The 118,000-nt window shown below is 38.0% G+C and overlaps 5 protein-coding genes across 11 annotated transcripts; 2 read left to right on the top strand and 3 right to left on the bottom strand.

The window, feature by feature from the left end:
- Nucleotides 1–4,728: 4,728 nt before the first annotated feature.
- On the bottom strand, nt 4,729–15,015 carry cyp4b1.L (cytochrome P450, family 4, subfamily B, polypeptide 1 L homeolog). The gene is given in 12 exon segments (NM_001097070.1): nt 4,729–5,068; nt 5,423–5,505; nt 6,444–6,508; nt 7,409–7,542; nt 8,730–8,920; nt 9,477–9,583; nt 9,963–10,114; nt 10,515–10,639; nt 11,038–11,165; nt 11,933–11,977; nt 12,765–12,909; nt 14,817–15,015. Coding segments are annotated over 12 exon segments (1,533 nt in total). The 5' UTR covers nt 15,006–15,015; the 3' UTR covers nt 4,729–4,899.
- Nucleotides 15,016–15,162: 147 nt separating this feature from the next.
- LOC121403053 (cytochrome P450 4B1-like) lies at nt 15,163–36,168 on the bottom strand. 4 transcript variants are annotated; one of them, XM_041590453.1, is made up of 12 exons: nt 35,682–36,153; nt 33,574–33,718; nt 30,091–30,135; nt 29,087–29,214; nt 27,597–27,721; nt 26,885–26,937; nt 23,754–23,860; nt 22,509–22,699; nt 21,902–22,035; nt 20,777–20,841; nt 18,482–18,564; nt 17,393–18,276 (listed from the first exon to the last, which is right to left on the bottom strand). In XM_041590453.1, exons 1-12 carry the CDS (start codon nt 35,865–35,867, stop codon nt 18,099–18,101), a joined length of 1,440 nt encoding a protein of 479 aa, XP_041446387.1. In that variant the 5' UTR covers nt 35,868–36,153; the 3' UTR covers nt 17,393–18,098. The 4 variants fall into 4 exon arrangements, with proteins under 4 accessions (XP_041446389.1, XP_041446387.1, XP_041446386.1 ...); XM_041590452.1 differs by having other exon boundaries at nt 26,885–27,036; nt 35,682–36,151; XM_041590455.1 differs by lacking the exons at nt 17,393–18,276; nt 18,482–18,564 and adding an exon at nt 15,163–15,310 and having other exon boundaries at nt 26,885–27,036; nt 35,682–36,167.
- An 853-nt stretch (nt 36,169–37,021) lies between these two features.
- On the top strand, nt 37,022–52,841 carry efcab14.L (EF-hand calcium binding domain 14 L homeolog). Of its 2 annotated transcripts, none has more exons than XM_018258387.2 (10): nt 37,022–37,468; nt 41,230–41,378; nt 42,614–42,759; nt 44,970–45,068; nt 46,791–46,901; nt 48,150–48,332; nt 48,923–48,994; nt 49,629–49,734; nt 51,309–51,407; nt 51,652–52,841. In XM_018258387.2, the coding sequence occupies exons 1-10, from the start codon at nt 37,227–37,229 to the stop codon at nt 51,831–51,833; spliced, it is 1,389 nt and encodes a 462-aa protein (XP_018113876.1). In that variant the 5' UTR covers nt 37,022–37,226; the 3' UTR covers nt 51,834–52,841. The 2 variants fall into 2 exon arrangements, with proteins under 2 accessions (XP_018113876.1, XP_018113875.1); XM_018258386.2 differs by having other exon boundaries at nt 37,023–37,468; nt 48,147–48,332.
- A 4,467-nt stretch (nt 52,842–57,308) lies between these two features.
- ccnb1.2.L (cyclin B1 L homeolog) lies at nt 57,309–64,568 on the bottom strand. Of its 2 annotated transcripts, NM_001086727.1 has the most exon segments (9): nt 57,309–57,511; nt 57,649–57,759; nt 57,843–57,983; nt 58,682–58,918; nt 59,928–60,086; nt 60,561–60,737; nt 61,285–61,389; nt 61,564–61,704; nt 64,410–64,476. In NM_001086727.1, coding segments are annotated over 9 exon segments (1,194 nt in total). In that variant the 5' UTR covers nt 64,431–64,476; the 3' UTR covers nt 57,309–57,409.
- Nucleotides 64,569–78,118: 13,550 nt separating this feature from the next.
- mob3c.L (MOB kinase activator 3C L homeolog) lies at nt 78,119–117,471 on the top strand. 2 transcript variants are annotated; one of them, XM_018258385.2, is made up of 4 exons: nt 78,119–78,370; nt 92,854–93,344; nt 114,321–114,523; nt 117,378–117,471. In XM_018258385.2, exons 2-4 carry the CDS (start codon nt 92,927–92,929, stop codon nt 117,405–117,407), a joined length of 651 nt encoding a protein of 216 aa, XP_018113874.1. In that variant the 5' UTR covers nt 78,119–78,370; nt 92,854–92,926; the 3' UTR covers nt 117,408–117,471. The 2 variants fall into 2 exon arrangements, with proteins under 2 accessions (XP_018113874.1, XP_041446384.1); XM_041590450.1 differs by having other exon boundaries at nt 78,119–78,412.
- Nucleotides 117,472–118,000: the final 529 nt, after the last annotated feature.

Here is a 118,000-nt window from a genome sequence, read left to right as displayed (position 1 = left end):
CTCAGGCCCAAATCTGATTGGCTGTTGTTGCCCCGCCCCTTTTTTTCCTAATTGTGAACCACAGTCACTCAGTGACTAACATACCAAAGTTTGGGAATGCTGTCATTTAATGTGTAAAAATGGCAGCATTTCTATTTTTTTCTATTGAAAATCAATGAATGAAATTTGATTGGTTGTTGGTGGCTCCGCCCACTTTTTCTAAACTTGAAGTGGAAACCCCCAGCGACCACATTTGTGATATTCAAGGTCCCTGACATCAATACTGAGAGAATGGCAGCCTTCTTAATTTTTCCCATTAAAACCAATCAAAGAAATCTGATTGGTTGGTTTTGGCTCCACCCACTTTTCTTAATTTTAATCCCAGTCCCCCAGTGACCAACTGTGCCAAGTTTGAGGACCCTGCCATTAACCGTCTAAGAGCGGCAGCAGTTTAAAATTTTCCTATTTAATTGAATGGCTGAAATTTGATTGGCTGTTGTAGACTCCGCCCACTTTTTGTAAATTTTGGCTGCAGTCACCCAGTGACCCACGGTGCAAAGTTTGGGAGCTCTGGCTTTATTACTGTGAGAATTACAGCTGTTTACATTTTCTCATTGAAGTCAATAGGGAAAATCTGATTGGTTGTTTGCGGCTCCGCTCACTTTTTTGGGTCCCCAAAATAGGACAGAAAAGTCACAACACCCCATTCCCGAATAAGATGAACGGTTTGACACCTCATTCATGGGTCTGCGACAAACTAATTATTCGATAAATTCCCCATTATAAGTCAATGGGGCAAATTTGGGGACCTCTCCTGCCCCGGGGGTAAAACTTATACCCTCGTGTGGGGTATCATCTGACACAGGTCGCAAACCTCTTCAAATGTGGTAAATTTAACGTTTCTACAAGATTCCCTCTCTGCGCTAGAATCCGTCAAAAGTTGGCCTCAATGTTAATCTATGGGACTTTTCGGGGTGGTTAATTGCCCCCGCAAGGGGCAATTAACCACCCACCCCTTAGAAAAGTCATACCACCCCATTCCCGATTAAGCCGCACGATTTGACACCTCATTCATGGGTCTAGGACAAACGGTGCGGGACTAGTTACGCGCCAAACTTTCATACGGAAGAAGAATAAAAATAAGTTTGCAAGATAACAGTAGTGATGCTTTGCTTCGCAAGCACCACTAAAAAAATAAGTTTGCAAGATAACAGTAGTGATGCTTTGCTTCGCAAGCACCACTAAATAACAGTAGTGATGCTTTGCTTCGCAAGCACCACTAATGAAGACAATTTGAAAAATTGATTCGAATTGGCGTGAAACTGCAACTGTTAACAACATCATACATTAAATCCTTTGTCCTTTGTCTATGTTTTAAATTGTATATGTTTTGAATGTTGTCTTTGAAAAAGGCCACCATACACATATATGTCATAAGCAAAATCTTAAAAGGAACTAGTAAGGAAGGGGCAAAATAAGTTTAGCCCTTGAGGGGCAGCTGGTCTATAATGGGACATCCCAAAAAACTTACTACTCAACTGCTGCAGTCTATACAGGCCTGTCAAAAAGGGCCAAAAATGCTGGAATATAGCCCCCAACTCCAAAGGGCACTCAAATCAAAAAATTCAAAAATATATTCCCAGTCAATTCTCAAAGTTAAAAAATCACTTTTTATTTATCATAATTATTAAAAAGTAGGCATACAGACCAATTTATGCTCCACCTTACGCGTTTCGCACCCACAGGCACTTATTCATAGGCATATGGCATATAGTAGATATGTTTTAAATTCTATTTGTTTTGAAAGTTGTCTTTGAAAAAGGCCACCATACACATACATGTCATAAGCAAAATCTTAAAAGGAACTAGTAAGGAAGGGGCAATATAAGTTTAGCCCTTGAGGGGCAGCTGGTCTATAATGGGACATCCACTAGCCCTATGGACCAGGAGGATAAAAGTTATCAAAGATGAGGGTCTATCTACTGTGACCATACATTATTTGAGAGCTAACAAGGGGTAAATCTGTCTGTGAGCAAGGGGATGTCCTGTAATGGGTTTAGATGCTATAAATGGGTGGCTCAATGAGGTGCTCGGGTCTTGTTTGATCCTGGCCAGAGCACATTACGTTTATTTGTTTTAATCTCCTCTGAAACAGGGATTAAAATGACTCTGAGTAAAAAAAATCACTTAATGTGTTGGTGTAACTTAACTTAACCTATTATTTATTCCTATTATTTACTATCTACGCAAAGCAAATAGGACCTCAACATCAAGATTAAATAACAATAAGCAGTTCACGCCAACTCTATTGTATCCTATGCTATACAAAATTATGGAAAAATACTTGCATTTCCTGAGGCATAAAGCCATTGGCATCTAGTCTGAGCAGCATTTAATAAATACTTTAATGCTCCAAATTGCCTTCTTTCAGAGGGTTTCACTGAGATTAACAGGCTGATTTAGTAAAACTCGAATTAATCTTGTTTTTTTTATGAAAACAAATCGGACCAAACTCCATTCCACAAATTGAACTCATTTATCAGTCATTTTTTGAGCGTACAATTGCCGTTCTGAAAACTAAAATTTATTGAAATTGACGCTGCGAAAAAACGTAACTTTTTCGGATTATCGGATGAAAACCCCGACCTTTTCGGATTATCCAGTGAAGATCATGATGTCAGGGACATCTGCCATTAACTTCTACATGACCTTGAAAGGTTTGAGATGGCTTATTTTTGGATTTTTAGCAGCTGTGGGGTATGTTTTTACCATGAAAAATTCAAGTTTTCCCCCTAAAAACTTTGACCAGAAAAAAATCGAGGTTTAATAAATGGGCCCCTAAATATAGCATTGTCCCACACTCAATAGAATTGTTTGAAGGAAAATATCTATCAAAACCCACTTGCTCATCAATAAAGAAGCAGCTGAGTCAGATTTGTAGATTGTTTTATATTGTATATTAACATAAGTTTTTATGTTATGGAGAATTTCAAATGACATTCAGTCAAGTCACTGTAATGTTTATATCTTTGCACTTTGCAAACAAATCTCTGGGCTACCCATGAGAAAACTGGTTAGAAATTGTACAATTAGCTATATATATATATATATATATATATATATATATATATATATATATATATATATATATATATATATATATATATATATATATATATATATATATATATATATATATATATATATATATATATATATATATATATATATATATATAGTCAAATACAAGAGTCCTCTGCACTCAACCCATTATCAATATATTTAAGACAGCGACATTTTGTGCATACTGCTACTAAAAAATGCCTTACCCTTTAAACAAAACAGGGATTGTTTGTCCATATATTGCAATATATTTAAGCTGGCCAACTACGTCAAAGTCATCCCATATCTGGCCAGTCCTATGCTCAATTTTATCTGATTCATATATTGCAATATATAAACAAACAATCCCTGTTTTGTTTAAAGGGTAAGGCATTTTTTAGTAGCAGTATGCACAAAATGTCGCTGTCTTAAATATATTGATAATGGGTTGAGTGCAGAGGACTCTTGTATTTGACTATATGTATTTTGTGGTCACAGCCTCATTGCACCCCCGCCTAATGGTTTTAATAAATAGTGGTGAGCACAACTTTCCCTTGTTTGTTATAGTTTATACAGGAGCAGTGACCAGCTCCATGTTGTAGCTCCCACCCTTCCCAGCTATAGTCAGGTGATCCCACTGGTGTCTAATAAAAGGGCAGCCAAGTATGGAGGTTTACTTTGAAAGCAGCAAGTTAAGTTGCAGGTAAAACCAAGTCCCTTTGTAAAATGTATAATGAAGCAATAGAATTCTTAATGAATCAGATAAAATTGAGCATAGGACTGGCCAGATATGGGATGACTTTGACGTAGTTGGCCAGCTTAAATATATTGCAATATATGGACAAACAATCCCTGTTTTGTTTAAAGGGTACGGCATTTTTTAGTAGCAGTATGCACAAAATGTCGCTGTCTTAAATATATTGATAATGGGTTGAGTGCAGAGGACTCTTGTATTTGACTATATGTATTTTGTGGTCACAGCCTCATTGCACCCCCGCCTAATGGTTTTAATAAATAGTGGTGAGCACAACTTTCCCTTGTTTATATATATATATATATATATATAATACACAAAAGCCATGAATATCCTGTAAATTATATCCTTATAAACGGTGAGTTCTGATGTCATCAGTTATAAACGGTGAGTTCTGATGTCATTTCTGTCACATGACTCACTGAAATTTGTGTATTATAATAAATAAAGTACCCCCAGTTGCAAAATATGAGGATATTAGAAGTTACCTCGGAGTTCCATGACCTGTATAAAAACACTCGGCCTTCAGCCTCGTGTTTTTATATGGTCATGAAACTCCTCGGTAACTTATAATATCCATATATTTTACAAGAGGGGGTACTTTATTCACTATATATATATATATATATAAATATATATATATATATGGATTGCAAATTGCAGTTACACCATGGCTTGACCTGATTTCAGATTTACTGCACCAAATTGTCCATAATGCTTATTATGAGGCTTCACAGACCGGCAAATATGGAGCTGTTGGAAACCCAGAGATTATATGAAAAGATAGGTTTGTATTTTAGCAGATTTGCAGCAAAGATAAAAGGCATTTCAAAACATTTAAAATAATGACTTGCACAATATTATCTTTGTATATGAGTTTCATGACCTCGGACTTTGTTTAATATACGAGTTTAATGACCTTGGACTTAGTTTATAGTCACAGCAGAAGTTCCATTTCATTCTAAATCCTCCTCAGTAAAAGAGCAGCTGGAAACTGAACCCACCAAGTAGCATATTGATGATTCAAGCAGATATAGAGGGAAGGAGAGAATGTAAATTCTTGTTTATTGGACTTTATTAAGGTGCACATGGATTCCATTTTTTGACTTAAGGACCAACTGTGGTATTAGGATGGGGGGATTCTCTAGGTCAGCTGCAAGGTGGAATCTGTTCAGTGTAAGTGCCACAGCTATTTTCATTTCATTCATGGCAAAATTCTGCCCAATGCAGTTCCTGAAATAGAAAAGCAATACTGTAAATAAGAAATAGCAAGAGTACGGTTAATTTGTCAATATAAAGCTTCAACTCTTAGAAAAGAAAATAAGAATTTGCCGTTTTAACTGCTCTGCATGGAGTCTGATAATCAATACAGTGTATGGCAAGTCATACTGAACTTAATAATCAGCCCACTGTGGTGGAGGTAAGTGCAATATAATTCACCAAGGAGGATGGTTCTCCAAAGTTCATTCTGCAGTCTGAGATCTTATCGCATTGCATAAGCCATAAGACAATAACAAACTATAAATACATGACCACAAAGCATTAACCTACCAGACAGGAACAACTGAAGCTACACAAAGGTCATACCTTGGTCCTGCAGCAAAGGGCACGAAAGCATGAGAGTGTCTGTTGGCAGAATTTTCTGGAGTAAACCTCAGGGGATTAAATACCTGAGAAAAGAGAAAATGAAATGATTGGGCGTGATAATACAAAACCTTACTGATTTTGAGACAAAGTTAAAACCTTAATTCAATATGCAGTCCTTGGAATTTAAAAGCTGTAGCTCCGTTAAAATGTCTCTGTGTGTCTAACTTTCCAACAAATAAATACTAAGTCTGTAGTAGAATTTAATGATCTGCTGAATACACACACATTATTCATGAGTCTTATATAAAAAATATATCGGCATTGACAGGAACACTATGGGGCAGATTTACATATGGTCGAATATCGAGGGTTAATTAACCCTTGATATTCGACTGCCGAATGTAAATCCTTCAACTTCGAATATCGAAGTCGAAGGATTTACCACAAATAGTTTGATCGAACGAAAAATCGATTTGAAGGATTTTAATCAATCGATCAAACGATTTTCTACGACCAAAAAAAACTTAGAAAGCCTATGGGGACCTTCCCTATAGGCTAACATTGAGCTTCGGTAGGTTTTAGGTGGCAAAGTAGGGGGTCAAATTTTTTTTTAAAGAGACAGTACTTCGACTATGGAATGGTCGAATATTTGATTTTTAGGTCGAATCGTTCGATTCTAAGTCGAAGTCATAGTCGAAGTAGCCAATTCGATGGTCGAAGTAGCCAAAAAAACATTCGAAATTCGAAGTTAGCAAAGTAAATGGGCCCCTATCTGTTAAGCTTGACTTTTATAGTTTCATGCATTAAATAACTAGGATCTTTGTTTTTACAAGACATACTACCATTGGCTACTGTTGACTGCAGTCACCAGTTTATTTCGTATAATAAAAACGACAATTATGTATCAAAGAAAAAAAAATAACTTTGGTATTGGTATTTCATCACAAGAGCTTATTTCAGAGAGCGGTTGTTTGTGCTGTGTTAGAAATTTAAATTCTATCACAGAACAAATGCTCCTTACCTCTGGATCTTCCCAAACAGCTGGGTTTTTGTGGATGGCATAAATACTCAACCCAACCAGTGTTCCTTAAAAAAAATAAAAAAAAAATATTATATCACTTATTTTCTCAAGCAAAAGCAAAAGACCAAACTGACATTTCTTTTTTTTTTCTTTTTAAATGGTCTTTACATCAATTACCTTAAAGCATTATTCACATTTGGTGAGTAATAGCCTAATAATTCCCTGCTCACACTCAAAAAAAACATATGTACTCTCCATCAGGCCTATGGCACCCAGGGTATTTTGACTGCCACTGTGATCAGGCAAAATGCTCCTATAGAATAATTTCCATAATGCAGGATACATGGCAGTGACAGATGAATCCTCTGCTCAGGAACATGAAAGAGAGTTTTACCTTTCACCATCTTTTTCTTTCTGAGCACAGCTTCATGTGAAAAGTTTTTTTACCTTTTTTGCTGGGGTCACTTCAAAAACAGGCACTTTCATGTGTTATGTGACAACCGACTAAGGGCTATTTGCAGCACTTAATTTTCTGCTCAAAGTAAACTGTTGAAAATCTTTTTTACTGACAAGTGTAGAATCTTGATACACTGCAACAAGCACAAAAGTGTTTTTAACTGGTTTAATGTCCCATGGCCCACCAAAGCTGAACATTTGGCAGAACTGACATGAGTATAACCAGCTTAAATGTTCTTCCATGCTAGATATGTTTTACTGGGGCAACTTCTTGTAACTGAAAATTTAAATTTGAGCCTGCTTTGAATTGTAAACCAATGGGCCACACAACTTGTGTACAGTGTTATGTCTGGCTCTGACTCAAAAGTTTAAAAATTATTTTTAGTTTAAAAAAACATTTTGTAGATTACTTTTTCTCTTGATAACATTAAGAAAATGAAAATGTCCAAATTAAAAAAAAATCTAACTTGACACTGGTCTGGCAATAAGCAGCAAAAATTAGACAATACCTGCAGGAATTGAGCGACCATCAAAAAATGTAACAGGATTTCGGAGCATTCGAGCTACTCCCGGTACAGGGGGATATATACGAAGACTCTCTTTAATGCACATGTTGGTGTAGGGAATTTTACCCAAATCCTCCCTACGAAAAAATAACAAAGATGCACTGACTAAGAAAATGACTTGTCAGCATATTTACACACTCAAATTACATTTTTAAAAATATATTTTTGAACAAGAGCAGGTTCAAAACAGGTACTTTAACTCATATCATATCACTATCTGATGCATTCAAGCTCAGCAAAGTAGTTAGGAAGATCAGCAGAAGAGCAGGGGGCTAGGCTTAGGGAACTGTCAGAAACCATTAAAAATCATGAAAAGTCTGCATATTTTTCATTGATGCATATTGCAAAGTTGCTTGAAATTATGTTTACTTTTCAAAAAGCTAAAGTTATGTTTTGGTGGAGTTCCCCTTTAAATGTTGAATGTTCCTGTCTCTGGTGTTTCAGTCTGCCAGCTCAGTAATTCAGGTGCAGATTCTAAACTGTTACAATTTTCAACATTTAGTTGATACATTTCTCAGTAGCATCTCTGGCATATTAGCAACTATTGTATCAATATATACAGGGCCTTTAATGAAACTCAGTGATTCTGCTCAGCAGGGCCAAAGGTAAGAAGTGTATCAACTAGTGTATCAATTTAGAACAGTTTACAGAGTCATAAGAAGATGAAAAATGTACATTTTAAACTTCAATATTAGAAAAACGGTCACAAATAGAAAATAGACAGTAGTCGAAAAAAGTCTTTATTTCTGATGAACTATCTGAAAACAACTGAACAAAGTGTTGGAAGGTGAACGACCCATTTAATCTAAGGGTTGTGTCATATTACTAATCATATTAACATATTTATATGTTTACAACTCGTACTTCCCTTACATGAGACCTTTTTGGGTTTACCACTGTAAGTACAGTATATAACCTCTCCTTCCCCATCGTTTTTCCTTGCTGTAATCTGTCTTCCCTGTTTGTATGCCATACCCCACCTCTCATTCGGTTCTTTTTACTGCCCTTTTAATCTTCAATGGATCTATTAACATCTAACAAGACTCCTTATCCTATCACTTTCTTGACTAACTCTAACCCTCATCAAATAATTGTATACGTCAATTTGGAGAACCGGACATTTTGACCTCTTGTTAAGTGGACATAAATGTTACAGTTAAACAAAGGACTGGAGTAAACTGTGAATTTCCTACTGTTAATATGATATATAATACTGTACATGTAGGGTTATGCTATCTAATTACCCCAGAAATAAAAGGCTCACCATTCCATTGTCTGTCTGTCTCCCAGGACTTCCTTAATTTCCTCCCGGCATTTCTGCTGGTGCTCCGGGTATTTGGCCATGCAGTATAAAATCCAGGAGATGCCACTGGCTGTTGTGTCATGGCCTTCAAACATAAATGTGTCCACCTCTGCACGGAGGTCCTCATCAGATAAACCATGGCCTTTTTCATCCTAGTATAAAAAAAACACACTTACTATATGGCCACTGTAAAGATGATCCCAGAAATATGTTTTTCTAATACATGTTTTTATAAACTATCATGAATTATAGAATGCTTAGCATTACCTTACTCTTTTATAATAGAGCTACAGATTCAGAGTCAAGAATGTTGAAACCTCTATCAGAAATTGCCATAAAATATATGTCTTAATTTGTCTTGGCAGATGCATTTCAAACATTTATGATAAAAAGACTACACAAAATATTCAGGACTGCCTCTTCAAGACAAAGAACACAACAGCACCCCTTCATATGTATAATTGTGAATAGAGGGGAGATGTGCCAACTAGGGAATCCCTCTGGATTCCTTGCTTAGCATAAAAAAAGTCTTGTAAAAGTTAACTTTGTTTTTTCAACTTGGTTATTGACATAGTAACATAGTAAATTAGGTTAAAGAATACATTACTGCTTAGAAAAATACCAAAGGCTAGTAAATCTGCTAATGCTGCCTGTTGTGCTAGATACAAATGATATAAAACAAATGTAATAATAAATGAAGTCACAGACCCTGGCAAAAAGAAGAATATCCAAAAAATCCAAATGTCTCTTCTGCTGGATCTTCTCCAGTTCCTTTTCATGCTTCATGGATTCTTTTCTCTGTTGTATCACTTTATCTGGGTTAAAAGATGAAAGGTTATAGAAATGTTTTGTTTGAAGTACAACTGAAAAACTCAAATTTATTAACCTGGATTCTTGTCTGTCTCTGGTAATGTTGTGCAATGTCTAAAGTTCATTTGTTTAATATTGTAGCATTGCTGGTTACTGATTGAGTGTTATTGAGACTAATTTAGTTATGAAGAGCACATGGGTTATCTCTTTTAACAAAATAAACTAAGTATCTATCCAGGTAAAGACAAAGTGAAGCAGAGCAGATTAATGGGAAGCACACTTTCAGCATGCAACCCTTCAAAGCCAACTTGCCAAAGAGGTTATAGGGCTCTACGTAAGATACTTTACTATAAGGTCTATTCCTGGTTTGACCCATCACAATACCTGTGTGTTCATGAGTTATTTTGCAGGCTTGGCGAAATCGATACCCATGAGGACTGAGATAGAATATGGTATCATTATGATAGGGAAAGCAACGAAGCCTGAGATTTGCCAGGTAGGAGAGATCAAACACTGCTTTAATGTAGGCATTATCACTGTTAGACAAAAGAAAAGAGTATATAGTTAGGATACCGTGAGGAGAAAAAGTAGCAGCAAACTGCTTTAAGCTTAAACTCATGTTAAAACAAAAAAAATGCAGAGCTTTTTTAAATTTCTTTTTCAAAATAGTTTTGGTCAAAATTACACCTGCTGGCTTTCTTTGCTACTATGTAAAACGTGATTTGTTGTATACCTTAATAGACAGGTATGAATAAGCTCAGCATGATGCAGAAATATCATACTGAAGAACCTATTCTGTTACAAAGGATTACAAAGTTGAGAAGTATTTCTGTATGTGGTTGCACAGAGCTTTGTTAGTGTTCTGTATTATGATTACTACAATACTAAACCTTCAGTATTAACAATCTCTCAGATGTTGCCTGTTCTGAGACTTACCTGTCCTTCTGGCAGTTGCTCTCATAGCTGAAGGCACATTTCATGATGCTATCTAAAGTCATGAGACTGACATGCTGAAAAAGCTCCACTGTTTTTTGTTTGGTAATAAGTTTCTCCCAGTTATCCTATAAAACAAGCAAAACCAAAAACATATTAACAGAGTTGTGACAATAGATGTGTTTAGTAACCTATTATACCTACAATGAGATCAGAGCAGTAGTGCTGGGAATCAGATGCTCCGGGAGCCCACCAGGTACGACGGTGAGAGTAATAATTATGCTTTCTATGCATTAAAGTTGGGCAAAATTGCATTAGTTTGGAAGCCATTGGACCCCCAATCATATTTTTTGCAGCTTGTTTAACAAAGTGAATTACTCATTGTTTGCTATCAGCTAATGGGTACTTGTTCATTTCCCCAGTGTTTCTAAATGAGATGAAACTGGCAATACATAGAAAATACCAGTGCACAAAATCATAAAATAGGTGCCAGTTTGGCATATGAAATCAAAATAAAATTGCTTACCAACATGTCTGTTGTGCATTTGGATATTAGCTTCACATATGGCTTCAGTACATCATAGTGAAACCCTGGAGTGAGCAGTCTACGGTGCTGAAACCACTTTGGTCCTGTTAAGACCAATAATCCGTTTCCTAAATAAAAATGTGTGAAATAATATATTATATCATTAGCAACAGCAAGTTTGCTGCATATACTGCTATATAGAGGGGAGAGTGAATTTCATATTTCCCCGGATCCATGTTAAACTGCAGACTGGGCCTGTAGAAATAATGGTTGCTGGTGGGTTCCCCATTCAGGTTATACAGATGTGTTGAAGTTGGAAATTCCCTATCGGCCCAGGGGGTGTCTGGTGGTAACCCCTAGTCTTTATAAGTAAAGAAATACATGTTTAAAATCTCTATGACAGATGGTACCAGAAGCCAGAGGCCTCAGCAAAAAAAAAAAGAGAGGCACAAGGTAAAAACTAAAAAGTAAACTCAGAGAGGAGGGTGCCTGTGAATGAGTATAATACACAAGATCCATTAATATCCAGCAAATGATATCCTTATAAACAGTGCTAATCCATGGCAATAGTTATAATCGGTTCTCAGTGATGTAATTTCTGTCCTGTGTTTCATTGCAACTTGTGTATTATAATACATAATGAACCCCCTCTATGTCAGAATGCTCTAGACTGATCATATAGGTTTGACAATACCCGAACCAGCAAGAGGGCCAGTTCTTTATATTCACACATGCAACACTGCTCCACTGAATTACAGCATAAATATTCTGCAAAACCTGAATCCGACGACAAAAGATTTAATATTCCCTCTGACTTGTTCTAATTTTTAAAAAATAACTTCTGTTTATAAATGTAATCTGGTCTAAATCAAGAAAGAAAGAAGATCTTACATACCAATCCATGGCACAAGGAAATTATATGACAAGCTGCTCTTTGGTTCTGTAGAAAGAAAGGAAATGCTCAACTTTCAATTAACTTTTACAATAATGTAGACAGTGACATTCTGAGACAGCTTTTTAAGCAGCAGCTCTGCAGTTTGAGAGGAAAAGGACTGAATAGATAGATAACTAATAAAAAATGACAATGCCAATACATTTATTTGTACCAGAACAACAGTGTTGTGGTTGCAAAAGACAGAAGTAGCTAAATACTGTAATTTAAAAGCTGTAAAAATTACCAACTGAAAAGTTACATTGTATAAAATACTCTGGTGTGTTTCACATGTTTAGTGTCCCCCCAGAGTATGTTATGTATGGGGATGTACACTTTGCATGAGTTATTCCTGAACTAGGCATGCACCGAATCTACTATTTTAGGATTCGGAAAAATCTCGAATCCTTTGTGAAAAATGTGTCCGAATACCAAACCGAACCCTAATTTTCATATGTAAATTAGAGAAACGAGTGGGAAAGAGAGTAAAAAAAAGTTTTTGACTTCCGTGTTTGTGTAATGAAAAGTCACGATTATTTGGATTCGGATTTGGTTCGGCCAGGCACTTGGATTTGGGCTGAATCCAAACCTTCTGAAAAAAGACAACTCTTGGCCGAATCCTGAACCAAATCCTGGATTCCCTAGCCTAAACCATGAAAAAGTAAGGCAGAGCCCGAGGAACCCAAAAGACAAGTACATCACTGGCATAAGGGGTTACAACTGAACAGACAGAATGGCACAGGAACTATAAGGCAAATTACAATTTGGGTTTCCCTTTAGATTATAGAAATCTCACCTTCTCTACCAAATATAACTTTGGCATAATCAGGATGCGTAAGGAAGAGGAATGAAGAAAAATTTCCAAACCATACAGGATAAGCACCACCATGGCTTTGTGTCCAGTTCACCAGCAAATCCAAATCCTTTCCATCTCGGCGTATCTACCGGGAAATAGAGTGACATTACTACGGTATTTAATCTGATACATATCACACATCTGAAAAAGAACATCATACTAAATACTTTTGTATATACAAACAGGCACAAATGTACATCTTTCCCAGGATGTATGAGCCTAACCTAGGTACTATATTGCACCAGTGCAGATATCCATTGCAACCAATCAGACTTTTGATTGCATTTTTAACTTGTTACAGCATGGCTACCTATGGAAACCCTTGCTTTGTCTTGTCTAGTACAAGTAGCAATTCAGTAAGTGCAATGTAAAACTGCATATCTACTGGGCACTAGGTCTGCCTGCACTGAGAGCACCATGTTGTACATATAATGAACAATACACTTGTACGTGTAAATTATTAGAGAAGAGGTCTTTCCCTAATATATTCCTTTAGTTCACCATACTTCATGTCTACTAAAAATTGTTTTGTATTGTTTTGACTCCAATAAGGATTCATTATATCTTAGTTTGGATTAAGTACAAGGTACTGTTTTATTATTACAGAGAAAAATGAAATCAATTGAAAAATTAAAATGTCAAATGGAGGCCTTCCTGTAATTCAGAGCTTTCTGGATAAAGTGATTCTGAATCTTGGTTCTCATACAATAAAAAAAACAATATATTTAGTTGCTATCATATCATGCATAGAAATAAGTGGCTTTCTATCAAAATAAGTCATGCATGTGTAGTTCTGTAGGAATCACTGTGCATATTAGCTATTTAAAAATATAATGTTTATTTGTACTTAGGTGCTACCTTTTAAAACAAAACTGCTGCTGCTGCAAAGAAAATGACATTGGCCCTTGCAACCACAATAAATATGGTCCAAAAGTCCAGATACACTGTGTGTTTATTTAATTGTTTATACTAAATGAATGGAAGTTTTTACTCGCATTATACTGTATGTTTCAGAAGACATATTTTTCACAAATATAGGGCAGCAAAATTGTATTCACTGGTATGCCCGCCAATTGCCCTCACCGTTTAAGACTCTTTCTGGAATAATATGCATTTGAGAATGCTGCACGTTATTCCAGTGCTCTTATAAATCTTGTTATGTTCTGACTTTTCCCTTTATAAATGATTCCATATATAGGTTTTGGTCTTCTGAACCTGGAGGGAATGCCATGAAAGTCAGTACAACATCTTGCACTTCATATAGGTGAAGTTTTGCTTTGTGTTTTATAATCATTGTCTGGCTGGAAAATAAATCTGATCCCATACAGGCCGAGCCAAGTCAGGGGGAACAGCTTGTCACTACAGAACAGAGTACCCTGGATGGTGTGTACTGACAGCAAGACACAAGCATCAACTGAGTAGAAATACTCTAAATACTTACAGTATTTAAACAAATAAAACAATCTTGCTGGCTGCATCCTACTATAAAATGACAGTTGTGTTTTGTTTCTTAGCAGTTTCTATCACTTTACCAAGTTACCATTCAGGAGGTGCAAATAAGTGTATATATGGCTGCACTGGAATATATACAGAAGGGGGAATATAAACAGAAGGGGGGATATATACAGAAAGGGAAATATATACAGAAGGGGGAATATATACAAAAGGGGGGATATGTACAGAAGGGGGAATATATACAGAAGGGGGGATATGTACAGAAGGGGGAATATATACAGAAAGGGGAATATATACAGAAGGGGGGATATGTACAGAAGGGGGAATATATACAGAAGGGGGATATATACAGAAAGGGGAATATATACAGAAGGGGGATATATACAGAAGGGGGATATATACAGAAGGGGGGATATATACAGAAAGGGGGATATATACAGAAGGGGGAATATATACAGAAGGGGGAATTTATACAGAAGGGGGAATATATACAGAAAGTGATTGTTACTGTAAGAAGAACTCGCCGTGTGTTCTCACCTGATCAACATTGCCGAGTAGCCAGTGGCGAGGAGGGCCCGGAAACTGCTCTAATATTCTCTCTTGCCTCTTTTTGCTCAGGTATATCTGTGTGGCTTTCAGCAGGACCGCGAGCAGACACAGTAGCGCCGCCACTTGCTGCCAAACCAGAGCGTTCCACATGCTGCCCAGCACTGCTTCATTGGCCATTGCTCTGCTGCAACTCTCTCAGGCTGAAATTCAGAGTCGCTAGCTCTCTGCCCTTTTATCCTTGGCAGGGGCGGGGGAGGCACCAACTATATCGGCCTCTGTCACACCCCCTCAATGTAGGAGCTAAATGGTACGTCCTTCTTTTAATTTTAGGCCGGTTTCCAAAAAGTAAATCATAACTTCTTTCAGGAATTTTTCTGAAGAAAACTGTTGTTTTGTAGTATTTTCAAAACATATGCACAGACACCGGCCTTCTGACTGATTGGCCCAGCTCACCTAATCCATTGGTTTCTGGACTACAATCTCTGCAGAAATAGAAATTATAATTTTGTGAAATACAGGAGCTGTGGAATAAATTATTTTTATGTCTTTTCTGTTGGGTTATGTTCAGGGGTGTAACTACAGAAGAAGCAGAGGGGCAGGAGTGTAGGGGGCCCAGTAGAACCAATTTCAAAAGAACTTTACCAATGCTTTGGGACCCTAAATTGAATTGGCTGTGGGGCCCAGTATTATCTAGTTACGTCACTGGTTATATTCCTTATAGAAGCTGCCATATTCCTCATGGTGCCATGATAAAAATGATATATTATCCATGGACAGCAATGAAACAGTGCCTTCAGTGGCAGCTCAGCAAGAAAGTAATAGTAACTATTATCATACTCAATTAAACACAAACTGGAGCAGTTTCAAGGAAAATGATATCTCTTTTTATCAGCAGAAAACATTCCATGGGAGTCAAGAGGCTTTATCTTCATATCAGACGTAAATAGGGTTGCCACCTTTTCTGGAAGAAAATACCGACCTTCCTATATTCTTGACGTTTTTTTTCCTATTAATAACATTGACATCAAGGATCAGTTTTACCGGCCAGGTGGCAACCCTAGGCATAAACAGATTATGAACACTATTGTAATTTTGACTCAGTCCTGCCTCAAAAGAGACATTTTATGTAAAAAAATAAGAATGTACCAGTGCATTATACTCTTTTAGATATAGAAGAATTGTGCTTTAAAAAGTAGTGTTTCAGGCTGATTTATTGAATATTTCTGCAAAAACCTTACTAGTCCCTCCCTTCCACTTCCTGCTCCCAGGCTGTGCAGGGGAGTCTGCGGCTCTCAGCTCACTGCACTGTAGGACAGGAACCAATCAGAAGCTAGCATGACCTGATAGGGAACTGAAGCCGGTCTGTGCTTGTGTGACTGCAGGGCTGTGATTGGCTGTCCCCCTCCTACTGTGTTTCTGGCAGGGACTGTTAGGACACACCCACTCCTCAACACAGACAGGGACCACAGAACATCTATTGGGAGCTCCAATAAAGGGGCTATTTTTATAGATAATATTAATTTTTAGCACCATGAAAAAGCAACACCATATATTACTTATAATTGCCTACAAAATTAGGGTTTTTCATTTATCCTATATGTCTCCTTTAAAGGGGTTGTTCACCTCTGATTTAACTTTTAGTATGATGTAGATATTCTAAAACAATATGTAATTGGTTTTTATTTTTTTTATTATTTGTGGCTTTTCGGATATTTAACTTTTTATTCAGCAGCTCTACAGTTTGCAATTTCACCAGTCTGGTTGCTAGGGTCCAAATTACCTTAGCAACCATGCATTGATTTGAAAAACAGACTGGAATATGAATAGGAGATGGGCTGAATATAATGATAAATACTAAAAGTAGCAATACAAATACATTTGTAGCTTTGCAGAGCATTTGTTTTTAGATGGGATCACTGACCCCCATTTGAAAGCTGGAAAGAGGCAAATAATTAAAAAACTACAAAAAACAACCACCCCAATTATAGTGATATCACATAACCATCGTTGATTTAAAAAAATGATACAAAATAATACATTGTGTGCTCAACAACTAATGCCATATCTGAAAATAAGATGTGCTTGTAACAGCAATAGGGGGGAAAACAAATGCAATGTAACATAAAATACCTTCAATAAAAAATATTGAAACAAAAAAAGAACTACAAAAAATAAATAATAACGAAGACCAATGTAAAAGTTGATTAGAATTTGCCATTCTATAACATAGTAAAAGTTAACTTAAAGACAAAATACTCCTTTAAAGGGGAACAAAATATAAAGCCACAGTCACAGAGTACATTATTGCAGAAGGCTGCCATGTATTTTCTTCTTCCCAGGTATAATTTTCTCAAATGCATGTGCAGTACACTCTCCATGTACTCTCCATGTACTATGTAAAGGCTACCTTTGTAGAAAAAAAAATTTGGTGTGGGAATTTTACCCTGGGCTGTTTTTTTTATGACAGAGACACAGACCTACTGCAACTTCTGAGAGGAAAATAGCACCACTAAATACATTTGCAAGAAGAATAACACACAGAAACACACACAACATATTTATTCTTTGATATAATTTATTTCCAGGCTTTAAACAGGTGTTTTTGTTTAATAATTCTACCCAACTTTCCAATATACGTTAGATTAACATTTTCAATGGCTTTAAAGTTATTTGTAAATGTAAATGCTAATGGAAGTTGTCTGCCACTTTCTGTTCTTTGCACTACTAGTTCTGACCCCCAAGTGATTGTATTTACTTACTTGATTGTGCTCCTATAGGGCTGGGGGTTATTCTAGCAAGCACCACAGAGCGTTTCTCTTCCAGCTTCTTCTTTTTTGAAATATCCTGGGCCAAACACATGCGCTTTTGAACAAAATAGCCGACTTTTTCGTTAAAATTCAGCTTTTCGTTCTACTGCGCATGCGCAGTCGCGCGAAGAAAGTGGAAGATGTAAGAGGACATGGGCAGGTGCAGTTTTCTGCTGGTAAGTAAGTACAATCACTTGGGGTGCCTAACATTCTGAACCCCCAAGTGCACGAAGACTTTCCTTCTCCATTAATGCAGTGAACAGAAACAGTGAACAGAAATAACTGCAAAAACATTTACAATTACAATTAAATGTATAATGGAAAGTTGCTTACAATAAAATTGTATTTGACAGCAATGCCAAAGCTAGTCTCAGCTGGCATTTCTAGAAACAGAACCCTGAATTCCATTACTATAGACTCGTCATTAGTAGAACTATAGAAGTGTGGTTTGATTTGCCTCCATTCATTTGTTTTGTGTTTGTTTTTGGATCCTCAAGTGAATGCCATTTTTAGATTTAAGGACAAGCAGTGCTTCTTTGATGGGTAGTTGTGATGGATCCAGTGACAACTCAAAGGCATTTAAGGTCAAAGCAATTGCGACTGTCATCTCATTCATTGCAAATTTCTGACCAATGCAATTCCTGGTTAAACCAAAAACAAAACAAAAATGGTACAATAAATAATTAAGACTGTTTGTCCCAATGCATATATGGGCCTGTACTGTAGTGTTAGCATGAAAGATATACGTACTGTATATATACACATATAGTTGCATATATATTCTAATGCAATTATTACTGTTAGATACTGTTAGTTATCACATAAAACTTTATGGAAAGAGCTCACCTTGGTCCTGCTGCAAATGGAAGATATGCATGAGAATGCAAGAGCACAGAATTTTCATGGGAGAACCTCAATGGATCAAACACCTGACAATAAGGAAAGCTGTTTTTAAAGGGGTGATTCACCTTTAATTAATACTTTTAGTATGTTTTAGAATTGCCAATTCTAACCAACTTTTCAATTGGTCTCCATTGATTTTTTTCTAGTTTTCTAGTTATTTGCCTTTTCTTGTCTTTCCAGCTTTCAAATGGGGGTCCTTAACCCCATCTAAAACAAATGCTCTGTAAAACTACAAATCTATTGTTATTGCTACTTATTTACTCATCTTTCTAGTCAGGCCCTCTCCTATTCATATTTCAGTCTCTTATTCCAATCAATGCATGATTGTTAGGGTAATGTGGATCCTAGCAACCAGATCTCTTAAAATGCAACCTGCAGAGCTTCTGAATGAAAAGCTAAATAACTCAAAAAACACAAATAATAAAAAATGAAAACCAATTGCAAATTGTCTCAGAATATCACTCACATCCATCATAATAAAAGTTAACTCAAAGATGAACAACCCCTTTAACTTTAAGGTTAAAATCCACGTGTACATGAAGTAAATGGCATACGACAGGCATTATCTGCTGGCAGAAATACATAGGAAGAAGAAATGCTCGGTGTGCCATTGTCCTGAATTCAGATATACATGCCCAGATTTCAACTTTAGTGCCTGACCATCTGTGCAAGTGTGGCAGGTCAGGTAGCTCTTTCATCCAATGGAATAATTTGGCATTTTAGAAGGGGTAAGGATGGGCAATATCAGATGAAAGATGTGGAACTGAGCATTGCATTTAGTAGCATATAGTGCACTCTGAAACTATGCTAAGATATATAAGGATAAGCGTCTCTAAGAGAGGGATTAAGTCATACAAAATATGGGATCAAATTGCAGAGAATGGGTGCAGCTCTTGCAAAGCCTTGAATGATAGTGTGAAAGAAAGGTAGTTATGAAAGAGAAGTTGAAGATCAGGTCAGCAGAGACACAGAGGGGGCAGAGTTATGAACTGCTTTGAATGTGAAGGATATCAGGTTGAATTTTATTCTGAGAGGTAGTAGAAGCCAGTGCAGAGAATGGCACACGAGGACCTGTTGAGGTTTAGGAGCAGCATTCATTATGTAGAGGTGATAGTCTGTGGTGGAGGGGAAGGCCAATTAACAGTGAGTTAAAGTGATCAATGCTTGATATTAGAGGACTGTGAATCAGGATTTTAGTGGCATCTGGGGTAAAACGATGAGTGTGCACCGATTAAGCGAACCAGAAGGCCTTTTGGAGTTAATGTTTTTCTGGACCACTGAACCTGCAAAGCGGAGAAATCCAAGAACGGCACGAACGCCAACATACGTGGAGAGACGCCGCAAATATCCGGTCTAGCAGTCGCTCTGAATAGGCGATAATACTTTCTGTTCGCCAACAAGGAAGCGCAACCCTGGACGACAGGGCACCTTGAGGAACACACGCTACACTCTAAGTCCCCTTCTCACCACGATCCGGTAAGTGGAAAACATCTCGCAGGGTGATACCGGCAGCCCTTACGATATAACACCATTTGAAGCCTCTGTATTGCAGGAACACATCGGAGACGATATACGTTCATTCAAAACACCAAATCTGTGAGTAGTTCCATAGAAAATCTGTAAAGGTTCTTTTCTGGACATACTACTCTATATATTGTCTCCCTATACAGGTCCCTGGGAATTAATCTATCAGTAATCGATAGCGCACTCTACCTTTTAAAAAACTTATTTTTATCCTTATGCTCCCTCTAGTGGCAAAGTGACTATTATAAAGATGGGATCCACTTAAAGGGATACTGTCATAGGAAAAAAAATTTTTTTCAAAATGAATCAGTTAATAGTGCTGCTCCAGCAGAATTCTGCACTGTCCCATGACAGTATCCCTTTAATAAAGAGCAGACTATTTTCAATAAAGCCTGAAGCTAAATCATCTTTACCCAGATTGTCAGACCCTATATAGTCTATAGCTTAAAATCAATGGTGAGAAGGATATGCAAGCTTATAGATATATTAGGTATAAACGTAGATTTTTACTCTTGCTTCTTTGCCTTTCTTAATCAATGCCTGCCAATTAATTATTTTCAATTTATCACTACTATACTAACAAAATCAAAGTTTATTGGGCTGGCTTATTAGACATAGAGGAAAAGGTGCATTTCTAGTGAACATTCTCTTTATTCTGGTTCAGTTTACATGGATTCTTTCCAAGTACAGAAACCACCGAACAAAATTCATTACCTCTGGATCTTCCCAGACCTCAGGGTTTCTATGGATGCTATCAATGCACATGGAGACCAGGCAACCTGTAAGTAAGAAAAGTGGTACAATGGCATGTGAAATAGAAAACATGGCATTTGTAAATTGATGGATTTCAGTGAACAAGTTTAAAGACCAACAGGAAAGTGATGTACAGAAAAGAAGATGTAAAGAAAGTAAACCATCATGATCTCTCTGGGATTACATGTACAGTTTAATATAAATTCTAAGTCCACAGTATTACAGAGCACTTCTCCTTACCTACTGTCATTTATCCTTCCTTTCATTTCATCTCCTATTTGTTCTCTTATAAAAATGCTATAGGCACATAAAGTAAATGATTGGGTGAGCAGGAGGGCCCACAGACCCCTGGGCTGATTGGTTTTCCCCACCAAACGCAGGAAGTGCTATTTGCATTGGGAGAACATACAGGTCCCTGTCCTCCAACATATTAAGTTTTATTGCATTGATAGCCATGCATTTCTTTATTTTATGATTAAAATTAAAATATAAGGCCACCCCCTTCTAATTAATGAAACTGTCTCTTTAAGCCATATGCATCATTGTTGACACAGGTGCAATAACATTTATGACTGTGTTTTCACTTAAAGTTTGGGAAGGTCCTTTCCTTTTACTTTGTGCACAAGCAAGCTCTATACAGAATTGGTTTGCAGAAAAGAGAAGAACCTGATTGGCTTGAGTAAAGCTTTGACCTCAACCCTAATGAACACTTGTGGGAGGAAATACAAAGCCAGGCATAATTGCCCAACATCAATGCCCAAACTTTTACGTATGAATGTAAGTAAATGCTACCAACAATGTTCCAACATCTAGTGAAAAGACTTTTCAGAAGAGAAGAGGATAAAGGCTGTTTTTCCAACAGAAAGTACCAAATTAATACCCTTTGTTTTGGAATGAGATCATCAACAGGCAGGTGACCACATATCTTTTTGCCATGCTGTGTATCAGATAATTAATCATTCATATTGTGATATGTATATAGTAATGTGATGGTTTTGCTATACATTATTCATGCAAATAATAGTACAGTGGGTCTACCTTAAACTACAGTATACATTAAGATTACTGTTTTTAGCCACCACCAACCTTCAGGTAAGGACCGACCATCAGAAAATGAAATTGGTTTGCTGAGTCTTCTAGTAAGGATTGGCATTGGAGAATACAGTCGCAGACTTTCTTTAACACACATTGTGGTGTAGGGAAACAGAGTCAGGTCATTCCTAAAGAAGCAGAAAAGATCTACTAGCCAAATATATATAGATTCATAATAAATACTGCTTATTAGGCAACAGGAACTAATAAAGACATTTACATAAACTTGTATTGCAAAGGTCTTAGAGGCATATTTGATAACTAGCAAATTGCTGCTGCAAATTCATTTCTGAACATGTCCAAACAGTCCAAATTACTGTGGCCAAATTGCTATGCATACTTTTTGATGCCATCACAAAGGTATACTGCGTTTTCATATTTATGATGTTGCTTTAATTCATCTAGGACAGTAAAAAATACAAAAGCCCATCAGTTATCAATGTTATTATGTTTGATCCAGATATACAGGTAATATAGTTCTATTTGGTCAATGTAAGCAGAACTAAGTAACACTGGAAGCCATAGAGTTCCTGCGCATTTTTCATCTCTTTTGCAGAAGACTATAAATTTGTATTTAATACAAAGTATAATAATCCCTCACCATTGCAAAGTATCTCTCTCCCTAAGCACCTCCCTGATCTCCTTCCGGCATTTATGCTGGTGCTCTGGGTATTTGGCCATGCAATATAAGATCCAGGAGATCCCACTGGCAGTTGTGTTATGTCCTTCAAATATAATTGTATCCAGCTCTGCACGGATGTCCTCATCAGAGAGACCCTGACCATTTTCATCCTTAGAAATAACAAAGCACCTGAATATTTGATAAAGATATAGTTTCTACTCTGCATGAATACTGGTCATCTGCTTTCTTTGAAGAAATTATTTCTATCTATACATTGTCCCAGTCATTCTTTGTGAGACCAGTGTGCAAAGCCATGATGTATTGCATAAAAATACTTATACTTGTTCATAAACAGGCACATTTGCATATGTTTTGTTGTTCCTACTGAAGTAAGTGAAGGAGTAAGTTATATTTCGTTATCTTCTAATGGCTCTAGTATGAAGGATTTTTCTATCCAGATACACAAGGTAAAGAAATTTCATCTGAAAGCATGGGGCTATGAAAACCTGAAAATGGAGTTCACCAGAATCTGGGGGGCCATTTTTCTTTTACAAAATTTTCTATATTTATTAAGTATAAAAACCATGAAAAACTGTAAAACAACGCCATCTAAAAGATGGCGAGATTATGTAGAAGTCAAAGAGAGCTGTCCTTAGCAAATCTTAAGATTTAAGAGTCTTTCGAAGTTTTTTGGCTTGTAAATGCACAAAAAAAATCAGATTAATCAAGGATGTTGATGTTTTTATATACTTATTTGGATTTTTTGCTCATTTTTATATGTTCCTGCTTTTTATATTCAGATCTTTTAATGATTATGTAGACATTTATGGTTTTTTAAAATATGAGTATAGTCAAGGTTTAAAATACATCTAAAACTACACAGATTCAAATTTTGATAAATAGGCTTCCCATTGTTTAAAAGGCACTAATTTGTTGATGTGTAATTACAACCCCAAATTACATTACAGATAAGGAATCTAAAAAAAAACAGTCAAATTACTTATAGGGTTATGAGGTTTACAATAGCAATGACATTTATATGATTTTTGATCTAAAACCTTGCTGTGTAGCTGGCACAGCATAGAACTACAGCACGGTCAATCCCTGAAATGGTAAACCTGGAAAAGGAAAGCCTTCTTCAGCACAATTTGCCCTAAAAATAAAGATTTAGTTACAAAAGAACCACAAGCATCATCATTAAAAGCACAACAATAAAGTACTTACTTGAGAAGCAAGAAGCATTTCCAAAAAATCCAGATGCCTACTTTGCTGGTCTTTATCCAGTTTATCCTCGCGTAGAAGGGTCTCTCTTCTTTGTTTTATTATATTGGCTTGGTTACAAAATTGGCTTGTTAATATTTTTTATTTTTTTTTAACCTGAATTTCAAAAAAAGGCAACAGTTATAGTTTCATTTACATAGCCTACTTTTGTTCTCTGCAGCCTTCTGCTAAATGAAACTGTGCTTGCTAGAAAAGAAAAGCTCATTGTTTAGTTGGTACATTTTTAATACTGTTCCCACAGTTTTTTTTTAGAAGCCTAGAATGAGAGAGAGACAGCATGAATGCTGATGGGCTGAATGTCCTACTTTTGTGTGGGGTTAGCACTTCCATGTTTTCTGAATTTAGATTGATGACGGGCTGATTTTGTGATAAATTGGCTCTACTGCAGATGAGAAATCCTCCAAAAATGCTTCTCCACCGGCTATAATTGAAATCACCAGTGGCAAAACCTACACATACCTTAGTTTTTGCCTCGTGAGGATACTTCAGGCCACTTCACAATGCTTAGGTTTTACCACCAGCAATTTAAATTATTGGTGGAGAAGCATTTTCTGGAGATTTGTTGCCCACAGTAGCACCAATTTATTGCAGGCAACAAAATCTCCCCATCAACTATTACCCTAAGGCGGCTATATACCTTACTAGGTTGAGATCTAACCTACCCAATCAAACATCTCAAGAAAGAGCTGAGTTCCATTTTGCAAAGTAGTATTTGCTCATTGCAGATGTCAATTTCTGTTGTTGAAACAACATCAGTTCAATGGCATACACAGATGTATCTAGTATGCATTTGCCATTCAGCCTTTATCTTACCAAGAAATAACAGCCTCCAGTGTGTTTAGAAAACACATCTGTCTTGTCTAGAAATATACAGTGAAGTGTGCATTTAAGCTTTATGATATGGGATGCAGGGGGATGCCTAGTGGAGATGGGGTTGTTTTTTTCCTCCCTGGTCAGGTAATTAGGTGGCAACTGAGATTGGAGCTGCATGTAGTTAAAAGGGGTGTGCTTAAATACATATGGTCTCTTCCTTGGATGTCTTGAGGAGACAGATCTCTCCTTTGTGTTTGGAGAGACACAGTTCTGGTTGTTCCTAGTGTGTCAGTGAAAGACTGAGAGAGGAACAAGGGGCCCATGGAGCCTGAGACACAGAAAGTGTGTGACAAAGAGAGACAGAGTGCCTAAGTCTGAGCTTGAGAGAGAAAGTGAGTGCTAAGGGGCCCATGAGTGTGCCTGGAGAAAGAATGTATGTTCGGGAAAGTGCATCAGTGCATCTGACTTGGAAGTAGGTTGTGTGACCTGGCTGATAGAGAAGTGATCTCTGAACCGTGAGTAACAGAGTGATAACCTTCTGGAGTCCCACTCTTCCCAGAGTCTGGGAGAGGTCCTGGGGTAGCTAAGAAGACTACAATCCCATCTGTGAGATTGTGAGATTGAATGAATAATTAAAGGCTAATTCTTTTTTTCTGCATTTTTTGTGTCCCTGTCTCTTCTGTGCATAAGATACCTGTTTTCCATTTTAAAAGCTAAAACTATACAATACCCAAACAGGCATACACAGGGCCATACTTATCAGTAGTTAATTTACAATTTTACATCACTAATTGAAGATAAAGGAGAAGGAAAGGCATTTTTACTTGGGGGTGAAAACAGTTAGGCACCCCCAAGTGATTGTAACTACTTACCTGACACCACAGGTAGGTCCACCTATCAGGAGAAAACTGCACTGGCCTGGGGTTATTCCAGTGAGCACCATGGAGCGACCGTCTTCCTGCTTCATCTTTCTTCAAATTTCCCAAGGCAGATGCATGCACAGTAGAATGAAATAGATGGCTTTTTAGTTAAAGTGTGTCTTTTCACTCTACTTTGCATGTGCAGCCGCAAGAAGAAGAAGCAGGTAGATGATCACTTTGTGGTGCTCGCTGGAATAACCATCGGGCCCGTACAGTTTTCTGCCAATAGGAGGACCGGCCCGGGGGTTTCAGGTAAGCAAATACAATCACTTGGGGGTGCCTAACTTTTGGCACCCCCAAGTATAACATGCCTTTCCTTCTCCTTTAATGCTGCTCAAGGGTTTTTCAGATATATTTCTCCCAGCCAAAGTGATAGACTTCACCTTGCATGTGTTTCCTCCCCATTCTGGTGTGCCACAACCCTTTCACCCCTGGAGAAATTCATACATGTGCCTAATTCAGCTCTATTGCAAATCCAGATGGGGATCGATCATTGTGCTGCTGTGAATTTATATTTTGTTTTACAGATGACCTGTGACCTGTGTGTAGAAAAGGGGTCATTTTCATTAAAGAGATACTGACACCAGAAAGTGAACCTTTTTTTTTACAACTACCATAAAATTGACTTTGCATGCTTCATATAATTTTTCCATAAAGAATTTGCCCAATAATTTTACATTACCTATCTGACTCCCTGTGATTCCCTATGAGGGGGCTGCCATATTTGTGCAGCAGGAGTCCGTTAGCATTAGAAACTGACGAGCTGAGATGGGAAAGTTGGCAAAACAGTCAGGTTTAGAAACTTCAACTAACAATTACTTTTAGGAGGTTATTTATTTATTTAAGTCCGAATTTATCTTAATAATTTCTGCTACAAACTCCAATCAAATCTGCTCGGGTTTTTTACGCTAATTTATTATTACATTTTCCCAAAAATTTTATTTGCAGGAAAAAATCAGATTTTCACTAATTTTTCTGACTTTTTCATACGATTTTTCGTTATTTTCACCCGCAAACTCTGAAAATTCAGGGTATTGTCTGAAACCAAGCGCACATCAAAAAATCATTGGCACTTCTCCCATTGACTTATATGCAACCTCGACAGGTCTGAGATGCCGGATTTTCAGACTTTACTATCCTCGGGGTTTAATAAATTCCAAAAAATTTGTGATTTTTTTAAAAGTCTGTTTTTACATTAAAAAATCGTGATTTTTGCATTCAGAGTTTAGTAAATAAGCCCCTTAATGTACATTCATATTTTAAAAATAGTGTCAGTATCACTTTAAGTGGAATTATGACAACACACAGTAATGTAGCTATATACATAAATGCTTTTGTTACCTGTGTGCTGTTGTGAGGTTTTATAAACCTTCCTAAACAGAAATCCCGAAGGACTGAAAGAAAAGACAAAGTCACTGTAATAAGGAAAGAAGCAGAGTCTTTCATTCAGCAGTCTTGTGAGCTCTAGCAGATCATTAGTGTATGTGTTCTCCCTGCAAACACACAAAGGTCCACATTTACTTGAAAAAAACAAATACAATATGTTACAATTTGTACTCTCTTTTGGCTAGTATAACAAAGCTATAATTTGCAGACAACATAACTGGGTTTAGTTTGCCAGTTAGGCCCATGAGACAAAGGATATAACCTTGTATGGGTCTGGGACCCATTGACCAACTTAACTATAAACCAAATATGTGGTGACACTACAGAAATTATATCATATAACCTGCATGGCTGGGAAGTATTTTTTGCAAGAAACCCAAGCATTTTGTAAGTATTACATGGGTACCCAACACAGGGTATTATTTTGATGTGCTACTCATAGGAAGAACACAGCAGGACAATGAGAAAAATCCAATATGTGTGTTTGGAAATTATAAAAAAGTGTATGTAAACTATCACAGCTTTTCCTTTACCCTGGGTGCATCTAGATAGCAAACTTGCCAGATGACCCAAATGTGAAAGGAAAAAACAGACAAAAAGTCCCTAAAATAGTATAGGTATATCTTAATTTTTTGCGGTACAAGAGCCAGAGTCAGTATAACATCACCTGTCTATCTGGCAGTTGCTGTTCCAACCAAGTGTACACTTTATTATGGTATCCAGCGTCATCAAGGTGACATATGGGTAGATATCAATGGTGTCCGAACTTGTTATTTGTTCTTCAAGTTTGCCCTAGAGAATAATAATCACACTATAATAATAATCACAATAAAATTTATATTCTGTCTGAACTGGCCAAAATTAAACATTTCGTTTTTTCATAGTAACATAGTAAGTTAGGTTGAAAAAACAAATGCCCATCAAATTAAACCTTTTAAAATAGCTATAAAAAATGCTTAACTGCTAGTTAATCAAGTGGAAAGCAAAAAATGTCCTTCCTGACTCCAGGGACTGGCAATTGGGCCAGTCCATTGATCAACTTTATACAAAGAGTTATTTTCAATAATAAAACTTAAAAATGAGTAAAAATCATAAAAATAATATGTACAGGTATGGGACCTTTTATCCAGAATACACAGGATTTGGATAATGTCAAACCTGAAGTCTACTAGAAAATTAAGTAAACATTAAATAAACCCAATGTGTTGTTTTTGCTTCCAATAAGGAAAGCATTAATTATATTTTAGTCTGGATCAAGTAAAAATGTGGATTATTTGGATAAAATTGAGTCTATGGGAGATGCTTTTTCCGTAATTTAGAGCTTTTTGGATAACAGGTTTCAGGGTAATGGATCCCATACCTTGGATCTAATAGATATGTTAGTACAACTGATTCAGCAAGAGAATTCCACAACTTTATAGCTCTCAGTGTAAAAAAACCCTTTAAAAACCCTCCAAATATTTAGATGGAATCTCCTTTTTATTATAAGAATTACATCAACTTTCCTCCAATCCATGGGTACTATACCAGATAGTGAGTCTGATAAAATCAGAAATAAAAGCCTAGCTAAAACTGAACTAAGCATTTTTAGTACCAAAGGGGTTATTCCTTCTGGCCCTGGTGCCTTGTTCACGTTAAAGGAACAGTAACACTAAAAAATGAAAGGGTTTTTAAGTAATTAAAATATGATGTACTGTTGCCCTTCACTGGTAAATCTGGTGTATTTGCTTTAGAAACACCATATAGTTTATATAAATAAACTATATTGCCATGAAAGCAATTCAAAGAAGAAAAGTCTCAGGTTACAGCATATAAACTCTGTAAAATAAAATGTTCTGGGAATTTCCCTTACTTGTAGATTATATAGTGAATAAAGTACCCCCTCTTTTAAAATAATATAATAAGAATATTATAAGTTACTGAGGAGTTCCATGACCTTCGTGTTTTTATACAGGAATTCTGTGGTGACATCTACTATCTTAATATTTTGCAACTGGAGGTACTTTTTTTTATTATAATATCTACATTTTGGTAAATTATGTGACAGAAATGACATCACTAAACTCTAAATATAACCGGTGACATCACTAAGAACTGTTTATAAGGATATCATTTACAGGATATTCATGGCTCTTGTGATTATAAAAGTATTCTTACCAACATGATCTTTGTAGACTCTGCCATCTGATTTACATACAGGTTCAGTACATCAAAATGAAACGATGAAGTTAGCAGCTTTCTGTGTTTGTCCCATATCTGTCCAGATAAAACCGATAATCCTTTACCTGCATGACATAAATGAAATTATGTCTCATAGATATTTCTTAATAAATACTTGTCTTGTTACATTTTCTTGAAAGGTAAACGAATACAGTGTACATGATAATGAGTAATACAGTGTCAATGATCAAGAGAAATGAGAGCATTATGAAAGAGGAATAGTAGAGTACAGTGGTCTAGTGTTACACATACATAATTCAGGGAACACTGGCATTGCTAATATCAGCATTATTATAGGATACCTGGTCCAGATTACCACCAGGGACTACATATTTTGATAAGGGGAATAGTGGTATTGACCAGGTGGATCCAGGAGTCTCTGGAAGGTGGGGCTTTGCATCCAATGTTGGACTGGCCCACCGGGATACCAGGAAAACTCCCGGTGGCCCAGGTGTCAGTGGGCCCTCATGCTGCTAAACTTTTGGCCTATTTTATGACCATTCCTTTTTTCTATGAGAACAAAGTGGCTAAATAGGTGGAATAATAGATTATAGTATTTATTTATTATGTAAAGAAAAGATACTAGAAGAATAGAGGTTGAGTGAGGAGAGGAAGAAAATAGTACTGAGGGTGGGCCTCTGGTCTAAAAACTTTTGGTGGGCCCCTGGTCTAAGGTTTTTTGGTGGACCCCTGGTGTCCCAGTCCGACACTGTTTGCATCTTGGACAGCAATCATGATCCATGAATGACAAACATGTTTATAATATTCTAGCCCTGCATTATTTATTGAAATGCTTGTCTTCTTCTGTGAAACAGAACTGGTAATTTCTATTCATCAGGGAAAGTGAACCAAAGTGCAACTAATACGCCTCTATGAAAGCAATCACAGGTGTGCCATTAGCTTTGATTGTACCTGCTAATAAAAAATGAGATTGCCCTTACCAATCCAGGAAATTAAATGATGATAAGTGATAGTATCCTTGGGATCTGCAAATGCCAGGACACAAGAAAAGTATTAATGAAATAAAGAAAAAGATTAAAAAATCAAAGTAATAAACAGTAGCATTGGGCTGATTAGGAATATTTAGACATCACCTTGCTTGTAACAAACAATAGGGGTTATTTACAGAGCAGAATGCAGTGTGTAATGTGCAGAAAAAAGGCATAAATCAGACATTTATCTGCAATTTGCAGTCTGCTTTCTGCCTCTCCTTTATTGTCATAGGTCTCTGCACTCTGTTTCAGAACACTAAAGGGACACACTCTTATCATGGCCCCAAGATTGAGTAAATTACCCTTTATTTATGTATTGTACATATATTTTTTTTGAACATTCAACAACAGAGTCAGACTGGGGGAGTCCGGGTCCACAGGGGCCGACGCATCAGGGGCACACACACATTACCCCGCCTGCCCTCCCACTGCCATCTCCACGGCCCCATGCAACAGCCACAATTCCCCCTGCTAGCACATTCCATGGAGCACAAAGGTTCAGGAGGCTGCAGGGAGCAGGTCTGGGCCGACAGGAGCTATGAGGGCTGGGACAACAACAGGTTTTTTTCCAGTGTGTCTCAAGCCCAGTTAAGAGAGACAAGAGAAATAATGTCTCTGCCCTTTGCAGATTTCAAGCAAAGTTGGTGGGTGTAAGGGCTGCATTGAATTTAAACATATTAGGGAATCAAGATATTTCTATCCTGACTATAAAAAACATGTATTATGCAAAACAAAAGCCTTGATTATAATGTATTTGCTGTTCGCTCTGCTGTGTATTTTTATCTTTATTGCACATGTTATGCAAGGAATTGTATTCTGAAGGACTGAGGTAAAACTAGAATTCCTTTCCAATTTCTGGCTGAGTGAAAATAAACAAAGGCAACAGAATACAAACCTAGCCCATGTTATGCTGTATTACATGGCTAGTAAACAATGAGAACCTGATCTGCTTCTCAAGGTTACAGCATTTAATAGTCCTGCAACCAGCCTCCACCCACCCATTTTATTTTAGCTACAAGTTTATTATTATCTCAGCTATTCAGCTGATCATTTCATCTATGCTAGTATAAAAAGTGATATGATAGAAATCAACTGACGTAGTGATCAATAGAAGCAGCGTATTAGCATAAAGTATACTGTAAGATATTCATTTTCTTTAGTTCATTTATTCCTGAAAAATAAAGAATAAGCACCTATTGTTGGATAATTTACCCATACAACCCATACTGAAGAAAGAAGAAATTGATAGCTCAAATGTTCCAAATATTAAAGTTAATGCAGCTGTAGTAGTTCCAGGAGTCTGTGTAACCCCAAACAAATGAAAAATAATAAAACTTGGAATAAACAGAACCCTTTTTCAAGTGTATATCGATATACACTTGAAAAAGGGTTCTACCCAAAACATGTAGTGTTTTACACTGCTAAAATAAATGGAAATTTGCAGTTTGAAAATCACTGCCTGAAAGCTGTTTATTCTAAGTTTTATTATTTTTCATACAACCCATACAACAATTGTGCCCAATGATTCGATCCTCTTTAGGACCTTTATCAAGTATACCAAACAGTAATATATGTGTGACTTATTACACTTAAGTTAAAAAATGGTGCCAAATATGTGCCAATTGCATGCTACTTATGCCAATAAAATGTATTTGCAATCCCTTTAGACAATATTTTGTGCCTTCTGCCAATGCAATGGAATTATATTACTATGGGGCAGATTTATCAAAGGTCGAAGTGAATTTTCGAATTCAAAAACTTCGAATTTCGAAGTAGTTTTTGGGTACTTCGACCATCGAATAGGCCAAATTCGACTTCGATTCAAATTGAAAATACTTTGAATATTCGACCATTCGAAAATCGAAGTACTGTCTCTTTAAAAAACTTCGTCTTTGACACTTCGCCACTTTAAACCTGCCGAATTGCTATGTTAGCCTATGGGGACCTCCTAAAAACTAGAGCCAAAATTTGGCTAAGTTTTAAAAAGTCCAAGTTTTTTTTTTTGAAAATCGGTCGATCATTCGATTAAATCGTTCGATTCGAACGATTGCTACGATCGATCGAACGATTTTACTCAGACCGAAAACGGCCAAAAAATTCAAGAAGAAAAGTTCGACTATCGAAGTTGGCCAATTCGATGGTCGAATTTCGAAGTTTTTTAAATCTGCCCCTATGTGTCAATATATATATTCTGTCCTGGAAGCAGCACACACCACTAAATATCAAGTGCCCGTGTACTGGTGAATAATTAGTGTAGAAGGCAACATAGCATAGCACCCATCAGCTATTTAAAGGAGTGGCTCACCTTTAAGTTAACTTTTAGTATTTTATAGAATGGCCAATACTAAGCAACTTTTCAACTAATCTTCATTTTTTTTTTTTTTTTTATAGTTTTTGAATTGCCTTCTTCTTCTGACTTTTTCCAGCTTTCAAATGGGGGTCACTGACCTCATCTGAAAAACACATGCTCTCTTAGACTACACATTTATTGTTTTTATTACTCATCTTTCTACTTAGGCTGTCTCCTATTAATATTCCAGTCTCTTATTCATATCAGTGCATGGTTGCTAGGGTAATTTGAACCTTAGCAAGCAGATTGCTGAAATTGCCAACTGAAGAGCTGCTGAATAAAAATGTAAATAACGTAAAAATCAGACTTCATACTAGAAGTTCATTTAAAGGTGAACATCCCTTTAACAAGTGAAAAACATTTTATATTTTAAGCCTAATGTGTTGGTCACTACCTGGGGCACACAATGTGTTGGTCACTACCTGGGGCACACAACACATGTTGTCAGACCAGCACATCCTATGTCAAAATCTGACATTTTGTTCCTTTTGGGACCTTTCTCAAGGATAAATTGTATTTATTATGGCTATATTTATGTATATAGGATTTTTAACTGAATTATTTTTTAAAGGACACTGTATTATGAGCCTTTAAGGTATATTGTCTGTTGAAACTGAATTATTGCATGGTTTATATGTTTTTTTCATATGTTATTTATTGTGCCACTATTTAATTGATTATCACAAGTATGCTTATTAAGTGACACATGTGGTATTATGTAAATTCACAGAATTAAACTGGCTTTCATTGTTGATATTATACATTTGATTGGGTATCAAGCACTAAATTATTGAACTTTAAGCAATATGAATGGTTTAGCACATTTAAATTTACCTAGGTGGTATTTTATTGGATAATCACATAATTGTGGAGTGGACACTTATCAGTTTTGTTTGTATTGCTGGGAGTATTCAATAAACCTTGATAAAGGTAAAATATTTTTTTGGCATGTGAGTGCGGACCCTCTAAAGGTGTGTGTGTGTGTGTGTGTGTATATATATATATATATATATAATTACTGTTTGTTACATATTCTTTAATGTTCTTAAAAGGAATAGAAGGTTCAGAATGTTTGGCGATACCTGTTCTGGATAGTAAAGCCTTGGCATATTCTGGGTGAGTGATGTTCATATACACAACGAATTTCCCAAACCAAACAGGGTTTGCATATGGATACTGTAATCCCCAGTTCAACAGTCTGTCAAGGTCTTGCCCATCCTGGTGAAACTAGAGAAGAAAATAATACTAACACATTCTTCCCAATGAAATGCCTAACAGTGCCAACAAACAGCATACAGTCTCCACAAGGTTAAAGTTTTTCACCCCTGAGTCTTGCCACCCTTTTCTGCTGCAATCCTGCTTTGAGCCGTTACCAATAATAGGGAACAAAAAACTCAGCTACCCCCTGCAGCTCTGCCCAGTTGAAGCTGCTGCCCTAGTAGAGTTGTCAATTTTGGCAATTTTGGCCCTGAGGGCAGGCTGATGACATTTGAAGCAGAGAAGTGCCTTTGGGGTTTGGAGACTTATGTGGGCAGGGTCATAGCATGTGTGTGGGGGGGCAGGTGACATATGTGGTAAGGGCTGTAATGGGGTATGGTATTGGACAGATTTTTGTTTTGGTCTCACAATGCTGCAAACCAAACAAATGTTATGGAACTGAACAGTTTCAATGAAAAAATGACTGTTCATTTCAAAATCTTACACCCTAGTCACTGGCCCACTGATCCCCTTACAGAAATTGCATCCCGTATTTAATTCCATTACATACACTATTACATCACATTGTTTGCCTGCCCATTCCCCTAAACCAGTGATCACCAACAAATGGCTCGTGAGCAACATGTTGCTCTGCAACCCCTTGGATGTTGCTCCCAGTGGCCTCAAATCAGGTGCATGTTTTCCAATTCCTGGTTTGAAGGAAAGCTTTAGTTGCATAAAAACCATGTGTACTGCACAGCAGAGCCTCTTGTAGGCTGTCAGTCCACATAGGGTCTACCAATAGCCAATCACAGCCCTTATTTGCCACCCCCAGGAACTTTTTGCATGCTTCTGTTGCTCTCCTAAACCCTTGCATGAGCTGTTTAGACCAATATCCTATTTGTGTTGCAAAGCCAATCACACAAAAGTCATGCATCATATCGGAAGAAGATATAAATCTTTTAGCCAGTCCGATCGACTGAAAAACCGATTGCCATGGTAAGATGTAGGGACACTCCACACACAGTCCGAAAATAGTATGAACCTTCATTTCATACGATGGTATCTTTGCATCTATGGCCAGCTTAAACCACACATGGACATTATGAGATTATGGATGCCTTTTCTGTGTAGTGTTACAGGAGATAGTTGCAGACATGAGATACTGGGAAACTGAAGTTTATCAAACTTTAATAAAACATGCCTGTTTTAACGTGTATTATAGGGCTGCTCTATATGACCATAGGTACAGCAGTACAATAAAATCGAGGAAATGCTGCCTCCCACCAATCTTATTTCTCAGGCAGGTGTCTTATTAGACACACTTGCCTGTCTAGTTACATTTTAGCTGCAGACAAATCAGGACACTACATGGCACAAGTAAAGGATGCTGTCTGGCCATGGAATATTGTACATGTTTTCATGTTGCTTAAAAAAAGCATATAGCATAATTAAAAAACCCTCAGATCTTGTACACAATAATGAATATTATATGATGCTGGTTTTACTTTGGACTAAAAATTAATAATATTGCCCCTTTATTATAGATCCCACTAGATCTTTATAGGTTCCTGTCTGTGTATCAAATGAGGAGTGGCTGTGTCCTAGCATTCCCTGCCAGAAGCACAGTAGGAGGGGGATAGCCAACCACAGCCCTGCAGTCACACAAACAAAAACAGGCTTCCGTTCCCTATCAGGTAAGCCTTGATGCTGATTGGTTCTATCCTACAGAGCAGCATTCCTCCCAACATTTTGGAGATAGAAAAAGGGACAAATAAATTTGCCGCGCTACAAATTTTGTACTTTTATATCTGCTCACTGTCATGCCGATAAAGAAATAAAGTTAGGAAATAAGTGTTGTCCTATTTTCATGGATTACTTACATGCTGGCAATAACAGGTTACTCATATTCTTATATTTATTCATTATATTACTACAAACAAGACATAAGGAATTATACTTGTCTATTCTTTGACATTTCTATTCCTCTTACCTCATTAGCTTGTCCATACAGCCAGTGGCTAGGAGGTCCTGGAAAAGCTTTCAATGCTTTAGAGATTTCTGTACATCTTTGGTACAACAGAATTGCCTTTGCCAACACCACGGATAGACAAAATACAGCAGCGAGGTGCACAACCCTGTATATATCCACAGAGTAGATAGACTCCAACAAACCCATTGTTTGCTGACCACGTATCGATTAGTCCTGTGATTCTTTCTATCTGCATTCCTGATTCATGCTGTCAAATCATGGCATGGCATAAACGTCATTGGTGTGTGTGTGAACACTGCCAGCTCTTTGCTCCCACAGTAACTGTCAATTACACTGCCCTCTAGTGGTGCTAGTTGGCAGTACAGGTGCATCATTTCTTGCATACTCCCAGCAAGTAAAAGGACATAAATCCAACACTAAATTAGATCATTGTAAAGTGATATTATGAAAGGTCTTTGTAAATGTAACTGCAACTGAAATCAGTATTTTCCCCTCCTTTATGCCCTTTCAAGACTCTCTTGAAATAATTTTATTCAGCTCGCCTCCAGCTAAATCTCCAATTTTCACAATGTCTTGGAGACTTCTGTTATTATCAGCTGGTCTTTACTCACAAATAGTGATGGGCGAATTTGCGCCGTTTCGCTTCAGGTTAAATAGTGGATAACAGATAACACCATTATGTTCTACAGAGCTTATCTGCTATCTGCTGTGTAACCTGAGCCTTTTCTCCTTTGAATGGCTGTCCCCATTGCTACACAGCAGCTTATTTATATAACAATAGTAGTGTTTCTTAAGCAAACACAGCAGTTTTACCCAGTGTCGGACTGGGATGCCAGGGGCCCACCAGAAAACCTTAGGCTGAGGGCCCACTTTGCAAACTATTATACCTCCTCTCCTCACTCAACCTCTTTATTCTTCTAGTTTCTTTTCTCTACATACTATACTCTATTCTTCCTTTATTAAATTCTCATAAAAAATAGGGAATGACCATGAAATAGGCCAAATGGTCAAAAACAAGAGGCCCACTGACACCTTGGGTTGCCACCTTTACATGCCAAGGGCTTTTTTTAAAGGGTATTACAAATTACCAGCAACTGCATTGCCGGTAAATTTGTAATACTGGCCCCGGCCTTGGCAGGTGTTTTACCAGCCGAGTGGCAACCCTACTGACACCTGGGCCCACTTGGAGTTTTCCTGTTATCCTTGTGGGCCAGTCCGACACTGGTTTTAGCAGTGCAGGGCAACACTGCATTATATTTTCATTACTTTAAAACACTTTTTTTGACGTTACTGTTCCTTTAAAAGTATCTTGAAAACTACAGAGGGGAGTGAAGAAGAGAGCTGGTGGGAGGAGAGAGAAGGCTGCTTCCGGTATGACGCGCATCCAGTCTTTGGGTCATACAGGAACAGTGTCCGTGGAGCTGACAGGCAGGCAAAGTCCCAGACACAAGCTGCTGGATACGCTTTAATAACATCTCTAGGGAGTCTTTCAGGTCTCGATGTGAGAGCCCATCCCCTACCAGCACGGGCAGCGGCCTGGCTTCAATGGGCTCTGGAGCTCTGTCTGCTGGGCCCCCGGCCCCCCCTACGCCGCACAAGAAAATGAAAAAGCGAAAGGAACTGAACGCGCTTATTGGTCTGGCTGGTGACGGAGCGAGGAAGAAGGCAAAGAAGGGCAGCGGACATAGACTCCTCCGGACTGAGCCGCCGGCCTCGGACTCGGAAACAGACACAGAGGAAGAAGACGAATTCGGCTCGTTGGGAGATAGACATGGGCGCTTCGGAAGGTCAGTGACCATTAGTATAGGACTTCCAGCCATCACCCCATAGGCAGCGCTACAACTGCTGCTTTTCTTGCTTCCCACCGGTGCAGGGAGCTGTAGTCAAGCAGCAGCAGCTGACAGTCAGACCGGATGCTTGGTTACAGCAGTCCCACTGTGCTACTCTACAAGGGATAAAAGCAAAACAACTGTTAGCAGAAACAATCGTGTAGTTGAGGAATGTATACTATAACATGCTATGGAAACTGGCACTTTAAGGGCAAATGAGATTTTTTACAAATCTTTTACAGATTTTTTTGCATAATAACAGACAATGAAGTTCGAGGCAACTTTGCAATAGAACCTAATGAAAACCTGTCAGTGGTGGTGTATATGCGTCTGCCTTTTTGTTCTTTTTTCTTGTCTGATTGTTGAGACGGTGTAGCAGTTCTGCCCCAGATGTGATCAGCTACTTACTGATACATAGTTTCAGAAGTCAGAAGCGGGTGTGTGCATCAGAGAATATCTATTTACATTTTTATTTTCTTTATTATGCAAAAAAATTCATCTTGGGGTGGTGGTATCCTTTTAAGGAGACATTTTCTGTAAAGAATAAGAATTTGCCAGTGCGTTATACTCATTTAGATATAGCTTAAAAATGTAGAGTTTCAGGTTTATTGAATATTTCTGCAAAAACCCTAATAGTCCCAACCACACTTCTGTTTATTTACTTAGTATCGCCATTGTTCCTTGGATTATTGGCTTGGCATCGCCACAGACAGCAATGCAAATTAGGAACTGTAAACACGCTGTTTATAATGTGAACAGAGTTTGCCCCCCCCCACACCAAAACCACACAATCTGCTATTGCTGACTACTTGCTTCTGCGGAAATAAATCATAGTGTGTATAGGTGTTCTCCACTCTTCTGTCATGCAATAGAATGGTTTGTTCAGTTCTTTTGGAAACTATCAGGGATGGAAGTTGAAGGCAAGGAAACCAGATGTGTTTATTTCAATTTATCTAATTTTGTTTCCATTTAGGGATGTGCCACATTATAGGTCCTAAAACCTGGCAAGTAATTCCATTATGTGGGCAAAGCATTGTTCAAGGAGGCCAACACTAAAATCACTGGGTGATGCCAAAATGTTAGTTATCCCTCCCCACTGTCATTATATTTTCTTAACTGATACCCTGGGCTTTATGCTTCTGTTAGCAAAAAACTGCACTGGCCTGGAGTATTTGTGTAGAAGCTCATTTCTCTGGGCCTGAGCAGGTGCATACACAGTAGAGTGAAGAATCTGGCTTTTTGCAATTTCAGCTTTCAATTTACTTCATATGTGTGTATTTCTGCTAATAGGGACACTGGAAGGGGTGTCAGGTAAGTGAATATAATCACTGGGGGAAGCTGGACATTTTAGTCTGGTCCAGTGATCATTTGGGGAGTAGCCCGATGACCGTTCCAAGCCAAATTACCAAACACCATGTCCACATTGATTTTCTATCGTAAAAAACACGTCTAGAATAAAATGTATCTTTTGTGGGCTGACAACTTTGAAATGTTTATAGAGACTGACCAATTTACAAAAGAAGTTGTTACTGCGTGTGCAGTATAATCTCATTTCATTCTTAAAATTGCAGACTCAGCAACTTATTAACCTATATACAGGACCCTTGGGAGGTCCTTCCCAATTGATATCTGTCTTAAAATCTGCCACATATTGTTCAGGCAGATTAAAAAATCACATTGGGGAAAACCACATTGGTCCTCTCCCAATGGGTCTGTTGGCCCCATTACGAGCTGAATAGCCACCCACCACTATGAATTCACCCAGTGTGATTCATGAACAGGGTTGAACAGTTCTAAAACGCATTTCTTTGTGAATAATTTTGTGATATCCCCATATCACCCTAAATGAGACATTTAAACGTGAATATAAGATTACGGAAATATTTAGGTTAAATTGTAGCTGTTTTTTTTTAGCCCAGGTTTAAATATGTCAATTCTGCCTTCCAGTCAAACTTAAAGCATAATTGTGTCAACGCAACTGCTGCTAATGTAGGATACAAATAATAATAATAATTTAGCCCATTATTCCTCATATTTAAATGTAGTAGTTCACAAAATGCGTACAATATCACAAGCCGGATCCAGGATTCTCCTCAGCTAATTTATGGCAGTTCAAACTTCAACAACCAGTGCTCAGTGCAACATGGAGGGTGGGAACAAAGGCAACAATGTAATGTAGTAATATTATCTAAATAGATAACCATTTGTAGTACTCTCAAGCATGAAAACTCCTTGTAATCTGTGAATAAGACATTTTCTTACATTTATATAATTCGGGTATAGGTATTGGTGTTTCCGTTTCTTTTTGACATCAAGATGCTTTAGTGCATTTCATCATTCACAGCTTTATCATCATCATAACCCCTTCACTAAATCCCCTCACTCTTATTCTGCATTCTTTCTGAATTTAAATGAAAAATTCTGGCTTTACCTTTTATTGGCCTGTGGCACCCTACTTTTGCTTTAAAGGGGTAGTTTACCTTTAAGTTAACTTTTAGCATGTTATAGAATGGTCAATTCTAAGCAATTCTTTTCAATTGGTCTTCATGATTTATTTTTCATAGTTTTTGAATTTTTCCTTTTTTCTTCTGACTCTTCCCAGCTTTCAAATGGGGGTCACTGACCCCATCTAAAAAAAAAAACCAAATGCTCTGTAAAGCTACAAGCATATTGCTACTTTCAGTTCTCATCTTTGTATTCTAGTCCTCTCCTATTTGTATTTAATCAGTGCATGGCTACTAAGGAAATTTGGACCCTAGCAACCAGATTGCTGAAATGGCAAACTGGTGAGCTGCTGAATAAAAAGCTAAATAGCTAAAACACCACAAATGATAAATAAAAACCAATTGCAAATGATCTCAGAAATCACTCTCTACATCATACTAAAAGTTAAATCAAAGGGAAACAAGCCCTTTAATATCAAATACAGTGTTTGTATGTCAAGCGAAAGAAAAGCATGCTACTAAGGCTTATTAGTTTCCTAGTAAAAAGAAAGGTGCCAATAGTGTGTTAACCCCTTAATTAAATAGCCATGATTTGAGGTAAGCCTACTCACATTTGGTAGGAACAATCGGACCGCATTTAAGATTGTTTATTTCTTCGGTTCCGGATCGTTAGATTGACCTCTCGGCAGAGAGCTGCATTTGTGATGGACCAGTTACAAGCTATACTTACAGAAAGAAAATGTCAAGACGCATATCTTGAAGGTGGTGGGTTGTTCTCTCCTGCCGTTCTTTCCGAAGCAGTATTTTGAGGGTTGGTTTGATCGCAGGAAGGGATGGATGCCGGTTTGGTCTCCCTTTGAGTGTAGGTAATAGCCTCGTGGTATATCCGGTTTCGTCTGCGATCAGTCTCTTGCGTTTCTCCAAACTTTGCAAAACTTTTATTTATTAGTTTCGTATGAGTAGGTTAACAGATTGTCAGTCGATATTTATACAAGGGGGACTCCTTCTTGTTTCAATAAATAATAGATTTTTATTAGTTATGGCACCTTTCTTTTTTCTATGAAAGGAATAAGTCTTAGTAGCTTGACATTTTTTCACACAGACTAGTGGGTCCGGGAGTCACTATAATCGCTGCCACTAAGCAACCAGCGGTACCAAGCACAGAGTCCACTACTTTTGTATTGACAGTATTTGCATGCCTCAGCACTATCTAGTACACCTAAACGTGTAAAATAATGTGCAAAGTAACATTTTTTTTACATTTCTGTTTTTCAGAGGAAGTCTTCTACAGTGTTGTAAGATATGCTACCCTCTCTGTGGCTTTGTTGTGTTGGCTGCATGCGTTGTGACTTGTATTGGCTTGGTCTGGATGCAGGTTGTCCTTAAGGAAAACATGGATTCTCTTAAGGAAAAGTTCAGAGCAAGTAAGTTTCCTTTTTACAATACATGTTTGGGTTCAGTTGTCTGAAATGCTTTGGACATAATGTTTTCTACAATGTGCCTTTTTAAAGATATTATTCTAGAATGTTAAAGCCAGGAAATATCTGAATAAATTGATACCACATATTCATAGTGTAGAGCCACCTCTCTTCTCAATGCCTGCTCTCCCAACCCCCTGCTTAATGGTGTCTTTGGAAGAGATCATGCTAAATAAAAAGAAAAGCAGGTATGGTCTTTCTCCCCCAAAAGATAATATTCTTTTTTCACTTAGTTAGGACTGACGTATGGACACTGCCTTGACAGGGCGCATCAGCTTATGCATACTTTGTACAAACCATGTAACTAAAACTGTCTCTTTTTTTACTAGAGTTACAGTCCAGTTGTGCAAAAATAGGTTTTTGCATGGGGGCTATATGTTGGAGTGCTGGGGTTAAATTTTGTAATTTGTATATCAAGCCTGACCCATGTGCACTCAATAAAAAGGGATGAGCTGCATTTCTTGAGATATATACATATACACACACACACACACACGCATACACATATACCAATTCCAAAGAATTCAACATGGGTAAATATCTTTGTACACAAAATAATTGTACAGCAAATGTTTGCAGAAATTAGTATGGAAAATCAGTTGGCAATTTGAAGAATATTATCTACCACATGCTCCAGGATAGACAAACACTTAAATATGGATATCCTGGTCCTCTGAATACTTTTATACTACGTGCGCATATGATTATTTAAATTATATGGCATGGAGACACACCAGAGTATAGTTGGTGCTTGGGCTTATAGAAAACATACTTTGTGCATTTACCTTGTGAGCAGCTCTAAAAGTATAGTAACTCAGATACTTTACATAATAGGGAAACAGACATGACAAAACATTCAATGATATTCTACTACATAAACCCTTTGCTAAACATTGTGGAGTACTCGTTATCTTATGTGCCTGTACAGTGCAAATATACTAAATGGTTAACAAATATATGGCAGTTTTTTTTTCTCATGTTATAAAATTCCAAAAATGTGTGGAGTTTTGCCGCTGAAATGGTTTAGCCCTGTATCACTATAAAATGCCATGGCTTTGGCTATTTACATACTTGTAGCAGGTTATATAATTCATAATATATATTTTTCTTCTTGGTGTCTTTAAGCAATGACAATAGAGAACTCGCACTGATGTTTTTGTTTTTTTCACCTCGTTGTACAGTGGAATCCAATCAGAAGAGCTCTCTGGAAGAGCTTCCAAAGATAAATGAAGATTTGATTTCAAAGCAAAAATATCTGGATGATATCATGACTGGGGAGAAGGGGCTAAATAAGCTGTGGTCTAATATTACGGAGACGAATAAGCAGGTAAGTTATCATATTTTCTGGTTTTCTTTTGATTTGTTTTACATCACATGTTTACTGGCAAGGTCAAAAGAGCCAGTCACAGAAAGCCTTAAAGAAAGACACCTTTAGATAACAGTTGCCAAGTATCATTTTACTGGTACAGAAAATACTGGCCAGATGATAACTCTACCCAAGTAGAAGCATGGTCTTAGAGCTTTTTTTTTTTTTTTTTAAAGAGGAATTAATTTTCAGGAAAAAAATAGTAATAGATGTTGGAGCAATGCTCCACCATCTAACAGGCAGTCTTCCCAGAACAGTGGAGGCTGTTATAGCAGCAAAAATGGGATCGGCTTTACATTAACACTGGTAATGGGATGAAATGTTGTTTAGACAACAAACGAACACAAATTCTTTCGTTAATATAATCTATTATTCGATTTTGGCACACGTAGGTGGTCAAATACCTTGGATCTCAAAGTTTGGGCTGTGTGGTTCATCAATAGGATCTTTGTAGAAGTGTGGGGTTTTATATTACTCAAGGTTAGCCAGTGACACCATACATGTGCCATTGTCAGTCTTCCGAAAACCTGGCTCTGTTTTGGGCAGTCAGATTAGATATGTCCACTCTATTTTGCTACTGTTTAAACTTGTTAGATTTACATTGTCTAAAGTCTTGTTTTAAAATGACTTAATCTTTTAATGAAAAGAATAAAGGATCCTGGCAGGAAACCCCACAGAATGTCTGTGTTTTGACTCTCACAAAAGCAATTGCTGTATCTTATTGGGTATGAGGAATTATAATTATATTCAAGATTACAAACTGCACCTGGGACTATTGTTTTGGCATCTGGAAAATACAGGAAACTAGTGGCCTAGACACAATTGAAAGTATTATAAATATGATATTGTTTCAAGGTACAAAACCACTTGCCCAATTTAACAATAGTGTGTGAGGGAAATAATATATATACGTATACACACTATCTATAAATACATCTATATAGGAAGATATATTTCCTTATATAAAGATTATATGGGCAATTTCTCAGATCAAGAAAGCAATCACATGCTATTCATACATAAATAACCTTTTTGTCTCCTACTCGGTATTACATCACTTTCCTTCCTTTACCATTCATTCTCCTGTTCTATTGTAGTGGAATGAATGCAGTATATTAGCCTTCTCATTTCCTAGTTAGCTCCTAAATGCAGTTTAAAATGTATTGATAGTCAGGAGTATTTTTTGAGGAAACGTTACAAAGGGCTCTTGCACTTGTATATATTTCTATTAAAACATCAGCACAACATTTGAGTAATGGTGTAATGCAAATATCAAATACATGAACAGAAGACCAGCACATGCTTGTAATGAGTAACTGGTGCTTTTCGTTTCAGGAAACTGAAATGTTACTTGCAGCTCAAATACTTGTATGTGTATTATTATTCCTCTCTCCTTGCATTTGATTATTAGTGTTGATATTCTGGTGGTGTTCATGCATAATATATATATATATATATATATATATATATATATATATATATATATATATATATATATATATATATATATATATATATATATATATATAAATCATGTATATAGTACACATAAAGTGGCAGCTTTATCAAGGGTCAAATTAAAAATTAAAAATTAAAATTTTTATGGTCAAAACTGACATTTGACTAGTGAGTTATTCAAATTTGATTTGAGTTTTAAAAAAAAAATTGAACTTGATTTTCGAGATTTATAATACTCTGACCCTTTAAGAACTTGAATTCGAATTCAATACTTTTAGCACCAGATCCACTGTGTGGATCAAAACCCAACTCTACAGTTTACTCATAGTTTACTTGTAACTGTGGTGTGACTATCACTTGCTGCACCCTGTGTAGCACCCACCCACCCCAATTAATAATATATGGTAAAATAGTCATGTTTGAGTTGCACTTTCTGTACAATATGATGTTATTGGTATTGCTAAAACATGGCTGAATAAACACTGAAAAATCTTTTTAAAATAAAAATAAAAGATCTGATAAACTAGGTTTCATAGTTTTCATAGTCCTTTCATAAACTCCTGAATAGCTGTAGCATATCCTTGGCACTGCTATACAAATTTGGCTTTATCATGATATGAAGTGTAGCTTTTTGAAGCCTTTGCAGTAACTAAGTAACATCTTGATCACTGTTTTGGGCTTTTTTGTTAAAACTTGTATTTTTTTATTGTTAGATTGCACTGCTGACCTCTGCTGTAAACCATCTGAAAGCAACTATAAAATCAGCTTCTGAGCTTATTAATCTTCCTAACACAATGGCAGAACTGCAGAAGGTAAGCATTCATTGTCCTGCATCACATTCCTTTTGAAAGAGAGTCACAAAAACAGGAAGTGTTTCCAAAATGTTTGGAAGGGTGTATTGTAACCCTGCATAGAAGGATTGTTGAAGTTGCTTAAAATGAAGTTGAAGTTGCTTAAAAACCTGACACTTTTGCCAACCTGACTGTGCTTCCTTAACCTGTCAAGTTAGAGTTTCTAATGCTTAAAAGACTACCAAAGCCCCCTCCTAGATCGACATGGGGGTTCAGATAGGTAATGTAAAAGCATTGGATACATACATTTCTGGTGGCTGTATTTCTTTGACTATAGGGTAAGGGCATTTGCCTCTGAATTACAAATATTATAATTTCCCCAAACAGACTGCAGTCACAGAAATGTTAAATAACATAACAAAGTTTGTTCTATCTAGTAACTAATAATGTCCTTCATTTAGTATTTAATGCATTTTTCAAATGAAAGGAAACTTCCCATAATTACTATGTATTGCCAGACCTGTGCAATCTTTGCATTTTGCTATGAAACTCATTGACATGCTAGGCTGGTTCAGCCTGTAAGGCAGGTAGCTACCTAGGTCACATTCTGGAATGCCCTCCTCAAATATTTTTGGATCTGCTGGAATAAAGAAACCCTTAAACATTGGCTAACAGGAATGTGAGGAGCTTGATGTGGCTTGTGAATGGGTGATCTGACTACTAATAACCTGTACTGTATATGCGGTACAGCAGAAAAACTTTTAGGGTACCACACAAATAGATTCACTATGACTGACTTCAGTTGTTCCAGGCTTGTTCATATACATTGCTCATGGTGCAGCCAATTATTTTGTTTGTAGTATTATTATTATTACAAGCATCCCTATTATTATTGACCTAAAGTGAGGTTACTATGTTGCACAGTGGTAACATTTTCGAATATATATTTAAGTGATATAGTAAATGTTTGAGTTGCAAGTGCCTTATTGCTAATATTTGGCTTAGACTTCTCACTGGACATATTAAGGAGTGTTGCAGTTAGATTGCAACTCTTTCTAGAGGGTGAATTATGAATCAAAAATCTACTCTATTATTTGCAGTCTTGTTGAGGTCTTCCAGCACACCAGGGCCCTTCTAGGAAATTGATGTGGTGCAGAATATTTGGTTCATAATTGCTACGAGTGTGGTTAGTAACAGTTAAAGGAAAACTTCCCCCCCCCAATACTTGAGCAACAGTTTATATCAAATAAAGTGGCATATTAAGGAATCTTATCAAACTGGTATATTTAAGTAAATATTGCTCTTTAACATCTCTTGTTTTGAACCACCATTTTGTGATGGTCTGTGTGCTGCCTCAGAGATCACCTGACCAGAAATACTGCAGCTCTGGCTGTAACAGGAAGAAGTGTGGAAGCAAAAGCCAAAACTCTGTCTGTTAATTGGCTCATGTGACACATGTATTGTTTGTGTGCACTGTGAATCATATGTTCCCAGGGGGCAGCCCTTACTTTTTAAAATGGCAATTTTCTATTTATGATTACCCAATGGCACATACTACTAAAAAAGTATATTATTGTGAAAATGGTTTATTTACATGAAGCAGTGTTCTATATATGAGCTGTTAAATGCAATATATCTTTATAGAGACCTACGTTGTTTGAGGGGTATAGTTTTCCTTTAAGGCATATGTTCTCCCTATGGTATGGTTTAATGAACCCTAAATTTTTCCTTGTTGTTTTTCAGAGTGTTGCCACCTTGGGTAGCACATTAACCAGTGTTCACAATGATGTAGAAACCATGCAGACAGCCACTGAAGAGCAAAAGAAGAAAGTGGAAATATTACAAAAAGATGTGGTAAGTTCAGGGTTTTTAGAAACTATTTCAGTTTTTTACATTTTATTTATTTTTTTTTAAATTTTGTTTTTATTTAAATTTGCATGTATTCATTTCAAGTCAAGTTAACAATAAAGTCAACATGTTAAATAACATAAATACTACTAAATCAAATAGTGACCATGAAAGCTTTGCATATACCTCTATTTTTGTAAGATGTGATCATCTTTACCAGTTTGTCTAATATAGGTGGTATTCAGGGACTGCTGATATCATTATTATTATTGTATTGGATAGTTCGTTAACAATCTGTTGTGATAATGACTCCTGGGGGGGTTCAGCTGTAGTTGATTGTCTTAGATTTTCAGCATTCATAAGTAATCGTTCCACCTCCTGGACACGTTCGGTACCTCTTGGTAGTTTTGTTTTGTACCATGTAGTGTGTATGTTGGAAAGTTTGTATGGCTAAATGTTGATTGTTGGTGGTAGACTGTTTGTGTAATAAACCAGGTATCGAAGAACCTTTTTGTGTTTTTTTTCTTTGTTTGTCAGAGTTGCTATCCAATCTAAGTCAAAAATGTAGTGAAGTTTTTTAAAAAAAAATTTTTTTACATCCTCAGAATATATTTAAGAGTTGGCTTACCTTGTTTTAAATTTTTTCCTTTGTATTTGTGTAATAAAAACATTAATTTATCAAAGGTCAAATTTATGTGATTTTATTTTTTTTGAATGAACTCACAACTTGAATGGGAGGTTATTTATGAGAAAAACAAACATCTAATATTCGATCAAATAGTCACGACCCAAAATTTCAAATCGAATTCGAATCAAGTTTTCCTCCAAAAAACCTTGAATTTCAGGAAGGCAATAACTTATTCAAACAGACCTCTGCCATTGACCTGTAAATGAACACAGCAGGTTTTAGGTGGCGAAAATTCGAATTAGAACTGTTTCCATGGTCGATGTGTGATAAATCTCACATTCATATAATAAATCCACCCCTTAGAATAAACATAAATAAACTGCTTGCTGTTTTAGTCTTTCCTAGCTTTTATTGCTTAGCTACAACTTTCCTTATCCCCCCCCCATAGCCCTCCTACTGTTTTGTAATACCTTTCCGAGTTATAACCTGTACAAAGTGATGCTATACTACAGCTTTGTCTTATTTATCTGTTTGTTACACATTATTGCTCCTTTATACTCAGTTGGGCAAATATTTTTTTTATTAATTTTCTTTTTACAAATGTTTGTGTTTACTTGAACCAGCAGGATGTCCTGTTCCTCCAGAACACTGTTGATGACATGAATACCACTTTGCAACAGTATCAAAGACAGAATGACTATAAATTGTACAGTGTGGACACCATAATCTCTAATTTAACCCAAAGAATTGCTCTCTTTGAACATGAACTGCATCTTGCAAGCAAGAGAGAGAACATGTCTCAGAGTTCAGTAAGTATTATCAATTCAAGTTTGGTTACTTTAATTCATAATAAAGCAATCCATTCATATGGGCTATCCTAAGAAAAGGGTTATGGCACACTGGTGGACTCTGAATTTCCATAGCATTAGCCATTGTTTTCAAGTGATAGTTGTGTCATAATGGGTGCAGGCTATTCTCATAAGAATGAATGGGGTCAATTCAAGTGTTTTGTCTCCCATCCAATAAGCTGGAAAACACCTCTGGTAATAAAACAGAATCACCCTGTGTGTCATTACCCTAAAAGCTTGATTGTTAGAATATTGTGAAATTTGACTGTAGACAGTTGACATTTTAGTTCTTATTGATTGAATCGCCATTTGGGGCGATAAACTCTGTTGTGATAGTCATAAACCCTTCTCATAGATCCCACTATTGCATCGAAACCGATGTGTTTCCTTTATCACGTGCAACAGAGGGTAATACTTTTGCGGACGATCAGTAATTTTTTACTTTCACTTCATTATAATTTATCCTAAAGCCATATTCCCTGTCCACAATTATGTTGTTGTATAGGAGAAAACCGGAAATACAAGCAAAACTGTATTTTTTTTTACTCTAGGTAAACAGTACAGCATCCCCATCAACTATTGCAGATCCTGCAAACAAAACAACTCAGGCAGAATCCTCCCAGGTGAAGAAAACTAAAAGATTTAAATTGTTTATATAGTGTTTCATATGAAAGCATGTGTAATATTAATGTGTAGCAGCAGCACCATATACTAACTACAGGGCATTGCAAATAACTGTTTATGTATCTGAGGCAAGAAGTGTCTTGTGTGTACATAAATTGTGGGGCTACTTCCCTGGGGGTGGGGGACACAGCCTGAAGGGTGTGAATGATGAGTGAATACTCATTTACTTTTGTAAGTGTTCCTGGAATCCCAGGGACCGGAGCATGTGCATTATCCGCAGAGCACCAGGCATATTTTTTCCAGGCTTGGAGAGTCTCTGATTTACACTTTTTTTGTAGAAAGTGGGCATCATACCTTTGTCAGCCCTTGCACAGTGTTTGTACAGTACACAGTATAGGTCTTTGCAGTACACAGTATAGGTCTTTGCTTTCTCTGAGAGCATAATATAAAGTAACCCTGCAGCTATGTAGTGTGGTAGCGAAGAAAATCAGGGCTCTCATGATATAAATGTGTTTGTGTAAGCAAAGCAGGGCAGCTCTGTATATTGTAGAGACACATTATCAGGGGGAGGGTTGTAGTTCTTGAAATAAAAATTGATGACCTATCTAAAGATATTTATTTTGTTTTGAGAAGGGCCCTGGCAGTGGTCATCCATCTATACTTCAGCAGAAGCTCCAGTTTATTCATGCGCTGACTAACCAGCCAGAAAGTGACAAGCAAACTTTGAAAGACCTGTCAGGTGAGACATTATCATTTCTGACACATTTGCTTACAGTTCTAATATACCAGTCCTGTGCAAAAGATCACAGAAATATACAAGTTGTGCAATGGAAAGTGACTTTTATAGCTTCTTCTTCATTCTTCTTGTTTGACATGGACCTCTTTCAGTATCTGACCAAATAGGGAAATTTGGTCAAAAAAATTTAACTTTTTAGTAACTGCAGTTGGTGTGAGGGGAAAGTGGACTACCGGTTCTAGCAGTGTTTTTGTGTACATGATGCTCAGCAGAGGTTGGGAAAACTTTTTTTTCTAGGCTTATCTAATGTTGGTATAGTAAAAAGATGCCCAATCTACATTCTTCATTGAACTGATAACAGGCATTAATGGTATTGGCATTGCTGAGGCAGAAAACACTATTTATTATGCCGTGTAAAAGAATCCGGCAAGTTTATCAAGGTTTTTACACCGTCCGCCGTTATCCTACACTACTTCAGACTTCTCGTAATCCATTAAAGTCAATGTGGAAGATTCAAGAGGCAAGTACAGTAAGTTCCAGTGAAAGTTGCTCTTGGAGAAACTGCGTAAAAAGTATTGTATTTACCATAGCATTTTCAAGCAGCTGCATATATCTAGTATAGGTAAATCTGAGTAATCAATGAAATTTATATGCCGAGAACTTCCCACACCAGTCCGTTATACTGAAGAAGCTGCTCGGATGAGTAGTGAAACGTCTTCATTAATTACTCAGCAAGTCCAGTTGTTTTTAGAAGTCCAGTTGTTTTTAGATTTACCTATACTAGATATACCATGACCTGGATGAATGAAAATCTTCATAGTCAGCTGCTTATAGTTAGGCCAGAATTGTTTGCAGACGTACGTCATTGATGAAAGTAGAAAGCTTGATAAGTACAATTTTTCTGCGACGATGTCTTATGATGCGCGGCAAATTATGTTGCCGTCTTTTTACACAGCAAAATAAATAGGCCCCAAAGTGTGATGTTGGAGTAAATAGATGGATGACGAGAAGCATGGAATCTAATAAGGTCTTAACTGGCATGTCAATATATAAATTACATAGCCCATACTCTAATTTGCAGGACAACAGTGCCATGTCTCATATACAGTCTTTCCGCCATTAAAGCAATTCTGACCCGTTCCTATGAAAATTCTTAGAAAGGTGGGCTGGGGCAGAGTAATCCTTCTATAGCCTATGAATGAAAACATGACTGTATTTTCTTAGGAACATGTCCATATTGTTTTAATTAACTACAAATCATGACCTCTAGAGACTTTGACTAATCCAGAACTTTCTGGCTAGCAGGTTTCCGGATCCCATACCTGTACTTCAAAAAGGGTTAAGTAAATAGTTGAGTGAAGGTAATGTTGGTAAAAGCACCTGAAAGAGTTTGCGGTGTAACTAGTTAAGGCAGTAAATATTGTAGCATAAGGTGTATGTGCTGCAAATGTACATTGTAGAGCAAAGTTGTGTCCGTGTAGAGACTATAATACCCAGGGCAAAGTACACTGAGTACTCCAACAGAAATTAAATGCCCAGTTCTAAATCTAGATATGTTTAATGCTGTTTAAATTTAGGTGGTGAGGCTGTACCATCACAAACAACCCTAACAAAAATGGCACCAAGATCTGTCCATAGGTCCGGGCAAACATTACCAGGAATTTCCACGGACAAAGGTAAGACTGTGTAGCTGATGCATTCTGGGAGTGCAGAATAGTTTGTCTGTACAATTGTTTTCATACTTCCATCCCACACATTGGAGTGTTGATAAACATGCAAACGTATTTAGATATTTTAGTGTATTACCCCAGTACTTATTAATACTGTTGTTTTAATAAAAGTCCATAGCGCTTCACCTTTCCTTTTCTTTATGTACTCTATAATGTAATATCTGTATTTACTTTTTCTTTACACATGTAGAGCTTGAAGATCTCTTCAGCAGGTCAGTGAAGGATGCCAAAGGAAAGCTGTCTTACCAAGAATTACAAAACCTGCTTGGCCCTGCTTTGCCAGCTCCTGGGTATCTCAAGCAGTTTGATACAGATGGGGATGATCAATATTCCATAGCAGAACTGAAAGCACTTTTGAGTGCGCATCAGTGACAGCTCAACAGCAAAGAATACACAGGCAGCACACATGGCATTTCTTTCCATATTCTTCCAAGTTGTCTCTTATAAAGACTGCAGGATTTCCAGCGTGAAGTGATATTGCTTGTTTCATGTTGATTTTAAGACAATTTTATAACCAGTTGTAATGGATGCAAAGACTTCTTGTGCTTTTAGAATATACATACACAGTTGCAATGCCCTTCCCATTTTAAATTTAGATTCCTTATTTTATAGTTCCAAAATCTTGCCTTAAATTAGGAAACTGCACTTTACAGAGCATAGAAGTATTCCTTGATGGGAGGACCTAATTCATAAAGAATTCTATGCACACAGAGCTGCCAAGAGCAAAAGCTGCATTTGTAGGTTCAAGTATGTGTGCCTTGGAAAACAACGATGTGTGAATGTGCATACAGCTTAACTATACGCTTCTGTTCTTTCCTAGGCATAAGCTTTTAGGTCTTCAAGCATGCTTTCTTATTGGCAATCACATGGGCGTACCCACTGAAGTATGAATGTACAGCACTGAAGACAATTACTCCATAATCTGTACAATTTGCTCAGGATACAGGGAGTCTGAACACAATTTCACCCTCAAGCCTGACAAATAACTGCAATGAATAATGCAATATTTAATATTCCTTGTGAATAAAAAGGCTTGTTTTTCATACAGAATAACAGTATCAAGCCCACTGTCAGAAGGCAGCTATAATGAGCAGTGTGGCTAATCTCACATTTCCAGTCATATATCAAGATATGGCTTACCAGCTGTAACTGTGTAGCAGATGTAGCTCAGTAACTAAGCTATATCCAATGTGATCACAGTTGGTTATGTTATTTCATTATCTTCTGAGTTGAAAGGAATACCTATTCTGCAATACAGGTAATGCTCACAGAAAAAGACTGTCATCAGATTTTTCGTTCATTTTTAAATGCGATGTAAAATATGAAATTCTACCAGTCAGAACTGTAAATGTCTTTAATAAATTATTTGTATAGTTGGAATTATTTCTCCACTTTCTGTACTTCTAGTACATCGTTATGACACAAGAGCATTGAATAACCTGTGAAATATATCCTTATAAATGGTGATGACAGAAGTTTTAGTTATCGCTAAGCTGAAATGTTTATTATATAAAATATGCCCCCGATGAAGTCTTCTTAGAGTTTTAAGACACAAAGAAAGGCTTGATATGGGGGCCTTTATATGGTCATGGAACTACTCACTGACTTATGACATCCTTGCATTTTCCTATAGTAGATGCATTTTTACCTTGTATTTTGAAGCACTGCCATATTCAACAGTCATGTAAATAATAGAGTGCGTATAGAATATATACAGATACTGAGCACAGCAGAGGTAAAGTGGGGCCTGCTCATTACATTTTACAATTTAAAGGAACAGTAACGTCAAAAAATAAGTGTTTTAAAGTAATGAAAATATAATGAAGTGTTGTCCTGCACTGGTAAAACTGGTGTGTTTGCTTCAGAAACACTACTATTGTTTATATAAATAAGCTGCTGTGTAGCAATGGAGGCAGCCATTCAAAGGAGAAAAAGCTCAAGTTACACAGCAGATAGCAGATAAGCTCTGTCTGTCTAATGGTGTTATCTATTATCCATTAGTTAACCTGTGCCATATAGCCGTTTTTCAATTTCCACCATTGCTACACAGCAGCTTGTTTATATGAACTATAGTAGTTTCTGAAGCAAACACACCAGTTTTACCAGCACAGGGCAACACTACATGATATTTTCATTACTTTAAAACACTTACATTTTTTGGTGTTACTGTTCCTTTAAAAGGAGGTGATTACGAGACACTGTGTGTATCCATACATTCTGGGGGTTATTTATTAAGGTTCATGTTGAGTTTTCGAGGTGATTTTTTTTTTTTTGGGTCATAACTTGATCAATTCGAGCGATACAAGTTTTTATTTTCCTTATACTTGCTGAATAGAGTTTTTTCCATTTGAGTTTTTTATTAAAGTGGAACTGACTCTAAGAAACTACTTTTTAAAATATGAATGTACATTAAAAGTTACCTATAGGTCATGCTGATTGTGTTTTTGCTGAGGGGTTTGTTTTTGTAAGCAATTGTTAGATGAAGTTCCTAAACCCGACTGTTTCTAATACTAACGGACTCCTGCTGCACAAATATGGCAGCCCCATCACAGGCGATCACAGATAGTTAGATGGGTAATGTAAAAGCATTGGGCAAATACTTTATGGCAAAATTATATTAAGTATACAAAGTCAATTTTATGGTAGTTGTAAAAAAAAAAAGGTATAATTTTTGGTTTCAGAAACCATTCGAGTTGTGAGTTCATTCAAGGTATAAAAGACTGACATTCGACCTTCGATAAATAACCCCCCTCTATATTGAGACTGGTATCTTGCCAGTGTATAGAGTGCATTTGTGTTTTGACTTTTCAAATAGCCTATTCCGGCATGAAGATTTTAAAGTTCATCTTTAAGTTAAATTGCAGTATGTTCTAGTGTCATGTTTAGTCAATTTTAATTGGCCTTTTATAGTTTTGAATTACTTGCCTCTTCTCAGCTTTATAAATAGGTCACTTATTCAAGCAGCCAAAAACTATTGCCCTGTAATGCTACTGTTTTATTGTCACTTCATTAACATCACTCCAGAGATCATCCTCTACTGTTTATATTCCAGTGTCAGTCAAACCACTGCCTGATTGCTATGGACTCCAGCTGCTAGACAGTTGCTGTAATTTCAAACTGGAGAGCAGCTTAACAAAATCACAAACACTCTCTCTACATCATACTAAAAGTTAACTTTTGCTTAACTTAATAAATGCAAATGTGTCAATTCAAAATATAATAGGGTTCATCTTCAAATAACAAATCCTTTGTGGAGGAGGGTAAATGTGTATTTGTGCAGAGTGAAAGGATCACATTTTTTGTAGAGCTAAATGTACCACTTTACTTCTCCTAGCTGAGTAGGGTTGCCACCCTCTGCTGGTAAAACACCTGCCAAGGCCGGTATTACAAATGCACTGGCACTGTAATCTGCGATACTCCAAGTAATAGCGATTTTGTTTGAACAAGTTGTGAGAATTATATTTAGCCTAATTAAAGGGGACCCGTCACCCAAAAAATTTATTCATAATCCTATTACATCAGTCAAGCAAAATTAACTTTATTTACAATGTATAAATTATTTGAATCTTGTTTCCTCCAGTCTGGGAATTCATAATTATAACAAGCAGGCAGGAGCCATTTTGTGGACACTGTTATTAAGTCTTGTAACATCTCAGAATCTTGTTTATGCACCAGAATGGGGGACCTGATATCCAGCCCCATGCCCTAGCTACACAATTAAATGGTTGGGGGAATGTGGGGAGAGCAGCGATTGCTATAAAGCGCTGAATGGAAAGTGAAAGTAATTGTCTGCCCCGGCTAAGACAATATTTCATTGACAGCTGAGATGTTTAAATGAGCTTACAACAGCTATGAATGCTTTAATGTCTGGGTGACAGGTCCACTTTAAAGAAAATGTAATTTGTGGCAACTTGCCATTATACATACAAAGGAATTCTAAATGATTAAGGGGATGCAGCAGCCTTACTGTTAACAACCAGAGTGGCAGGTATCAAAAGATTTCAAAGAGGCTGTTCATGGATTACATGTGTGGGGTTTACATGTCCTTTAAAGGGATAGTTCACCTTTAAATTAAATTTTAGTATCAGGGTCATTGATATTCTGAAACAATTTGGTTCATTTTTTCCCCCTTAGTTTCTTGTTTAGCAGCTCTCTGGTTTGGAATGTCAGCAGCTGTCTGGTTGCTAGGGTCTTGTTTACCTTAGTAACCAGGCAGAGATTTGAATGGGAGACTGGAATCTGAATAGGAGAGGGCCTGGATAGAAATAGAATAAAATTTCAAAGTTCATTGGTTGCCATGGCCATCTGAACACCAAGTAAGATGAGATTGTGATAATAGCTGTCCCTTGCCTAGATACAAGAAAGCAGCAATAGCAACATATGCAAGTTTGTACACCCCAATTACCATTTCTTCAATAATTATCTAATCTTTCCTACAGATCACTTCTAATCATCTTGGGCTGTTTAAAGGAACAGTAACAAATAAAGTTGCTCTGCATTGATACTAGTGTTTGCTTCAGAAACTACTATAGATTATATAAGCAAGTTGCTGTGTAGCTATGGGGGCAGCCATTCAATGCTGAAAAAGCACAGGTTACCTCTGCAGACTGTCATTGTATACATATAACAGCTTATCTGATATCGGTGTATCCTGTGCTCGAGTAGCTGCCACCATGGCTACACAGCCAGTTTGTTTATAAAACTATAGTAGTGTTTCTGAAGTAGACATTCTAGTTTTCTCTCTGCATGGACACAGTACATTTATATTGTCATTCATTTAAAACTAATTTTTAGAGGTTCTAACATTAAGTCAGGGGACTGAGGGCCATTCAAAGACTTTCAACTTGTTCAAATAGCTTGTGGTGGTTTTGAAAGTATTTTTGTCTTTTGTATGCATGGGGCATTCATTTTTCAACTAGCAGACTCTCTGAGATAGCTCCGATTACCTGCCCCCCTATTGCATGGTCAGGCTAGGTTTGCCACCATACACAGGCCTGTTAAGTGCCTTCAATATCAGCAGCTTTATGCTAGGGCCAGACTATTGCAGGCAGAGAAATCAGCTTCCCCTGCTCTAGCTGAACCTGGAAGCATGGTCTCTACTCGGGTGCAGGCAGAAAAGATTTCAGCACCAAAATGCGACTTTTGAACCAAGATATGCCCATTCTGTAATATTGGAGGTGGAAGCAGTGGTTTATCCACCTGTAGAAAATAGTCTGGCCCCTAACCTCTCTCCATACCAGTAGTCAAAGTTGTCATGTCAAGGTGGATGCAATTTTTTTTCTTCTACAGAAAAAAGTGACAGACTGTAGAAAGGAGACAAATTAGTTTTAGAAGGCGCACACCCAATTTCAATTTAATAGTGAGGTGCTTGTCCCATGAAGACAGCCCATAGAGTCTCCAAAAACAAAAAAGATAAATATAGGGACTACACACTCAGAATTTAAGGCAAAAGTCTATTACATTTACAAAAATTACACTCACATATTCAGCTATGGCCCAATACTGGGCCATGCGTGTAATTTTTTTAAATTAATAAACTTTTGCCTTTTTAAATTCCGAGTGTGCAGTCCCTATATTTAGCTTTTTTTTACTGTAGAAAGGAGAGGCTATAGTAATGTGCAGTAAAGCCACTAATGCACGGCTTCTATTTATGCTATACGCCAAATTGTATGGCCATAGCCCCACTTCAGGAAACCCATTGGGGCAGCCCATGAAATAATTCATTTTGTTCAGCTAATTAGAGTAAAGCCTATTAAAACTTAGTGTGATGGGAGTCAATCCAAAGGGAAGGAGGCTTCTGCTTTCAACTGGTTACAAGTTGCAACATTTTTTGTAAGTGGATTCAGGAAATGTTAAAATGAGCTTTATTAAAAACAGTAAAACAAAATACACTATTTACAGAAGCACATGGTGCCAACAATACTCAATTAGAATTCAATGTCAGTCCTTCATACAAGTGGGCGGGCCATTGCCACAACAACATCCGATTTCAATTGTGGAATCATGCTGATCTTCATTTGTTTGCTGCTGGCATATTTGTTCTTAACAGTCTGGAAAGAGAAGTTTAGGTCACAAAAGGACATGGGTTAGATTTACCCACCCAGACTAGCATTAACATGGAATCTATGTAAAGAAAGCTTCACTTCACACAAGTGCCCATGGTCTAGGGAAGAAAATAAAAGCTTACCAGGTGCTTAGTCAGTCCTTTGTTCACCTTGATTATGTTCTTGGCCATATGCTGCATAACAGGGACCAGATCTTCTTCAGAGTAAGCCATATAGTGATGCAGTGTTGGGGTCTGAAAGAATTACATTCAATCATGTGGACATTTGTTTACTTCAAGTAAGTGAGAATAGGTATGGCAAGAGTCTTAAAACTTACCCAGTCACCTGCATTTAAGATTTTAAGAGACAAGCAGGAGGCAGAAGCTGCTATTTGGGAAGGAGCATAATGCACCATGTCATAATCCACCATCACAAGTTCCATCAAATATTTGGCCAAACTATGCTGCTCAGCAGTCACCTACAAACACAATTGTGTGTTATTGAGAAGTCTTGTAAAGGGCATCCAAAGCATGCACCAAGAATATGGCTCTGCTACCCAAAAAATTGCACACAAAATCATATTTCTGGCCTAATTGCCAAGTGGCACAGTTTAACATTTTAAGTTTATACCAAGTTGTGTTGAGTTCTGAAGGTAAACCACTGTTCTGGCACACAACCATGTGCAATTCACCTACATTTCCAGACATGCAAGATTTACTAGCATTCACCACCAGCCAAAGCCATTGAGTTGAGAAACAATGGACATGTTGCCAGTAAGATAAGACTATTTGAACAGCTCTACAGAGTCCCAACAATGCCAAGCAGTAGTTGATTTTCAGTCATGCTGAAATAATGTATCAGATCACTTGAAATTAGTGACATCAATTAAGCATTGCAGAGTTGCATTTACATTAAAATGCAGTCAGTGCAGCTTTTCTACACATGCCCCTGTATTTAAGGGAGAATGAAAGTCATTTGATGGGGTACCAAGGTTTGCTTGTGCCCCCAGGCTGGTGCAGTTTTCTGCCAACAGAAACACTGGCCAGGGGCATCAGGTAAGTTATTAAAATCTTTGGGGGTTAGTCCAATAGGGTAGACTATTGAGTGACAAGTGATCTTGTGGATAGGTGAGGAGATGGAGAAAAAAAAAAAAAATTTAAACTAGGAATAGTTTACCTCTCCAATCTTAGATGCTCTCCGAAGGAAGTGCAGGGGTAGAGGTCGGCCAATTGCAAACTTTAGCACACGAAGTATCTTCATTTCCATGTCTCTAATTTGAGCCTTTGTGTATGTGTGATCAGTTACAAAAGTAAAGTCCCCAATTTCTGGTGGGTACATCTCTTCGTATTTAGCAGCAAGGAACATTGCGGTGACCCCCACAAGCTGCAGCTGGTTTTTGGGAACTGGGTGTTCCTGTAGAGTAAGGAGAAAGCAGTTTAATGGACAAAGATACACAATTTCTGCTATGGAAGAGACACTACATATATTTGAAGCATTTCTAGTTTATTTCCATGACCTTACTTGTACAGCTAGTCTTTCAACTACTCATTGACAGACTTCAAAAGGGTGTTATACCCCTTTTAAGCCTATGGCACATTGTTTTGATCACTGAAGATCAGCAAGTTACAGCAGTGGAAACTTACAAAATGTTAGCTGCCCATTTGGGAAATGCCAATATATGCCATAGACTGGATCAGCCTCTCAGAAATGCTTGTTTCATCATTTAAAAGTTTTGCTTAAATATTGCCAGCACAACACCTCACAGAAGTGTTCAGACTTACCTACAATTTATGCCAGCTTATGAACACTGGCGTTAAATAGTTGTGTGAAAATAAAAACTGTAAATAGGCTGTGCAAAATAAAAAAATGTTTCTAATATAGTTAGTTAGCCAAAAATGTAATATATAAAGGCTGGAGTGAACAGATGTCTAATAAAACAGCCAGAATCCAACTTCCTGCTTTTCAGCTCTATAACTCTGAGTTAGTCAGGGACTTGAAGGGGGGCCACATGGTACATTTCTGTTCAGTGAGTTTACAATTGATCCTCTACATTCAGCTCAGATTCAAAAGCAACAGATATGACCCATGTGGCCCCCCCCTCAAGTCTGATTGGTCACTGCCTGGTAACCAGTCAGTGTAAACCAAGAGAGCTGAAAAGCAGGAAGTAGTGTTCAGACTGACATGTTATACATCACTCCAGCCTTTATTCATTACATTTTTGGTTTACCGACTATTAGAAACATTTTTTATTTTGCACAGCCTATCTATTTACCCAGTTTTTATTTTTACACTGAACAATTCCTTTAACTACAATTTATGCCAGTTTATGTACTAAGCATGATTTGTACTAGTTACTGGCGGCTTTTATAGGGGTAGCATGTTTGCCTTCTTCTGTAGCTTGATCAGGCATAACTTCACATACCTGCAGAAAACGGTCAATAATGCCAACAGTCATAAACATGGTCTCCTGCAGCAGACGGAACTTCATTTGCACCTGGACCAGCCAGTCGATCAAAATAGCACGCATGTTGCCTGTAACTTCCCGTCCATGTAGGTAATTTGGTCTGACTGCTTGTGCATCCTAGAATATGCAAAAATCCATTAGCCTGTGTAAGAATGTTGGGCAGACAATTCTGCTCTACAAAAACAGCAGAACCCCTAAGCCATGTTTCTTGTGGGGGGGAAGGGGACAAGGAAAAAAAAAAAAGTCATGTAATGTCTGGGAAAGCATTGTGATATATAGGCTGGCACAGAAAAGTGTGGAAAACTTACAGGGGGTGTAAATCTGATGTTTACTGTGCAGTATTAGGCCAGCTACCATATAGGGCATCCAGGCATGTAGGGTGAAGCAGAGGTCCATGATCATAAAGTCATTGCTGAAGTCTGGCATGTGGCTGCACAGCTCATTTTAGAACAATTGCAAAAGAGTCATGCTCCTGTAGAGAGCTTTCATGGCATATTTGGACAAGTTTACAACAATCTAGCTATGATCCATTGAAGCCAAAACCTTTCAAAACAGTCAACACTACGCAGTTAAAAAAATAAAACCACCAACCTCAAGACTTCTCAGGTAGCCATAAATGTCTTTGACATATTCACTGCACAGCATTGGGTTGCCATCATCATCAGCATCAACATCTTTAACTTGAATCAGGACATCAGAGAAGGCCTGGCAAAGCTCATCAGGGAGGCAACCAGATGTTTCCATTGGGCTTGGTGAGCTGGGTTCAACCTGTAAAAGTTGAAGCTGCATTATGTACCAGGGTTTAATATAAATCATGTGCTAAGTAATGCACCTGCACCAATTCTAAAACCCAGAACAGAAAGTCATGCGTTGATAAGGCATGGCAGAGAAGTGGCTACTTATCAGTGCTTGAAGGTTGAACATTTGTGATGTGTGAGGCTATGCTAAAGATCCTTGCTTTTTTAAACCACCAGGCATTCCCATAACCAAGGCTAGTGGATTAGACAAAGGAAAACTTGAACCCCCAAACTATTTAAAAACCTGCTCAGTCTAAAGCAATTCATAAAATGTTTTTAGCAGCATGTGCCATTGGGTAATACCAAATAGACTGCCATTAACTATGGGCTGCCTCCTGGGAACACACAATTGACAAACCCCAAGAACACACACACACACACGAGAGGAGCAATGTCATTCTTATAGATAATCCAAACCCATAAATCTTAATATCTTTAGGGAGTTTTGCCCTACAAATGTATCAGATTCAATAGCAGAATGAGAGGAAGCCAACTACTGAATTTGAAGCAATCCATACCGGAGTAGGTTTAGGGCAAACATTCTCTTCACTGACTTTCAGAGGCTCCAAAACTTTGTCAATGGGTTTTGTCTTCTTGACAGCCTTTACTGCTGGCTTTAATTCCTAAAATGCACAGAAAGTAGTTAAAGCACACTTGAAGCTGGCCATCACTACACTAAAACATTTGATTGCATAAGTAGCAATTAACTAAAAAGGCAAGAAAAGCCACAAAGTGCAAGCCAAAACAGACCCTCCTTAACTCCATCCTGTTCAGTACTTTACATGTTAGGCCCCTACCTTTTTTGCTGGCACTTTCAGCTCTGCCTTGTTTCCAATGTCTCCCAATGCTGTACGAGGTCTCAAGCCTGGTTTGGTGGCAACAACCCTCTTTCCAGCCAAAGTGGTTTTCACATTGTTTTCTGTATTTGCCATCATGTTCTGCAAGATAAAAAAAAATAAGACTTAACACTTCCAGTTACAAGAGTTCAGCACAAGCAATACTCCTTGAACTAATGTTTGAGAATAGCACATTATCCCTTTAAGCCATATTTAGTACTATCCCATAAAGAAAGGACTTGAAAATAAGCTAACTGAAGCAGAGCATCAGCATAGCAGCAAAGGATCTAATGATGTAACCTGACCAAGGCTTCTCTCAAATGTTCCATGATGTAGATATCCTGGAGAAAAAAAAAATGGCCCTACTTAACAGCAGTTGTCTTGGACTACTGCTAGTGCAAATTTTCCCAATTACATTAGAGTGAATTCATACTACAGCTGGCTGAACATCAATCAATCCGTTATGGCTCATTGCCCAGGAGCAAGTCTGACCATTAGGAGTTGGGCTGGTCTTAAGTGAAGCCTGGTGCAACAAAATAAATTAATACTCCACATTTTAACAAACTGCTGCTAGACTAGACAAGAAGTACATTGTAAGTTTAATCACAAGGCTCCTCCAAAGATTTCAGTCCCAAATGTTCTTTTAACCCATTTTAGTTAACAGATTAAGTCTAGAAGCATTGGACACCATAGACCACATTAAGTCCTGCTGACCCCCATTCAAGTGCCTGGCATACCCACATACTATAGGGTTACTTCAAAGCGATACACATTCCTGAATGTGTCAGTATCAAGTAAATGCTGCACCCGGAATAGTTCACCTCAAAGGCACCCCAAGCCTGTGTTAATCCGACCCTCTGGTACTGCTAAAATATCTTCTGTACCGTTTCAGTGACACTGGGGGCAGCACGATGCTTACAAATGAAAACAGGAATTCAGCCTATGGAATGATCGTCCAGCATCACAGAAGATCCATTTCATAGTGTATGGGTAGGCTGCAGCATTTACTAGATATTGTCACGTTACAATGATTTTTATAGGAATGCTTTAAGCCACTTATTCTTTTAGGCGATTTGATAAGAAAATAAATTAGATAATTTCTGTGACAGTTGCTTGAACTTAAGCCTAACTAAGCTGTGTAAATGCATACTGGTAAAACCCTATTTTATTAGGAGACAACGTTTGGTCTTCCAAGTTACAGAAAATTCCTTTATCCAGAAAAGCCCTCAGGTCTCAAGCATTACCCTAAACATGTACAACAAACTCCCTTATTAACAGATAACCAGGAACCAACCCATTTGAAAGAAATTTACACCTTATGTGCATCTAAGCACTATCCCATTCTAAACAACAAGTTTACCAACAGCTACTGCAGAAGTTTTAATGCTATATTTTTTAATTATACTAGGAGTGCATTTTAATTTTTTACAACCTTTTCCCTTTGTGGTTACAGACCTTTAATATTACACTTTGTGGAATGTTCCAGAGGATGTCCTGCCTGGCTTGATTAGGTTCATGGAATTTAGCCAGTCTTGAGGCAACAAGCTTAGGTAGCCATACAAGGGCAGATAAAAGTTGGAGGTTGTGTCCAACAGTTTACTGGCCCATGTACAGGGCCCTCTGAGGAGCCTCCCAGTAGATATAGGGCTAAAAACCACTCAGATGTTAATCAGGCAGGCTACAAAACCTTGCATCTATTGGTTTGGCAGCGCACGACAGAACCCTCTCGAAACAGAATCACTTGATCTCAGTTCAACTGTAAAACAAAAATGTTTTACCGTTTGACAGTGAGCGATTCTGTTTCAAGAGGGCTCTGGAGTGCACCGCCTAACCAATAGATGGATGCCGTGAATAAGTTTTCCTTGGTGACTGAATCAAGGCAGCAGCACCTGGGTCAGAGCACAACCCGGGTAATATAGCGTGGGGTCTGGGGCAGAGGGCCATAAAGTTTAAAACAGTGAGCAAGTGTTAATTGAAACAAATAACCAGGAATTGTGGCTATAAATTATAATTGGAGAAACTCCTAATATAGCGCTAGATATTTATTTAAATTTGACCAGTAGGCTACAAAACCTTGTTGGGACAAGAAATGCATTGGCTTGTTTAATTACTTACCCAATAGCTTACTGCATGGCTGGCATTAGTAAAATATTTTTTTGTGACTGTGTATGGCCAGATTAAAACATTCCAGATAAATAACCTAAAGCTTTTCGCTTTAGTTTAGAGCCACTGTGAAACTACTAGATTGCATCCATGCAGTTATTTTGGGAAATGTTACATTTGAGTGGGCTCCACGGGTAAAATCAGATTGGGGCCACTGCTGAAGAGCATGGGAATCAGTAAGGGAGCCAAGAGCCCATCAAACCTTGCCTTCATCCAATAGAGCTTGAAAGTCGGGGGGGGGGGGGTTGCATGGGCCCAAACGTCTTTACTCGAGCGTAGATGCCCCTATCGTTCTACCGATAACCACAGTTAGTCGGTTTTAACCAGAAGCGGACAGAGCGGTTTCCGTAGCCCTGCACAGACCTACCATGATAGCGTAACGCGCATAAATCCGAAGCGACCACGGCACGCAGGGATATATAAATAAACAGCAGTTTTTTTTACTTTTGATGTTTGGGAAGTTATCCTCACAAATTACTCACATTTATACGGTGCAGACTTTAACACCTCCTATATCGTTTGATCGTGCAGTGAAATCTACCCGTTTAGTAAACACTCTCCATTTACACCGCAGTCACAAACACTCGAGTATCAGCCTAAACATCAAATTGCAGCAGACGACAGGCAAAAGTTGCTTTACTTACTCTGGTGATACGCAGCGACATTTTCCCAAAACCGACAACTGCAACCGCTTCACTACAAACCGCTGTTCCACACGCAACTAACCAAGCACTTCCGCACAACTCAGTTTAAATCTCCCGCAGCTCGCTTCTCATTGGTTCATTCAGAACACATCGTTTCTTCTTATTGGCTGGTGCGAATTCATTTCGAATGCGTTCCCATGGAAATTAGAGGACGTGTTTTTTTTTTCTCTGGGAGGCGGGGCGAATGCGTCGTGTGGCAACAAAGCGTCCAAAGCTGAAAAGGCTGAATTGTGATTATAAAATGAGTCTGTGCCGGTTGTCAGGAGGCGGTCGTTTGTTTATCTTTTGTAATTTGTATGTGTGTTTATTATTAGTCGGATGAATGGAAGTTGCTACATCCTGGTCTCTATAGGTCAATATAGTGATGCTCGAAGTAGTGATGCTGTTCCATATGTGTCCTTTAAGCAAATGCAAATCTGACTGCTGAACTATAAATTTGTTTTCCATTTATTAGTGCAATGTCTCTCGCAACAAATGGGTAATGGAAAGAGAAATTGATCTTGTCTGAGGGCAACATTAATCAGTTTTCCTCTGTGCAGTCTAGCAGCCATTTATAATGAAATGCAGATGTATCATCCACAGCTGAACCTGCTTAGTTTACACTAAAGTGTAATGGTGGCCATACACAGGCACATTTAAGAGCCAACCATTCAAATAACACCCTCCTCAAGGTGAGCACATCAGGGAAAGATCTGATTGTTTGCAGGGTTGAACTGGGTGCAAAACAGCTGGAAAAAACCCGGTGGGCCCCTGACCTCATAGACAACCCAATCATGCTCTCCCTGCCTCTGCTTTGATCATCACAGTGACAGAGGGAGAACACCTGGAGATTCGGGGAGACTAATCGCCTCTTCTTTGGGGTGACTAATCTCCCAAACTGCTTCCCCGTGGCTTCCGTCTGCTTCAATGAAAAAATGCCTGCTCCAATGCACTTGCGTTGCTTCGATCTCCGAAGTCGCTCGAAGTTTCCTCACGAGTGCATTGGCGCAGACGTTTTTTCATTGAAGCAGACGGAAGCCACGGGAAGCAGTTTGGGGAGATTAGTTGCCCTAAAGAAGAGGCGATGGTTTACCCAGCGCCGATCCTTGCCTTTATGCCGCCTGAGGCGGCCTTCCATTGCCCCCCCCACCCCTCCTCACGGCGCTCACCTTTTCAGCGTTGGTGGGGGTTGGGGGCACTGCACATTGCTAGTGCAGAGAGCGCTCTCTGCACTAGAAGAGCTGAATTTCCGGGTTGAAAACCAGAAATTTGGCTCTTAGTTACCAGGAGCTGCATTTTTGCTGCCCCTGGCAACCAGGGGGGCGCTGCTGTCTGAGGCGAGTGGCTCAACTTGCCTCATTGGTGGAGCGCCCCTGGGTGTACCCTTACCCTAATGAGGCGCATCACTGAGGGGTAGACAGGGGACACATTGCACGAGTGGGGACTCATAAGGTTGACAAGCAGATCTTTCAGTGTATGGCCACCTTATGGTATAAAACATGTTAGGGCAATGGCTAGGGTTGCCACCTTTTATTTTAAAATTATCCACCTTTCTATATGCTGCTATCAGGGTTGTCACCTGGCCGGTATTTTACCAGCCTGGCCGGTAAAAATGATGGTTGATCCCAATGTTATTAATATGGAAAATGATAAATATATAGGAAGGCTGTCTTTTTTTCTGGTAAAGGTGGCAACCCTAGCTGCTATGTGTGTTGCTTGGCATCAAGTATAATTTCTACCAGCGAGGCTATTATCTTTTATCTAAATTTTATATTGTGTGTTCGAGTATGTTATAAAAATTGGTGAGCAAAATGCCTACCAATGCCCAGGGGTCATTGCTCTTGCAGAAAAAAACATCAATATTTTGTGATGAAAACACTCTCTTCAAATAGGAACTGTGGAATATGCTATGCACAATTAAAATGCTACGCAACTGTCTAGGGAACTAGGGAATTCATTCTTAATTAAATGAATTTTTATTCCACATGTAAATGTTGTTACATTTTCCCATCTGTTTAAACTTGTTTGAACTGGTTCATATATGGCTAGATATAATACATACAAAGTAGTTGACACTGACCCAGCACAGTTTAATTGAACCTGTTCCATTCACACTGGTCTAGGGATGATATGAAGATCTCACAGGCTCAAAGTACAGATGGAAACATTCTAACTAACTTATCAGTTGGCACAGCTTTCCAGCCTACTGTTAAGAACTGAGGACACAGCAATAATCTTAGAAGTTAAAGCCAAAGGCATTGTCATTTGAAAAAAAGACTTGTGAGAACATTGCACTTATAATGCATTTTAGGAGAATAGCAATGTCTACATACAGTGAAACCTCAATTTTACATCCCCTTATTTTAAGTTTCCCCTCATTTTACATTGTTGTTTTTTTTGGTCCCACCTACAAATTATGCATAATACATTTCCCTGGTTTTAAATTTTCCTGGATTTTACACCATTTTTTTCTGGTCCACTGAAAAACGTAAAATGGGGGTTCTGCTGTGTCTACATATATACAGACATTGCTGAGTGCAATAAAAAAAATTACTGCATTCAAGGGGGCTTAAGAGCCATACAATTGCTGAAGGTGTGCACAAACTATATATTTCTTGAAAGTGCACACCTTCAGCAAACTAGGTGCGCCATCCTTGCCTTCCTACATTCAAAATTCAGGCCGTATATTTACATAGAAGAATGCGATTTTACCTAAAATAAAGGAAAAAACAGATACTCAAAAAAATGCTAAATATCAATCTGCATGTTCTCCCAAATAAAAGGATTCCACATGTATTAGTGAACAGAAAGGTATGGGCAACAAATGCCCATTTTGTCGTCTGACACTCCTTTTGCGGCACACCTTACAGGCTTTCTGGGGTAATCTTTTACAAGGTGTGGGTGGAAGTGCTTTCCCATCAATCTGGCAACATTATCACTAGCAGGCACCTCAGGAATCTCAGCACCACCAAACAACAGTGCAGGAGTATTTGCATCTGGAATTTGTAATAAGATAATTTTGGGCCTGGTGCTGCGGTCTTAAACACCACATAGGAATTTCTAAGGGCTATCTGAATCATGTTTACTGCTGTTTTTATACCAGTCCTTTGTATTGGAGTGATGAGCTTCCATACTATTTTGCCACTGACAGTCAAGTCAAGGGGACACTGACTGAGAGTCTTTTCCTTCATAAATCATAAATTGACCCTAAACTGCTTTCGCAGAGTTTATAAAATTTGATCTCATTGCTTGGGATGCACTGGCGGAATTGTATGCGCCATTTGAAGCAGGCCCGGACTGGCAATCTGTGGGTTCTGGCAAATGCCAGAGGGGCTGCTACAAGGTGCCATAGAAAGTCACTATTTAGTGAGCTGATGAGGGCTGAATGGGCCTCTGTGTGCATGAAATGCCAGGGCCTATTTTCATTCTCAGTCCGGACCTGATTTGAAGAGTAAAAGGGACTCATCTATACTAATGTTTTGTGATGGGCCATAAACTTCTGCAAAGTGCTTTGACAGGCTGTCTATAAGGGGCCTCAATTTATGCAGCCTGTCATGACCGGGCTCATTAGGGGGTACAGCTGTAGCATTGTTGTTAAAATGGAGAAACTGAAGCAGTAGCTGATACCAGTTTCTAGACATTGTGGCAGAAAAAAACTGGGATGGACAACACTGTAGTGGTATCCCAGTAGGACTCCAGAGAATTTGCTTTTATGAGGCCCATAGCTAAAGTGAGTCCCAAGAACCTCTTCATTTCATTTGCATCAGTGGGATGCCATACCTGAGCTTCAGCAAATCTTGGTAGGGGATTTTGGGCTGTAAGATAGCCTCAGTAACAAACAAGTGAAAAAAGCAATACACTCAGAATTCCTGTTGTCCATCTTAACACCTGGGACTGCAGTAAATATGGGAATTTCAAGGGGGAAATTATCAGGAGCGCCCCCCCCCACACCCCACACGCTCTCCTCCAGCTGCAGCATCAGCCCTATAGCCCTCTTCCACATTTTGCACATCTTCCTCTACCTCCATAGGCTCCTCTAGAGCAGTGACAGTGCTACTACTACCACCTGGTGACTCATCAGTAGATAAGTCACTATCTGATGCAGACGGCACATACTCAGAATCGGAGTCACTAAACTCTTCTGAGCGCCCAAAACAGCCATAGCAGAAGGTAAGATACTTTTGTAACAGTTTCTAGAAAAACAAATAAGTTGTAATAATTGTAACAATATGATTACAGGTCCTTTGGGAAAAGTTAGACTCACAGCTTAAAGGGCAATTCACCTTCATTAGCAAAACTGTAATAACTGAAAAAAAAACACAGAAATATGTTCAAACTTTCATAACCTGTCAAATTTTGTAAAATGAACATGGTAATTAGGGGGTGTGGCCACAAAAATGGGCATGGTCAAAAGAATTCACCAACTTTGGCCAAATTTTTTGTCCCTCTTTCTATTTCTTAAATGTTGTAAGGTATGGTAAAATGATTAGTGGTCAGAATACTGTATCACCAAATACCAAAAAACTAGCAAGCAAAAACAAGTACCCAACAGCAACTTATCAGTGAAAATGCAAAAATATGGTTATGCTGTGAGATTTGTGTTCAGAATATCTAACCACAAGTCCCACAGTGATATCACAGCTATACACAGTTATAGGGATACTGTCATGGGAAAACATGTTTTTTTTCAAAACGCATCAGTTAATAGTGCTGCTCCAGCAGAATTCTACACTGAAATCCATTTCTCAAAAGAGCAAACAGATTTTTTTATATTCAATTTTGAAATCTGACATGGGGCTAGACATATTGTCAGTTTCCCAGCTGCCCCCAGTCATGTGGCTTGTGCTCTGATAAATTTCATTCACTCTTTACTGCTGTACTGCAAGTTGGAGTGATATCACCCCCTCCCTTCCCCCCAGCAGCCTAACAACACAACAATGGGAAGGTAACCAGATAGCAGCTCCCTGGTAGATCTGGTAGATTAAGTAGGAGAGATAACAGCCTGCCAGAAGGTAGTTCCATCCTAAAGTGCAGGCACAAGTCACATGACTGGGGCAGCTGGGAAACTTACACTCGGGGTCATTTATCAACACTGGGCAAATTTGCCCATGGGCAGTAACCCATGGCAACCAATCAAATTGCTGCATTCATTGTTCTACTTGCAGCTGGCTTCAAAAAGCTAATCACTGATTGGTTGCTATAGGTAACTGCCCATGGGCAAATTTGCCCAATGTTAATAAATGAGCCCCAATATGTCTAGCCCCATGTCAGATTTCAAAATTGAATATAAAAAAAAAACCTGTTTGCTCTTTTGAGAAATGGATTTCAGTGCAGAAGTCTGCTGGAGTAAAACTATAAACTGATACGTTTTGAAAAAAACATGTTTTCCCATGACAGTATCCCTTTAAGTAAAAACAAGAAACCAACAGCAGTGCAGAACAAAATATGCAATAACTGAATAACTAAAAATGCAATACAATGTGTATATGTAAGTGTAAACTTACTAGAAAAGGTGTATTATGTTTGTGTGTAAGCGTGTATGTGTATAAGTGTACACATACAAATGTAATGAAAACTTACGAAAACTTACAAGAATGTGAAATATGTGTGTAGAGGGTGCAATGTGTATATTTGTGCAAATATCAAACCTGGTAGCAGACCAGGTAAGTAAATCCACAGGAGGACCGCAGTAAGATGTCAGGAGGCTCCACACACATCCACAGCAGCTCAGCAGAAAGGGTGTGGCACTGGGGGGTCTGCACTTATATGCCCAATCAGCAGTCATGTGGCTATGATATCACAGGTCATGGGGGGTGAGATCTGATTGGTGCCAAGGAGTGAGGAGGCATATTCTCATTGCCTACGGGATCCAGGTATGTGTGGGTGCAACTTAGGGGCAAGGGGCTGGTGCTGGGATTGCCCTTTGATCCTCCCCAATAGCAGGAGTCATAATGCCAGCCATGCAATTTCATCGCTTGGAGAGAGATCAGAGGGCTATCGAAAGAAAACAGCCCATTGCTCGTTGCCTAGGGGATAGAGGTATGGCATGAGGGCAGCCTAGGGGAGAGGGACAGCAAGGGGCAGCACTGGGGGTCCTCCTCTCCCTTTATAGACAGCAATCCAATGATCCGATCGCTAAAGGGAGAAGGGGGAGGCTTTGCTCATTGCCAAGGGTAAGAGGCTAGAACTTGTGGCGCAGCACCTAAGGTGACTGGTTTATGGTACAGGATTCCCGGGTTCAAACCCTTGGTGGGACCTGTCCACAAGAAGGCATGCTTAAGTTGCCTTTTTTGCTGAGCCATTGGTTCCCTTTTCTTCAAGCTGCATTAACCAGTCACAGCGACTTTGAATTTAAGGTTTCAAAGAGATATTTGATTGTAATGGTTGTGACTGGTTTACGATCTGGATGTCCCGGTTTCAAATAATTTTACTTGCTCTGACTGCTGTGGATAGAAAACTTCTGATGCTAGCTGCTCTGCTGGGAAACAATCATACTTTCAAACAGAAGGGGGGCCCTCCACCTCACTTCCAAGAACTGGAGCAGCTTTGTTTGTTTCCCGGTAGAGCAGCTGGTGTCCGTGTAGAGATTGGTATCCACAGACCTAGTGCAGTCTGCATATTCTGATTATTAAAATTGCTGTATTGGCTTCTATGGCAGAAATTATTTGATTTGTGCTGTTTTGATCATTTATGGTGATCCCAAAACTTCACCTCCCAATAGAAGCCCAGACCCCACTGAGCATGTGCATGGTCTTGGTCTTGCAAAGATGTTTAACAAAGTCACAAGATGATGACCCCCCCCTGCAGCCAACTTTCAAAGCATTAATAATTTTTTTTATACGCTTCTGGTGCAGTAAGTTCATGTTTATGTTTGGTATACAAAATACAGCATTTCTATCATTACTCTATTTTAGTTCCCCTTTAAGCCCATAGCCCATGTGAGCAAGCACCTAAAGTTTCTGATTCACGGTCCAGGGTTCCCTTTTCTTCAAGCTGCATTAACCAGTCACAGCTACTTTGAATTCAGGCAAAACTGGTAGGGGAATGCAGCACTGGGCTGTCTCGTCTGGTGCATGCATTAAGATGCATCTGACCCGCCCAAAGAGCCCTGTATAGAGCACTGTTCTCAATAAGCAATTGCCAATATTAACCCTCGGCTGATGCTAAGTAAACCCCCAATAAAGGGCAGCGGGGGGTTATGGGGTGGTGGAGGGTGTTTTACTATATGGGGACCCCCCAAGTTGATGCAAGGACCAGGTATGTGCAATGTGCTAGATGGGGAACCCAGAGAGACTGACATGTGGATTGCAAATTGTTGTTGCCACTATTTTGTCATATACATGTTGGGATGCGTTATTCATGCCGCTGTTATCAAGTCACCAATGGTTACATTCAGTTCACATATTTCACTCTTTTCAATAAAGCATTTTGAGAGTTACCTGCTGACGAGTCTCTCAAGGGTAACTTCACACTGGTGGCAGCGGTGGGATGAGATCCTACAGAAGATCGTCCCAGAATAAACCAGGTAGAAATATGTGAACTGAATTAAACTATTGAAGGTGACTTGATAACAGTGGCATGAATAACGCATCCCAACATGTATATGACAAAATAGTCGCAACAACAATTTGCAATCCACATGTCAGTCTCTCTGGGTGGTTATTAGGGAGTTGAAGCTGTTGGAACCACTCACAGTGATGCAGCAATAGATTCCCTGTGTTGCTGATGATAATGGTGAACATGAGGTGTAGTTCTAACCAGTGACCACAGGGTGGCAGCAAGTCATTTCACACTGACACAATCCAGCACATGTAGAGGCTGCACAGAACAGTTCCACAAAGAACACAGTAAAGTTCCACAGATTCTCCTCAAGTTGTGCCAAGCACAAGGGCAGTGCAATGTGTGGGCACAGACTGGGCACAGTCACATAGGATGCTGGTAGTAGAAATGCCAGAGGGTGATATGTAGATGAAGGCCAGGGGAGATGCAGCACTTTGCTCTTATTCTGCTCTCACACTGGGATGATGTGTGGGCTTTGTGGAGCAGCCCATTACTGACACTGACCTGAATAACCAACAGTTTCCACTGTCACACTCTTATGTGTCTCCGTGCAGCGCGGGACCGAAGCCACCCGTGCTCCTGAGTCTTCCTCAGTATCTCTGTGTAACAACTCCACCCACTTCCTCTCTCAGGTTCTTGAACGAGCTGGAATAAAAATTTGTCATTCAGCATATTTACAAACCTTCTAGCTTTTTCTGTCTTGGCAACTCCATTACCCCAGTAAATGTCTGGATAATTAAAGTGCCCTCCTCACTCCTCCCCCATTACCCCATACTAATCCCACTGCCCCGTCTACCCTAGCTTCCCTATAATTTTTTATCTCACCCACTCCCCCCTTGCCTAGTTTAAACACTCCTCCAACCTGTTAGCCATTTTTTCCCCTAGCGGACCCCCTTCCATTGAGGTGCAATCCATCACGACTATATTGGTTGTACCCCAAGGAAAAATCAGCCCAGTGCACTAGGAACCCAAACCTTTCCTTCTTACACCAAGACGTGAACCACGCAATTAGCTCCTTAAGCTCCTGCTGTCTTCCTAACTTGCACATGGCACAGGCAACATTTCTGAAAAATCACATTGGAAGACCTTCCCTTAATCTTAGAGCCTAGATCCCTGAACTCACTCTTTAAGGTCTTCCAGCTACCATTTATTTTTCATTAGTACCAATATGTACTAAGAAAGTTGGGTCATGCCCAGCCCCACCCAATAATTTGTCTACCCAATCAACCAAATGCCAAACCCTGGCACCAGGAAGACAGCAAACTGTTTGGTTGTAGCAATCCGGACTATAGAGTACCCTATCCACTTTCCTAATAATTAAATTCTCTACAACCACAATCTGCTTAGGCCCGACTCTGCTCTCATCCCCACCACTACTAGAGAAACTGGTCTCCCAGCTGTTAGAGAGATCAGCATATAGAATTGCCAACCAGAGTTCACACTCTCATCTTCTTCACACAATCTGGTGAATCTGTTGGGATGTATAAACCCTGGATCAACCTCCATTTTCCTTTTGTCTACCTTAGATTTTCTAACTGTCACCCAGATAGCTGCCTCAACATCCTGCTGCTGTTCTGTTCCCCCAAAACCATCTGACCCCGCTAGGTCCTGCTCAGTGAGCAAGAGACTGTTTTCAAGATTGTCAATCGACCACAGTGTTGCAATTTGTTGCTCTAGTGCTCTAACTCAAGCCTCACAAGCAGCAGCTTCCAGTTTAGCCATCCTGTGTAGGGGAATACCCAACCAAGCTTCCCTGCCCGGGATTTGAACTCAGGAACCCTTGGCTGCGAAGCAGGCATTTTCCAAGTCTACTAAATACGCCTCCAGATGACCATTAAAAATGAATGTCCCTCTGGGCCTTAAATTGACAGGCGGAGGAGGCAGGAAATGTTCCACCTAATAGAATTAATATGCTCCCTAGAAACCTTACCCACTGCTCTTTTTTGGGGTTTGCTTAGCATTAGCCTGTGCTTAATCTTGGGAATTACTCATTGAGAATAATGTTCTGTACAGAAGTTAAAAAAAAATAATTGGGAAGTCAATTAGGGAAGGCGGCTTTGGTGCTTTACCGAACAGAACAGGTATCTGCTGTGGGTGGGTTCCCCATATGGCCTCCTACCCAGTCCAGGACTGGCAGCCTTTGAATTCTGGCAAATACCCGATGGGCATTTCAAAATTTTTTATGAGTCATTGGAACTGTAAATGGGCTGCTGGGTCTGCAGAGAAGCTAGCCCACACCTAAGCTCATTAACCTATTTAAAGAAAAGGTGCATGTAGCAGTCCTTATAAGCTGCATGTTTATATGAATCAGTGCAGAGTGGGAAGAATAGATGAGGGGGAGAGTCAGGTTGAAATAGCATTGGTTTAGAATTGGCAAGCCGGGACAGGCAAATAAAGAGAATGGGATAGCCTCGGGGCTTTCAGCTAAGTTAAAATGCTTTTTTTCACAACCTGCAGCCTTCCAGTTTAGCTGACCTCTGTAGAGGAATCCCCAGGTCAAGTTTATACATTGTATAAAAGTTTCTATGCCCAAGATATGAACTGGGGACCCTTCAGCCCCAGAGCAGGCACCTTAAAGGCTGCGCCAAAGAGTCTAAATCTACCAAACAAGCCTTCAGATGACCATTAAAACTGAATGTCCCTCTTGGCCTTTAAATTGACAGGTGGACGAAGCAGGCAGGCCAATCTTCAATATACTCCCTAGAAAGCCAATAAGGGAGGCCTTCTGGATAGCCAAATGGTTAAACCGTACTCACTTGGTTCACAAGCAGCAGCTTCCAGTTTAGCCGTCCTGTGTAGGGGAATCACCAGGCCAAGCTGATACATTGATCCTGTGTTATGCAGAAAATTCATAGCTTTTTAGTGTACATTTCATGTGTGTACAATACTCAATACACCATTTCTGTTATTTAATAATGGACAGAGGTACATGTAGCATTTTCACAGTCTGGTGAGGTCAGCAAAGAATGCAGCAGTTAAAACTTTTAGTTGCCTTTAGCTGTCTATGGCAGACAGTGGTGTAGAAGGCAGATAACATTCAAATGCGAATTTCAGCAGTGGGCACCACTCAAAGGTGTTCTGAATACCGTGGTTTTCAATGAGAGCACTGTGACAGTTAAAATACTACATTTGCCAAGTACCTAAGCCAGCGAGCAAGGAGTGTAGGAAATTAAGAGTGTTTCAAAAAGCTTTGTGTCATATGAGTGCATTCTCTCTTCTGCTCCAGATTTTGCCTTATTTAATTGTATAAGTTAATTCAGCTCCAGTAATATATAACACTAATGGGGGAATGTAATAAAAGTCGCAAAGAGCAAAAAAAATTTTTATACTCAGACTATTTGACCCACATTAATCGTACCTTATCTGCTGGTCTCTTGCAAATCCCCTCGTAAATGGCTTTGACACCTCACACATAAATTGATATTCCTTTTTGTTGGTCATTTGACCTATGAGCTGAATGTTGTATATATACCAGAAGGAACTAAAATGTTCTGAAAGCTTTCTATGATTATATTAGTTAGCCAATAAAGGTATCACCTTTATACCACTTTTGTTATTTTTTATATTTCAAAAGGGTTGCCCTATAAAATCTTTTGGAGCAAACATAACAACTTTTTCATTACATTCACTGCGCATTGGCGTAAACTATAACATTCACAAACCTTCTTTCATTCGGAAGTGGTCACTAAACAGTTTCAGGGTTCGCAAAAGGTATATTAAATTTGCGCAATGGCAAATTTATTCGCACAAAGGCATAACTTTTCGCATTGAGAACACATACACATACTTTTATGTTTTCTATGATTAATGTGTAATGCCATGCCTCTATATTGTACCATTCTGTGTGTTACTCGCTGATCACCTGACAGAAAGTAATGGAGCTCTGGAAGAAGTGTGTCGGAGTAAAAGACACAGCTCTGACTGTTCAGTGGATGGTGTACGTGGCATGTACAGGCACACTGCCTCACATGGGCTAGAGGGATGGTCTTTAGTATCTGAAATGGCAGTGTATCAACATGTGATTATCTGGTTGCACACACTACAGTAATGGGATCTATTATCTGTAAACCTGTTATTTAAAAAATGATTATGATCATCTCCCATAGACTCCCTTTAATCATAATTCACAGTTTTAAAAATGATTTCCTTTTTCTCTGTAATTATAAAACAGTACCTTGTACTTGATCCAAACTAAAATATAATTAATCCTTATTGGAAGCAAACCAATCCTATTCTGTATAACAAGTCCTAGAAAAATTTATTTTTTATGAAGAGACTTTATTTATTGGAAGCCGTGCTTTAAATCGGGGCTGTTAAATGTAATGTTTTTTTTAATACAAACCTGCCATTTCAGGGAGATAGTTTTCCTTTTAATTCTGCTTACCCATTCTGAGTGCATAAAAATGCCACTGCTGGTGTTAACATCCTTGTTCTTTGTGTTTTTATTTGCTTTATTTAACAGTTTGTTCTTGCAGTTACTTGGGGTCACATTTACTAAGCTCGAGTGAAGGATTAGAATAAAAAATACTTCGAATTTCTATTTATTTTTTTGGCTGCTTCGACCATCGAATTGGCTACTACCTTCAACTTCAACTTCGAATTCGAATCGAACGATTCGAACTAAAAATCGTTAGACTATTCGACCATTCGATAGTCGAAGTACTGTCTCTTTAAAAAAAAAGGATTTAATTTTTCGATCAAACGATTTTTCCTTCGATCGTTCAATCGGACGAATTGCGGTAAATCCTTTGACTTCGATATTCGAAGTCGAAGGATTTAACTTCGATGGTCGAATATCGAGAGTTAATTAACCCTCGATATTCGACCCACAGTAAATGTGCCCCTAAGTTGATTTAAGTTGATAAAAAGACATTTGTTTATCAATTTTAATCCGCCACAGTTTCCCCCTGGGAACAAAACCATTATATGGTTGCTAAGATCTAGGGGCGTAACAACAGCATACCTGCCCCCCCTGCCAGCAAAATATTTGTAGGGCCAGCGCGCATAGGGACTCCTGCAAACACCCCCCCGCCGCTTGCTAAGGCGCATCTATTAAAAGGAAAAGAAAGTGGCAGGGAGGGGGATTTCAATGCTGTATAGGGAACAAACCCTGCGTTCTGACCCCTAGGATTGCAACCTTTGCCAATGGCTAAACTCAAACAAAGGGGGGGCAGGGAAGATAGCATTGGGGGTGGAGCAGTGATGTTGGGGTGAGCATGATGACATCAGAGGCAGGCACAATGATTTTGTGGAGTTCTGATGCTGGGTCAGGGTTACTGCATCATTTATATGCAACTGGCTGGATTTCTGTCCAGTTCTCACAATGTTTTAAATGCGACAAAAAGTGTCGAACGGGTAGCCCTGACAAACTGAGATGTCCAATTGAATCCCACACAGCTGGAAAACCTACCTCTATCTATTCTGCCCGACGAGTAAGACAAATCCTTTAAAATACAGGTGTGGGATCTATTATACAGAAATCTGTTATGCAGAAAGCTTTGAAATACAGCAGTGCTCATTTAGAAAAAAATATTTCTTATTTTTTGATTGATTTGCTCATTTCTGTGTCTGTAATAACAAGAAATTAACTGCACTTGATAATAACGAAGCCATGTCAAGGTGAGTATCTTGGTATTTAATTGGTTTTCATATACTGGGCAGGTTATTGTTCGGGTTTCGTAAGGCTGAAAACCGAACAGAAAGTTGAAAACTGAACAGTCCTTATAAAAACGGAACTGTTCAGGTTGAAGCCGAACAGGCCGCAACCCTGCCGCCACCCTCGGGGTTTGCTTCCTCTATAGTTAAGCCAGTGCTAAGATCCCAGTTACCCCAGTGACTTGTTAGGGTGTCAGTGGACCCAATCTATTCCTGTGGTGTGTTAGAAGTCGCTGACCCTGGCAACTAGAAATTCAGAATAAATATAGAGGCAGAGAAAAACCCCAACAAAATTACATTTTATATGGTGTGGGGCAATAGATGTATATTTTTGTGTGTTCAGCTATTCAGTGAGTACAAACACGCAGAGAGATGGGAGTACAGTGGGAGCTGGCTGCCTGCAAGTTCTGACACGAACAGCTGTATATACTTCTAGGCAAAATCAGGATGTGACATCATTGACAGGAAAAAAAGGCAGTTTGTTTCATGCAAACTTCCCAAAGCTCACAGCACACTGTACCGTCATGCTTTTACACTGCATGCAAGAATAACCCCTCTCCCTAAACTTGGGATCCAGTTGGTTCCACCAATTCCACACACTCGGAAGTGCCTGCAGGACAGTGAGTGCACGACTCGGGGGCAGAGTTGGCTGTGGCAGCAGCTGAATAAGCAACGCATGATTTCTGGCCAAAGACACAGTTCCCAAGGTGCGTACTCATGTGGCCCGGAGCGGCAGGAGTTAAATAAAGGTAGAAAGCACCGGCTCAGTCAGCTCACAATATTTAGTTACCACTCTGCTGAGGTATAAGCGTGTTTGGCATTAGTGTCTAAGTTACTGTTGGGAGGCAAGGAAGTGATCTGAAGTGCCAGGCTAAGTCAGAAGCTTGTGTACCTGCTGCTGCTGTACCTGCTCACATCTCAATTCAGCCAGCCAGGAATATATTGTATGTATTATTGTTGTTGCACAGAACTTTGCAATATACTTTCTCTGCTGGCAGCTCTTATATTTCAGTTTCACCATAGAAAATAGCAATAGTATAGATATCGAAAGATAGTCCTAGGCACCCAGCACTCGCTCAGGCCATAAAGTGTAAAACAGGTCCCAGGTGTCATATTATTGGTGAGATTTCGAGATATTTCTGGTGAGATGTCAGGATATTTCTGGGTGCCCGGCCTCTGGGGAAACTGTGTTTAAGAAAAGGGAAATGAATGACATACCAGAGATGCCAGGCACTTGGCTGCCATGTTTACCGCATGGGCTGTGGGAGTAGGTTAGGGACCCGGATAGAAGTCTCACCAGAATTTCAAAGGGTATCAATGTCTCCAACGGAGGGTGCTGTTTCAAAGAGAGTTTTTGAGTGCGGTTCCCTCATTAGTGCAATCATGGCTGCGGCATCTTCTATCCATTTATTTTTAAAGATTCAGGAAAACCATGGTATAAATGGTTTAAAACCATTTATAATAATAACATTTATAATAATATTTATAACAAAAAAAGGGAAGAAAAAAAATTAGAAAAGAAATAGAGAGAAAGCAAGAAAGAGGGATACATTTTTGAGAGAATCTTAAAGTATACCTGGGATATATATAATATACCTGGGATAAGTTTTGGAGCTGTGGTTGTGATTGGATTTGCTGTTTTCCAGTCATCTTTAGTTAAAGGATCAGTAACACCAAAAATTAGAAGCGTTTAAAAAAGTAATTCAAATATAATATACTGTTGCTATGCATTGGTAAAAGGTATGTGTTTGCTTTAGAAAGACTACTACATTTTACTTAAATAGTCTATTATATAGACAGCCATTCAAGCTAAAAAAGGAGAAAAGGCACAGGCTACTTAGCAGATAACAGATAAGCTCTTTAATAGAATAAGCTCTTTAATAGAATGGCATTCAATAGAGTGCATCTTGTATCTTGTATTCGCTGTGTATCCTGAGCTTTGAATGGCTGCCCTCACGGCTACACAGCAGCTTGTTTATATAAACTATAGTAGTGTTTCTAAAGCAAACCCGGTGGTTGTACCAGAGCATTGTAACAGTACATTATATTTTACTTACTTTAATAAACTTACATTTTTTGGTGTTACTGTTCCTTTAACTTAATTATAGCATGTCCTATTCTTAGCACATTTTCAAATAATGTCTATTTGTATAGTTTTTGAATTATTTGCCTTCCTCTTCTGCTTTTTTCAGTTTGCAATTTAAATTTAAGCTGGTATTGTCTACATTATGTTAAAAGTTAATTTAAAAGTGATGTATCACTTTAAGCAGATGTATATCATTGTGAGTGACAGCTTTATATAAACAACATAAGTTTATTACCCTAGTTTGGGTTAAAGGGGTTGTTCATCTTTAAATTAACTTTTAGTGATATTCTGAGACAAATTACAATTGATTTTCATTTTTTATTACTTCTGGTTCTTGCGTTATTTAGCTTTTTATTCAGCGGCTCTCCAGCTTGCAATTTCAGCAATTTGGTTGCTAGGGTCCAAGTTACCCTAGCAACCATGCATTGAATTAAATAACAGATTATACTATGAATAGAGAGAGGACCCGGAAAGATAGAGAAGTAATAAAACATAACTGTATTAATTCATTTATAGCTTTACAGAGCATTTGTTTTAAGATGGGGTCAGTGACCCCTATTTGAAAGCTGGAAAAAAAGTCATAAGATGGCAAATATTTAAAAAACTTGCATTCTCACAGTACCTTATGTACCTTCATGGTCTGCCCTATGACATCAAATGGTTGTGAAAGCTTTCCTGTTCCTTGTCTCTAAGTTCATCAGTAATATTATAATGCTTGTAGACTTTACTTGTTTCCTTGATTTGTTAAAAGGTCAAGTGCTCATTTCCATGCTGTGTTTTTATTGTATCACGTGGCATATAACTGGTCAGGTCTACAGTATCAAGTATTTCATAAAGTACAATGATTTCTCCCGGGTTCCGTTAAGCCTGCAAGAGAGGACATCTGCCACTAACTATTTCCTTTCCAGTTTCCCTGCTGCCAAAATGCATTTTCATGAAATGAAACCACATGCGAGACTCAGGGGGATGCATGTATTTATTATTATTTGGGATTTTGCTTAAAATGAAATATGTAAATGATGGTTCAACTTTATGGACTTGGTGCATCCCTAGCATTTTTGAAAGTGAAGTGCTTTTTTCCATGATATTATTTGGCTGTAAATTGGAATGTTTTCCTTAAAGTGATATCAACATGTTCTTAAAATAGATATGTCAGTATTGTCTGTTATCAAAGGCTGCAATCTTTCATTTTGCAAAACGCCCCTAAGAAGCCCCTATCCCAGAGGTTATCATCCCTCCCATCATTCTGGCAAGGCTTAAAGGGGTGGTTCACATATTTAACTTTTAGTTTTATAGAATCGCTAATTCTAAGCAACTTTTTCAACTTTTCAATCCTTTTTGTAGTAAGGATTAGTTTGTAGAATTATTTGCCTTTTTCTTCTGACTTTTCAGCTTTTAAATGGAAGTCATTGACCCCCCTCAAAAAACAAATGTTCTGTAAGGTTACACAATTATTATTATTATTGCTACTTTTTATTACTTATCTATCTATTCAGGCCCTGTTCTAGTCATATTCCAGTCAGTACATGGTTGCTAGGGTCATTTGAACCCTCGCAATCAGATTGCTAAAGCAAACCGAAGAGCCCCAGAATAAAAAGATAAATAACAAAAACTACAAATAATAAAAATGAAAACCTATTGCATGTTGTCTCAGAATTTCACTCTCTACATACTAAACGGTAATTCAAAGGTGAATAACCCCTTGAAGTTGCCTCCATAAGAGACAGTTCTGTTCCTTGTGTAAAGTTTACTTCAACCTGTGGAAGAAAGAAGATTGCACCCTTGTAATTGATTATGCTCATATGAAAATTATAGGAGAATATACAAAGCCTTTCAGAGATGTAGCCCAATTTGATGGATTTAATGTTGAATCTGAGATAATATATGTTTTTTCAGATTTTGCTGTACTGGAACGCCTAGAATCCCCCAACATAGATCTTATCATATAACAACCAATAATTGCCCACCTATTGTAATGGATCAAAGCAATTGCTAAAGCAGCAGTAAATTAAGAACTGGTCTCCAAACATGAGGCTTGGCACACTGTTGGCCAAAGTCTAACTTATATACAGTCCAACTTCTGTAGTATGGCCAGGCCCGGATTTGCGGCGAGGCTGCAAAGGCCTGGGCACGAGTGCTCCAGAATCAAGCTGACAGGATGCACATGCACGCTATCTTTTGGGGGGGGGGGCGTAGGAGGACGCTGGCCTCCGGGCACCCTCAGGGCCCTGGGTACCGAGGGCCAGAATTTTTTTTAGCCTATGTGGTGGAGGGCCGATAATGGAAGCCAATTTTGAGCACTCCCTCTTTTTAAACCTCACCCATGTTACCACAAAAACCCTTTCACTTTCCTTTCACTGCCAGACAATTTGGCTGATTTGACACTAATATTGCCAGACCATTTTTGAACATTTTGTGCTTTTATTTTAGGGGCCTTTCCTAGGGGGGTCTTTTAGTTTACCCAGGAGAACAATAAATCGTTTTTTTCAGGATAGCCTAAGCTAACAAAATATGCTAGAATTTTGGGGTTAGTCTACTTCTAGAAAAAGATATAGGCTTCTTAAGGGGGAATGTAATTAAAGTTGCAAGCGTTATTTAAAATGGTGTCTTTGCAAATATTTAGCACTGCTCGCAATGTAAAATCAGTCGCTGGCGAATATTACATTGCGCATTTAACTAAACAAAGGTTTAGCGTTAAAGGAGAATTCAACCCCCCAACTAATAAAAACCCCTACCCTACATAGTGCCCCCTCCCTGCTCCCCCACACAACAGGTGTTAACACCTGTAAATGCCCCTAAGCCTGTAATAACCCCTCGTTGAAGAATCAAAGCAGCAGAGCTCACGGGTGCCGTCTTCAGTGCTTCAGTAATCATTGGTAAGTAAGCGCCTTATCAGCGCATGATTTTCCTTCGATCGTTGGATTAAAACCCTTCGAATCGTTCGATTCGAAGGATTTAATCGTTCGATCAAGCGAAAAATCGTTCGATCGATCGAACGAACGTTTAGCGCTAAATCCTTCGACTTCGATATTCGAAGTCGAAGGATTTCAATTCGAGGGTCGAATTTCGAAGTATTTTTTACTTCGAAATTTGACCCTTAGTGAATCTGCCCCTATTTGTTTGCAAATTTTGCGATTAAGTTGTTGAGGTCTTTAATCAGTCAAAATGTAGGCAAACATGGTCGCTAATTTTTCGCAAGCATCTTTGCGCATGTTATTTGCGCTAAACTTAGTGCCTAAAAATGACAAAGTTTATGTTTATCATATTACAAACACATATATCATAAACATAATTAATCAACACATTTACAGAATTTTATGAGCAGCAAATGTACAGAAAAGTACTTTCACCCCAGAAGACCATATATTTTTGGAAAGTACACAAATCTACCGAATCTAAATTGGGTAACATATTTCGATGACAAATTTGCAGCATCTTCTCTCCCACATACTATTAGGTACCAAGATAAATCTCCCTAAATATGAACACCAGGGGTCCACTGAAGAGTTTGATGTCCAGTGTGTATTGGTTTACCTAAGTATGTGGCATGTAGGGGCCCCAAAATAAAGATACCCCATATGAGTTATCAGTTCTGTAATTCCAGATACTGCAAAATCAACACATTTAGAACATCAAAAAGGTCAAAACAAACCAATCCAAAATTGGTGAAAACATGTCTGTTTGCTCCAAAGTACTAAGCTGAAAAGCTTTCCTAAATTCGGCAAAAATATTAAGATTTCTGAAAATCACTAAATATGTGTCACGGTCGGCACCCAACACCAGAACAAATGCCAAGCACCTGGTCTCAGCTCGTGCTTCACCTGTAGTGTGAACGACTTTGGCCTCGGGAGGAGCCCTCAGCTACTTGGATGCCACCAGGACTTAAACGAGAGGTGCAAGGCTAGAGGTTCTGGATAGGCAGAGGGGCACGACTGTTAGCTAGATTCTTTAGACGAAGGTCGCGGTACAAGATGTTAGGCGATAGAGTAGTCAGACCAAGGGTCAGGATCCAGAGGTCAGAATAGTCAAAAGCCAGGCAGGGGATCACAACAGGAATCAAACAGGTTCAAAACAGAATAGCAAAAGCTCAGATAGCACCAGGAACAAACTCCTATCACGGGCAAGGTCCAGTAATCAAAATAGGCAATTTGTACTTTTAAATTTCGCGCCAATTGCACGCTGGCATCATCACGCCAGCGCGCCTGTGCCTTTAAGAACTGCAGAGGCGCACGCGCCCTAAGAGTCCAGCGCCAGCGTGAGGGAAGGATCGGCAGGTGTGGCGGGCGTCCCCGCTTATGGCGCGCCGGGCGTCCCCGCCGCACCATGTAAGTCCTTACAATATGAATGCCAGGGTCCACTGAACAGTTTGATGCCCAATGTACTGTATGTGGCATGTGGGGGCCCCAAGATGAAGACACCCTTCATATGATGTATCATTTCAGGTTCTGCAAAATGAACACATTTACAGCATTTTATGAGGGATAAAGCTATATTAAAGTATATATAAGCTATAATAAAGTGCATTCTCTTCAGAAAACTCCAAAGAACTAAAGTTGGTGATTTTGGTGACATTTCCGAAAATCACCTCAAAGCTTCCACTGAAGCATCTTATTTCCCATATAGCATTAGTTACCTAGATAAAACATCTTGAACATGAATGCCAGGGGTCCGATAAACAGTTTGATGTCCACTGTACATAGGTACAGGTGACCCCTGAAAACCATATAGTTTTGTACACAGAAAGTACACATTCTGACAAATCCAAAATGGGTGAAAATGTCATATAGGTATGGGACCTGTTATCCAGAATGCTTGGGACCTGGGGTTTTCCAGATATTGGATGTTTCTGTAATTTGGGTCTTCCTGCCTTAAGTCTACTAGAAATTCATTTAAACATTAAATAAACCCAATAGGCTGGTTTTGCTTCCAATAAGGATTAATTATATCTTCGTTGGGATCAAGTACAAGCTACTGTTTTATTACTACAGAGAAAAAGGAAATCATTTTTAAAAATTTGGATTATTTGGATAAAATGGAGTCTATGGGAGACAGCCATTCCATAATTCGGAGCTCTCTGGATATTGGGTTTCCGGATAAGGGATCCTATACATGTACTACAAAGCTACACTAAATGCAGTGTTTTTTTATGACATTTATGAAAATCACCTAAAAATTTTGTAATTTGCTGCATTTATCTCACACAATTTCTTATGTACAATGGTAAACCACCCTAAAGTGCCAAGGGTCTACTGAACAGTTTGATGTCCAATATGCATATATATATATATATATATATATATATATATATATATACATAAGCAGCTGGCATGTACGGACGGACCCCAAATGAAAATAGTGCATATGAATATTCTCGGCTGCCAATTTGCCTTCTGTGAATAAAGCCCCCTGTGTATTATGTGCCTCAAGACCCCCTAACAGTACAAAGACCTCCCAAAACCAAAAATATTTTTGGAAAGAACACTTTCTGACGAAACCAAAATGGGTAATTATGTATTTTTACTCCAAACTACCAAACTATGCTAAAGGCAGTAGTTTTTATGACATTTCTGAAAATAGAAATGATAGATTTATATAAACTATTGCCATTTGCTGCATTTGTCTCACCCAATTTCTTACATATAATGATAAACCACCAAAAATATGAACGCCAAGGGTCTACTGAACAGTTTGGTGCCCAATATGCATAGATACAGTATACCAGAGGTGTGAACAATGCGAATTTGCAAAGCAAAAACTGAACAATGCTAAATCACATTGGTATTGAGGATTAAAGCATATAAAGGAAACCAAGTGCTTCTAGTTTGGCAAGTGTATATATTTCATGTTCTTATATTTTTACTTAATATTTTCCTGTATTAGCATTATGTAAGTATATATTTTCCCCTCCAGCCACATCCATTGATTGGTGCTGACTAATAATCTTATGCTCAATGTTAGAGTCAAAAAAGTAAAATCCGTTAAATAACATGTAAAATGTATAAGGCAATCTAACAGTACTTTAATGACCATGCCTCCATAAATGGCTGGGATATATTTATAAGAAAACTGCAGCAATTTGAGGGCAAAGAGACTGATCCATATTTATGAAGAAAGTATTGCTTTGGCTGCTGTGAAATGTTTTCTAAGTATAAATCAAATCCAATCACTTTGTTGCAGAGCAGCAGCTCCTATTCAGCTCTTGTTTCTATATCTGCTGTGCCCAGCAAGTCAGTATTGATGCGGTGATTAACTTGAATGGCTGGAATTTCATTACATGATGATGAAGACTTGTTATAGGCACTACATGTCTATCCCTTTGCTGTGTGTTGTTGCATATAGAGCAGAGAAAGGTGGATTGGGACTTTTTGCTCTATAGTTTTAAAGTATTTTAGTTGTGTTGATATTTTTGTACAGTGGACTGTTGTGTTGGTTCAATAGGATACCCTTTATGCTTGTCGAAGATAATAATAAACCAGTTAATAAAGCATTACCTTGCACTTGACTGTAATATAGATGCAGGAATTCATGTTCAATCCTACTGGGCACATTTAGGAGTTTTCCGCAAAAAAAATTAAATCGCTCAAAATTATCTAATTTTCTAAACGAAACCATATGAAAAAAACTCTGACATCATGAAGGCATGAACATCTTCAAATGGTTCAAGAGACCTCTACCATTGACTTCTACATGACCTTGACATGTTTTAGATGGTGTATATTCGGATTCGAGCTATTTCCAGCTTTGCAGTATAATAAATCTTGAAAAATATCTCGAAAACTTGAATCTTTCATGGAAAACACAACTCGAACCTTAATAAATCTGCCCCTTAATGTTTAAATTATTTTTTAACAGACTTATGGAGATTGAAAATATGGAAAGATCTCTTATCTGAAAATCCCACATAATTGTTCCCGTGCTTGTAATTATTGTGCCACATTAGATCCAAGTCAACAATATTTTTGATGTACGGGAACAGAAAGAAACATTTCATGCCGATTAGATTTGTAAATGTTGTAGCTCCCTATTGGTGAGTGTGATGGCCACAAGCCATAAATCCAAGAAGCTATATTTTTTTTAAAGGTAAAGCCTTGGTGACCAGGAACGGGTGGGGAGCATGGCCATATGTCAACCTCTGGGACATTGGTTGGACTTTGGGTCCACAGACTGATTTATGTGATAATTGAATCCAGCAACCCCAAACATGTCATCTAACCTTTGGACAGTACTGCTGTAGAGCAAGGAACACCTCAAGTACCTTTGGAAACAGAAGAGGAGAGGCCTCCCCTATACGATAACAGCCAGGCATATGGCACTTCTTATAATTCTAATGATGACAGAGCTTTAAACTATTTAAATATTCATATAGGAGAGTCACTTTGGAATAAGCACTTAAATATGTTTGATTTAAATTTTGTAGATTATTTATTCCAAGGGTGTATAACGTTTATCTTAACTTCCAGATTTGAAAATGCTAGTCTGGTTCACAACATACAGATTACTGTCAGATGGTCACACTGGCCAAACATGGATGTTGAATGTGATTGCCATAACATTTTTATTAAATATCTTTTTGCCCCCCGATAGCAAAAAAAACATTTCTCTGTGAATTCACTTGTTTTTGTTATGTTGTATTATGAATCTTTCTACTTAGGCTCTCTCCTATTCGTATGTCAATCACTCATTTAAACCACTCCCTGGCTGCTAGGTTAAATTAGACTATAGAAACCAGATAGCTGCTGAAATGTTAAACTGCTGAAAGCTTAATAATTTGACATCAACACATAAAAAATGAAGATCAGCAAATTGTGAGATAATACCACATTCTTTATCATACTAAGATATATTATAAAGGTTAACTACTCCTTGACAAAGACCACAGTGCCGAAACGTTGGAGTTATTCTCATTTTCTCGGTAGGGGTATTCTTGCTGTTTCTCTTTTTGCAAAATAATGATATTGCGTGGTATTTATAAATATGTTCAATTACATGATGTATGCACGTTGTGCTTGTTGATTTAACACTGTAGTGTTTTTTATGTCAATTTTGCATAACAGTAAAACGCATTTTTCATATACCACTCTTGCCTTTTAAATTATTTTTTGGAGTGTGCAAACCAATTGCATAGATTGTACTGTATTTAGTTACTCAATGTGTGGGTAACTACTGGTTTCTGCACCTCGTAGTTTGTTCAACCCAGTGCCGGGCCAGGCTGGGCTAGGCGCCCCAAGCAACCTGGCCAGCAACTTTGCCCCCAGCTGAGGGTGTGTGCAACCGTGTGCATGCGAACAGAAGGCGTGCGCAACTGAGTGCTACTGTGCACTACCGAGGGCATCCGAGTGCTACCGCGTTGACTTCAGAGCACACCCACTTGCCCGTTTTCACTGGGGAAACACTTGCCGGATGAGGGGTAGGCTGCATATGAGGTACGTGCCCTCCCAAGCTTTGCACCCTAGGCATGTGCCTCTTCTGCTTACCTCTAGTTTCGGTCCTGGTGCAACCTAACATTTTGCTAATTGGTGTGCCCTCCATCTATTGTTAATTTTTTAACTACTCCTTAAAGCATGTTTCATGTCCATAAGTCTCCTTTCCAGCTGTGCCCACCTGCTTTACTCAACTGTGCCTCACTTACTAGGTAGTACTGATCCTACAGGTGCAATCTACGCTAGACTTTTCATGTGGCGGCATCCACCAACGATATTCAGTGGTTTTACTACAGCACACGCTAGCCCAATATCTATACCCTCATGTTCCCCTGCTCATAGGGACCCTCCATGTACCTAACCCCAGGTAACTCATTGTCAGATCCTCAGACTTCTCAGATAGCTATCCATCACCTGTCTCTCACCCCTATAGTGAGCTTTTTTTTGATACATTAGTTCAGGCCTGTCCAACTGGCAGCCCACAACCCCCTTTGTGTGGCCCCCACATGAAAGTCTGCCTGCTGTGTCAGTTTACCATGTGTAAGATTTAAAAGGTATCAGTACTGAGATTAACTGGCCCCTGCATTTCTTAAACTGCAATCCCCTGTATTGTTCACACCTATAATCCCCCCTGAATTGTACGCACCTGTGACACCTCTATTGTTCACACCCTAAAGACCTGTACTGTTCACACTCAGACCCAGACTGAAACTTCCCATATTGTTTACCTGTTCACACCAGCACTATGTCACTGTATGTAAAGCATCTTATAGTGGTCCTGATAGGTTTCCCTGTCTCCTGCTCTGTTCTTCATCCCTATGCCCCCTGTGTGTGCCATACTCTGTCTGCTTATGCTCCATGTGTGTGCCATACTTTGCCGGAGTACTCTGCCTGTGTGTGCCATACTCTGTCTGCCATACTTTGCCTGTCCTATGCTCCTTGTGTGTGCCATACTCTGCTCCCCTATGCTCCCTGGGTGTGCCATACTCTGTCTGCCCTATGCTCCCTGTGTGTGCTGTACTCTGCCTGCCCTATGCTCCCTGTGTGTGTTCCATACTCTGCCCACCCAATGCTCCCTGTGTGTGCAATACTCTGTCTGCCATACTCTGCCTGTCCTATGCTCCCTGTGTGTGCCATACTCTGTCTGCTCTTTGCTCCCTGTGTGTACCATACTCTGCCTCCCTTATGCTCCCTGGGCATGCCATACTCTGCCTGCCATATGCTCCTTGTGTGCCTTATTCTGCCCACCCTATGCTCCCTTTACCATACCATGTTTACCATACTTTTTCCATCCTATGCTCCATGTGTGTGCTCTGCTCTGCCTGTGGAACATAAACCTGGTATTTATTCTGGGGGTTTGTTAGCATTTAAAAAAGGCTAACAAAATGCTAAAACCTACCGAGCATCAATGTTAGCCTATGGGGACCTTCCCCATAAGCTTTCCTAGCAATTTCTGATCGAAGGAAAATCGTTCGATTGATGGATTAAAATCGTTTTTTCCTTCAATCCTATGATCAAACTAAATGCGGTAAATCCTTCGACTTCGATATTTGAAGTCGAAGGATTTTACTTCGATGGTCGAATATCGAGGGTTAATTAAACCTCGATATTCGACCCTTAGTAAATGTGCCCCTATAACTTCAATTTAAAAAAAAAAACATGAAGCAAATGAAAAGTCTTTATTTCTGGTTAACTATTAGAAAACACCTATACTAAAATATAAATGCTTGGAAAGTGCACAACCCCTTTAATAGGGCAAACAATCAATTCTTGTTGCTAGGGTGTTCACCTAAACCTGTTCAGGTAACCAGAGAATGTGAATAAATAGAAATATTTAATACATTGGAATGTTTGTGTGAAATGTAATAATAAAGATATACAAATACAGATTACAGAAAAATTTAGTGAAAGAATATTTAATTACATAGAATGAAACATGCAGATGGAATAATTTATCAGATAGTTTGACCTGTAGACTTTGCTCATTGTCATACTTTAGGCCGGAATATTTTGAATGAATATTTTAATAAGAACTACAAACTTTAAGGAGTTTATAAAATCACCCTGAGACACGCAGGCAAACTAATTGTGAAACAGACCTCAGATTGCATGTGTAAACGTGTAGGTACTCTTTAAAGGATAATAATAGAAAACAGCCAAATATGGATATAGTCTGAAATGCCCAAAATGAATGTTTGATAAACAAGCATGGAAATACAAACACAGTGTTGTTAGGAGTGCTGCTGACGTGTCTGTTCACAGATGCTTTATAATGCTGTTATACTGTAATATTGTTGAAAAAGATATTTCCTTCATGCCACTCATTTAGACTTTCCTTTTGGGCACTGTCATTTTCTGGGCTGTTCCCAAATCATGATACATACAATAGACAGAAAATGAATATACTAGAGGATTTCCTGTGCAGGATCTGAAAATTTAGTGCCTTACACGGTGGAGGGGAAGGAAGTGATCACAAAGGCCTGATCAGGAAAGGGTATGGCTGGGGAACAGCAGGTTCACAGAACATCAAGTGAAGAACAGCAGATTTTCAGAACATTATGTGGGTCCCTGTGAGTCTTGATTTATGAAATCTGTCATCCCAGGTCACAGAAGCCACAGGGATAGAAATAAATGTTCAGTAAATCAAAATTATTTCACCGGAAGCTGATGTGTTTTTAGATGTGTATTTTAGATGTGTATTTCTTGCAGTTATACTGCATGTATTTGGCAAATTAACTTAAATAAAGTGCAAAGGGCTACTCATTGCATTGAATGTGGAGCTGCCTTCATTTGGCAGAGTTGCATTCAGGCAAATGAGTGGTAGGCAGCATATGGATGCTTATAGCTTGTATGCCATTCAATATATATATATATATAGATAGATATATAATTAATATTTCAAGCAATGAGTAAGAAACAGAACATCAGAATTAGAATAACCTACTTATCTCACATAGGTGTGCGAGTCCAATGATGCTTAGTATGGCAAGGGCTACATTTTATTTAAATGCTGAAAGATTATATAATTATACATACCACTGTATTGAATGTTAGCAAAAATTCTAGCACTATTATGATATGAGCAAATACTTTTATAAATAAAATATGATGGATTTTAATAGTGTTGCTGGTTTAGAGGCCCGTGTATGACACCACAGTCTGTAAATATGTTAATGTTCTTGCTGCAGAAAAAACATATGATGAAATCTGGCAAGATTCCAGTAGCAGCCTCCCAGTTACACTTTAATGACAGATGTATCATCACTTTTGACCTATACAAAACAAAATCCTGAGTGGCAGAATGGTGTTCTGAATCATAAGGACTATGCTATGCGGCTATCAGGGACACTACTGACCCATGAGGGTAAATGCATTTCTCAGTTGCAACAAAATCTGCAAAGGACTGCTTTCATTGTGGTCAGTGAGAGGAGGCTTAGCTGCAGTGGCTGGTTATTTAGTATTGGCACCCTGAAAATGTATTCAGTTGCAGTAATGGACTGGAGTAATGGTCTTCCACTGTATAGCACAGTCACTGAGAGCTCAATGCATATAAGGTATAAGAATGACCAAGGCATACAAATGCAAGTTTAGCAGCCTGATCCGCAAAATGGAAAAAATTAAGTCCATCTTTCTGGATATAATGTTAATGACACAAGCAAAATGGAATTAATAATGCTAAAAACATGCATTAACCAAAATTTGTCATAAATTGTTCTGGCAGACTTGTGTGTTAAATCATATACCAGATTAGCACAGACCAGCCTGTTACTGGGGTTGTTCACAATTGCTTTCTATTTTTTTTATTTTAAGTTGAATATCACTGTCTCTGTTGTTTCAGTCTGGCAGCTCAGTTCTTAAATGTTAAAATATGCTACATTAGCTGATACATTTCTCAGCGGCATCTCTGCAATATTAGCAAATATTGTATCAATTCTAACAGCTGCCTTTAATGAAACTCAGGGATTCTGTTCAGCAGGGCCAAAGATAAGAAATGTATCAACTAATGTATCAATTAGAACAGTTTACAGAGTCAGTGACCCCCTGCCCCCCAGAGCTGCCTTTGAAAGACAAAAGAAGGTGAAATATTAAAATGTAAAAAATATTATTTTTTCAGTTTTACTTTTCAGAAAGTAACTGAATTTTTTTTTAATTTCTGGTGAACAATCCTTTTAAAACTGGAAAAGGTGTGGGAAGGTAAACAATCCTTTTAATGTCACAGCATAAAAACAAACCCACACAAAACTTGAGTGAGACTTTTGTGAATAATACCTTACTTCTAAATTGTTTTTCTTTATTAATCTTCTTATAGCAAATATTCTGTACTCCACATTTGTGAATAACCCACAGGTGTTTCTTGTTTCTCTAAATTGTTCTATTAAAATGACTTGTCATGTTCTAGTAATTATTTGATTTTAACTGATGATTAGATCATTGCCTTCTTTAGGGGTATGTTTTATAATTATATTATTCTCTTTGGAAGATTGAAATAAGTATCTTTTCTTCAAAACATGTTAGAGAAACCAATTGTCTCTGTCTAATTATGCTCAGTATTAACATATACAGTATTTTATCTTTGGAATCATATTCCCCTCAACACATGAGTTCTGGTTACCCTTGAGAAGCAGAGCTGTCATTCATCCATTAATCTGACCTAGAACCTTTTCTGTTTTGTTTCTTTCTATAGGTTAATACTTTGAGAGTGGTTCTTCATATCGGCTTTTGGAGTCCACTATTCATGCAGAGCTCTCTAAACAGTCATGGCTCTGTGCCTTAACCAAGTGTTCAATAAAGACAAAACATTTCGTCCCAGGAAGAAGTTTGAACCAGGAACCCAAAGATTTGAGCTCTACAAAAAGGCCCAGGCCTCCCTGAAATCTGGATTTGACCTTAAGACTGTGGTCCAGTTACCTCCAGGAGAGAATATAAATGACTGGATAGCTGTGCATGTGGTGGACTTTTTCAATAGAATAAACTTGATTTATGGCACCATGTCTGAGTTTTGCACAGAGAGGAGCTGCCCTATCATGTGTGGTGGTCTAAAGTATGAATACAGGTGGCAGGATGATAACAAGTATAAGCGGCCTACAAAGGTCTCTGCTCCACTCTATATGAACATGCTGATGGAGTGGATTGAAACATTAATAAATAATGAGGATATCTTCCCAACCAGGACGGGTAAGTAACTGACATTTCTGAAGAGATTTTAACTGACAATAAAAGAATGTTGTAAAAGAATGTAGTATGTACACTGATATCATTCAACATTTTTCTAATTACCATTTTTCTTAGTCTTTTATCTATTGTTTTAGTCTCCCTTTAGAATATTATTAGCTGTATTGTATAACAAGGCAGTTTTAGTTGAATATCAGCATTTATATCTGATCCAGCTTTGATCCTTTGAAAGGATTCAGAAGACATTTATAGGAGGAGCACAGTGAAGACATATTCTTTTCTGAAAAAAAGAATTTCAGGCCACATATTTGCTATCTGTTGCTAGGGAAATGACTTCATTCTGGCTGTGTCCTCGCTTCTCCAAACTGAAAAAAGAAAAAAATCTCCCAAGTATTTATTTATAGATGTGGATGCCTCAAAAGCCGAATGCTGCCTTATGTGATGCCAGAAAAAAGAATGCTGTGTTCATTGTTTTTGTTTAGAATGTTTTGTTGCCCACAGAGCACAGAATACAATTGCACAGCAATACATGACAGGGCCTTCCTGCTGTGAAGGGTTTAAAGGAGCAGCAGAGGATTTGTCAGCTCTGTCTTTATGGAATTAGAACTGATCTCTACGAATGCCTCACATGCTTTTAGTTTAACTATGTTTAACTATAGCTTTATGTAAACTATTATGTTCTCAAACAACAAAATATGGCAGTAGGCTTCTTACTATGTAAAAGTAAATCATAAAGGAAAATAACCTTTGTATAAATGAACAAGCTGGAATTTTTGCATGAAGTACTCTGTATAATAGATATTTTCATTTTTTTTAATAAATTAGAGAAGCATATTTTGCTGCAGTTACATTTGAAAAGTTTGTGATGTAAAAGACGGATTTGCGGGCATCTTAATAACTTGTGTGTGTAAACAAGGCAACTAGAAATGTTACACATAACATTTTGGACTTTTGTACCAGCCCAAGGCCAACACAAACCTTTAGCAGTTAAGGGGTTAAACTGGAGGGGTTAAGCTGACTCATCTATGCTATAAATCTGTCTAAAATCTGTCAGTTGTTGAACTTTAACTTCTATATATACTGCAGCCTCAAATGGCATAGCCCTGAGCAATGTCTAAAGAGCTTAGGCCTCAGGCTGTGAGAGAGTAATGAGAGCTGTAGTTCTAATGCTGATATATGGCTGAAGGTTACTACCTCCTTTGTTGAGTGGTTTTCTGTAGGTTGCCTGGGCAACTTGATGGGCTTTACAGGTGTTGGAAATGGCAGGTCGAGAGATGTTAGAATATAGGATGCCATAGCAATCTGATATGAACGTGTGTTGTCAGTGTCAGCTGTTGACTGTAATGGAGTCATCTACCTGCTAAAGGTAAAACTAAAGGTAATTCACATTTTAAAGGAAACATGGTTGCCAGGCATACTGAGCAGGGCTGTTCAGTTAAGCTGGCCAAAACCACCTTTGCCACATCTTCATTTTCTTCCTCATAGGAGTAATACTACAGGATGTGCAGTGGTTTTAAGTGTGGTCCTGTCGGTACAAGCCCCATAGAGAAGAATGCAGTCAGTTAACTTGCACTGGCGCACAGTGGAATGTATAAACGAGATACCGCTCAGGATATAAAGAAAAAATATTTGTGTAAAAGCTATAAACCTACACCCTTGGAGCAGACTGATGTATCCCAGTAGTGCATTGCATATTTTCTGTATTTGCTCAAGCAAATATTACATTTGATCATACTGCAGTAAAAATATGGCTTTTCTATAGACTGTGGAATGACGGATTTCTCTTTGAACTAAACAGATGTGCATTAGTAAGCTAAGATGTCAAATTTATTTGATCGCTATGAATCAATATTAGCATAGGAGATGGTTAGGAAAAAAATGGGCATATTTAAGCTAATGCAAAAAGAATTAGTGGTCACATTAATGCACATTCGGCTTTGGTCATTTTTATACTGTCAGATATTTTGGATACACAAAACATTTGTGATAGAAAAAAATCTCTGAAAAAATGACATAATATACCAATCAAGGAGCAGTCTGCCAATGTCTTGGTGCAATAGATACATTACACAGTAAAACATGTATACCCACTTTTTTGATTATAATCACTCAACAGGTCTTGTGTAAATCATAATATAAACTAGTAATGAAGGCTAGAATGAGCGCGCGCACGCACGCACGCACGCACACACACTTGGGGTTTCCACACTCCTTCGAAGTTGAGGTGCACAATCAATTTGAATAATACAAATGATGAAGGGATCAGCACACTCTTGTAAAGTTGAATCAAGTGTTTTTTATTTGAACAATGCTGTGTTACAAATAAAAACACTTGATTCAACTTTACAAGAGTGTGCTGATCCCTTCATCATTTATATATACACACACACACACACACACACACACACACACACACACACACACACACACACACACACACACACACACACACACACACACACACACACACACACACACACACACACACACACACACACACACACACACACACACACACACACACACACACACACACACACACACACACACACACACACACACACACAGCTAATCACAAAGCAATACCTTCTGAAACTAAAATACATCACAATATATCAAACTGCAACACACTGTATAATATCCATCAGCATTACAGGTTTGGATATATGTACTGTTGATATACTGCCTTCTGAGGACCGTACCATCATTACTTACTTTAATGTTGCCTTTCCAATATTGGAAAATGTATTACATTTTCTGTAAAAATGTGACTCACACTGTTAGAGAAATATCCTACAATGACCATGAATTTTGTTTAATAGAGAATGCAGTGCTAGGGCAAAGGAGCAACCAGCAAAGTGAACAGTAGGGTTCTGTCTAAGCATTTGACACTAGGGGGCAGATTCACTAAGGGTCGAATTTCGAAGTTAAAAATACTTCGAAATTCGACCCTCGAATTGAAATCCTTCGACTTCGAATATCGAAGTCGAAGGATTTAGCGCTAATCCTGCGATCGATCGATCGAAGGATTTTTCGTTCGAACGATTTTAATCCAACGATCGAAGGAAAATCCTTCGATCAAAAAAAGGTTAGCAAGCCTATGGGGACCTTCCCCATAGGCTAACATTGACTTCGGTAGGTTTTATCTGCCGAAGTAGGGGGTCGAAGTTTTTTTTAAAGGGAAAGTACTTCGACTATCGAATGCTCGAATAGTCTAACGATTTTTACTTCGAATCGTTCGATTTCGTTCGAATTCGAACGAATTTAACCAATTCGATGGTCGAAGTACCCAAAAAATACTTCGAAATTCGAATTTATTTCATTCGAATCCTTCACTCGAAGTTAGTGAATCTGCCCCTAGATGTAGTAAATAATAACCTGTGGATCTTAGGCTGAAAATCAATAGTATTTTTATCACACTGAACATGTATATATCATGTTTGTATAAAACATACATTAGGAATCAGAGGAGGATACCTTTATATGTGAGAATATCTGAAATCGAAACAAGACAAAATCATACATTTCCTAGTCTAAAACAGTCACAATTTTTCTTTCAAGTCTATATTGCAGCATCTCCCTTCCTGTTTATCTCCCGACACCTGACTCATTCAAACATCATATTAGCCTATGCAGCGATACTCAGATATAATGTGTCTATAATGTGATTGATATGGAACCATGCATATTAGACCAGCACTTTTTAAGAAAGATTTTTTTTTACATGTAACTTCATTCAAAACTGTAGTAACCCACTGTAGCTCTTTTCAGTGACTCACAACTGATTATTACAACCCCTATATGTGCACTACTTCATTTTTAGAGCAATAGTCACCCTTGTTGTATAAGTCATGTCGCTGCCCATTACCAATATCCAAACCACTATGCGTGCCTTAGCCCTGCCTGACTGATTCTATGTGGAATTTTTGGCTGAAAAATACCAGTCTCAAGTGTTCAAGTAAATGGTCAGGTGCAGTTTCAGGCACTTGACTGAGCACCCATGATGCCTCTCCACAAAGCACAGTTGCACTTTGTATACTAAAATAATTCCTTATAGCTCAGGCACTAACCTGCTGCACAGGAAGCAATGGCTACTGCACCTTGTATTAGTTTAAAAATGTTGTGCAAAGTTTCTAGTGCAAAGCAGTCACTTACAGCTCGTATGCAATGCCTGTCATGAGCAGGTGCTAAGAACAGGACTCCATAGCACCTTGCTGAATGACGTGCAAGTTTGGGGTCATCCAAATGGACTTCCTTGTACCACTCGCAGCCCCATCCCTCATGAATACAGTGTTGCCAAAAGCAGACAGTGCTGTTTTCATGGCAAAAATGCCAAGTCATTGCACCTAAGGTGTTACATACAGGGCAGTATTCTACCTGCAAAAAACATGACAGCTTGCTACTGTTTTTGGCACTTATACCCTGCCAAGCACTTCATACATGAAGCCTAGTTTGAAGTCAACATTTAGGTGTTTTAGGATGGAGTTCATGCAAAACTGAATTATTTATTCCAACTGCATCTGTTTATATTCGTATGTTTATGCTGGTTAATGTACTGCCAAGCATTTTACAAGGGATTTAAAGCCAAAAAGAAAGGCTTCACTAATAATTCAACTCCAGATTTCCCCCCAGGTTTCAATTGAGTTTTCACATTAAACAAGTTTTTCTCATTAAATGTAATGTTGCCCAGAGTTCTCTAAGTTCACTACTAGAGCCCTAAACACATCACTCTGCAGTATGCTTTCAGTATTTCTTTCTGTTAGTGATGAAAACATGATGATTTCCAACTGATTGGGAGTTTGCAAATATGGGCAGAATAGATGGGGCTGGGCATAGGGCAAAATACTCCAGGATCATTTGTATCCAAGTTGTCATCTCTGCACACAAGTCCAAAAAGATGCTGTAATGTCAAGTTTACCCATTCTAATGAATGGAAGCCAGCATGGGTGGTATTGTGCTTTCTCTGCTTGAGACATTGGGCTAGGGAGCATTGCATTTGCCTCTCATTCATGTCAATTGGAATTGTGCAGTGTATAGCAGAATCCTTCGGTAGAAGAGTCTACCGAAGGCAGTTTGTTGTCCTTGCATGAATGAGATGACTGCAGGCTTTGAAAGGTTACATTTGAACAAACGGGGAGAGTTACATTTGAAGAAATTGGGGAGCCAGTTTATCAAATTTAGAGGTCAAAAAATAAACGTGACTGTGAAAAAAAACATGCCAAAACTCACACAACTTTTTACACATTTTTTTTTACTCAAGAAAAAGCTTGCACACAAGTGAAAATTGCAATGTTTCACTCATTTTCAGTATGTCTAAAAATCTCATATGCTTTCATAAACTGGGAAACAAATAAATACATTGTATGAGACAATACCCATTGAAACTCACCAACTATCCCCTGTATCTCTTGATAAATCTTGAGTATTTCAGGTTCCAAAGAAATGTCTCAATTATATTTGTGCTTGTGGTTTTCTCAAACATCTCAAACTTTGAAAAATCACCCTATCACCCTATCTATCACCCTAAAATCTATTTATCAAACGTCGGATTTTAGTGTTTTTTTAAACCACCAATAAACTCACTTTCTCTAAAACCACGAATGTCATGACATTTATTAAAAGATCTGAATGCAAAAATGACAAATGGAAAATAATGCTTAACAATGTTCTAAAAACAAATGCGGAAACAAATTTGAGTTTTTCGGACAATATCTAGTGGAAAAAAAATCTGACAACCTCTAAAAGTCCAAATTGATTTAAAACAGTCCAATAGGATCAGCGCAGCTCCCACTGACTTCTATAGGACCTTGACAACTTTTACCCGGTGAAGTTTGGTATTAAAAGTTTTTACACTTACTAGAACTCGATTTTTTAGAGCTTTTTTTTTTTAAAAAAAAAATAGGAAAAACACAATTTTTGGAAAATTCGATTAGTAAATGGGCCTCTTAGGGGCCCATTTACTTAGTTCGAGTGAAGGAATAGAATAAAAAATACTTTGAATTTCGAAGTATTTTTTGGCTTCTTCGACCATCGAATTGGCTACTTCGACCTTCGACTTCTACTTCGAATCGAACGATTCGAACTAAAAATCGTTCGACTATTCGACCATTTGATAGTCGAAGTACTGTCCCTTTAAAAAAAAACTTCCACCCCCTAGTTCGCCACTTAAAAGCTACTGAAGTCAATGTTAGCCTATGGGGAAGGTCCCCATAGGCTTAGCTATCTTTTTTTGGTCGAACAAAAATCGTTCGATCGATGGTTTCAAATTCTTCGAATAGAACGATTCGAAGGATTTAATCATTTTTCGTTCGACCGACTGAATAGCACTAAATCCTTCGACTTCGATATTCAAAGTCGAAGGATTTAACTTCAACAGTTGAATATCGAGGGTTAATTAACCCTTGATATTCGACCATAAGTAAATTTGCCCCTTAGTGTACGATTAGTTCCTATTTTAATTTTATTTCCTGTTTTTCATGTCATCCTTCACTATGACATTGGAACAAGAATGAATGACTCTCACATCTTACTTGCTTACTTACCTAGCATCTAAGAGACGTTCAATTGATCAATTGAAAACAAATAGTCCCTATTGTGTTCTTTTCCCTTTAAAAATTCTTGGTGCTAACATTTGTTTGCATGATTCTACTTGCCTACACCTACATAGTGGATCTTCACCTGTGGGTCTGTGATTCATTAGCATGCTTTGTGTGGTTGGACTCAAAACTGAAAAGATTTCCTGAAAAGATCTAGGAGACAGAAAGGCAGACAGACAAATTCATACTGAGCACAGAACAATCATAATTCACAAACGGTTTACTTTGGTGTGTACAGCTTGCAGACAGTGCAGTTCGTTGTTGCTATTAATGTATTTCTATGGTACTGTGTTAGAAAAGAAGTGTTGTCAGCAGTCAGCAGCCTGTAAACTGTGTTTAGGCAAACTGAGAAGATCTTTGCCCCTTGTGAAAATGGCTTTTAAGGTTTAGACTTATTTAAGTTAATGCAATCTTTAGTTCCAACAACATTTAGCATTTATAAATTTGAATAAAACTATAAGGGCGTTGGCAAATACAAATTCTAGATAGGAGATTGGAAAAGCAACAGATAGGAGACAGCAGCATAGTGTATTAGATATTCAGTAAGGTTGTTTTAAGTTATTAGGAGGCTGTATGGGGTAATACGCCATTAGGTCAGTAGCATAATTAGAAGTTACTGGACCCCACAGTTTTTTTTGGTCGAATAAAAATCCTTCGATCGATCGCTAAAAATCGTTCGAATCTAACGAATTAATCGTTCGATCGAACGATTTTTATTCGATCGCAGGATTGCCAAATTTGTTGAAAAAACTTCGAATTCGATATTCGAATTTGAAGTTTTTTAATTCGATGGTCGAATTTCGAAAGTTTTTAATACTTCGAAATTCGACCCTTAGTAAATCTGCCCCTAAGTGTAGGGTCTGCTTCTTTACACCTGCATTTTGTAAGCATCTGGAGAGAAGCAGAACCATTCCTATACAGTAGAACCATTCCTGTACAGTAGCTGCACTGAAAGGCACAGCTTGGCCTGAAATACATGTAGGGGTTGGTTCAGATTTAAATTAAAGGGGTGGTTCACCTTTTAATTAACTTTTAGTATGATATAGAATGGCCAATTTTAAGCAACTTTTCAATTGATCTTCATTATTTATTTGTTATAGTTTTTTAATTATTTATATTATACTTCTTCTGACAGTATCCAGCTTTTAAATGGGGGTCACTGACCCCATCTAAAAACAAATGCTCTGTAAAGGGTTCAAATGTATTGTCAGTGCTACTTTTTATTACTCATCTTTCTATTCCGGCCCTCTCCTGTTCATAGTCCAGTCTCTTATTCAAATCAATGCAAAGTTTCTATTGTAATTTGGACCCTAGCAACCAGATTGGTAATATTTTAAATTGGAGAGCTGCTGAATAAAAATCCAATTAATTAAAAAAACACAAATAATTAAAAATGAAAAGTAATTGCAAATTGTTGCAGAATATTACTCTCTACGTCATACTAAAAGTTAATTTAAAAGCAAACAACCCCTTTAAATGTTAGTACAACATACTGTATGTTATAATATTGTCTATTCTTAGCAACATTTCAATAGGTCTTCTTGTTTTTTTTATAGTTTCCGAATTCCTCTGCTATATCTTTCCAGGTCTCAAATGGGGGTCAGGGCCCCTTGAAGCCAAGTAACTATTGCAATGTAAGGCTACAATTTTATTGTTATTGCTAAACTATTCATATTCCAATCCCTTATTCAAGTCATTGGATGACTGCTAAGGTAAATTAGGTATGATGTAGACAGTGATATTTTTCAGAATCATACCAAAAGTTTCATTAATGTGAACTACCCCTTTAATATGCATAGTTATAGCTAAGCTGTATTGTCTCTCAGGCTAGTTGCTCAGTGCTAGCCAGGTAAGGTTGCACAGGCAAGTGGTCCCAGTTCTCCGGGTGAGGACATATTTGAAGAAGAAACACTCCCTGTGCCAAAGATCAATTGAAATAGATGATAGGTATACAATGAAATAGATGAAGCAACAAGGGCAGTGTTGTGTGCCAGTCATGTAAATGCTATTCATTTATTTACATCTGTAACAGATGATTCAACACAGTCCAAAAATTGGTGTCTAATCACAGGTATTTCACTTGTCTGTACCTGCTGATATACTTGATATACTGGCAGCTTATTAACCTCCAGCTTTAGGAGGCTGCTAACCAGCAATATTCCCAGCAGCACCATATCTCTTTTAATATAAATGTAAGTAACCAGCAATCAGTGTTCCTAAGACACAGAACTGGCAAACACCACTGCATATTTAACAAATTGGCTTACATTTTAATAAGCTTCTTGGAAACATCCACTGGATTTCTTCCACTGAAAGAGCATCTGACCTCCCTCGAAGCAATTCAGCATCTGCCTTCAAACTGAACAACTTAATGGCTATAATAATTTAACTCCTTCAGTAATCTGCAAAGCTGATGTAGACCACATTAGCAGAAAAGGCCTTTACTTTATATATTATTTCATGTTTATGTGTTAAAAAGTGCTGTAGATGAAAATGCAGTTACAATGATTCTCTGTCCTTTAGAAGTTCATTCTAGGGGTCATTCCAGGAGGACTTATCTGAAGTCACCAAACCTAAAAAAGAAACTGTGAGTCAGATGTGCTTTCTAATTAAATCTAAACACATAGTCATAGTTACATCATTGTTAACTATTGTAGTTGATGATGGATTAAGGGAACTTTGGGCAAACATTCCATCCAAACATTTTTTGGTGGAAGTGGTTATATTAATATTATTGTATTGAATCTTTTATATTTGTGCATTTGTTCAAGTGCACCTAAATGCTTCAACTTATTGATTATTCCATTATGTTCTGGCTGGTTGAACTCATGAGTTTATTTTATTGACACTGCATTTTTAATTGACAACAATGCGTATACAGGTTTATGTTTTCTACCTCAGTTTATAATAATTTTTATGATAAAATCAGTGTTGTTCCATGTTTTAAGGCACAAGAGCGGGCATTTTTAGCTATTATTAGGTTTATTTACCACTGGTAATCTTTCAGGGAATTGGGGAGTAGCAGGATTAGCATCCAAATTAAAATGGTTCTATACATGTAATGCTAAATGTAAAGGAATAAAAAAAAGTATTATAGAATGGCAGTCTGAAGCTGGGGAAACCACTAAAAGACATTAAAATATGCTGGCACTTTCAGCATGCGCTACACGTATTGATACTGTTAATCATAACAAGCAACACTTCTTCTTCTTCTTCTTACATATGCTGTATAGCTCATTAAATTGTTACCTTGGGTATATATCTGATTCTCCTGATTCTCCTGCAAACACTGTTGCTGTTCATTGTCTCCTCAAAAGTCTAATTGGTCATTATGTGCTATATTTCAATTCAGGTTTTTTTGTGATTAAAACATGTTCATGGTAAGAAGCTGCATTCTTCCTCCCCTTTAGTGATGGGCGAATTTATTCGCCAGGCGCGAATTCGCGGCAAATTTGCGCGATTCGCGCCAAGCGAATAAATTCGCGAAACGCCCGCGAAAATTCGCGGTAAAAATTCGCCGGCGTCAAAATTTTTTTTTTCGGAAAACGGACGCCGGCGTCAAAACCGAGACGCCGGCGCCGTTTCGCGAATTTTTCGCCGTTTCGCGAATTTCGCGCAAATTCGCCCATCACTACTCCCCTTCTACTGTTTATGCATTTTTGCTAAGCAGGCTGGAATGTAGGCTTCTCTAAATGATTGACAGACACTATCGCAGCCCATAAAATGAAAATAATTGATCAGAGTAGCAAATCAGTTTTTCTGAAATTAACTTTTTTGATCGAGGTTCTGACAATGCTTTAATAAGCTGAAACTATTCAGAAGATCGCACACACTCATGAAGGCTGTATAACAGAAACGTCTATTAAAAACAAAAGAAAAACAGTGTTCTTCATTAACACTGAGAAATGGCTATGTAGATTGGAATGTTTAGGAACCTATTTTCACCACCTTTGTCAGAGATTTGTAACATAAAGCTTTGGTAAGATCATTTGCAGCTGTGGGTCTGGTCATTTAACATCTTCTTTACTATTAAATACTGTATACCCATATAACCTTTAAAATTTGTGTTTAATATGCTGAAAGGATTAGTAAAATGTGTGCATAACAAGCTTTATTTAGAAGTGAGAATATTATCCTGGAAAGACCAAAGTTCACTAATGTGAAGTGTATTGCAGACCCATGGATAAACAAACAGCTTTACTCGTTTCCCACTGGACTGCATTTACATCTTGTTTATGCACATAAGCATTGTTTATCAGTTGCTAATTTTAGAAGGAAGCTGTTTTTGTAAATTATAACTCCTTCAGATCCATTTTGGAATCTTTCCATATGTCCTCTTTCTTTCCTGTATGAAAAATGTCAGACTTCTTCCATTTCATGATTATGCTTCATGTCTATCCTAAATAAATATCTACCTCTATGTTCTGTGAATCTTTGTTCACATTTTTGGAATAACAATGATTGCAAACTACTATTTTGTCTTATTTAAATAAATACATGGAAATACAGAGAAGTGGATCCAAAAAGGCTGATATTAATTTTGGTGGTTAATACTTGCCAATTCTATCAATGTGGTCGCCAGCAGTCTGAATATCTGTCTCACTTCTTGAAACACCAGGTTACCCGAACATTACTGCTGAAGATCATCTTAATTAAAGGGGTTGTCACATTTGATTTAACTTATAGCATGCTGAGTGTGATATTCCAAGACAGTTTGCAATTTATTTGTGTTTTTTTTATTCAACAGCTCTCCAGTTAGCGATTTCAGCAATCTGGTTGCTAGGGTCCAAATTATCCTAGCAACCATGCATTGAATTGAATAAGAGAAATATGAATAGGGGAGTATCTGAATAGAAATATTAGTAATAAAAAATAACAATACGTTTGTAGCCTTACATAGCATTTGTTGTAGATGGCGTCAGTGACCCCCATTTTAAAGCTGGAAAGAGTCAGAAGAACAAGATGATAAATAATTAAAAAACTATAAAAAAACAAATAATGAAGATGAAGACCAATTGAAAAATTGCTTAGAATTGGCCATTATGTAACATACTAAAAGTTAAAGTGAACCACCTCTTAGAGTGGTTATTGCTCATCTTAGAGGTAACCCCCACAGTTTGGACTAGATACTTAATGCTAAATTACTTATATTTTTAAGATGGTAAATATAATATTCTGTACCAAACTACCTTTTTTGAGAATACAGATTTTGGTGCAATATAAGTAGTCAATACTTCCTGTATCCCATACCAGCCAATGAGCCGGTAATATTTGCAAGTCTGTTGCATTGATGTGAAAACGGTTTGCCCTCTTCCTTATCATTACACAAAATGTAGTACTAGACAAAGGGAACATAAGTAAACACCGCACACATTTTTCATTACTGCATTTACAGTATTTTAGATATATAGCAGTATAAATCTTGCACAAAAATAAAAAACTGGATGCAAGTACAAAGGGATTCCACCCCTAAAATAATATTAAAACATTTGGTTTTGTATGCGCTTCTGTTTGCAAAATAAAATGCACCAACTTTTGTGTCCCCCAAATGTCTCAAAGATTCCCTGTATTCTGCAGGTATCCGGAGCCAAAGGATTTGTCCCAATATTACGTTCACAATCCCTGCAGCCAGCGATCGTTTCTTATCTTTAAAAACAAAAGAAAAGAAAAAGGCACACCAATGTGAAATATCGTAGAAGCAGGTCTCAGGGCCCTGCTTGGTTGGTACTTACAGGATTTCCCGGACACGGCTACAAGTAGGTATAGATCCGCAGTGTGGTAAGGCTCAGCCCGTCCTTCTAAGCGGTGTCGCTGCTCTCTTCACGATTTCACAATATGCTGCGCTCGCTGTCCTTGCGATCTTGCTCATGGACACATTAGTTGCCTCGTGTCCCACAGTCTTTGCGTCTTCTCATCCACTTCCTAGTTCAACCACGGTCAGGTCCTCACGGGGTCAGTTAGCGGATAAAGGATGCCTTGTACTGGGGAATTGTGCGAGCAACAAAGGGAAACTCAAATATTTGAATGTTTTTTATTTATAAAACATAGTAATCACTTACACTTCAGATTAGAATACTCTGCCTAACGCGTTTCGTGAGTCAATCACTTCCTCAGAGGCTAAAGTTCACTTTGCTTGGTCACTCCTTTGTAGTCTGCCTAATTGGCATAATTGGTTACCTCATTTCAAATACCATTCAAAAAAGGATAGATACTTTCAATTAATACATTTAAAATTGATACATTATAAATAATTAAAAAAAAATACAAATTAGTGAGTGAGTTAGTGATATAAACTCACTAACATTTTTAAAAAACATCGGCACATCCTACAAATGGATAAAGATTTGCGGGGAGAAATTGGGGAACAACCATTGATTGTATTCACTCGCCCAAACACATTGCGACAGTCATTGGCTCCTAGTTACCTGAGGAAAGAGATAGGCAATCCCACTTGGTTGGGCAAAAATAAAGGTTTCTTTAAGTGTATGCAGTGTATTGCCTGCAAAACGCTGAAAAGCAATGAGAGAAATGTATGTAATTTTAAATCTAATCAGACAAATAAGCAATATAAAATTAATAAATTAATAACTTGTGATACAGTTAATGTTGTATATTTATTAGAATGTCCCTGCAAAAAACAGTATGTTGGGAGAACTACTAGGAAATTAAAATTGAGAATAGCAGAACACATAAGGAACATCAAAAAAGGTCTAAAAACACAGTGTTTCAGAACATTTCTCCCTATTTCACAATAGTGATCCTAGTGAGTTAAAGTTTATGGGAATTGCACATAAAGTAAAAACCTGGAGGGGTGGCAACAATGTCCAAATAATATCACAAGAAGAAACCCGATGGATAATATCCCTAAAAACGCTACAACCAATGGGTTTGAATATAGATCTTGATATAAATTGTTTCATCTGAGTAAATTGTATTTTAATATATCTATTTAATACATACAAATGTATCTTATTTCGAGAATTTGTATTTTTTTTAAAATTATTTATAATGTATCAATTTTAAATGTATTAATTGAAAGTATCTATCCTTTCTTACCTCCTTTTTTGAATGGTATTCGTTGGTAATTGAAATGAGGTAACCAATTATGCCAATTAGGCAGACTACAAAGGAGTGACCAAGCAAAGTGAACTTTAGCCTCTGAGGAAGTGATTGACTCACGAAACGCGTTAGGCAGAGTATTCTAATCTGAAGTGTAAGTGATTACTATGTTTTATAAATAAAAACCATTCAAATATTTGAGTTTCCCTTTGTTGCTCGCACAATTCCCCAGTACAAGGCATCCTTTATCCGCTAACTGACCCCGTGAGGACCTGACCGTGGTTGAACTAGGAAGTGGATGAGAAGACGCCGAGACTGTGGGACACGAGGCAACTAATGTGTCCATGAGCAAGATCGCAAGGACAGCGAGCACAGCATATTGTGAAATCGTGAAGAGAGCAGCGACACCGCTTAGAAGGACGGGCTGAGCCTTACCACACTGCGGATCTATACCTACTTGTAGCCGTGTCCGGGAAATCCTGTAAGTACTAACCAAGCAGGGCCCTGAGACCGGCTTCTACGATATTTCACATTGGTGTGCCTTTTTCTTTTATTTTGTTTTTAAAGATAAGAAACGATCGCTGGCTGCAGGGATTGTGAACGTAATATTGGGACAAATCCTTTGGCTCCGGATACCTGCAGAATACAGGGAATCTTTGAGACATTTGGGGGACACAAAAGTTGGTGTATTTTATTTTGCAAACGGAAGCGCATACAAAACCAAATGTTTTAACAGTATTTTAGAAGCAATGTTATCTAACATTAATATCACCCTCTACAAAAAGTAACTGCTCGGGGGACTGTTCCCAATGACTGCAACCAGCTGCCCATATCTAATTGATATGTAAGTTTCATTATAACCAACCCCAGTTTAACCTAAACTTCACTATGAATTTATCATATCATGGGCGGATTTTCTTTAAGGCTTGGGGAGGCTAAGCCTCCCCAAACCTGTTGGTCCAAAAAAAAAAAAAAAAAAAAAAATTATCCTTATTGAGAGTGAAGTATTCACAACAAAATTTTAACAAGCATGCTATACCATAGATTATATATTCTAGAACTCATGAACGAAGTTTAGCGACCACTCTCAACAGTGGAAGAAAGATTTTTTGGGCATTTTATAGTTTGCAGCAGTGTATTTAATCAAACTTCCTACTTTAAAAGTTTGGGTTGCTTGTTAAATGCAAGTTTAATAATTTGTGATTTTTTTTTTCTCTTTGTGACTTATATTACATTTCCCCTGAATACCTTTTAGCCTAAGGTTGCTATATCTATGGTAGCCTGTGCTTTAAGTCATTGTGGTGAATTTCATTAAAGAGGGCTGAACATCAGGAAGAGAAACTCAGCCACAGACTCACTGGCCATTGCATTTGTTCTGGGAAATTAAGGGCAAGTTATAGGTGATGGGCTGCAATTTAAAGAAGATGGAGAGAATGTATAGCATTAATCTAAACATCGCTGCTGATTTTATAGACAGTTATTGTTCATTCAAATATGAAGGAGAAAATGAAAACACACAGATCACAACGGGTGGATGAAACTGACAGAAGCAGTTAATTATGTCCACTGTTTACAAGGCACAGTGGCATATCCGCTAAATCAGGAAGGCTCATATTTATTTCTCCAGCCACTGGTAATCTACTGCTGACATGAATGCATAACGATTGTTGCAGCAGGGAGGAAAAAGGTTAAATGGGATTGTAATTTCTGTGCTTTTATAAGGTTTTAGTAAGAGGAATTAAATAATTTGAATTGAGGAACCTTTCACTAATCTAGCCTATCCATTCTTGACAAAAATAGTTCTCTAAAATTAATCATGGGTCCAGCTTTCTACTGGTGGTTTTAATTTGAAATCCCAAGCATTCTGGATAGATCTCGTACGTGTGCATACTACTACTGTACATAGTCAGGCCTATTTGGTCAAAAATCTGCTTTGCATACATCTCATTCAGGGGTTTAAAATAAAAAGGAACTATCATGAAAATTTTTCAACAAAGTATATGGTTTTTTTCAAAAGAAAGCCATCAGAACAAATCTTGAGGCTTTTGAAGATCAAAACATTCATTGTTATACACATTTTTAATTTGTTCACAAAAAATTTGGTTTACATATTTTCCAACAGCTATTTTTGTGTTCATACTTTTTTTTTATTTGGATCTTTTAATAATCTTCATCAGGAAATGGAAGCTGTGGAACTGTAGAACATATATTCTGATTATTTTAACGAAGCACATATTATATTGCAAGTTTTTTTAAAGCCTTCAATTCACTCTTACTTAAATTGACAAATTGTCTGCTTTTAAACAAACTAGGATTCAGAAAATCTTTCTCTACAAGTTTCAGAAAGGCATCCAGAAAAGGACTATGTGAATTATGTGGGTAAAATACAGATTTAGGGCCCAAGGCTCCAAAGGATGATCAAGTGCCTCTCCCAATAATGTCTTTGAGGGTAGCGACACACGGGGAGAGTTGTCGCGATTTTTAAAAAGCGTGTTTCAGCTAAAAAGTGATCGTCCTCCCACACGATCTGGAAGTTCGCCTATCGGTGTCAAAGAAATGCTTTAAAAAAAGGCGTATTGTCGCATGAGTATTGAGTCTATCTTTGTATGTGAATGATGAGTGAGCGTGTGGTCGCTGAAACAAAGAATGCAAATTTGCAGCTGTGTAAATTACATCCATACATTCTTACATACTAACGACATACTGTGCACACAAGAATTTGCATACTATCATGGCTACTAATTTCCTTGTGTGTTAGCGCAGATTTTCACTACTTCTCAATAGCCATGCTATTTCTGATAAATCGCTCCAAAAAGGGTCTCTGTGCGTTTTGGGACAACAGGCGATTTCAAATAGCATTGTGTGTGCAGTAGCTGGCAATTTACATTTTTCTCTATGGTAAGACAAAATGATCTACTTGACATCGAAACTCGCTTTTAAAAAACATGGGCGACAAATCTCTCAGTGTGTCACTGCCTTGAAGAGTCATAGACCGCACAAATTTGTTGATTTCAACATATAAATCAAATTTTCAATGTAATCTCTCCTTTTCCGGTCTGAAAAAACATAATGTGATTCACGTTTCTCTGAAAGATTTAAATTTTAGTTGGATTCTGTTCCTTCCAACTAAGCTTTTCCTTTCTCATACTAACACCTGACCTTATGGTTGGACTGTTATCTCTGGGGGCTTCCATGGGGGTAGAATTAATGGACTTTGGGGCAACCAGAAAGTGCTTTTGTAGCGCCAAACTTGTTGAGGCAACAGGGGATTTGAATTTCTGCTAAGAGTGCTGTGACATTGTAAGTGGTTTTAGACCTTAATAAATCACTTTTTGTTATTACTGCACTTAGAGTGCTCCCCCTTCTGTTGTCTTGACCTTTCTTAAAGGTGAATTCAATTGTTTTCCAAAAAAAAACCCTACCCCAGCTGCCCCCCGGGGAAATGCCCCTAACTTTATACTTACCCCACAGCACATATTCAGGCATCGGATGTCAGGACTCTCTGGGATTAGAACTTTAGCATGTGTTTTCCTGAGACAATGCACTTTCCAATTGAGCCACTAGAGGCTCTCATAGCTGCTTTGGGCCAGTCCTCATACCTATATTGTATTTTTTGTCTCCTCCTTGGTCTCCTCCCATCTCGTTAACATCATGTGTTTTCCATTTCCAATTATGTACCCTTTATAAACCTGTCCCTGACCAGGGATCCTTGCTTGATCATCTGAGCTCCTGAGCCCGATCCAGCCTCTGACTTCTGTGATTCCTGACCCTTGATTCCTGGTTCCTGTGTTCCCTGCCTGGTTCTGTGTCTGTTGCCTGTGTCCCTTGATTCTGTTCCCACCTGGTTCCTGTTACCCGTCTTCTCTGGATTCCCTGGTTTGACCTTTGGCCTGTAACTTGACTCTGCTTGACTGCTGCCTGCCACTGACCTTGCCTGCCATTCGGACATTGCTTAGTCTTCCGCCAGCCCTGACCTTCTCAGCCCATTACTGGATTTGCTCAGTCTTCTGTCTCCACCCAGGCTTTTATCTGGTTTTTCAGTTTGCACTTCTGTTCATTATTGTTTTCAGTCTAACCATTAAACCTCCTTCACTTTACCATGGCTTCTGCTGTTAATCCTGCAGTAAATGTGTGTCATCAGGGTTATCCAGCATGTAGTCTTCAAACTGCTGAACATTCACCAGCATTCAAACATGACATCAGAGTTCACTGCAGCCATCTTTTGGATCTTCAGTAAGCTGAGTGCGAGACCGGCAAAGCGGTGCATGCGCAGTTGGAGCAATTTGCCGGTTTATGACAACCGCGAATGCGCCAAAATGGATGGAAATTGCTGAAGTGCTGGAAGAAGACACGAAGACCAGGAAGATGGCTGCGATGAACTCCTATGCCTGAATCTGCACTGAGGGTTAAGTATAAAGTTAGGAGCATTTCCCAGGGGGGCATCTAGGCTGGGGGGAGGAAGGAGGGGGGTCTATGTGGGGTGGGGGGTAGGTTTTTTTTTTTTGGAAAACTGTTGAATTCTCCTTTATGAGTCTGACTGTTCTAGTAAACCATAAAAAGCAACCAGCAGGGAGCATTAACTGATCACCTCTTTAAAAGAGATTTGATTGCTCGTTGCTGATGCATCTTTATGCTTCCCCACTTCTGATCCTCTTAGATGGAGCACAGACAAAAAGCAATTTTCAAGGGCTAGCTGCAGGTGTCAGTGCTTTAAAACAGAGGGCAGTGGCCCATGCCAATTCTGCAATCCTAGGAGACAATGTGGTGCAAAAAATGGCTACATTATACCATTAAAAAATGTGCACAATAAACACTTCCCCTCATTATACTTTATATTTAGGGTAAAATAAATTGATAATACATACTTTTTCATAAATATTATAGATAGATCAGTAATGTGGTAATTCAAATAAAAATAAAGCAAGTATACTAATAATAACAACACTTCTATCTATTTCTATCTTGACTCAAATTACATTGTGCTACTTCACACTCTGGTACTGTATCACACATCAAAGGCTGTAATCTGGTTTCGTCTTGACTCACTTTGCCTGCTGATATATGGGGTAACTCTAGAAGTTTATAGAGAGAACTGACTGAAAACCAAATATATGAGCCAATTTCTCACTCTAATTCTCCCATATTTAAAGATAAAAAATGAAAATATTGTTACTGTGTAGAATCAATGTTTCATTTTAACAATAATATGCCAAAATAACATATGTACTCGGTTTGTGTGCCATTAGTATCAGGTAGAAATTTATCAAATCTGGCAAAAACAAATCACATGTAAACAATGAGAAGCTCATCATATTATTTGTCATAATATTAATTGTTAATAATGTTCAGTTCTTCTATATGCATGATTTCATTCCAAGTCCTAAAAGCCAAGGAGATGCATTATGTGTGGGGAAGTAGATTGGAAAACTGGATATATGGAAGACAGGAGAGCATGCAAAGTGCTATAGGTAATTGAAGTGCTCTCTAATCACAGGTTCATTAGGTTCACAACACAGGGGGATGAGCATTGTACACATGTAACACCCTGTAAGGTCTTTTGGATTTTATATGTTCATACTGGCCAATTGTTCTGTATGACTTTTTTGGCAACAAAGGGATGATCTAATATGGCAGGACTTGGACATACTATGGCATGGCCTGCTGAATCCTGGCATGAACAAAAATCTGAAAATATTGCCACAATAATATCTCATGATTTTATATTATAAGCAAATATTTATATGGCATCAAGAGCATTTCATGGATTGCAGTCGCCAAGGCAGCCATGACTCTGCAGTCCAGGACTTGTCACTTGTCAAGATCCACAAGGAACTGTCAAACAGATTTGAACCAAACGCTCCAAGATTCAAGTAAATATAGTATAATTTTGAATGCTTGAATCAATTTTCTCCCCTTGTCTAAGCCACTGAGAACCTGGAACATGTGGATTCTGGGGGACTTATAGTACTATAGCTATAGTTTTCTCTGGGCCAGTAATCCATAGTAACAAATAATCAGTTAAAGTTTTTTAAAAATTGTATTAAATCGTGTTTACTGCAATAAAGCCATCGATTTACCATATTTCTATTAAAATATGCTCTGCTAGAAAGTGTGCCTGCAAAACACAAAGGAAAAAGGGGACTAATAGTTTTGTTCAGATAAATAGCTGATTGAATTTCACTGGCTTGAGTGTATTGTATCTTCAGATTTTGGATGGCAATGATACAAGATTTGATGACAAATATCAGCAAATTATTTCTAGCATGTTGTAGAATATAGAAAACATGATTGTCCTAATGTAAAAAAAAAAAAAAGCATCTGAAAGATTTAAGGCCTTAACAATTTGTGGTGCAGTATTAATTACCATATATATGACATGTAAATATGTTAATAAATCCTCTGCACATTAGCTCAGGCTTTCCATGTTATTAGTGACAGATTCCAACAGGAAATGTCATCAGTCACCTGCTTCAGGCCTCTAAGTGCAGACCATAAAACAGTTATGTGCATTTGTGTTATTTTTAGAAATACTTACATAGATATAGTCAAACATGTCAGCCATGCCATATGCTATTTATCATAGCTTGATAGCTGACTAGGTTTCCTTCCCCTTTAAAGAAGAACTAAAGCTTAACTAAAGTAGCTAGAAATGCTGTGCATTATGTTTTGGGCTTCTGTACCAGCCCAAGGCAACCACAGCCCTTTAGTAGTAAAGATCTGTGTCTCCAAAGATACTCCTGTAGCTCCCCATCTTACTTTCTGCTGATTCACTGCACATGCTCTGTGCTGTTGTCATTTACTGAGCTTAGGGACCCACTCAAAATATACAGTACACATAGAATATAAATGTCACAATATAAGGCTGATTAGTAATTCATACAGATAATTACTACATGGCAACACAGCAACTAGCATCAGAATTTAATAATCAGCCTTGTAGCATCCGTTTAAATGACAGGCCAACCTCATTTTCCCCTAAGCCTAGTTTCTCAACAGCTGCTCAAAGCACACTGAGCATGTGAGTGTTGCAGACACTTAACAAGATGGTGACTCCCTGTGACAAGTTTGAAGTCCTGGACTATTGCTGCTATTAAGAAGCTGAATCTTTAGGCTGGTGCAATAAGTGCAGTATATAAAATATGGCATTTTCAGCCATATTCATGTTTAGGCTTAAGTTATCCTTTAATGGTGTAACAGTGAAAACATATATATAGTATTATACTGTATGTAAAACAGATGAGGTCATTTATAGAAATCCATATCTGAAATACATTTCCATAAAAGAGAGATTCTCACCATATCTATCCCCATGCTTGTTTTGCAGGTGTCCCCTTTCCAAAGAACTTCCAACAGGTTTGCAACAAGATCCTCACCAGGCTTTTCCGAGTGTTTGTTCATGTCTATATACATCACTTTGATGCCATCATCAGTGTGGGAGCTGAAGCGCACGTCAACACCTGCTATAAGCACTTCTATTATTTCATCACAGAATTCAGCTTGGTTGACCACCGGGAGCTTGAGCCACTGGTGAGGAAAACATTTTATTGGCATGAGCCAGCATTGAAAGTAAATACAAATATATTTTGGGTAGATTTTAGGTTTAATGTAATTAAAATGCCTTTTAAACATTTTGTATTGCTTAGAGCACACAGAGTACAGTACGTTACACCATGTTACACAGGCCCTTGCTGTATATGGTAAGAGTTGTCACTGCTTCACTCACATAGTAATGGGTGTCATTAGTTTTTAACCAACTTGACATAAAGGGGCCGATTCACTAAGGGTCGAATATCGAGGGTTAATTAACCCTCGATATTTGACTAGGAATTGAAATCCTTCGACTTCGAAGTCGAAGGATTTAGCGCAAATACTGCGATCGTACGATCGAAGGATTATTCCTTCGATCGAACGATTAAATCCTTCGAATCGAACGATTTGAAGGATTTTAATCCAACGATCGAAGGAATATCCTTCCATCAAAAAAACTTAGGAAAGCCTATGGGGACCTTCCCCATAGGCTAACATTGACTTCGGTAGCTTTTAGCTGCCGAACTAGGGGGTTGAAGTTTTTTTTAAAGAGACAGTACTTCGACTATCAAATGGTCGAATAGTCAAACGATTTTTGCTTCGAATCCTTCGATTCAAAGTCGTAGTCGTAGGCGAAGGTCGAAGTAGCCCATTCGATGGTCGAAGTAGCCCAAAAAATACTTCGAAATTCAAAGTTTTTTTACTTCGAATCCTTCACTTGAAGTTAGTGAATCGGCCCCTAGGTACCAAGGGTAACCTAAACCTTTTATGCTTTGCAGTACAGCTGCAACCAAGTACCCATGTCTAACTCTCCAACAGTGACTACATATAGGACCTAGTTCACTTCTAGTTAGTGTTTGTTTACAGGGTTCCTTCTGATGTGTCTTATGCTGCATCAGAAATATACTTTTAGTTGGTGATTTCTGCATGAGATATTCATAATGATTAATTTTGTAGAGGTTAAAACAGAATCTTACCTGGAATTAAAGAGTAAACTATTATCACTTCAAAATGTAATTGGCTTCATCTTCCAATGACACAGAACAAAAAAAAATAGTTAGGCATGTTCAGCATATCTAGTGACATCTGCTGAATGTAACAATTGTAACAGAATTGTTTTGACACCAATAAGGATTAATTATATCTTAGTTGGGATAAAGTTCAAGGCACTGTTTTATTATTATAGAGAAAAAGGAAATAATTTTTAAAAATGTTAAATATTTGATTAAAATGGAGTCCATGGGAGATGTCCATTCCATATTTGGAGCTTTCTGGATAATGGGTTTCCAGATAATGTATCCTATATCTGAAATATATATATATATATATATATATATATATATATATATATATATATATATATATATATATATATATATATATATATATATATATATATAGATATATAAATTAGTTTAACAGCGAGCCTTCATTTTTTCCATAGTTAAAAGTCATTGGTAAGTGCGTAACAATTGGACAAGGTCAGGAAAATACCTTCATGTTTTGATCTTTAGTTGCTCTGGGAGATAATGTTTTTCACAGATCATAAAATCTGCCGTTTGCTTCATGCTTCTATGTACAAGGCTCTCTGGCGATGTTTTATAATACAGATCTTTTTCAATAAGAGATGATGTCATTTAATGAATCTTTCTATCTATCAAATGTACAACTTATGAAACACATTTGTGTGAAAATGACAGTTTGTGTTTCAGCACAGTAGTATGTGTAAAGCACATTGAAGATAAATTAAATATGCACAAATGTGACTAATAATTCAAATGTAATAGTACATCTTCAATAATTTGCCATTTGCCTTTAGATGTACTGGGCCTGGAACTTTTTGTTGCTCCTGGTAATGTACAGTTTTCACCTTGGCTCCTGGCAAAAACACCCTTTATCTTTACTAGGAAAATAAAAATACTTTGACATTATATCAGCAATATTTCAGTGATGAAAGTGCCCCAGCAGCTTTAGAATGCTGTCAAATGAACAACAGCGATGTGTGCAGCCAGTGAAATCTGTGCATATTCGTGCAATATGTTGTGGTTCATGACAGTAGGGAAAGTTTTTAATGAGGTGACAAAAAGTTATCAAAGAAAATACCTGTCAATTTACCAGGAACCCGATGCTGTTTAATGGGGTGTCAACACTCAGCACAGAACGAGAAAATAAATAGTTGAACCCAAAAATATTGTAAATGCTTTAATAAGTGATGATTATCTTTATGGCTCATTAAAATGAACCGTGATTTGATAAATATTATTCTAATTAATGTGAGGTTGATAGCACTTTGAGGGAACACCTGTTATTCAGAGTTTAAAAATAGCCGTACAAACACATATATGTAATATTAACTGGCACATTTTATACAACATGCCCCTTATTTTAGTGCATGCTGCCAGGCAAGTATAGGACCAGAAATAGAGATCTGCTCTTATAGCTTACCTTGTCTCAATGGGATAAAAAGTACCACTCAATGACATGTAAAAAAAGCTCAATATGTGAATACAAGTGTGTTATATAAATAAGAATAAGCAAGAGTTTAGACCCACTTTACTGCATGTGTCACATCTGAAATTACAGATTACTGTAAGTATTAACAGGATAATAAGGCAGGGAATTGCTTGAATGGACTGAGAAGGAAAAGTTAAATCACTGATTATAATCACTTACCTGATACATTACCTAAATTGCTAAATCATGGATACTAGAGATAAGTTTATGTATAAGGGATATAAGAGAGACACAGGCAAGCGGAGGGATTTGTAGATAGGTGGTTTCAAGAGACAAAACCCATGCACTCAGCTTGTTTAATTATACAGAGAAGTCTAATTGTATTTTCTTGATTCCACAGAAAGAAATGACTGAGAGAATCTGCCATTGAACTTGGAGCCAAGATATTTTGTTTTTATATATATATATTTATATATATATATATATATATATATATATATATATATATATATATATATATATATATATATATATATATATATATATATATATATATATATATATATATTTCAAAATGAGGACTGGAAGATGGAGCCTTATTATGTCTGTTCCAATAAATGTGAATCTGTTTTTATACCAGCAAGAGGCTAAAGCTTTCTATAATCCTTTTTTAATGAGGACCCAGTATATTTATTTATTTGATTTTCCACCTACAAACACACTTTTTTATTTACTAAAGCATTACTTTAGCATTTTATATAATAGAGACTCAATGAAACTTGATTATGACCAAAAACAAAAAATGTCTAAAAGACCTATATTTTAGAATGTATGTTAACAAAAATGCACCAAAATGATTGCTTTTGAAAACATCTTTGACACTCACTAAAGCACCAGTGTTTAAAAGCACTGTCGAAATACCAATGACTGAGTGAATAAACCAAGCACAGGGTTGTCAAACAAATGTCTATTGTCAAGTTACAAATTAAAAATATATGTCTTTTCTTTGCTTTGGGTATGGAC

Source organism: Xenopus laevis, chromosome 4L (assembly GCF_017654675.1).
Source record: "Xenopus laevis strain J_2021 chromosome 4L, Xenopus_laevis_v10.1, whole genome shotgun sequence".
Classification (NCBI taxonomy): domain Eukaryota; kingdom Metazoa; phylum Chordata; class Amphibia; order Anura; family Pipidae; genus Xenopus; species Xenopus laevis.
This window is presented reverse-complemented; position numbering and strand designations above follow the sequence as displayed.

Coding starts and splice junctions, on each gene's coding strand:
- LOC121403053 (XM_041590452.1), bottom strand. CDS start 35,867: ATGGGTTTGTTGGAGTCTATCTACTCTGTGGATATATACAGGGTTGTG. Junction 27,037..27,596: donor AGCAACTGCCAGATAGACAG/GTGATGTTATAC, acceptor GTGTGTTTGCAG/GGAGAACACATACACTAATG. Junction 20,842..21,901: donor TGGTCGGTCCTTACCTGAAG/GTTGGTGGTGGC, acceptor TCTTACTTACAG/GTTGCCTGGTCTCCATGTGC.
- ccnb1.2.L (XM_018256474.2), bottom strand. CDS start 64,430: ATGTCGCTGCGTATCACCAGA. Junction 61,390..61,563: donor TGAAAGTGCCAGCAAAAAAG/GTAGGGGCCTAA, acceptor TGTGCATTTTAG/GAATTAAAGCCAGCAGTAAA. Junction 57,512..57,648: donor AAGGACTGACTAAGCACCTG/GTAAGCTTTTAT, acceptor TTCTCTTTCCAG/ACTGTTAAGAACAAATATGC.
- mob3c.L (XM_018258385.2), top strand. CDS start 92,927: ATGGCTCTGTGCCTTAACCAAGTGTTCAATAAAGACAAAACATTTCGT. Junction 93,345..114,320: donor TATCTTCCCAACCAGGACGG/GTAAGTAACTGA, acceptor CTTGTTTTGCAG/GTGTCCCCTTTCCAAAGAAC. Junction 114,524..117,377: donor ACCGGGAGCTTGAGCCACTG/GTGAGGAAAACA, acceptor TTGATTCCACAG/AAAGAAATGACTGAGAGAAT.
- efcab14.L (XM_018258386.2), top strand. CDS start 37,227: ATGGGCTCTGGAGCTCTGTCTGCTGGGCCCCCGGCCCCCCCTACGCCG. Junction 48,995..49,628: donor CTCAGGCAGAATCCTCCCAG/GTGAAGAAAACT, acceptor TGTTTTGAGAAG/GGCCCTGGCAGTGGTCATCC. Junction 51,408..51,651: donor AGGAATTTCCACGGACAAAG/GTAAGACTGTGT, acceptor TTACACATGTAG/AGCTTGAAGATCTCTTCAGC.